This window comes from Hakea prostrata, chromosome 2 (assembly GCF_041222555.1).
Source record: "Hakea prostrata isolate BN-2017 chromosome 2, UWA_Hpros_2, whole genome shotgun sequence".
NCBI classification, from domain to species: Eukaryota; Viridiplantae; Streptophyta; class Magnoliopsida; order Proteales; family Proteaceae; genus Hakea; species Hakea prostrata.
Genome location: NC_142601.1, coordinates 45,609,074 through 45,753,252, shown reverse-complemented (window position 1 = coordinate 45,753,252; position 144,179 = coordinate 45,609,074). Strand labels below are relative to the sequence as shown.

At 38.3% G+C, this 144,179-nt stretch overlaps 7 protein-coding genes, 1 non-coding gene and 1 pseudogene across 13 annotated transcripts in view; 5 read left to right on the top strand and 4 right to left on the bottom strand.

The window, feature by feature from the left end:
• The window catches only part of LOC149024476 (uridine 5'-monophosphate synthase-like), a 7,314-nt gene extending 3,308 nt beyond the window's left edge, over nucleotides 1-4,006 (top strand). The window contains exons 2-6 of the mRNA XM_089144702.1: nucleotides 742-825; nucleotides 1,610-1,692; nucleotides 1,776-1,863; nucleotides 2,010-2,264; nucleotides 2,819-4,006. Coding sequence (XP_089000828.1) covers nucleotides 742-825; nucleotides 1,610-1,692; nucleotides 1,776-1,863; nucleotides 2,010-2,264; nucleotides 2,819-2,947 — 639 coding nt within the window. The 3' untranslated portion in view covers nucleotides 2,948-4,006. The remainder of the gene's footprint in view (nucleotides 1-741; nucleotides 826-1,609; nucleotides 1,693-1,775; nucleotides 1,864-2,009; nucleotides 2,265-2,818) is intronic.
• Nucleotides 4,007-15,995: 11,989 nt separating this feature from the next.
• LOC149024475 (E3 ubiquitin-protein ligase DIS1-like) lies at nucleotides 15,996-24,029 on the bottom strand. Of its 2 annotated transcripts, none has more exons than XM_089144700.1 (4): nucleotides 23,582-24,029; nucleotides 20,262-20,497; nucleotides 17,401-17,787; nucleotides 15,996-16,976 (listed from the first exon to the last, which is right to left on the bottom strand). In XM_089144700.1, the coding sequence occupies exons 2-4, from the start codon at nucleotides 20,472-20,474 to the stop codon at nucleotides 16,656-16,658; spliced, it is 921 nt and encodes a 306-aa protein (XP_089000826.1). In that variant the 5' UTR covers nucleotides 20,475-20,497; nucleotides 23,582-24,029; the 3' UTR covers nucleotides 15,996-16,655. The 2 variants fall into 2 exon arrangements, with proteins under 2 accessions (XP_089000826.1, XP_089000827.1); XM_089144701.1 differs by having other exon boundaries at nucleotides 20,262-20,490.
• Nucleotides 24,030-29,860: 5,831 nt separating this feature from the next.
• Nucleotides 29,861-36,479, top strand: LOC149024474 (uncharacterized). 3 transcript variants are annotated; one of them, XM_089144698.1, is made up of 7 exons: nucleotides 29,861-29,986; nucleotides 30,828-30,974; nucleotides 31,168-31,222; nucleotides 32,868-32,962; nucleotides 33,100-33,217; nucleotides 33,308-33,460; nucleotides 35,377-36,479. In XM_089144698.1, exons 4-7 carry the CDS (start codon nucleotides 32,955-32,957, stop codon nucleotides 35,518-35,520), a joined length of 423 nt encoding a protein of 140 aa, XP_089000824.1. In that variant the 5' UTR covers nucleotides 29,861-29,986; nucleotides 30,828-30,974; nucleotides 31,168-31,222; nucleotides 32,868-32,954; the 3' UTR covers nucleotides 35,521-36,479. The 3 variants fall into 3 exon arrangements, with proteins under 3 accessions (XP_089000824.1, XP_089000825.1, XP_089000823.1); XM_089144699.1 differs by lacking the exon at nucleotides 30,828-30,974; XM_089144697.1 differs by lacking the exons at nucleotides 30,828-30,974; nucleotides 31,168-31,222.
• Nucleotides 36,471-38,492, bottom strand: LOC149024473 (UPF0481 protein At3g47200-like). Its single transcript, XM_089143483.1, has 2 exons — nucleotides 38,408-38,492; nucleotides 36,471-38,087 (listed from the first exon to the last, which is right to left on the bottom strand). The coding sequence occupies exons 1-2, from the start codon at nucleotides 38,490-38,492 to the stop codon at nucleotides 36,691-36,693; spliced, it is 1,482 nt and encodes a 493-aa protein (XP_088999609.1). The 3' UTR covers nucleotides 36,471-36,690.
• A 2,848-nt stretch (nucleotides 38,493-41,340) lies between these two features.
• On the top strand, nucleotides 41,341-44,678 carry SLG1 (Tetratricopeptide repeat (TPR)-like superfamily protein). Its single transcript, XM_089144696.1, has one exon. The coding sequence runs from the start codon at nucleotides 41,511-41,513 to the stop codon at nucleotides 44,322-44,324; it is 2,814 nt and encodes a 937-aa protein (XP_089000822.1). The 5' UTR covers nucleotides 41,341-41,510; the 3' UTR covers nucleotides 44,325-44,678.
• Nucleotides 44,679-49,140: 4,462 nt separating this feature from the next.
• Nucleotides 49,141-111,762, bottom strand: LOC149024471 (protein LNK2-like). 3 transcript variants are annotated; one of them, XM_089144695.1, is made up of 10 exons: nucleotides 111,472-111,762; nucleotides 94,908-95,268; nucleotides 94,697-94,823; nucleotides 94,183-94,513; nucleotides 93,281-93,355; nucleotides 72,712-73,428; nucleotides 72,477-72,634; nucleotides 50,138-50,247; nucleotides 49,846-49,984; nucleotides 49,141-49,746 (listed from the first exon to the last, which is right to left on the bottom strand). In XM_089144695.1, exons 1-9 carry the CDS (start codon nucleotides 111,493-111,495, stop codon nucleotides 49,872-49,874), a joined length of 2,016 nt encoding a protein of 671 aa, XP_089000821.1. In that variant the 5' UTR covers nucleotides 111,496-111,762; the 3' UTR covers nucleotides 49,141-49,746; nucleotides 49,846-49,871. The 3 variants fall into 3 exon arrangements, with proteins under 3 accessions (XP_089000821.1, XP_089000819.1, XP_089000820.1); XM_089144693.1 differs by having other exon boundaries at nucleotides 49,846-50,247; XM_089144694.1 differs by lacking the exon at nucleotides 93,281-93,355 and having other exon boundaries at nucleotides 49,846-50,247.
• Nucleotides 111,763-112,868: 1,106 nt separating this feature from the next.
• On the top strand, nucleotides 112,869-112,941 carry TRNAR-ACG (transfer RNA arginine (anticodon ACG)). Its single transcript has one exon. It is a non-coding gene; the product is annotated as a tRNA-Arg (tRNA).
• A 19,435-nt stretch (nucleotides 112,942-132,376) lies between these two features.
• Nucleotides 132,377-133,681, top strand: LOC149024469 (arogenate dehydrogenase 2, chloroplastic pseudogene; annotated as a pseudogene).
• Nucleotides 133,682-133,821: 140 nt separating this feature from the next.
• LOC149024468 (annexin-like protein RJ4) lies at nucleotides 133,822-135,655 on the bottom strand. The gene is made up of 6 exons (XM_089142956.1): nucleotides 135,510-135,655; nucleotides 135,132-135,277; nucleotides 134,823-135,041; nucleotides 134,502-134,714; nucleotides 134,322-134,411; nucleotides 133,822-134,234 (listed from the first exon to the last, which is right to left on the bottom strand). The coding sequence occupies exons 1-6, from the start codon at nucleotides 135,580-135,582 to the stop codon at nucleotides 134,028-134,030; spliced, it is 948 nt and encodes a 315-aa protein (XP_088999082.1). The 5' UTR covers nucleotides 135,583-135,655; the 3' UTR covers nucleotides 133,822-134,027.
• Between the last annotated feature and the right edge of the window lie 8,524 nt (nucleotides 135,656-144,179).

Genomic DNA, 144,179 nt, shown 5'->3' with positions numbered 1-144,179 from the left:
ATGCCGTGTGCTAAGAAGAGCTATCTTTTCAGGGCTGGGTAACTCAAAGAGAAAAAAGTAGGACCCCACTATTGCCATCAGTCTATATCAATTATCAAACACTATTAACCCAAGTTTTGTTGCCTTATCTGCAGTAGATGAAGTAACACATTTGTAATATGTTTCTGGACATTCAGACACAACCACTGATCCCATCTAAATAGGTGATAGCTTCTTTTACCTGTTCCTAGTGCAAAGCTGGTAAAGCTGGTAAAGCTTTGCAATGATGTTTTTCTGTACAGTGCTTGTGATGACAAAATACAGAGGCAGAAGTTGTACAATGAATGTAATTTGGTAGGGATGACAGTCATTCCAAATAAGTTAATATGACTTGTTGACTTGTTCTCATCAATTTTGCATGAAATATTACTGATTTTTGAGTCTTCCCTTGCCCCAAAAGAAAAATGTATACACAGGAAGTCCTTTTTACTTGTGTATTTTTAAGTGAATCAGCAAAAGTTTTTGGATGCTGGTTAGTGAATTTTTGTTGTGATAGCTGATCCAAGTTAAAGTTGGTGGATAAGAAAAATCCATTCATATTTCTTCCTTATTTTTCTCAAATGATGTTATTTTATTTTATTGGCATAAACCTTTGTTCCTTTTTTGAATTTGACATTATTTATTCCTTATTTAAAAAATAAAAAAATAGAAAAGATATTTTACTCTTTTATTCTATTCTGACTCTTCTGCATATGGCTGTAGGTTGGACCAGAGATCTGCTTGTTGAAAACCCATGTGGACATATTGCCTGATTTTACTCCAGACTTTGGGTCTCAGCTTCGCACTGTATGTATTTAATTCCTTGTGTTTTGTTTTTACAGATTTCATTTTCATCCCTTCCTATTTCCTTGTGCTTTGTGTTGTAAAATTCTTTTTTTTTTTTGGTTGCTCATCAAATTAAGAAGGAATGAATCACATTATGGTTTTAGATAACTTGCACAGAGCATTATCCACCCGTTGAACGATGTATTTATATTTCATCTCATGCTATTAACTTAATAAATTTTTTTCTTTTTCTTCATAAAACAAAGTATTCCCAAAATAGATGCCTCTACTGTATGAGGATCATAATGAACACAGCCTTAAACCTTCTTTTTGGATAAGCTATTTCCCAACTTGAACGACGACCACTTGGTTGCAATGGTGTAACCTTAGTGTTGTACCTGGATCTGCTCTCTATGGTAGTTCTTGTTGTGAGAGCTGAATATTTGTTCCCTTAAGATGTTATCCGAGAGAACCCATCAAGATGGTGATTGGAACATTTTGATGGAAATGCTTGTAATCTAGGTAGACAGTAGCTTTACCCAATGAGTGTGTCTATATTCCCTAAGCAACACCTTCCTGTGTTTATGCTTAGTTGTCAATTGTCATATCTTGTGTGGACTCATGATCGTAGTTTAGACCATGACACCATTTATGGTATTCTTGGTATTGGAAGGTGATAGTCTAGTTCCAATTGGAGTAAATTCGCATCCATGTATGTATAATGGGTTTATGCCTTTTGAGTGATTCTTAATTAGAACTATTGTTATTGTTAGGTTTTATTTGATTGGGCTTATATGTGTTGAAGATTGCAGAAAAACACAATTTTTTAATCTTTGAAGATCGTAAATTTGCTGATATTGGAAATACAGTAACCATGCAGTATGAAGGGTGAGATTCAGTTCTTTGATTTTCTTTGTGCTTGCATTCTCTTCTTGTTTTTCTTTCCAGTCGTATGACTTTATTGTTCACAGAGGTATCTTCCGCATACTGGATTGGGCAGATATAGTTAACGCTCACATCATATCTGGACCTGGAATCGTTGATGGTCTTAAACTGAAGGTTTGTATTTTTACCAGAGTTACATTATTAGATGCTGAATCAACTGTAAATTGTACTTTGGGTGCTTGCACCACTTTATTTAGGATCTACATTTTATATTTAACCACTTGGTGCTGAAAGAGAGAATTCTTGGAACTGCATCCTAGGGTTTGCCTCGTGGTAGGGGCTTGCTACTACTAGCTGAAATGAGCTCATCTGGCAACCTTGCCAAAGGAGATTACACGGCTGCAGCTGTGAAGATTGCTGAAGATCATTCAGATTTTGTAATTGGGTTCATCTCTGTCAATCCTGCATCGTGGCAAGGGGGACCAGTGAATCCAACATTTATCCAAGCGACGCCTGGAGTTCAAATGGTCACTGGAGGCGATGCACTGGGGCAGCAATACAACACACCTCATTCTGTAAGTTACATTTTCATCCTGGACATTCATGTCAGTTCTGATGAGATTATATAGAGAGAAGAGACTATGAGTAGGATTGTTATTATTACTATTATCACTTTGAGTGGGGGTTGAGTGTGGTGCTACTGGTGTACTTCTCACAGCTGAGAGAGAAATTAAAAAAATGAACAATGTGGATTAGTTGTTGCATCCCCTTGCAACCAAATATTTGAAGCTGAAAACGATAATTTCTGGCCTCAATAGCTGTGAATTACAGTGTCAGGTCCCACCCATGTTGCTGTGCATGCATGTTGGGGCCTAATGTGAAAACTGAAAACACAGAGGCATATTTTGCATATGGTATGTGTCATGGCATGGGTGTCCTGCTGTTGTCAGAAAACTGAGTTCTTATCCAATATTACACACCAAAGCACTCCTTATTTCCCTTCCCCCTCTTCACCTCGAGGTAATTACAGAGGCATGCAGATTTATGTATTGTTGACGGCTTATTATGTTTTAGATTATTGATTGACCTGCAACAGAAGCTTTAGTGTTTATATCCAATGACATTTCAGGTTATCTTTGATAGAGGAAGTGATATCATAATTGTTGGTCGTGGAATTATCAAGGCAGCAAACCCTGCTGAGACTGCAAGAGAATATCGTCTTCAAGGATGGGATGCATACAAGTTGAGATGTCCTTAAGGATCTGCGACCAAGTTATTCAGCCAGCTCTATTTGCATTGCTGGAATTTGCAAGGGATGAAGTTATCAGATTTTAGCTAATTTTGTTGCGGGGCATGCCTGGAAGAATCAGATAGCCAGGAAGTTTTAGCTAATTCTGTTGTGGGTGCCTCTCTGGAAAAATGAGATAGCGAGAAGAAAATAATTTTAAAAGCACAAAATTAGTGCTTGGGAAGCTATTTATCTAGTAGATTAGCAAATTTCCTGCGTTTCCTTTTTGTTTTATGTTGTTTTCTCCATAGATCTGAACCCAGAGAATTCTGTGGAGTCTCATAATTGAGGTGTTTGGTTTCAGATGCGAAACAAGTTCTTGACTTCCTACCAGCTTGAAATTCTTACACCTCTGCAACTGTGTTAAGGCCACTTCAAATCGGAGGAGAATTTATGTAGAAGTTTTTTTGGCAGTGTTCATTAAAAAATATACTTATTTTTTCTAAAATCTAGGTGAGGCACCTTTAAAGAATGGGTAGATACATTTATAACAGATGAATTGAATGAGATTGTGGTTGTGACATCTGTCCTTGTGACAACAATGGTTGAACCAACTTAAGTATTGTGGTTGTGAGTGACATCTTTCCTTGAGACAACTATGGTTGAACCAGCTTATGTTGATGGCCTGCCCAACCAGACACTTTCTAACCATTGTTTAAGAGGAAGGCTGGTATGCCACCATTGTTTAGCATGTGTCATACTCTTTCCTGTAGCTCCTATATCTGTTGGCCAACCATAATGATTTCTTTTAATAGAATGAATTATTTGAGCGTGTCAGAGAAGATTTAAGGCCTTTCTCCCACTCACCATTGTTTCCATTTGATGGATTTGCCAACTTAAGAGCAGCACCACCAAAATTATTCTGATTCTACTAGATGAAGAACCATCTAATTGCAATCCTTCCTGGAATCCTCAATTGCATCATCTTATCTAAGAGTAAAAATCAATGTGCCTCGATGGTAAACTCCAAAATCAACAATAACCTATCTATTCAAAGTTCTGAACCAGTCTGATTTTCTTTCTCTTAGCTGTTTCTGCAACCACCATTGGTGCTGAATTTACTAATAAGTCTCGGAAACAAATTGGTCAGTGAGTCACTATCGGCTAGTTGTTCCCCTATTCGGCCTTCAGAGAACTTAATATCACTGGTCTCAAATTGGCTCTGTTGCTCTTGTTCTGATCTGATTGTATAAGAAAGCAACTATGCAAAATCAGTTTCTTCTAGTAACCTTTGTCGAAGAAATCCAAGACAAACAAATTCCTTTTAAATAACTAGGTGAACAAAGCCAGATGACTGAAGGTTCAACAATACTACAATTTTCAGAATGCACGCAGAAAAAAGTGAAACAGAGAATTTGAAAATTTTGAGTTTCTGAAAACAAGATTTGGTCATAGAAGACATGAGTCCATGACACCAGGACAAAGACTCCCTCAAGATCCATCAAAGCTCTGCCTTAGACTGAAGATAAATCCCATTAAGAATTAGGAAGGAAGAAGAGGAGGGGGAGGTAAGAGAGGAAGTCTTGATGAGACTACATTGACAGAACCAGCATGAAATTCCATATTGTGTTCTTGAGGAAGATCAACTCCATTGGGGTAGGATCTATCAATAACATGTCCATTCTTTGTTCTTGAGAGATATCAACACCATGAGGGCTGGATTATCATGGTGGTGTGAAGTAAAATTCCCAAAGTGCATGCTATTGAATAGAATGGCTAAAAGGAAGAAAATCAGAATGGTTTTAAACTTTGAATAGATAGACCATTGTGCCTAGCAGTTCGTAAGTTCATCTTTGGTTTGCAGTTTGTAAGTCCATTGTTGCCTTGCAATTTGTAAGTTCTGAAATTTCAAAACATTGAAGCATGTATTTGCCTGTATCCTTTGGGAGAATGATACCCCGTCATGAAACCATTTTTTATTGTGATCATGTGAGTTTTCACCTACTAAACTAACTAAGCAACAAGCCCGGATCCTCTACCTTCTCAATCCCTTCACACTTCTCCACTAAATATTAAGATGGGTCTAATTCTGATTTCTGTTGTCAAAATTCAGAGGTAGGCCACATTCCTAACGTATGATAAATGAGGGAGCACAAAACTCCACCTAACGGGTGGAGGATCCGAATCCCCAAGCAACATCTCCTCCTTTGCACCCTTTGCCATATGTATGCTTTTAAAACTCCCTCATATATCTCTCAATTGGTATTTGAGTTACCCATACAAAGAACTTCTAATATTGAACTCTAAACAAAAATTTTTTTTTTCCAGAGAACTCTTAAAAATGAGGTTCACCTACTAGGCTACCACACTTGATGTTCTTCATTCATGAATGTTATGTCCTACCTACTTACATTAAAAAATGTGAGAGAGTGATTTTGACAAATCAATCTTATGACCTCAATAGAGATCATAGGGGTATTTATATACAAGGGATAAAAGTACATGCTATAAGGACCATATACATTAACGCTGGTCCTATTCTCTAAGCCCCCCCCCCCCGCGCAAAGTCAATGGTCCTTCGAGGAGTTTGGGTTTGGAGCGAAGAAAACAAAAGTGGGAGTAGGAGAGACCCTTGGTCAATATATTTGTCGGTTGATCGATGGTAGAGATAAACTGAACAGAAAGCTCCTTCTTAGCCACTTTGTCATGAGCAAAATGAAAATTAATTTTGATATGCTTATTGTGAGCATGAAAGGCAGGGTTCGCAAAAAGATAAGTAGCACCAAGATTGTCACACCACAACACAAGAGGAACTGAAGGTGGAATACCCAATTCACAAAGAAGAGTGTACCCAAGAGATCTCAGTAGTGGTCGTGGCAAGAGGACGATTTTCACTCTCAGTGCTAGAGCGAGTAACTGTAGTTTGCTTGTGATATTCCCAAGGCATAAGATTCCCACCAAAGAAGACATGATAACCACCTTGAGATTTTCTATCATCAAAACATCCAAACCAGTCACCATTAGTGAAGGCGTCAATCGTATGTGAAGGTGAAGGAGTTAGATGAAGACCATATAATATAGTGCCTTTCAGATAGCGAAGAAGGTGTTTGAGAGCAATCCAGTGAGCATCAGTAGGACAACTCATAAACTAATAGAGCTTGTTAACAGAAAATGATATATCAGGGCGTGTTAAAGTGTCATATTGTAAGGCACCTACTAAAGTAACAGAGGGAACACATGGAGTAGAGATTGGTTTAGCATCGGATAAGGTAGCCTTGTCAAGTAATCCACTAATATGAAGCTATTGTGAGAGGAGTACACCTTTGTGGCATGGGAATTAATTCAATTCCAAGAAAGAATCTAGCAAGGCAAAGGTCTTTGAGAGCAAACTCCGAAGATAAGGTGGCAAGGAGATCCTCAATAGACGCAGAAAAGGGGCCCGTAATTAAAATGTCATCAACATAAATCAACACATATAACGATGGAGAGCTAGTCCGACAAAAGAGAGATGAGTCAGTCTTAGAACCAACAAAACCAAGTCTAAGCAAATAAGAACCAAGACGACGGAACCATGCCTGTGGGGCCTATTTGAGACTATACAAAGAATGTTGTAGCTTGCATACATGAGGTGGAAATTGAGAATCAATATAACCTAGAGGTTGTTGCATATAAACCTCCTCATGTAGGACTCCATGAAGAAACACATTATTAACATCGAACTGACGTATTTGCCAAGAAGATGAAATAGCTAGAGAAAGAATAACGCAAATCGTAGTAGGTTTTACCACAGGACTAAAAGTCTCTTCATAATCCAAATAATGCTCTTGAGTGTATCCCTTCGCCACTAAACGGGCTTTTACCATCGAACTTTCGCTTAATCTGAAATACCACTTACATCCAACAATAGTATGATTAGAAGGTGGAGGGGTAAGAGCCCATGTGTGATTGGCAATCAATGCATTATATGCATTATCCATTTCTTGGCGCCATAGGGAGGATTTATAGGCCTGTGAAAAATAGGTGGGCTCAACTTGAGCAATATCATAAGCAACCAAAGCTAAATGTAAGGATAGCGTTTAGCAAGTAAATTCATGGGCACCTTGGAGACACGTTTACCATCCATAGTGCGTGTAACCATTTTATGAATACGCACAAGCCCATGATTTGGAGAGGTTTCATTAGGAACTGCAGTAGAGTTATTAGAAATGAAGGAAGGCTCAGGCCCATTAGGATATGACATAGAAAGGCCCATAGGAGAAGTGGATGGAGTTGGAGAGATAGGCACATGCCCATTAGGAGAAGACATAGAAGGCCCATATAAGAAGTGGATGGGGCTAGAGGTATAGAAGATGGGGGTATGAGAGGCCCATGTGCGATAGCCAATGGAATGGAAGATGTAGACGTGGGACTGTGAGAGGGAGCCACAGGCTAAATCTTAAAAGAAAAAGACCATTCATTAAAAAGAACATGCTGAGAAATAATCACACGGCTAGTGAGAACATTGAAGCATTTGTATCCATGATGCTTAGGACTATAGCCAGTGAAAACACAAGGAGAAGAGCGATTGTCCAATTTATGACAAGTGAAAGGGCGAATAAGTGGATAGCAATGACAGCCAAACACACGTATGAAGTTATAATTTGGATCCCTATTATAAAGACATTGAAAAGGTGAAAGGAAACCAAGGGCAATAGTGGGTAGGTGGTTCATAATGAACACAACAGCAATGAAGGCATCACCCCAGAACCGAATAGGCATACCAGTCTGCTAATAAAGCAAGACCCATTTCTACAATTGTCGATGACGACGCTCATCGTGGCCATTTTGTTCAGAAGTAGTAGGGCAAGTCAAGCAATGAAGAATACCATAGTCAGTCAAAAAAAGTGAGAAAGCGCAACACTTGCCTCCCCAATCAGACTGAAATTGTTTGATGGATGTAGAGAACAAATTTTCTACCATGGCTTTAAAGATCGGAAAAACTCTCAACGCATCTGATTTGTGAGAGACTAAGTATATCCAAGTAAACCTAGTGTAGTCATCCACAAAACTAACATAATATTTGTGCCTCTCTGTGGATGCTTCAAATGCCGGTCCCCATAAATTAGAGAAGACTAGTTCAAGAGGTACAGTGGTGTGTGTAGAACAAGAATTAAAAGGGAGTTTATGTGCCTTGGCCAAAGCACAAGGATCACACACAGTCCAATTATTACAATGATGTGAAGACAAATGAAACTAAGAAATAATTCTGTTTACAGTTCTAAAATTCACAAACTTCCCTTGAAACATCAATCCTTTTCTTCGTCGGAAAGCTCTCAAGCAAGTGTTCATCTTATTATGTTTTTCTTCTTCATCTTTGGTCTTTCTTTTAGATCTTTTGAGGTCCTTTTATGATCTGAGATCTATACTTTACCTCTTCTTTATGCTACACGTTTTTATCCCTTTATATATCTCTCAACCAAACTCATCATATTTCCTCTCTAGTTAAGCCCACTCCCTCATCATAATCTGCCTATATAAACCATTGTGATGGTCTTTTATTGTTGATGGAAATTATGTAGCTTAGATCTCTATTTGGGGGCTAGGCCTTGGCTCAATGGGCTAAACTTTGAGATATGTACCTTGATGGTAAGTTGTCTTCATTTATTTTCATTACATGACTAACACTCAAGTATTATGTAGATGAGATGCTAAAACACCCCTCTCTTCCTACTACGCGTGACCATCCCATCACAACCAATGCCCCTGAGAAACCTTACTCAAAACTCTGAAACAACAAGTTGTGAGATCCAAAACTTACCCTCGCAAGGGATGTCTCAAATCTGGACCTGCTCCTCTTAGAAGCCTGTATGAACACCTACCACCAATTTTCTATTTATGGAAGGATATCTCACCTTTTATACTCTCTATATTGTTTACTTCATCACCCGAATGCTTGCTTCTCTGTGGCAAGCTACAATCCACTTTGCCCATTCCCCTACCCTCTGGTGCAGAAGCAAATGGTGAGGCCTTCAGCTTGGGCAAATTCACCTAGCTCATCACAACAACCCCCTCCCCCTACGGCTAGAAATGGACACCCTCTATATCACATTGACAAGAAAAAATGCAAGGCCCTCTCTAAGAAGGAATGAGTCACCAAGGTTCTTGGGCCTCTTGCAATGATTTACCGATTTCTCCGGTGATTGAGGAGAACATAATTTTATATGGGTATGCCATTGGTCTCCAAGCTGAGTCAATTCTAGCTATAGGGGAAAAAAAACTTACTACCTCGTGGGCTCCCTTAGGAGCTTTTCAAGTGTTCTATACTGGATTGACTCGTTTAAAGCAACAATTGTCTTAGAAGAGAGGAGGAACCAAGTTTTCTCCCTTTCCCATGGTGGCTGAGAACTTCACTTCTACACTTATCTTTCAAGCCTATACTTGAGTTCAGATCGAATGAGACTCTACCACCTATAGTAGTATGGATTCAACTGATCAGGGGAATAAGCACTAAGTTTCTCTCTTATCCTCTTATCCATAGAGCTACTGTTGTTATTGGCAGAGTGGTAGAAATACATCTCAACCCTATAGATCTTGGGCTTCCTAGAAACTATGCTAGGGCCAAGATCATGCTTGATATCAATAATAGAGTTGGCTTCAAAGCTGTGATCCATAGCCCTGCTGGAGTATGGATACCTGTGCAATTTCTATATAAGGTAAAAACTCTTTGTTTCAAATGTGGTAAGATATGCCAACTCACTAAACATTGCACAAAGGAATTTGGTTTTAACCCTACCACTGATGGCCAAGCTCAAAAAGGAAATTTGGGGATTAATGATTTCTTTAAGGGGCTACAAACTGAACCCATTCAAGGGGGGCTCTCTAGATTTCACTCTACTAGAGATCTTGACAAGTGTCTCTACCAATGTTGGACCTTATCTATAATTTTGATGAGATACCTTCTTCATCTTCTATGGCAGTGGATGAGACTGTTATTCCTCTTGGAGGCATTGATACCTTAGGGGGGGGGGTGAGGGTATTGACCTCTTAAATTTGAACTTCAATACCTCATCTCCACTGAATTTGGAAGATGTGTTTCCCTTACCTTGCTCAGGCTTTGAACTTCCATTTGGCTTTGCAAACCAAAAGCTATTGGAGAGTGATAATCCTCACTGTAATACTTCTACTAATGACAAGGGAATCAATGATTGTTTGAATCTATATCTTCATACGCAGGCTATCAATAGAAATGAAAGTTTCTCAGTTAGAGCTTTTGAAAATTTCACCAATCAACAACACTGTCTCAAATTGCAAAGTGATCCCTTTCCCCATGTTAAGTCACCCCTTGTGCAACCTAATATGAGCACAAGTAAACTACACATACAGGGGTTGCATATGCTGTAAACTCTCCCTTTCTCTCAAGCCTAGTGATACAACCAGCAATGGTGGTGTAAGGACCCTAAGAACAAAAGGCTTGTTCACAACTCTTGTAAAATTGCAAATGTTGATGCTACAAAGGGATCTAAAACAAGGAGGTCCAAAGAGAAAAAAGCAACAATAGGAGTACAAGAACCTACAAATATAGAGAATGCAGAGAAAAGAATTGTACTCAACAAAATTTCTGGAGAAGCAAGAGAAACAGAAAATAGAGAAGCCCTAACAAGCCATGCTCTCAGTGAAGACAAATCTGCAGAAGCTGTAGAAACAGAATAAACTAGAAAAGATCGATCAACGGAGAATCCTACTTACTACATTGCGGTAGCCAGAGCAATAACAATAATAGAAAAAGGGAAAGAAGTAGCAAAACATGAAGAACAAACAGAAAGAGAAAAGGAAAAGCAATAGAAAAAGAAACAGAAATAGAGGCAACAGAGTATGATGAAGAAGAAGAAGAAGAAGAAGCAGACTCAGAAGAGGAAGAAGACTCAAAGACGATACCAGAGGCTGAGTTAGAAAAGGAAAAAGAAGAATCAAGAACTACTCTTTTCAATGGAAAAGAAAGAAAAAAATACAAGAGAAAGAAGCAGAGAAGAAGCAGAAATTAAAGAAGCAACAAAACTTGAATCACATTACAAAAATACCTCAAGAAGTTCCAAAGAAAAATATAGAAGGGAACAATATTGGAAGACAGCAAGAAAAGCAAAAGAGGAGGGGAACTACATCACAAAAACAGAAGCAAGTAAGAGAAACATATCTGATCCACAAAGAAGCACAAGCCAAGGAGGCACACCTCAAAAAATTTCTGAGAAAATTTGAGAGGAATGGAGGGATCTTCAACAATTCTGTTACTGCACGCAGTGTCAATTTTTATTGTTTATGTGTGGAACCTATAAATTCTGATCCACAAAAGCCATTGCCCTCAACTCGGGGGGGGGGGGGGGGAACCAAGTTCCTAACCCAAACCCTGGTAATAATTAGGACTGAAAGAGAATAAGAGTTTCTGAAACTCTACCTGCACCAGACCCTGTTGACATCCTCAACAACAATCTAGATTCTGTGTTAGCTACCTGCTCACAACCTTGGGACATCTTTCAATGCGACAGGCTGAGCATTGAGGCTTGTTTCTATAATTTCATTTTGCAAAATAACTTGATGTAGTCAATGATGAACAATAATAAACTACAACCAGTTTCAAAGTCTCAGAATGAAAGCTAGGACCAAGAAGCCAAAGCCTCCTAGGTCTTTCCTTATCATCTCTACAGTGATTTTTTTGACAGTTGTATTACCCAATTTATATGTGTCTTTAGTATTCTATTTTGTTGGTTTAACAACATCAAATTCATTAGGTGGAATGTATCATGCTTAGGTTGGTGAATTTGCATCTTACTTTACCTTGTCTTGTGTGATAGCCTCTCTTTAATCTTTACCTTGTATGCAATTTACTTTACCCTTGTCTAGTGTGATAGCTTCACTCTAATCTTTACCAAGTATATTATGTGTTGTCCTTTTTTGTTTCTATTTATCTTTTCTCTGTTGTCTTGTCTCTATTGTCTGATTCTATACACTTGCTTGAGGCTTTCAGGAGAAGATATCTTTCTACTACTGCTTAGGTTTCCTTGGGAATCTTTGGTTGCCTTTATCCCAATGAAAATCCTTTTATGGAATGTAAAAGGCTTAATCAGAATGTTCACCCCCCCCCCCCCCAATGTTTATCCAAGATCATCAAGAAACAGGTTGTAGATTTAGTTTTCTTATCTGAAACAAAACGCCAAAACCATGAAAAACCTTTCATCCAAAAGAAGTTTTTTAGAAATCTTGAACCAATAGCTTTCTCAAATAGCTATGGGAAAAGAGGACTTAAAGGAGGACTTTGAATTCTTAAGAACCCCAACATTGAAACCTCTATCATTCAGATACATCAATCCTTCATTGTTGTCATGTGCTCTCTAAACAAATTTAACTGGATAATTATAGCTATCTATGCTCCCCCTCATTACTTAGAAAGAAAACTATTATGGAGAAACTTTGTAGTTTCGTTGAGAAGCTCTCTCACCCTTTCCTTATCATGGGAGATTTCAATGAGGTCTTAAAACCTAAAGACAAGATAAGAGGACCATACAAAGCTTCACCTTCTCTGCATCTACTTTCCCAAATCTGTACCAATTTTTTTCTTAACCAACTCTCAAGATCTTGGAACCCCTTCACTTGATCAAATATGCAACAACCACCAAACCTGGTAAAAGAAAAATTAGAGCTTGCTTTTACATGCCTTACTTGAATTTCTCTCTTTCCCAATGCTTCACTCCAAACCCTACCTAAAATTGGATCTGATCATAACCCTCTACTTCTTTATACTGAACCCCCAACCACTCTGGACATAAATTATTTCATTTCCAAAATGCCTGGTATCAACAACCCGATTTTCTAGATCTATCAAAAGAGCTTGGGCCAATGATGTTGACCAGGGATTACACATCAAGTTGGCAAATCTATCTAAATTCCTCCAAAATTGGAACATGTCAGTTTTTTGAAATATTGACAATCTCTTTTCACTAATCTCTGTTGAAATTGATGTTCTATAGGCTACCAACAACTCATATCCAAATCTTATTAGTCAAAAAATCCACACCATTAAATGGGCTCTTTAGGCTGAAGAACAATTCTGGTTTCAAAAATCTTGAGAGAAATTTATTTCTTATGGAGATAGAAACACCAAGTACTACCATCTAGCTTCAAAAATCCACTATCACAGGAAGAAAATTAAATCTTTGCAGTATGAAGGCCAAACCATTAAAGATAATGTAGAGATTGCAAGAGCCTTTGCAAATTTCATGATAATTTCATGAGAAGTCTTCTCACCTCTTCGAATCCTTTGGATCCTAATTTTGTTGAAGCATTTCCCCCCCCCCTGGACCAAAATCTGATCCCACAGATGATCCCCAACCACCATCCATTTAGGAAATCAAATCTACCCTTTTCACCTTGGGACCACATAAAGCACTAGGGATGGATGGATTTAATGCCTACTTCTACCAGAAAAATTGGGATCTTATTAACTTTGAGTTATGCTCCTTGTTAGGATTTTTTTTTCCCTTAACATTGACCTACCCATTGGTACTAATTACACCCTATTGTGGTTTGTCCAAAAAAAGTGACAGATTTCAGGCCCATTAGTCTTTGCAATGTTACTTATAAACTACTAACTAAAATCTTAGCTAGAAGAGTGAAACTATGCTTGCAAAACCTAATCTCACCTTGTCAAGGGGCCTTCGTTCCCAATAGGCAGATCTCTGATAACATAATGGTTGCACATGAGATATTTCATTACATGAACACAATAAGAGCAAAGACTGGCCTTGTAGCACTCCAACTGAATATGCCCAATGCTTATGATAGGGTTGAATGGGATGTTATTTCTCATTTATTTCGACTATGGGGTTTTGATACCCATTGGTGTAATCTTGTCAAAACCCTAATATCTTATGCATCTTACTTTGTTAAACTTAATGGTTGCCTCTATCATTGGTTCATGGGAACTCGAGGCCTAAGGCAAGGATGTCCCTAAAGCCTTTACCTCTTCCTTATCATTATGAAAGTCCTCTCTAGACTCCTTATGGAATACAGGAATCTCAACCTCTTCAAAGGTATCAAATTTCCAGAAATGCTCCAAAAGTCTCACAAATCTTTTTTGCATATGACACTTTCCTCTTCTGTAGAGCAACAAATGAAGATGTACTAGCATTACAAGCTACCATCGACTTATTCTCCGACATCACAAGACAACGAATCAATTTTGGAAAAAGTGGTGCATTTTTCTCCAGAAATATGGATTAGGTAATATATGAGCAATCTCCCAACTTAAGGTTAGATATTTTCCTAGTGTTTGATCACACCAAATGTACCAAACTAGTTACTTTTGACAACAGGACATATAAGGTCCAATTGTAATGAGACTATGTCTCATACTGGTTGTAGTTACCACTTATAATTTTATCCAATTTCTCTTTATCATTAAAAAAAATTCTAAAATTCACATGTCCAAGACAAGAATGCCAAATTGAGGGTGTAACATGAGCAGCAGAGAGAGAAAACACCAGATCAACAGCAGGAACTGTCTCAATGAACTAATATAAGCCATTCTTAAGTCTCCCTTATAGTAGGACTTGGCCCGAGGATCGATCCTTGACATAGAAAATTTTAGCATGAAATTCAAAGAAAATTGGATGATCATTAGTAGTTGGCTCACAAACAGTAAAGAATGAGAAGCATTCGGCACATGTAAGACATTATGCAGACACATACACGTTGTTGATGAAGAGAGACAAGAAGTACCAATATGTTTAATACACATACCTAAACCATCTCCAATGGCTACCGATTCAAGACCAAGATATTCAGGGGCATTGCTAATGGAGCTGAGATCAGAGGTCAAATGATGAGTTGCTCTTGTATTAGGTATCCAATTAACTGACAGACGAACAACAGAGCCACCAAGAGATCCAAAGAAAGAAGCCAAACAAGCTTGAGGAGAAACAGGGGAATCAACACAACCAAAAGCATAATGTTGACGATGGAAACAATGCTTAGCAACATGTCCTGGTTTGTTACAAATTTGACAAAAAGAATTGCTACAGCCACCAGAAGACCGAGAAAAGGAGCGAGCACAAACATGACCTCCAAACTAGCGACCACAAGAATGAAAATGTGATGTATGCACAAACGGAGAGGAGACAGAGGAAGAAGCAAACTGAGCAGTCACATTAGTAATATCTTGAAAGATGCTTGCCTGTCTAATTTCTTCAGAAAGAAGAAGGCCACGCAGATCTTGAAACTTAATCGGTGTGTCTTGAGTGGTAATTGAAGTAACAATACTCTGATAATCGGATACAAATCCACCAAGGGCAAAAAAGAACTAGATCAAAATCATAAATTGGAGAAGATGCAAGAGATAAGCATCTGAGAGTTGTTTAATCTTGAATAAACATGTCTGCATAGAGTCCAAACCTTTCTTGAGATGATAGAGCTGCAACCTCAATTGCATGACATGAGCTTGGGAGGGAGAGGCATAAGTTGTTGCAAGAGAATCCCATATCTCTTTTGAAGTAGCAGAACCAACAACTTCAAAGTGAACCGATTCGATTAATGAAGAATACAGCCAACTAAGCAGCAATTGATTGCACATTTTCCAATGAAAAAACTTAGGATTAAGTGTTGGAGATGATGAAGCCAAATCAAGAAAAGGAGATGGATAAGGGAGAGATCCGTCCACAAACCCTAGAAGTTCAGAAGAGACTAACAATGGCATAAATTGTGAGCGTCAAACCAGGTAGCTGTTAGAGGATAGTTTCACCGAGAGATAGTGGTGAATATTAGCAAACGATAGATTCAAATGGTGTTCAAAACTTTGGAGAGTTGAAGAAGATGAAGCAGAGGCCGCCATGAGAGCGTGAGAGAGATGCTACAAGAAAGGACAGAGAAGTTTCAAGAACCAAAAAGAGAGAATGTGGAGAGAGACAAAGAGTGGATCGTAACCCACGAGTGATACCATGAGTGAGTGTGATTTTGACAAATTAATAGAGATCATATGGGTATTTATATACGAAGGATAAAAGTGCATGCTATAAGGACCATATACATTAACACTGGTCCTATTTCTCATTAAAAAAAAAACCCTCATCAATTACCTGTAAAAAAATTATTGCCATGTCATAAAAAAAAAACAATTTCTTTCTTTTCCTTTGGTAGAATAAAAAAATTAAATAAATAATTCTACCCAAAAAAAAACCACTAATAAGTTGGTTTCCCTAGAAATGAACATTACAGTAGAAGCTTGAAAAAGAGAAAAGGCATGCTAAATATCCTCAACCAAATGCTTTAGACTTGAAGGGACTACTTCATTTTCTCCATTAATGAAGTTGATTGCTTCTAGACAGTCTCTGAATCGACCAACGCCTCCTTTGCAAACAACGCTGCTTCTCAAGGCTACTCAATACCCTCCACATGAAGGACTTGACTTCAGGCAGAGCAATCAAGAGGTTTTGTTAAAGCACTCTAGTTAAATATGAACTAATGATTGTCTCTCTACATAATCCTACCAAATGTTCATCCATTTTGCACACAATTTAGGTTAACAAAGCTATGTTATGTATAGCAAATGCAAGTCTATGAAAAAATGCCCGTCTTTCCACTCATGTATTCAATGCACTCATTAGCAAAGAGAATTTGCTTTACATGATCCAGGAAATACATGAACAGAAGACAGAAAATGTAACTACTACAGGAAAAGCTGCTAAATAAAATTCAAGTGAGGTCAATTACGTGCTCATTGCTCTTTCCAAATCCTCCCAGTCACCCTCAGCTTCAACTCCTTCCTGTCGCCACCTGAGAAGAAGAGAGCCATGTTGCGTTGGATAATGAGCCCATCAAAACTGTCACGCACCTTCCTATGACTATCCCTTATGCTTCTAGGAACACCTTGCCATATCATCTTCCTACCATTACCACCCACTTCAAGGCTGTAACTGTACTTCTTGGCTTCATTGTCATCACCCATGAACCGCAGGAATGCTATATACACTGGTGCCATACCAAGCTGGAATGCCTCAAAGTGCAAGCAGAAATACTGGCCGAAGCAACTGAAAACCTGCATACAAGAAACCAGACAATGGGAATCCATTGCATCTTCAGGCAAAACAAATTCGTAAGATTACATCGAAATTCAACCAGACTCGATTTCTGGATCTTATGCAGGAACTAGACGACTCTATTCCATCCACAACAATCACTTAACCCTCCCAGCAGAAATTTTTGAGGGGTAGCGTGCAAAAACATATTGGAATAATGGGAGATGGACAGGGGAACAATACAGGTCGCAGATACAGTTCAACAATGAGATGTAAAATTTGGACTGGCCATGCCCGCCATACAGTTGGAGACAGCCTCATGTCAATAGAGAAGGGTGACTTCTATCCAGAGAAAACCCTCTGCAGAATCCAATGCATTTTAGGGGGGTTGGGGGGAAGCAGTAAAAATGCAAGATGACATGAACAATAAAGCAGAAGATGTACCGTCAACATCCATGTGGCATTCTCTACTTCATGGGGATTAGATTTTACATAGCGATGATTGAAAGTACTGCCATTGTGCATGTCCACTTTGTGATCATCTTTCAGGTGGGCCACCAGCTCAGGGATATCACCAATGACTGTGCACTCCGAGCCAGCATATGGACAGTTGTACGGTCTAAATGCACAGTGTGATTCATGCTTTAGCTTGCTATAGTAAGGGTATATGCCAGTGCAACCAAAATTTTGATACTTGCATGGAAGTTCAAGTGAAGCTGCAACCTTCTCTAGTGCAAGACATCTTATATTGCCTAATTCATGTCGGCAGGTGGGGCACCTGTTGTGCACCCTAGGCTTGCAACCGGAACACAATGTGTGGCCATTCGAGCACTGCAACCACAAAGAGAAGATAAAAGAGAATTGCTTCAGCATAATCAATCTCTCCGTTTTAAAAAAATAAAAGGGGGAAAAGTTTAAATGTAAATGTAAAATATCAAAGCTGCTTTACAACCATTTCCATCCCGGATACAAAAGATTAGAGGTTCGAACTTCTACTAAAAGGAAATAGAACTACAAGAAGAAACATATTGACCAATGAAAGAAGTTTCTAAGGCCATGGATTTTAATTTTACAAGGTACAATACACCCACGAAAAGAAGAGGAAAAGGAACTTGTCATGGTAGTAAGAAAAATAACATGGAAAGTAGTAAATCAACAGTAAAATTATCTAAAAGAATAAAATCCCAGATGACATGGCAACTAACTATTGTAGTCTCTGAAGGACACATTGCAGAAATGCCTGCTAATTTAAGTAATAGCAAAACAATGATGACATAGAAGTCCTTACATCCCACATTACCAAAACAAAAGAAAAAAAAAGAGGGAGGTTGGACTAAGAAGTTATGAAAAGAACTACAAACATCTCATAACAAAAAATGGAAAAGTAGAGCAAAATAAAATGTCCAAAGACATTTCTGACAGGCCAGGAGAGACTGTTCATCAGAAGGTATATGGAAAAAAGCAAAGTACCAATGCACATGCCTCAGTTAAAACTTATAACAAAATTGAGAATGATGTTTTCATGATGATCAAAGGCAAGAACTCCCATGCAACACAAGGCAGCAATCAAAGCTCAAATGAAGACCAAAGTTGCAGCTGGAAATGCAGTATGTTTCTCTTAGACAAAGAACCAGGTGGAAATTTGAATCAGCACTGTACCACATGGCTAGAGCAACCATGTTGTTTTATCTTTTCTTACTCAATAATTTAAAAACTGAAAAATAAGAGGAAAGAAAGAGATTTTGGCTATAGACTTAGATGGGGGAAAAAAAGTTTTTAGTAAACATACTAAGGATTTAGCAGGCTAAAGAAACCATTGAATCCATCACACTTGCACAGAAGGATATGATCATATAATGGAACTAGAGATTATAATGACATGAGTTGCACAACAAAATATCTATAACATCGAAAACAAATACACAATAGATTCACTCTTTCGTTAGACGAAATAAAAATATGCAGCTTGATTACACCAACAATTTCAACATGAAGTGATGTCAAACATACTCAACCCCATCTCTCTGTTACAAGCATTTAAATGAATTGGAGGGATCTACAAAAATTCCTAGAAACATAAAGAAGAAAGTCCAGGGCTTGGAATCCAAAATTTAAGTTCATATTTGACATCAAGATGGCTTTAATCCCACATCAGATTGAGAATTTCAATGTCTGATTCTTGAGGAGGCTCAAAATGAGTTGCTTAGATGACTGCTATAATATGGAATTTTATTATGCTTTTCCTTTACTAATTGTTGAAATTAGAGGCAGAATGCAACTGTGGCCCATTAGTAGTTGACCTGGCACTTGAACAGTCAGGTTTTACTTTATCGTTATTGTAGTTGGCGTTACTGTGAGCATCATCAAATGGACACTTTTTCCAGCCCAAAAGAGTTGAGGACTTCCCTGTATTGAGTCAACTTTTTTTCTTCCACCTTCCATCTCCCCCCCCCCTCAACCCTCAATGTTTCTCACTGTTAAATGGCTACAAACCCATGGGGTGGGAATTTACATTCCAAATCAAACCATAGACAGCAGAAAAAATGGCTGATTGAGAAGTTACCAGCTTCTTCCTCCCCCTTCTATTGATCCGACATTTTTATATTGATTTTTTAACCCCATGAGAAAGCTCTTGTTGAGCTTCTTCATGTTGCTTTCCTACTTGATGTCTCCCTGGAAGCGAGTGGATACTCAGTCCAGACACCACCACTTTCACTTGGTTATGATGAATTGCTAGGACTTATTCCTGGAAATTAACTCAGTTATTTTCCTGCATAAGGCATATAATCAAATTTTTTTTACTCAGCCAAAAAAACATATGAATGGCTTGGGAAAAAGGGTTTTGTAACTCATCCAACAGTTCGCTTACTCCTTCAAGCTAAGGGGAAAAATATATATGTAAGATTAGCATTGATTTTTAGGATTTAAACATTGGAAACATTAAACAGAGCTCATAATCATTCCCAGCAAATACAAGTATCAGATCAGGGTGATGCCACATTGGCTAGATCAGCTGACCCAGTCAATGATCAGCATCTGAAAAGCAAAAGCTTGTTACTACCACTGGATCAACCAATTAACTATCTATGTCACATTTGATAAAATTCCATTCGGTACCTATAAAATAACAACTCAAAACAGTTAATTAAGCTTGCCTCAAGAAAAGCTACACAGAGTATTAAAACAAGCATAAGAAGACAAAAAGGCAAGAAATCATGCACCTCGAAGACAAATAATCATGCATCCCAATAAGATAAAGAATCATGTATCCCAACTCAAACTGCAACAAAATATTTCAAACATACCTGATGGATGGGAGGGTACATAGCATTTAAGCATACTGGACATTCCAACAATTCACGAACACTGCTAGCAACTGTCACATTAGGTTTTATAATGTGTGGAGAAGGATCATTTGGATGTTCACAAATATCCATCTTGTCTTCCCCATTAGGAAGATCAATAACAACATCAGGCTTGGACCTCATATCATCAATATAAGCAGCTTGAGAAGCCATTGTAAAGTAGCACAGCCTATCGTCTACAAGAAAAATTAGCAATCACATCGATCACAATGTTCATGTAACATTGGCAAGAGACAACAAATATACTAGTACACATTCAAGCAGAAGACAACGTCAACAACTTCAATACTTCAATGTACAACAGACTAGAGTTTCAATTAGTACACAAGTAAATTTTCACCTTTACAAATTACTAAGGAGCTTTTACGTATGAATTCAATTCCCTTCTATTCGAATTACAAAACTACAGTTATAATCTGTTGATGTAGAATGTTCTCAGCACATTGTCACTCAAAATTGGATTCTTTTGATGTATCATTGTAAACTCTAACATATGCATGCTTGTAAGTACAGAAGGAGTTATGGCATTCCTCCACACATTACCCAGTAACCTGTTGCTTACTGCTACCAGGGCCTTCTATTTAGCTAGACAAATAAAACAAAAGACCTGTGATGCCGATCCATCACCTATTCTCAACATTGTACCCATCAGTTCACTCAAGACAAAGCAACAAGCTCTGCAGAGCTCAGCTGCATCATCTTCCACAGGCTGGTTGACATAATTTGTGATAGATTTAAAGCATTAAAAAATAATAATAATAATAAATATTGAAAAAATAAAATCCATCTTTCTTCGCCAACTGTGAAGTAAAGAGCTGCTGTTTCCTTTCTTTTTTTTCAATAGGTAGCAGCTGAGCTCAGAGCAATTAAAATCCAAGATGAGAATGAAACTGTAAGTGGATATCAAGAATATACATTTAGGGCAAGGGGAACTGGACAATCACTGAGTTTCTATCTTTAGGGGATTGTAAGAAGCTTGAATTTTCAATGCCTAAATACTGAGATGGGAGGATTGAAGCATTTTACCAGAGTTGGTGTCCGATACTTGCAGTAGTAAACATTACGTCATTGAGATGAGACATACCAGTAGATCTCACTGTCAATCAATGTTGGCCATTTATCTCAAGCTATAATGGCCAGAGACATTCACTGTTTTGTAATTCAGTTTAGAAATGTTGATCATTTAGGTCTTCTCTAATCCCAAGCAACAGTAAGAAATGTTATCACCGAAACTAGAAAACATTCAATTCCTTAGATCCTAGCCAAATCTTCAACTCTAACCAAAAGTCTATCAATAAAACCCAGTTGTCATCCCTAGCAATTTCCACAGCCCACAAGTCAGTCATAATGACTTCCTTTCAGTTCCCTGGAATTGCCTCCTGTAAAAATGATCTAAACTAACCTGCAATTAATGATCTCAATATGTGATTGCAATTTTTGCTTGGAGGCTGTTTCGATACCTTGACCTCAACCTACAATTGTGGTCTACCAACCATTGCGCCAAGGCCTGCCCCAAGCCTTGCAACTGCTTGGTATGAGGCCTTAAACTTCAGATAGAGGTCAATCACCCATCACATTCCAGAAAAAGCCCCTGCCAGACTTTGAATTCCTGATTTCTTCTTCTAATTCTGAATTTGTTTTACCATTCTAAACTTCTTTCATCTAATACCTAATTAGGTTCCTGAATCAGAATTCTAGGTTTGGTGATCCTAAACCCTTATCTAGTGGACTGGTACCAATTTTACCTGTCCACCAACCCCATTTAATTGGGATGAGGCTTCTTGTTATTGTAGTTGTTGTTGTTGTTGTTGCTATATACCAATTCTACCTCTCCCAATGGACACACCCTTTCCATGGGTGAACTTCAAGCAGTTAGCTATATAGGAAAACACAGAATATTCAACAGCCCTTGATGTAGAAAATACAAGGTGGCCCACAAGTCTACTATTGACTTGACAATTCTTCTGCACGTAAGACTAATCAAAATTTCCACAATTTGCAAGGTCTATTTGATACATCAGTTTTGGTGTACCAAAAAAGACAATTAGTGCAGGCTCAAAAGCTTGTAGAGTTGGCATAGAAAACTTTTATCCCCAAGGTATCCTAATTTCAGGATTCAAAGTCCAATAATCATTTGTGAGTTTAGCAAATGAAATTTCAGAATGCAATAAGTGTCCCACATATGCTCACTTCTGATCCATTTTTCAACCTCATTCATTTACAATAATCAAATGTGGCATAATAAAAAATTGAGCAAATTTCTGAGGCAAGACACTGTGCATCAAGTAAAACCAAAAAGTGAGACAGAGAAAATGGTCTGCCTGTAGCATAAATCAATTCACAATGAATAAGTGGCTTAAGTTCATCAATAGCACAAACTGGTATTAAGGGTTCAACTTATTGCTTCCTTGTTTCCAATGAAGCTCCAAAAAGGATTTAACAATTTAACCCAACTGCCTCCACTTAAACTTTTCATTGGACTAGTCTGAGACAATGACAATCAATCTAATCTCCACCATCCGGATTTTTGGCAGCAATACATGTCAGGTTGGTTGGTTGATGGCAAAAGAATTATCTAAAAACCATGTCTATCTGTATAGACACATACCCTACCCAATATTTACTCATCATATTCATTAGATCTTGGCAAAACAATTGTCTCAAAACTTGTTCACTGTTCACCAGAGCTTATAAAGCTGTGGACAGAGGCTAGGCTCTGGCATATCAAGTAATCATACACATTCAACTTATTGCCACACGATTATGGAGCAATAGTACTGCCCGTATTTTATGCATTGCATCAGGCATGTTCCGCCAGTAGGACCACTGAAAAATGTTATAGCATTGGATTCGTCCATTTTTTCATCCTACTATCATTTCATGTATCTTCCTTCTGCTGGGTTTATAGCCTCCATCGAAACAAAAGAACAGAACATTGAACAGCCAATCCACAAATCGATAGAGAAAACTAACGCTAAAACGGAAAAAGAAACAAGAAGAGTTCTACCGGGAGAAAGCAAATAAACAAAAATAATACACCAACTCAATTCTCAAGCAAACCCTAAAAGAACACCATACCCATAACAAATTATAAACAAAACTTGTAAAAGATCCAACATTTCTCGGATGACAGCTTCTGTATAAAAATCTCTTTAACAACACAAGAAAGCCGAGAATCAACTACCAAGAAACATTTCAAAGCAAATTAACCCCAGAACAATCAACAGAATACGAAACAAAGTGAGCAAATAAGGTCTAACCTGGCAATACCTCTGATGTCAAAAGAAACCCATAAAAGCAAATCCAACGCTTATGACTTATCAGAAAGAGAAAGATTCAACCAACAACCATCTTATCTAATAGCAGACGAATCCGAAGAAATTCGAATTAAAGACAGGGAGGGAGAGAAAGGGGGAGCGTAAAAGACAGCGATTCCTCGGAAAGATACAAAGGAAAAGAGAAGAAGTGGGGTCTGATCAGAATCTCTCTCCTCTCCGCTCCTGGAAATTTTCAAGATCTGATATTATAATCAGAAAATCAAAGCGTACGGTGATGGGTTTTAAAGACTCACAGAGATAGGGACAGAGATAGAGACAGAGGTAGAAAATCAAAACGAAGAAGCGCCAAGAGGAATTGGAATTAGGTTGTCTGCAAAGGCTTCTGAGCAGAGAGAGAGAGGAACAGTGGCCCGGAATTGCTGTCATCTGTCTGAACCATAAATACTGTGATGGTCACGCTTTGAGCTTCAGTATTTATTTACGTACACATGGGGTTCATTTAAATAATACGATTCAAATTTTTGAAAATAAAAATGAATTTTAAATTGGAAGGGCCTTTGTCCAGTTTTTGAAATTCAAAACTTCTGAAGGTCCACGTTAACTTGTTTTTGTTGAATCTTCTTCTTCTTCTTGTTTGACGGGCACACGTGATCTTCTTGGAATTGGAAGCACACATGTGAAAGATTAAACTTGCTCGAAAATTGTACTTAAAAATATATTTTTCTATTTCGAATAATATTACATAATTATATAATAATAATAGGGTTATTTTTCATTTCAAAAGATGAAGAATTGATGGAAGGAGCAATTGTCACCTTATCATACCTGGATTTTGGAAGGATTTTGTGAAGAGCCCTTAGTTGTCTTATTGCAAATGCTAGATAAAAATTGAGGAAGATGGATGAGATTATATTTCTTGGTGAATTTGAATATATTTTGGATCTAAACTAGGAGGTACCTCTTTGCCTTCTTTTGATTTGTAATTATTTGAATTATTTTATCCCAACTTTCACTATTGTAATGAATCACATACCCATTATGATTCACAGTAACATTTTCACTCGAAGTTCAATGTGAGTTACCTTTCAAAGTAGATGTTTTTAGGTAAATTGTCAATTATATTAAGAAAATTCTGTATTCGATTAGCTACAGAAAGAGCCGGCGGGCCCAGTTATGTCTGGTTTCTAAGCCCGTAAGACAAAACCAAGTGAGCGGTGTCATCTAGTTTAAACCCAAGAGGCAAATTACCTAACAACTAGGGGGTCGAAACAGGTCAGACAGTCAAACAAAATCTCATCTAAATTGTATTAGCTCTCTTAAGATTGAAAAGTAAATATAAACATTTAAAGGACTGAATGCAAATTCTTCATTATGATAAAAAATAAATTGAATAGTTATACAGTTCTATAAAATTTTGTGTATAGTTTTTTTTATTTGTTCCTCAAGGTTTAGTGTTGTTAGCATTTTATGATTTGTTGAAAACATAATTCACATAAGTATGATAAATTAATAAGGTTGAATCCACTCACAAAATCAAGGTAGTCAAACAAATTTTTGTTTACCAAAAAAAAAAAAAACAAATTTTTAGATAGATTCACTTGTTAGAATCACAAGAAACAAACAGTTTTTTAGAGCAAATTACACGGCATCCATTATATTTGAGGCAAAACTCTTAACCATCCACTATTGCCTCATAAATTACATGGCACCCAAATGTAAATTACAAGTTACCCACAATTAACTTTGCTATTAAAATGGATTATGAAATTACCCAAATGTTTTTACTTTAAGGGTAATTTTCATATGGACCCCCTGAGGTTTGGTCCATGTCATTTTTAGTCCAAATAAATGGACACTTTGCATCTGGCTCCCCTGAGGTATTCAATAAGATCAATTAAGGACAATTTGTAATTTTTATGACCAAAATACCCTAACATCTATCCTACGGTAAGATTTGCATATTTTCTCTCTTTATCTCCTTCATCGTCTCCATCTTCCGTCCGGCCTCGTCCCATCTCTGCCTTTTCTTCCTCCTCAACTCCGGCGACAGTTGGATAAAAGCATTTGCGACCACGAAATAGCATATGGAAAACGTTGCTCTACAAATGCTTCATAAGCTGCAACCATTGCACTGAGAGATTTCTCCTTGCAGGCTAAATTCCGGCAAAAAATCAGTCGATACATCAAATTCCACAGCAGCAAAAGCGGTGAAGAGAGCAGAAATCCATCACTAACAATGGTTCAAATTCCATAAATCATCAAGAAAGCCTCAATCTGAGAATCAAAATCTCATCCTGTAATCCAGTCCAGAAGTTGCAGCGTCAACAGAGTCCTGACTTAGTAACAACGACTCGAATTCCAGGAATCGTCAAGAAGCTTGAACTTGAAAATCTCGTCGTCAATATTCCGGCTTGGAGCTTGCAACGTCAACCGAGTCCCAATGTGGTTAGAAACATCGATAAAGTGAAATCGATCCAGTTCTCTTTGATTTCAGATATGTACTGGAATTCGATTAACAAATACAGAAAATAAGAAACAAGATATAGATGATGAAACAGGGAGGGTAAGCAAGCAATGCACAAGAAAATAGGTGTTTTTATAGAATTAACAACTACAGAAAAATTGCTGTTTACCCTTACTGTTGATTCTTGTTTCACAATAAGATGTGGTACATAGGATAAGATGTCAGAAAAAACTTCACGAGAAACAAGAATTAACAGGGACAGAGGGGTGAGCAGCAATACACAAAAAAGAAAAAAAAAAAAAAAAAAAAAACTAGAGAAAAGAGACTTACAAGAGATTACGATTCCTACGATCGAAAGGTACAGGTTTGTGGGATTGAATCTGCTTCTTCTTCAGAATGATTTCAGGTAAATTGAAAATGGTTTATGGAATTGAATCTACTTCTTCTTCAGGATGATTTCTGGTAAATTGAAAACGAGTCACTCGAGCAACAAATCCTTCTTCAACCTTTTGGACCCAGTAATTTCTCCTGGAAGATCGTCTTCGTCTTCCATGTTGTCGATGCCGGATTCTCCAGATTTTCCCTGTCGAGCTAAGAAACAAAGCTCGAAAAGTGCCAACAACGTTTTGAATTATTTTCGACAAAAAAGACGTCTTCGATTCAAGAAGACTCGTTCCATCAATTTTGTATGATGCATACAAGAAAAGCTTCAATGGAGATTCGCAAATGCTCTTGCTGAGTCTACTCTATCTACTAAGAAGACTTCTAAATGGGGGAAAATGGCAGTGGTTGCAGCTCGTGAAGCACTTGCAGAGCGACGTTTCCATCCGCTAGCTTTCGTGGTCGCAGATGCTTTGATCCAACTGTCGCCGGAGTTGAAGAGGAAAAACGGGAGATGGGGCGAGGCCGGACTGAAGATGAAGAGATGAGAGAGAAAATATGCAAGTACAATAGATGTGAGGGTATTTTAGTCATAAAAGTTACAAATTGTCCTTAATTGATCTTATTGAATATCTCAGGGGAGGTAGATGCAAAGTGTCCATTTATTTGGACTTAAAATGACATGGACCAAACCTCAGGGGGTCCATATGAAAATTACCCTTACTTTAATTTAAAGCATTTAAATTTTGAATTTAAATTACCTAAATACCCTTAGAGTAGGAAAAGATGATAATACCCCATTTTGATTCAGCAAATGACACTAATACCTTCACTGTAAATGACAATAATACCCCATTTTTTATGATAATCTCCCTTCACCCATCTTCTTCCTACACTTGCCTGGCGGAAGACACTTGCCGCCACCAGCTCCTTGCTGGAAATCACCCCCTCTCTCTCTCTCTCCTCATCAAACCTCAACCCTTCCTTATCAGTAATGCCTTTGCAACTGCTGCTTTCATATAACCACAATACTCAAGAAATCCCAAACTTGTTAGGGTATGAATCTAGCATTTACAAAGCGTTTTCTAGCTGTTACATCAACAAGCCGTCTGGCAATTTCCCCAAAATTGATGTGCTCATGACAATTCAATGAGAAGTCATGTTGACAACTTTGATTTGGGAAGAAAAAGCTTGTCGTTGTCGCCATCAGCAATGTCTGTGTCTTTGTCTTCATTGTGCTCCAATGTTTTGAGCAAGGGGTCAAGGGTTAGGGTTAGATCTTCTGTCACCTTCTCTTTTGCACTCATTCATCTCACCTCCTACCCTTACCTCATCCATTTGCTACCCCCACTCTTTGTGAACCTAGTTTTGAAGAGACATTGCAAAGCGTATCCACTAACCCCAAAATTCCTCATCTGCAGTGTGTCATCTAGTCACAGTCGGATTGATGGAGAATTTGTTATTTTCTATCAAAATTGATGGAGAATTTTTCACAAACAAGGATGATTGAATTTTGTTAGTGGTGGTGTAAACATTGTAGTTGGTCCAAATTTAAGGTGTAGTCTCGAAAAAACTTTCATAGGATTTCGTATCCAAACAAAGTTGTAACATGGAGAGCGAGGAGATTCCCTGGAGGTAAAAATTAGGAAATTATGGCTATCTAGTGGAGCCAAAAACCAAGTTTTTCTCTCTTCACTATTCACTAAAAATTGCGCAACAGAATTTTGTAGCTAAAGTTGAGATTGGGAGAAGGGACTAGATCTACAGAGGAGACTTTTATAGGAAATTTATAGAGCAACTTTGATAGAATCGAAGATGATGACTTGCAACTTGTATTAAACTTAATTTCGTCAACAGTGGATGCAGATATGAATTGAACGATCGTCAAAGCTTCCAACCGACGAGAGGGAAATTAAGACATCCTTATTTGGCATGATTCCACTTAGATCCCCCAAGCCATATGTAGGAAGAAGATGGGTGATTTTCCCTTCGCCCACTGAATGAGTTGAACGGGAGTATTATCATCATTTATAGTGAGGATATTAATGCATTTGCTGAATCAAAGTGGAGGTATTATCCTCATTTTCCTACCTAGAGGGTATTTAGGTAATTTGAATTTCAAAATTTAAATGCTTTAAATAAAAGTAAGGGCATTTGGTAATTTCATAATCTATTTATAGTAAAATTAATTGTGGGTGACTTATCATTTACATGAGTGCCATGTAATTTATGAAACAATAGTGGGTGGTCAAGAATTTTGTTCAAAATATAGTGGGTGCTGTGTAATTTGTTATTTTTATTATTATTATTATTATTTTTATTATGAATATGATCCTACAAAATCTAATTCTATTAAATCATGATTTCCTAGAAACATGATTCCAATGTTGATTCTTGAGAATCACAGAACCAAATACAATCTAAATTAGAACAAAACCTTGTTTTTTTCTCTCCACCCTCTATGTTATTCCATCTGCACTAACAATATTTTATTGATACCAATACAAGTCCAAACCAATATAAGTGAGCCCTAGTCAAAACTACAACCAATATATGTTTTGCAAGGCAAACCAAAACCAGCCCAAAATCCAAATTGATGATACATAATATATTATTTACGTAATGGTAGTATACCTATTTCTTGTTATACAATATATCACGTGTAGTGAAAATCAAACAATATTTTTGTTGCTTATTTCCTCTTATGAAAATTGATTATTTGTAAATAGGGGCATAAACATAAAAAAAATTATCCAGAAGAGAGCCCTAGTCACACAAACTTGGGGTCCATAGGCCTAGTCAAGGTACAAAAAGTTCAAACCAAAGACTTCCTTAATTTTATTACCTTTATAGAGGAGGTTGCCATCACCATGCAAGAACCACGTCTACAAATTCGAGATACTTACATGATAGCAAACAAAAATTCGTAGTTCTCTTGACAAAAAAAAAGTCAATTAATGAACAAACGTTTACGGTATTTTACCATTTAAGTAGGTGAAAACGCCCTTTAATTAGTAAGAATTGCTTAGTTGGTAACGACTTGCACATCTTAACGAAGAGGTCACGAATTTTGGCCTCCCGTGTATGCATGATAGTCCCCACTGCCCGTATTGTAATATAAAGCTGGTAATTCTAAAAAAAAACGTGTTGTAAATTAAGCCCGAATTATGCGCTTTAAATACTTTTTCTGAGAGGAAGAAACTCAACCAAACTTGAATCCAACTTCCGATCCAAGGTTTAAAGTATCCGTATCAAGTATTGTATCGTGTGATTTTAAGTGACGTATCGTCCTGTATTGAGTATTGTATTGCTTTAGGTAATGTATTTTGCTGTAATTCAATGGAGAGTCGAGTGATGTATGGTTGGGTCAAATATGGATACGTATCGGTAGTACCCCTGCTCCGTCCTTTCTAGAGAGATTCCTCTTCTTCACTACCTTAGGTGACAGTCCATCGAAATCAGCTTTCTTTAAGCGGTTCATCTTTTCTCATATCTTATTCATCTCGTCATCTCCTGCGATCGCGAGAAGTTGAGCAGTTAAGGTCAGTGAAATAAATCGGTTTTCCTCAGAATTCTTCAATATTCACGTAGCTTTTATTGTTTTCGTCTTTCCTCAAAATTTATTCGACGGGGTTTTCTTTTCTTAGGGATTCTTCTGTATATCTATATTTGTTTTAATCCATTCAATCCTCATTCCTTCTGAGAACAACCAATCTCGTTTTGGGTACAATAAAAACAGAGAACAGGCAAAAGCTTCTGCTTGATAGACGCTGTTACAACTTCTTATGCAACTTCATTTTTCGTTTTATTTTGTAATGTGCGTGTTAAAGTTTCAAATTATCTACTATTGAAAAAGTTTATGATAAATGACGCCATTTACCCTTTGGGCTGATAAATTAGCCAGTTGGAGAACAGACACAGAATTATATGTTTTTCCAAGCTTTTGATCTTCAGTTGTGATGCTAATGAGATTTTGGTGTTTATTCCAATGTTGATGGTAAGAAGTAACAGTCATTTCTTATAGCCATGGTCCCCCACTTTAGAATTGTCACCTTATTTTGCATTTTTTCTGCTGTTATTCAATATCTGTATGTTTGCAACACGGCCAAGAACTGCAAGGGGAGTTCTCATCTTTTCTGTGTCCTTACTTCCCCTATTAAAAGTTATATGAGATTGTTAGTTTCACAAGAGCTATTCAATGTCAGTTTTGGGAAGCAAACCTTCTTGCAAGCTGCTGTTGACTACTACTAGCTTCTAGTCAAATGTGCCTAATTCCCCGAGAGATTGCTGCTTCTGCAGATTCAAATATTCAATCTAGGGTTTTCTTTCCTTTCGGTGTATTTAGCATATAACCCCCATCTGCTTTCTTTCTTGGCTTTGAAGGTTATTCATGAGGCTATTGTTACTAAGTTTTCGACCGTTTTTGCTTACAACATTTGAGTAATCTTGGACTTAATGGAGAATGCTGCATGGTTCTGAAATTCTGTTCAATGTAAACCTCATGGATAAATTATACAAAGTCCTACTCAAGTATGGAATTCATACCTTATTGTTTTGTTTATATATATATATATATATATATATATATATATATAAATGTATGTATAAATGGTTTGATATTTTAGAATGTTATTTTCTTGGATTGCATTCTGACATTAACTTTATTTTGTGGATTTCATGAATTACATGATGGATATTATGCAAATATCTCTTTAATAAATAGCTGGGCCAGAGAAGGAAACTATTTTGTTGATCAGGTTTTGAATGTCTATACATAGGTAATGTATTATTGCCTACGGATCAGCTATTTCAATCAGGCATGTATCATTGCAAATGTATCCAAATCCCTATGACGCTGTTACAAATTTACTAAACCCTCTAATCTATTTAGTGACCTCTCGCTGAAGCAAATCAATTTGAGTTGGAATTTGGAACCCTAACCTTGTCTCCTTCTTGTCATTCACAGTGTGTCCTTAGTTGCTCTTTTTTAGATACTATAGTGGAGCCAAATGCAAAATGTCATTCCTTTTTGTTCGAAAACAAACTTGGGTTAAACCTTAGGGGGTCCAAATGAAAATTACCCTAATTCATAGATCTTAATATAGTAAAACATTAGAAAAATCCAAACATAAATTAATCATTTGTTGACACCTAAAGAATATTTGCATTCGGAGCTACTTTGACAGTATTCACATAGACACATAAGGTTTGCATGGACCACTACTCCTTATAATATAAGTCTGATATAAGAAATCCTGGATTTCTTGGGAAATTGGTTTTTGTGCTTTACCTAATAGAAAAGGTCTTACTTGAAAATCAAATTCTTTGACTAGTCAGGTTTCATAAAAACCAGGATATTTTCTCTAAATTGAGAGTAGTTTAATTACTTACAGATATGATTATATTTTTTTAAGAATATTATAATCTCTACGTGAGAAAAGGTATACCTATACCATTGACATGAACAATTCCAAAGAATAGTGTAAACCACATATATGTTTTGATCATTCTGAACCTTCAATAACTTGCATCTCACTTCTACAATCTTCTAGTTCGCTGCTGATTGTTGATGACTTGATGAGACTTATGTTGATTTTTTATGATATAAGGTACAATATTACATGTTGTAGCATACAAAATAAGTATAATTAAGAAAAAAGGGGCAAATACAAACATGGGTGCCTTGGCTGCCAAAGCACTTTGATACCCTCCACACCTTGGATTGCATTGGCTGCTTTGACAACTATGGTTAGAGAAGACCAGATAGCTTTCCTTGCATGGAAGCATATATTTCTCTGTTGCATTTTGATATTTTTCCTAGCCAATATTGACATCTTCTTTCTTGATGTTTGGATGGTTGACTAGGAACGTACTTGATGCCTGTTTTTATTTGCTTGGTTCCTAATTTCTTTGAGTTAGAAGAAGCATTGAGCTCAACCACTTATTCAATCATGAATTCCTCGAATGGAATGATATAATAATTGCTCGCTATTTCAATCATTATGCATGGAACTGCAGCGAAACCAGAATGATCATTAACAGTCAAGATACTTGTCTTGGGTGGACGGAAGTGATATCACTATTCAAAATGTCGTACATGGGAGTTTCTCATTGCATTCCATTTCTTTGGGGTTGGAAGGGGTTGGTCTAGTGGGATGAGAAATCAGTGGAGGATTATTGGTAATGAAATATAAGAACTTGTTTGAGCTGTGGAAGATCCATCCTTTACTACATTAGTGTTCTCACTAACCTTTGGTTAAAGCCGTGCCAATGCAGCACACGTTCTTAGATATAACTTTTAAGTAGGACTGGGAAATTTGTATCATTTTCTGATTGTTTTGAATAAGTAGCTGATTTATCAATTAGACTTGTCTGTCTTACCCGCTTTTTAACTTGGTTTTTTACCTTTCGTGATTTATGCAGAGGCAGGCTCCTGCCAACTTCTGCTGGTGATGATTCATGTGATAAGAAATTAGTGCCAATTGGTTTGCATTTCTGACTTATCTACAGATGAAAATGTATGCCTTTTATCAGTACTTTCCTATTCTCTCCCTTTTCTCCCTTTTCTGGTTAGTTTCTGTTCTGAGCATTTGATATTGCTTTCGAGTGTTGTGATTTAAGTTCTTAAATATGCAATGCTGTTTCCTCCTTTAAGACTGCAAGCCAATGCTGGAGTGCTTACAAATTTTGAAGTACTTGATTTTCTACGAAAACGAGGAGCATCAAAGGATCCTACGCGTGTTATATGCCCTGTAGCTCCATCTGAGTTCAAGGTGAGGTCTGTTTTCCTATGTGATTGTTATGTCATTTGGTAGAAGAATTGTGTGACCTAATGTGTTCGTTCATCCTTATTGACCATGTAGGTTTATGATTATTTGGTTGAAAGTGCAGCATGCAACCAAACAAGGGAATGCATTTATGAGTTCTTGAAAAGTTGTGAAGAGTATAAACTTGCGAAGGCTGAGAAGCTCAATATTATCAACATTCGGCCATCATCTGTGGTTGAAATTGACCCGGTATCTTTTCTGTCGAAGTACATTGTATAATCTGTTCATGTATATACTGAAGTTCTTTTTTTTCTTTTCTTTCTGCATTGGTATAAATCCATTGATTATACAGTTCTTCAGAAGATCGACAAAATAAAATTTTTGTTGAAATGTGCTTGCACAAACTTTCTAGGATTAAAGTGCAGTCAATCTTGTTGATTATAGATGTGGCATTTAAATTGGACCCATGATTACTACATGTACTAGGTATGATCTGTGCAAATGCACCACATAATGGGAAGATTCTGTACATGGGTTCAAGTCCAGAAAACAACCTCTCTAGAAACTCTGGTAAGGTTGCATACATTTGATGTTCCCAGACCTTGCTAAATGAGGGAGCCTTGGGCACTGGGCACAGATTTTTGTATTCTTGTATTTTCTTTGAACTACTGATTCAAACGGGATTTTGAGCCTCTGGAGCACCCAATCTGTATGTGTGTGTATATATATATATATATATATATATCTGTTATAAGATGGGATGCGAGTTAATCTTGATGGGATCTCAGTATTTTCTGTAATTGTATGCTATCCACAGAACCTTGCTTTGATTTGAAGAAATAAAATGCACCAGATAACAGAGTTCTCAAAGTATGCTGTGAATATATATATATTTTTTTTTTTTTTTTTTTTTTTTTTTTTTTTTTTTTTTTTTTTTTTTTTTTTTTTTTTTTTTTTTTTTTTGGGGGGGGGGGGGGTTGGGGGTGTTCGTTTGCGTTTGCTGGGGGTGTTCATTGTATACAGGTATATTTAGGGGGTGTTTATTGTATACAGGTATATTTAGGGGGTGTTTACTGTATACAGGTATATTGAGGTTATGTTGGATTAGAAATATTCTTTTACTGTTCCATTTGCTTTTGTTGTGTAACCTCTTTTGGATATTGCTTCTTTCAATAAATGTAGCTACTATGTTCAGGTAAAAACACTTGGCTTGTAGCAAAGAGATAGTATTTGTGTTGTTAGCTGTTAGAATGAGTACGCATTCTTTATACAGCACTTCTCCATGACGTTATAGCTGAAGCTATAAATCCACCCATTTTCTCAAAGCAATTGGCCATTGATAAAGCATTCGAAATTTGTTTACTTTGACACCTTTGATTTTTGTCATTCATCTTACTATAATATTCGTGTGCTGGAATCTTCATATGCTTTCATAGTGTTATTGAAAACATTTCCTATAAGTAAAACCTGTAAAATCTTGAGAGTAAAGAGCACCAATATCCTTCTTGGACTCCTATTTGTGGTTCATAACCTCTTTGCTTCATGGAATCATCGCTGGACATACACAATTTAGTTTTGGAGTTCCTTATCTTTCTTCATGTGGGTCAAACATGATTCTTCTTGATTTCTCGCTGTACCTCTTTCTTTTGGGAGTTTTAAACAAATTTCCATCGCAAAAGATTGAATTTCTTATTAGTTTTCCTCTTGGGATTCCTCTTCTTTGAAATCAAATTAGAGGACTGAATGTGTAAAGGCATATCTTTGAAACCCACTAACCATTATTTCACTCCCCTCTCATGCAACTTCTTGTTTCAATTAAATTATCTTCTTTTCGAGGAAAAATAAGTGGCTTTCTTGCATAAGAGAAAAGGTTTAGATGATATGTATGGAATAAGGGGTTACCATTTTATGGCATGCACATGTTTACACTATTGGTACTTTAAATTCCTTTTCTTATGTTGCACAAATACTAAGTTGCCTTGAAGTGCTTCATCACAAGAGAAAAAGAAAAAAAAAGGAAAGAATGTTGTGGTGAAGTTTAGCATGTTCCCATTTATTTATTTATTTGTTATTATTATTTTCCATTCATGTGCCATGCTGCAAATTATAGTGGCTCTAAAGTTCCTATTTCTATTTCTATTATTTGTCATGTTTCATGTCTGCAGATAATCGAGGACTGTGAGAAGCGCATGGAAGGTGAAGCTGTGGAGAAGTTGGTGGAGATGGTCACTGGGGTATTTCCACTGCCTCCAAATTCAATGAATCCTGAAGAAGGGAAGAATGAAGATGAGATTCCAAAAGAGGAATGAATTTGGGGAGGTAAATATGCTATTTGCAGATGCTACCTAGAAAGCATTGAAAATAATATCATTGATTACCATGTGCTGAACAACTTAACCCTCCACTTTTGCTTGAGAAAATGCCATGTGTAAAAATTAATTGCACAACTTGGTTATGATAGTGGGAAGTTTTGATAGCACAAATTTTGTCTGGATCATATGATGTGGGAGGACATGATGGTTTAGAAGTTGTTTTTTTTTTTGGGGGGGTGGTGGTGGTGGTGGTGGCTGGGGTGGATATCTAATGATCTAAAAGATATTTCATGGAGTAATTTGGCTTCCCCGTGGTGCTTTTCGTTTTATGAATCCATAAGCTGTGTAGAATGACAACATTGTCAATTCAGATTTGATTTCAGCAAAAAAGTATTTCTTTTTTCTCTTTGTTTTGGGGGTGGGGAGTTGGGTTGTGTTTGAATTCATAAGATACGTAAAGGTAGTGATTATGGCAAATTACAGAAAGTATTTTCGGTTCTTTCTGTTGAAAAAGACATGCTTAACATTAATGAAAGGTTTTTGAGACTAGTAGAATCATAAATTATTCTGAAGTTAACACAAATGTTGAATGCTATTCTGAAGTTAACAAAAATATTAGTCTTGTAGAGTCACACATTGCTTCCGTGGATTAGAAAATGAATCAGCTCCTCTACCAAGTAAGGTTTAAAGTATCAGTATGAGTATTGTATCGGTCATGTGATTTTCAGAGACATATAATCCCGTATTGAGTTTTCTATCGTAGTATCTAATGTATAAAGGTGCAATTCAATAGAGATACACGTTGAGATGTATTGTATGGGTTGTGTCCAATAAGGATATGTGCCAGTTAGTATCGTATGGTATCGTGAGATACTCTATACCTTGCTACCAAGTAAACATGGCATAATTAGTGGTTACTCATCTTAATCTCAGGACTTCAATAATAACACCACCATGACACCCCCAAATAAATAAATAAACAAATAAACAAAAGAAAGAAAGATTGTAGTAAGCCTCAAGTCAAATACAGATAGCCCCGTAGAGGGACATGAACAGCTTAGTGTGTGACTGATACCTAATTCAAAGCTTGCATTCTCATGGTGCACTTGGCAACAACAAAGGTGACGAAAATGCTCGTCGTGGAGGAGAGCTGTTTTCTTATGACCTCTAGAGGACTTGCAAGAAGCTGAGAACAGTCTGAATGATTGTGAGAATGATAATGAATATTGCAGCAAAGTAAGCAGTTGTAGTCCATGGGGTCCTGAAATTTGTCTGCAGTGCTTCAGCTATCCAAATTCCCCATCTGTTCTTGAAATGCCTTTGAATGCCAAGCTTAACTTTCATGTATGCATTAGGATCTGGTGTCAAGTCTATTCCGAGATCATTGAATAGATCAGCAACATTTTGGTCACTGCCAAGACCATTGAGGAGTACACCTTGTACTCTCAGTTCTTTCACATCTTCAGCATGATCGATGAGCGAATCCATGAAACAAACAAAGGAGGTGAAGGCCAAGTCATTGTAGAAATCTGGGCATGCTTCATAAGCTACTAAGTTTAACCACTTAGTCTTAGTCGAATCGTCAACCACAATTGCTGGAAGTGATAGTTCTCCATACGTGGAGTGTCTTCGGAATATGACATCTTTTGGGTAACAAGTTCGGGTGCAAATGCACCTGATGCCTGCAACTTTAAGCTCTTGGACCGAACGGAATGATTGCCAGTCACTGTCTTCTGGATCGACAGAATCTCCTGATCTTCCTTCTCCTATTCCTCGAGACTTGCTGCCATTGATGGGTGGAGAAGAGCTGCTAATACCAAGAAATTTATTTCTGAAAAGGTCAAGCAGATGAAGTGGTTCCTTGTCTGTTTGAATTTCCATGGAAGTGGATGTGGCTGTTGTGGGAATGTTGTCATTAACTACAGACTTTTCCTTCATCCCTGACTTGCTGCGATGCAAGAATGGCTGGAGAAGGATGTGATACAGGGTCTCACTTGTGGATTTACTGCCAGTGCTACTAGTCTGATTGTCTATGAACTTATCAAATATATCTGTGTTCATCTCTCCTGGCATCAGAATAGTTACTAATGCTCTAAGAACCAGGTAAGGAAGCTGATTCTCAAGCAATAACAAGTCCATTATCAAGAAAGCAATATGGTCATTCTTCATCTTTAGTTCTTCTAGCTTTTCATTGACATAGGAGTGAATGAAATAAACAATGAAGCAACCATCTAAGAACATTAAGCATTTGAATTCATTGTCATTGAACTTAGCTGTTGAACCCATTGCATAACAGGCTCTTGCTTCATGTGCTATCTTACCAAACTCATTGTTGAAGAAATCTTTGATTCTGTTACCTGAATTAGTCTCTTTGAAAGAACTTAATTGCCGTCGGACTAGCTTGGTTTTAATGGTCTGTCCTACCTGAAGATTTGGCTTGCGGTAATGGTAAGGACCAAAGGAGAACAACCTTGGATCATAGCAATGTCTATTCTTTTTGACCTCTCGTAGGAGAGTTGGAACTCGTTGTATCCGTGGTCTTGCTTCCTCTTCTTCAAAAATTTCTGTTCCTTGTCACATAAGTTAGACAACTAATATCATTTCATGTGTATTGGAATAGGCATTTTTAATGAGGCATAATGATGTGTGAATTCAAATTATTTCTTCTAATTCAATTTTAGGAAGCAATATTACAAGAGACCCAAAAAGAACACACATACAATACCAAAAACAAAAGACAGAATTGTGGCATTAAGCATTGTCAAATGTTTCAATGAACAAGAACAAAGATGGAATTATTGCAGAAATTACCAACAACTAGAAGAAGAAAGAACATCAATGGTATCAAATTTAACCTATAAATTCTATTTGAAAGTATGAATACCTTGATGGGCGCCACCATCCACCAGGATAGATATCAACTCCTCTAGACAATTATCTCTCAATGCTCTACTGGTTGAAGACTCCATTAGTCTGCGAGTCTGAGCATTTTGGATATGCATGCAGTTCCAATATGTAGACATACATGTTGTAAAAGAATGAACCACCTTTTAGATAGCAGCCATGTCAAGCTTGGCATATACAGCTCATGCAGGGTGTCCTTGAGAAAATTTCATTCAATTTAATATGTAGGAGAGGTCTCTCAGATTGCTGCCATGTCAAGATTGGTATAAACTATAATCTGGGCTTGTTTTTAAATGTCATTTCTCTTGTTTCTCCAGCGAAGACCTCAAAGCCTTTTGTACTGAATTGACACGTCACACAAGGAAGGTCCAAACTGGAAGCAAGCTGTGCTTTTTTTAGTTCTTTTGCTCTATGAAATTGAGCTAGTGTTGATTACTGTTGGGATATGATTTTTTTTTTTTTCTAACAAATTATCTCTTTTGAGTAAGGGAGATTGAAGTCTTATGTAATACATGAAAATCAAATATTGCAAAATTGTATTTATTTATTTGTTGAAAGAAACAATTTATTACAAAATTAAGATAAGTTACATACGAAAAGCTGGTTCTAAATCAGTCACGCCAATGGGTTCCTCTGTTAGTGAGTCATTTACCTGACAGTAGACACAAATCAGACTACATATTTAAAACATCATTACATTTCCTCTGTATAAATCTTGAACAGGGGATCTTCTGACTCAACTTAATCCCAGTTTTGCAAAGGAAGAACCTCCATTTTCACCTTAACTTGGCTGAAAACATGCATAGCTCATTAACTTATAGACCAACAACATCTTCTATTTTCTTTCCCATGCACAAGAAATGGAAAATTTCTTGCCTAATATTATGATTGGTTGATTCTACCATTAGTGAGGAAGCAAGACTCTGAAAACAAAAACGTAGCCTTTTCCCAACTAAACGAGGTTAGAAGCAAGGTGCCGTCAAATATTTATACGTTATTCTAAAAAAGTAGTACGAACCATACTGACAGATAGAACGCATCGATATAACAAGTATGATCAATCCTTCGTCACACACATCACAGATATACCCACAAATACACCTAAAAAACAAAGAGAAGCACAAGGTTTTACATTCTTTTTTGTGTGTGTGGGGGGGGGGGGAAGCAGGGGAGGGAGAGGAGAATGTGCTAAGCCATTGGCTAATAATAGCACCATAACAAACTTATAAATGTAGATGCCTAGCCAATAGCACCATAACAAACTTATCAATGTAGATGCCATCAAAGATTGAGAGTTTCTGAGGCCCTCTTCTTTAGCAAATGTGGCTATATTGATAATGATTGAATCACTTCCAACCAGGGGAATATAAACAGACATAGATAAAACCTACATTTGCACAAAAAAGCTTTCTTAGGATCTCTTAGTGCCAGGAGGGCCTTAATAATAAGTATGATTGGTTTTCGAGAGATTTATTTGAACCACACTTTCTACAGATGATTTCGTATAAAATCTGGTTTACATAGATAAAGACATAGTTGATGGAGAAGATTGAGGTCTAAAGAAAGATGGTTGTTGCAGTTTGCTATAAGTGGTGCAGGCCTAGGTTAGTGATCTACTATCTGACTTGAACTGGATTAATCAACTCTTGCAGATTTCCTATTTTCCACCCTACATTTATATTCCTACCCTCCAACTTGCAAGGAACTCAAGATTGTTGAATCAGTTTAATTCCTGGAAGAACTCAACTGAATACAAGAGTTATCACCATTTTAAAACCAAATAAAGTTGGCCTTGTACATCTAGGACCAGGTGTGTAACTTTTATAGGATTGTAATCCTCAACATCAGAGGGATTCCCAACCAAATTATCAATGGAAGAAAAGTCATTAGTACATCCATTCCTGATTCATTGAAAATGGAATTGACTAATCTTACCTTCAAGACATTGCCTGAGTTAGAGCATAATTGTTGCTTTGAGGCTGTGGAGTAAAGCTGATCAATTCCTTGTAGTGTCAGAGGCTTAATCTTGGTATCTCTGTACAAAGTCCGCGAACACAAGGAGTTGTAATTGTAAATTTCAAAAAATCAGTTGACGTTTTGTAAAATAAAAAGTTCATATTTACACTTACATCCCCACACTTTTATTCACAACCATTGGATTTATGTTTGCGCACGTGGCGTGATCGTAGCCGCTAGCTGCTGCAAATTAAAATCCCCATATACCTTGGGAAGCCAATCTGGTGGCGGATTGTTTAGGTAAGAAAGCAGCCCTAACACAGGAATGCTTTGTTCATTTTGCCCCCTCTCCCCAACAAATCTGTATTGGATCCTTCTTTTTCTTAATGCAATTTGCTTTTTTTTTGAGAAAAAAAAAAGGGTTTTGAAAGCTCAATTGAAGGAGTCTGGATTGTCTCCCTCGACAGCTGTTAACCATGAATTATAGGGGGACCCACAGGGTTAGGGTGATGGGGTGAAAGTCGTAGTTTATAAGTTCAAAGCGTCTTGGGCGGGAGAATCACTGAGCGAGTCCCCCATAGAGGCAAGGCAAGGTGTAATTCGGTAATTCTTGGTTAACAGCTATCAGACTCCTTCAATTAAGCTTTCAATTTTTTTTTAATATTTTATTATTTTTTACTTGTATCCCCGCATAATTTGTGATTGTAAGGTTATTTGGGGGGAGTACAAACGTCACGGGAGATAATCCACACTCTAATTGAAGAGGCCAACCGAGACAAGGACTCATGGAGACAAGCTAGTTTGTTGATATTAATTGTCTTGGTTATTTTGATAAAATAATAATAAATACTGGGTGGGTTAGATCGGTAATTTCCATAAAAAACAAGCCAAATATCACAGTCAGATCTTCCGGTAAGTCGTCTTGTTCTGTTACGACTTAGGCTGCGGAGGTGGAGGGGGAACGGGCGTGGGGAGAGGACTTGCCATCGCTCCATCCAGTCGCACACGGAAGCTAATGCTGAGTGTGTAATAATTTTTGGGTCCCATCTGGCAAGGAGATCTTGGACCAGAAATATCGTTCCTCAGCAATCTATTTGATCTAAATTGATAACTGTTTCTGTTTGTTGATGATCAAACCACAAACCCGTTTTTTCTTTCTCCATCTGAGACCTGATCACAGAAGAAGTAACTGGTTCCCATTACACCGTTATCATATTGCCTTCAAATTCTCTGTAGTTAAGTCTGTGTTAAATCATGGCCAATGCCGACATGTTCATCTACCGTTCGACAGTATGTCACACTGGGATCCCAATACTTGGGAAGCGATGTTCAGGAGTTATTGTCATGATGCTAGGCATACAGAAGCTCTTTCATTGGTTTATGAAAGGATGCATTGGTCTGAGAGCTTTAGACCGGACCACCAAGACATGGCATCCATTTTCAAGTCTTGTGCCGCTCTCTCGGCCATTGAATTGGGGAAATCTTTTCATGGGTATACCATTAAATTGGGTTATGTCTTGAGTGAGGCTGTGTCCAAGTCTCTGATGAACATGTATGCCAAATGTAGGGCCCTAGATGATTGCCGCCGATTGTTCATTCAAATGAGTCGTGCTGATCCTGTCTTATGGAACATACTCTTGTCAGGGTATGCTGGGTCTAGGAAGCATGACCTTGAAGCAATGCAATTGTTCTATGCAATGCACGTCTGGAAGGAGGAGCCTAAGCCCAACTCAATTACTGTGGCCATTATCCTTCCTGTGTGTGCTCGGTTAAAAGATCTGCATGGCGGTCAGAGTGTCCATGCGTATGTGATTAAATCTGGATTTGAATCGGAGACTCTTGTTGGAAATTCTCTGGTATCCATGTATGCAAAATGCAGTTGTTTAGATGATGCCCTTTTTGCATTTCAGGGGGTTACTTTCGAAGATGTCATCTCCTGGAATGCAATTATCTCTGGGTTTGCGGAGAAGGGGTTCTTTCTTGATGCATTTGAACTGTTCCGTCAGATGTTGGCAGTTGATGGTGAACCTAATTATGCAACAATCGTTAATATACTTCCACTCTGTGTTTTGGTAGAACATAATGGGAAGTACTGTTTTGGGAAGGAGATTCACTGTTATGTGATTCGGCGGTCCCAGTTGGCAGGAGATATTTCTGTATACAATGCTCTAGTGAGCTTCTACTCGAGGATTGGAAGGTTGGGAGAAGCAGAATCCATATTCCGTAGGATGAAATCAAGAGATATAGTGTCATGGAATGCTATAATTGCAGGATATGCGTCTAATGGTGAGCCATGGAAAGCAGTGGAGTTGTTTCATGAATTGCTCTCAATGGAGATGGTCCCAGATTCTGTAACTCTTGTGACCATTCTTCCAATTTGTGCACAATCATGCAATGCACACGAGGGGAAGAAGATCCATGAATATGTTCTCCAACATCCTGAACTATGTGAAAACATAGCTGTTGGTAACGCTCTGATAAGCTTTTATGCAAAGTGCAATGACTTGGAATCGGCATTGAAGATATTCTCAACCATTCCTCAGAGAGATCTTATATCTTGGAATACAATGCTTGATGCATATGCAGAGCGTGGATGTGCAACCCAACTTGTCAACCTGTTACACCAGATGCTCAATGAAGGAATGCTACCTGACTCCATAACTCTCTTTACAATTCTTCACGTTTGTGACAATGTTTCCAAGGAGGTGATGGTTAAAGAAGTTCATGCTTATTCTATTAGAAATAGTTTGTTACTGAGTGACATGGAACCAAGAGTTGGAAATATGATACTTGATGCATACACCAAGTGTGGGAACATGGATTACGCTTTCAAGACTTTTGAGTGTTTATTAGGAAGGAGGAATTTGGTCACATACAATTCAATGATCTCAGGTTTTGTTGATTGTGGGTCTTGGGAAAATGCAGAGATGATTTTTAGTACAATGTCAAAAACAGATCTCACCACATGGAATCTGATGGTTCGGGTGTATGCTGAAAGTGACTACGCCACTCAGGCTCTTATTCTGTTCCATGAATTACAAGCTCAGGGAATGAGACCTGATGCTGTGAGCATTATGAGCCTCCTTCCAGTTAGTGCCCGTTTGTCCTCAGTCCACCTACTCAAGCAGTGTCATGGCTTTGTATTAAGATCTTGCTTTGAAGATGTTCGCTTGAATGGAGCTCTCTTGGATATGTATGCAAAATGTGGATCCATTGACTGTGTGTACAACTTCTTCCAGTCATGTCCTCAGAAGGATCTGTTTATGTTCACAGCCATTGTGTGTGGGTATGCAATGCATGGCATGGGAGAAGAGGCACTTAGGGTCTTCTCTGAGATGCTTGAGTTGGGTATTAAGCCAGACCATGTCATTTTTACTGCAGTCCTATCAGCTTGCAGTCATTCAGGCCTTGTCCATGAAGGGTTTAAGCTTTTTGAGTCCATGGAGATGGTCCATGGGATTAAACCCACTATGGAGCACTATTCCTGTGTGGTGGATCTTCTTGCTCGAGGAGGACGCTTGCAAGATGCATATTCCTTTGTAAATAGTATGCCTGTTAGGGCTAATGCAACTGTATGGGGCACATTGCTTGGTGCTTGTAGAACCCATCATGAGGTGGAGCTTGGGCAGGTTATAGCTGATCATCTTTTTGAGGTTGAGGCTGGGAATATTGGGAACTATGTACTATTGTCAAACATATATGCAGCAGATGCCAAATGGGATGGGGTCAACAAGGTGAGAAGATTGCTGAAGATGAAAGATCTAAGGAAGCCAGCTGGATGCAGCTGGATTGAAGTCCAGAGGAGGATGTATACTTTTGTAGCTGGAGATTTGTCCCATCCTCAAAGAAGCCTCATTTACAGTATGTTAAGCACATTGGATCAACAAATTAAAGAGCCATGTTGCAGTAATGAAGACATTTTTTGTGTCAATCAAGCATAAAATAAGATATCCACACCTTCGATAGGGAAGAAAGTGTAGATCCTCAAGGATCCAAAACAAGGGTAGCATTACCATATAGAGGTGTTCTTTCATTGTCATGGAGCGTAAATCACCAATGGTTCTTATTTCTGGTTTCTCCTCCATCACTTGTGAGATGATAGCTTCACCTTCAACTTGTGAGAATTGATCACTATTCCTAGCTGTTTAATTGTAGGCTCATGCTACTCTCTTTACTTCACTTGGAATCATCCACTGAGGTGAACTTCTCAACATTGTTATTTGAATATTTCATAATTTTTTTTCCCTGGAAAGATTAGTTAGGATTTTGAGATCAGAATATGGTTTTCACTTTTATTTGACAAATCCCACTGCCTTTGTGAATAACATTATCCCATAAAATGAAGGGCTTATAGTTCATCCAGTTCAAAAATGTTATAAGCAAAAAAAATTGGAGTTCTTTGGACGAGTAATCAGATCTTGGATGGGACTGGTAGTGAATGGTTTGAGGCTTGGGACTAGCCATCTTTATATTTAGTGTTGTACTTCAACTAATTCAGTTCCAAGCCGAAGTGTAGTGCTTTTTAATTCATTCTTGAAAACATGGATGAGGCTTTCTGTTTTTTTTTCCCCTTGTTTTGATGAAGCCAAAAGATTTCATTAGAAACTGTTAACCCAGGATGCATAGATGCATAGTGTAGCTGTTTACATCTGCTGAGAACTTTGTGGAGTTTTTATACAAACACTAAGAAGGTACAAAAGTATTGAGTTACATGGAAATTTAGATATTGATGAGAGATCCTTCAACTGCTGCAAGATAATTGGTACCAAAAAGATGGGCCAACAAGAGTTCCAAGGCCTAGGTAGCAGATCTGTGATGGATTTGCAGTTTGCCCACAGCTGCAAGATCTTCAATCCACTTGCTTTTGCAATCCCTAAACCTGCCAAGTCTCCTGCCAAAACAACTTCCAGTTTTGTATCAAAAGGATATGTATCCATTTTGCTATGTACAAGATGTCCCTAATGGACCAAAAAGTAACCCCAGATCCAGTTGTTCAGCCTAGAGGTAGGGGTGTCAATGGATAACTGAAATCTGCTCTAGAATTCGCATCTGCATCCGTTGAGTGGTATTTGAATCTGTTCGATAAAATTATTTGATTAAGTTACTTATTTGGACTTATCTTTCCTATTTTTAAATGGTAAAGATGTCAACAGGTTGTCAAAAACTTGTATTCAATCTGTATTCATGTCCATTTAAAAGAATTTACTTGAGGTAAGCAGCTTGGTTCGCTTAAGCAAGGTTCCGGTATCAAAACCTTGTGGATGCAAAATATCCCCGTTGGGAGACTCACCCACCACAACCGGTGTGCGACCCGGGTCAAACACCGGATTAGTCAGGGCAAAGCCTTGGAAATCGGGGTTGGCAACAAAAAAGGAAAAAAAAAAAAAGAATTTACTTGAGAAAATAATTATCCGATTGAATTCGTTTGAAAATCGTTAAGATATTATCCGAATATAATAAGATGCGGATATGGTATTACCACTATCCGATCAAAATCCGATCCATTTACACCCTTACTTAGAGGCACCAACACCTGTAAGTCTGTAACCATTACTATAGTACTCGATAATGTTTATGTTAAGTTCTTTTTGAAGATAAAAAATGTCTAAATTTTGCATTCAACATCATTGATTATTGACTTTTGCAATGATTAGACGAAGTAAAACCACACCCACCAGTTCTTTTCAAGTTTAGATGAAGAAACCCTACACATATTAAAATGGAACAGTGTGTAAAAATCAAATCATGTGTAGAAACACATATACATTGTTCAATTGAAACAGATCTTGGGGGCTAGGATCCAATTCCTCTGATCCAAGAGGCTTTAAACCATCTTTTCTGCCTAATTGGAAACACTATGAAAAATCTTACTAGGACCAAAGTACTTTTTATTGAACACCATATCATTAGGCACAGTTCACCCAAAGTCATAGGTAACCATAAAAATAGAGCTAAGCCAGTGTAGAAATGAATTGCAGAGATGAAGCATGAATTTTTGAGAGAGAAACTCAGTTCTTAATTCCAAAGGCCTTGCTAGTTGCCACCTAGATTCACTTAGTCTATACGAGAAATGAAAATGTGTCAGATGGACTCTGCACAATCACCACAAAACACATAAAATCAAATTGAGATCCACCAGAGATAAATGGCATTAGCTAGGAGACATGCTAACAAAATAATTTAAGTTTAAGGTGCATTCTCAATTTACAAAAGGAGAGCTTCGACCCTTTCAACGAGATTGGTAGAGAAATCTCCATTAACAGAAAGTTAAGAAATCCAAAGAATTAGAGAGATTTAAGGAAGACAAAAGATTAGGTCTATGAGGAAAGAGAGAAATAGACTGCTTCTTTGTCAAGCTGGGTCAACTTCCCATTGCGTCTACAACATTGGCACTCCTTGGGAAAAGATCAAGTTTAATCATTTCGACTTTATGTTCATGTGTGGTTGTGACCTAGGGATCAAACCAGAAGGAAGTGTAGTCCCCATTCACCATACATCTGAGGACCATCCCTACGAGAGTAAGAAGAACAATGTGTAAGTTGTTCCAAGTCCAACATATATTCCAAGGCCATTTTCTTAGGATAAAAAATAGTTGATTCAGGAAAATATTTTGTTTTAATAATTTCAGCCCATTGAGAGTCATTTTGGGTCAACAAACGTCATCCTTGGCAAAGAAGTAGAGCCACATTGAAGTCATCCACCCTTCAAAAACCCAAGCTACTTAACCATTTTTAGGAACAACATCTATCCCAAGAAATGAGAGTCAATTTATTCTCGTTGTAAGGGCCATTTAACCAAACCCTTAGACCGATGGAATCTAATTCTCTACAAAAAGTTTTGTAGATACGAAAGCATTCCATATGATGGAAGGGAATAGATTGAAGAACCAACTAGATTAACACTCCTCATCTTACTAAAGAGAGGTTAGTCGCTTTCCAAGTTGAAAGTCTAGATTTCAACTTTTTTTAAAGAAACTTGGACCTGACTTAGAAGCACAAAACTAGACCTGAGAATATAAATGTTAATATATAATCGTATTTTAATATTTCTAGAATTTGATGGAACTATCTCTGTATTTTATGTTCAAGAACGCTTTCACTAACTCCAAGGATTTTCACCCGGAGAACTTTATATAAGCTTACTTTTGGACAAAAAAAAAAAATAAAAAATTAACATGTAACCCGAAGGCCACAAAAACCACTAAATGCGTTGACTCCTAATATAATTTTAATTCACTAAAAAAAAAAAAAGGCAGAAAAATGTTACATGCAAATATTTTTTTGGGTAAAATGCACTTTATATTATAATAAAAAATATATCTAATACATTGTAAATTTAAATACAGTAATATATACGACCATTTCAGTCTGCATCAGTGATCGCACTGAGCTCGTTAGGTAGGTAAGAAACCAAATAGGAGATCTCTATTTCAGTCATAACATGACTTGCAAGATAATCAACATCATCATTAACTACGCACAAGTGATGAACAAAAACACATTGGCGGAATCCATCATGAAGCCCCCAATTCTCTTCCAACAAATCACGAACTAACCATGTTGTATAAATAGGAACATTGATGTGGTTAATTGCTTGCAAGGAGTCATTGCATACCTCCACATTATCATATTGTCGTTGCATTGAGGCCCACAACGATCGCCTTAATTCCGTTCGAAGCACACCATTTGGGGTAAGCCCTCCGGCTATGGCAAAAAAGACTTCGCCATGACAATTTCGTCCTAAGATTCCGTATCCTCCATGTTGTCCTACCAAGGAGCCATCACAATTAATTGCAATCCAATCTTCAAACAGTCTGTTCCAAATTAAAGGCTGCTCCACAGGATGGTAAAAGATGACCTCAATATTCCATAAATAAAAAAACGACGATGTAATGGTGTGTTCTCCACGAGACAGCATGATGTGGAGAAACGATCACAGATATCACTGATAACATGGTGTAAAACGGTGCCAGCCGAAGATCTCTAACAATTGCACGGATTAATCACCTATAATTCAAAAGTTCCTATCAATGCTAAAGTAAACCCTTCCCTTACATGTCTAGTAGAAAGATATAAAGACAACACAGGAAGATCCAGAGTGATTTAAAATCAAGTCTCATTGGATTCTGCATCTTCTTTGTGTCTCCAGACTTGAGCCAAATGTTCCATGTACAGTAAAGTCCAATCATCTTCTATTTTCCAACATGGCTCTGGTTTTACACCTCATCAATTCCAAAACTTTTCTATTTTGGGTGGAACCATCAATACCAATTTCAATCATCACTGTACCGATTGTACTGTACAAACAAGACGTAATTAAGTCCAAAATTCTGTATTTTAAACAATATCAAGAACAAATTATTTTAAAAAATAGGTATCTAAGCTGAGTCTGGATTCTTGACAATCAGGTTTTCTGCTTTTACCTCCATTCTTTGAATAGGGCAACTTCATGTTGCTAACAACAGTTACAACACAATCTCATCAGATATCCATCAATAATGCAAGGCCCTGAACTTGTGCAGCACAACTACACAGAGCCTCCAGAGAGAGTGGATTGGATACAGTCTAAACCTTTGGCAACTTTGGTAGTGGCTCTTCCCAGATTCCTGCTTCTTCAAGTTGGCAGACTTGACTTTATACCATCTCAAGAAGTGACACCAAATAAGGATAAATTTTACATTACTGTGCAGTATACATTACTGAGAAGTCTGAAATAAATTGGGAAAGAAATGTTTATGCCAAAAAAAACAAAAAAAAAAAAAAAAAAAAAAAAGGGTAAGTATACAAAGTAATTTCCAATTTATTATGCATACAATGATAAATTACTGAGAAAAAAAATTGAAGATATAATACAGAGAATCCCAGTTAATGGGTCAGATAATCAAGATAATATTTCCACAGAGCACAAATTTAGCTCCTGTTTTCTCCTTAATTTCTTAGCAATAACACCAGGTAACCACCACGAAATAGGTAAAAAGGCCAGATGAAACAGCCAACCTTTGATCTCATTGAGTTCCACTGTACGGATGATTGAAACATGGAGATAAAGAATACCAATTGATACCCATTTTGCAAATCACCTCATCAACGGCCTCAGAATAAGTGATGCATAGGTCTAAGATCTAAGATAAAAACACGTGATGTCTTGAAGTTTGCATCTTGAAATGCAACAAGTACAATTCAGAAACATATATACAGGGCTATAAAAGCGTGTTATCTGGACAGAAGTAGCATAATAGAAAATATATAGAGAGAGAACTAACTACTATACACTAGTTTGTGCACCTATGGAGTTGCCATTGTTTCTTGAACCTAGTTGCCAAGTTTGAACTCCAAAAGCCTTTTCCAATCGAGATACAGTGAGCTGCCGATGAAACAGAACCTCCTCATTACCAGCAAATCCGTAAAATTATGCATGAAAGAGAGGATAGATATGAATGGAAGAAATTAAGGAAGGAATTACCCCGAATGGTTCTCAATTCGTTTCCTTCATTTTGAGGCTTCAATCCCAGTGACTACACCATCTTCTAGGTCATTGTTGGATGCATTGCTAGGAGTCATTGTGTAAGGACTGCCCTTAAATTGATCTTCATGCAGGGCCTCTGAAAATGTGCAGAGTGATTTAGCTCCTGGATGAGATACATCTTGTTTTTCTGTTGAACTCTCAGATAGGCATTCCATGGGTAGGTTCACCAGGCCTCCTATTTTCTGCTCAAATGGAAGTTTAGTAGACATGGTTGATTTAGGTGTCTCACCATCCTGTACAGGCCTTGCCGATGATTCTGTAGGCTGATAGAAGAGCAGATGAGCCACAGTACGGTCAATTGGATTCGTCTGTGTCTCCCCATCCAACTCAATGGTAGACCTGAGAAAACAAAAGAATAAAGGCGGTCTATCAAGGAATTTGGCTTGTGTTAGAATTCAGCTGAACAGAGTACTGATATGCAGTATTATCATCCTGGTTGCCAGAAGAAACAGTACTCCAGGATTGTTTCAGACCATATGAGTCAAAAGGATCAAATATTTCATCTCATGAAAAAAATGAAACACAATTCTGTAGGTTCTACATGGCGTAATAAATTGAAAAGGACATCAGGTCATGTAAAGCCTATGTAGAAGGCAGGGGTAGTCAGCACCACCAACACTGCAATCATGGATAAGGCATAAAGATTACAGAGAGTTACATTTAATAAACCCCCCAATGAAGAAATAAATTGAAAATAAAATTCCAACAGAAATAGATAATGGTAGAAGAAGGGCCATACAACGGTGATCAGGTTTATCAGTTTTCCAGCAGCAGTTTGAGAAAGAAGGGGACTGACTGCGTGAAAGGGACTTAATTGTCACACAACAAATCATCTTAACTTCATTTGTTTCAATGTAAAATAGGTGGGAAAAATAGAACATAAAATATTTTCAGAAAGCTAGATTTAAAAAAATAATAATAATAAATTAATTAAAAAAAAAGAAGACAAAATAGCACACCAGTTTTTCGCCAGAAATTCGCAAACTAATGTGGAGGAAGTAAAATATATTGCTTACCTGTTTTACTATGAGAATTAAAGCCCAAACAATAGAGTAAGGTAAGGCAATTCCTCAATATAAACCAACCAATCAAGACAATTAGGATATTATTTCTATTCAGATTAAAAAATGGCACCAATACATAAAGCATGTGTTGATGAGATTTGTGCAAGGAGTGGTGCGCATGTTTTACAGCTTGACATAAAGAATGCCTTCTTGTATTGAGATTTTAATGAAGAGGTTTATATGGAGCAACCTCTAGGTTATGTTGCTCCGGGGGAGGATAGTGCTTGTGTTTGTAGGCTTCATAAAGCCATTTATGGACTTAACAGTCACCGTGTGCTTGGTTTGAAAAGTTTAGCAAGACAATGGAATTTTTCGGATTTGTCCAATGTTATTATGACCACTCTATTTTTGTTAGATGACAGGATGCTAGTATTGTCATTTTGGTAGTTGATGACATTATTCTTTTAGGCAGTGATAGTGGGGCTATTGATACATTCAAGGAACACTTACATAAGAAGTACTTCCAAACCAAAGACTTGGGTAATCTACAATATTTCCTAGTAATCAAGGTAATTCGTAGTAAACAAGGAGTTAGTCTATCACAAAGAAAGTATGTGTTGGGTCTTTTGATAGAAACTAGAATGCTTGCATCTAAACCTACTGACATTCCCATGGACCCTCAATTGAAGTTAGGACTAGATGATGGTGACTTGTTGGATGATGTCCATCGTTACAGGAGTCTTATTGGGAAGCTTATTTATCTCATCGTTACTTGCCCTAATATTTCTTACTATGTTTGTGTGTAAAGTCGGTTTATGCAGTCTCCTAGGAAGGCCCACTAGGATGCTGCAATGATAGTACTTCGGTATCTCAAGAGCGTGCCTAAGAAAGGGCTCATCTGTCGACCAAATTGGTGTATGGATTTGGTTGCCTTTTCAGATGCAGATTGGGCAGGATCTTTAGCTGATTGCCGATCTACTACGGGTTATTGCACATATCTTGGTGGAAATCTTGTGACTTGGAGGAGTAAGAAACAGTCTACTATTGTTTGATCTAGTGCTGAAGTAGAATATAGAGCCATGGCTCACACGGCTGACAAGTTAATGTCGCTTCGCTCCTTGTTGGAGGAAATGGGTTTTCCAATCTCTTCCCCTATGAAGATGTTTTGTGATAATCAGACTGCTACCTATATTGCTAGTAACCCTACATTCTATGAGAGGACGAAGTGTATAGAGGTAAACTATCACTTTGTTTGTGATGCAATTAAGAAGAAACTGATCAAGACTCCCTTTGTGAGTTCTGCTGATCACTCCCTTAGACTTCTATGCTTCAGCTTGAGGGGGAGTGTTTAAGATTTGCATGAGATATGGATAGAGCTGCAGTTAGATTGGAGATTTGATTCCTTTGTAGTTACTTTTTTGGTGCTGCAGTTCTTATTCTTCTGTAGTTTCCTTCCTTTCTTGCTTTCTATTTTTATGTGAACAGAATATTTGACTGAATATTTTGTAATATTTCTTTCTTTAGTGGACGAAATATTCTATCCCAGTAGGTTGAAATTGCTGATTGCAGCCCATAAATAAAGTGGCCTGTGATTTTGGGAGATCTATCCAGTATCGCAGGGACTTGTTGCTTCTTTGCTGAGTCTTCTTCTTCTTGCTTCTTTATTCATTCTAGAATCTGGCTTGTTTTTTAGAGTCTGGTTTCTAACAAAAACAATATGTCGAAGCAAGGGTACTTGATCTAGTGCTTGTAACAAAATGGCGTCAAAGCAAGGCTCCACTGAACAGCAGCTCGAATGTGTGGAAGCTAATCTGGGCAAGATGGTTGCGACAAAGTATTCCAAGTTTCAAGAGTTGATGGATTTGATGTAGCAACGCTATGAAGTTGGAAAACATGGCAAGTGGCAGAGAGCGCAGGGAATTGTTAATATCAGTCACACCAGTATGAAGGTCGTACCCATGTCAACCCAACTGTAGGATCTCAATCAATCAAACCTTGGGCACCTATCTTCCTAAAATGTTGACGATAGATTTTCCCATGTTCAATGAGAAGGAGGATCCAACGAGTTGGACGTGATGCCGATTAATTCTTCAATTTTTGCCATACTGCTGACGAGAGTTCCACTTGCATCCTTCAATCTAGAAGATAGATGCCTAGGTATGGTTTCAACTGAGCAACAAGGAGAAAGGAACCATTACATGGGAGGCTTTTAAAGCACTCCAGGTGAGGTATAGCCCCACTTTATTTCAAGATTTTTCTGGGGATCTAAGTTGCAGCAAGTCGGAATAGTTAAAGAATATCAAACTAAAACTGAAAGATTACTAATTCAAGTGGGTCTGTTGATGCAAGTGCAGCAAGTTGGTTATTTTGTTCGTGAGCTCAAGGACAGCTTAAAGGAGGATGTACAAGTTTGTAGACCACCAAGCTTGTCAGCGGCGATCAGCTTTCCCGCCTTTAAGAGGCAAAAGCCCAACCTATGAAGTATGGTGCACCAGCAAAGCCAAGAAAGCCGTCTCAACTATACCTAGTTCAAGTCACCCCATTATAGCAATAAAAAATGTCACCCACTGAACTAAGTGAGCAGCGATCTAAAGGCTTATATTTAATTGCAATGACAAGTGGAACCTTGGGCATCAATGCAGAAAGCTTTTTTCACGAGGGTATTGAGGCCAAAAATTGAGGGAGATGAAGTTATCGATACTGAAGAAACAGAACAGGCAGGACCAGAAATATCCATTAATGCGATCTCAGCAACACGAAATCCTGAAACCATGCAAGTCCAAGGGAGTTGGGTCATAAGGGGGTAACATTTATAATTGGCTCAGGTAGTACAGACAATTTTTTAAATACCCGTATTGTTAACAAAATGGGTCTGATTCCCAATGGTGAAGGCAAGTTTGAAGTAGCCATGGCTAATGGAGGAAAACTAACAAACTCTGGCCATTGCAGGGGAGTCAAATGTACTGCAGGGAATCCAGATTATGGTAGACTTATATTTACTGCCACTAGAAGGATATTATGAGGCATTGGGAGCACAATGACTAAGTACATTAGTTCCCATTATGTGGGAATTCTCTAAATTACAGATATCTTTAACATGGATGGAAGCATGGTAGGGGATCTCGCGAGATATCTCGTTTTTTTAGCTTGGCGAGACTAGATGGAGGGCGAGAGCAGCGAGTTGGGATATCTCGCTCGAGATCTCGCTATATCTCGCCCTGGATCTCGTTGGAACTCTCAATTTTTACCTTTTTTTGTGGATTTCGGCTGAATTTTCACTTGCAACTACTCTTAACACATCTACAACAAGGAAGATCAATCATTCTCTACTTGACTTATGAATTTATGATTTAATGACTTATATAGAACTTCTAATGGTTGTATAATTATTTTATTCTTGAAAATTGAGATTGTGATACTCATATGGATGGAATTTTATAACATTTAAGTTAGTTGATGCATTTAATATACTTGCTTTTCATTTATATGCCTTTAAGGTTCTATATTACATGTTGTATAACATTGCATTCCCTAATCCTACTACATTTCAGTTTCACACTATGGGTAGACTTATAAATCATACATAGGGTTGTTTCTAACAAATCCAAGGCCACCAACGTGTTCAAAAGGCCTTAAATAAGCTAAATACCAAGTTTCAACCCAATTGGAACCCTAAAACCCACCGAGATGGCCACCAAGTTGACGCCAAAAAGTTGTATATCTCGACCCAGATCTCACCGAGATGGTCGAAATCTCTCTTTTTCAAGGTGGCGAGATCTCTCTCGAGAGCGAGATCTTCTACCATGGATGGAAGAATGGTGGAATTACAAGGACCAAAATCAGCAGAAGACAAAGTGGTGGAATTGCAGAGTTCAGGAGTTTCAAAAAAAAGAAAGAGGGCCACTTACTTCACATTAATGCCCTATCCACAAAGTTCAGACAAACAAGGTATATATTTTTGTTTAATGACTTTTCTAAGGTTGCAAACACAAATTCTAGCAACTATTGCAGGCTTATGTGGACATTTTACTAGAATCGAAAGAGCTCCCTCCCAAATATACTCATGACCATTGGATTCCACTAAAAGACGGAAATGGGCCCGTTTCAACTCAGCCTTATCGATACTCTCATTATCAGAAGAATGAGATCGAGAAAATCGTGGTAGAACTATTGAAGTTAGTTGTTATTCCTCCAAGTACTACTCCATACTCTTCCCTAGTCCTGCTAGTAAAGAACATGACAATTTGTAGCACATGTGCGTAGATTATCAAGCACTCAATAAATCAACTACAAAGATAAATTTCCGCTGCCTATGACGAATTTCTGGATGGTGGAGCTGATTACTTCACCAAACTTGATTTGAGATTTAGATATCACCAAATTCGCATGCACCCACGAGATATTGAGAAAGCCTTTTGCAAACATCAAGGTCATTACGAATTCTCAGTAATGCCATTTGGATTGACCAAAGCTCCAACTTTCCATGCATTGATGAACTCTATCTTCAAGGAATATCTTCTTAAGCTTTTACTAGTATTTTTTATGATACCTTAACTTACAGTAAAACCATGGAAGAACATTTAGTTCATGTTAGCATTGTACTTTTCCATTTGAGATCTCACCACTTGTATGCAAAGAAGAAGAAATGTAGTTTCTGCCAATGGAAGGTGAAATACCTCGGGCACATCATCAGCAAAGGAGTGATAGTGGGCGAAGAAAAGACAGCAACCATGCTTGAGTGGTCCAAACCATAATCAGAAAAGGCATTGAGAGGCTTTTTGGGACTGACAGGGTATACCATAAATTCCTTCAAAATTAAAGTAAAATTGCAGCCCCTCTCACCAACATACTAAAGAGAGGAAGGTTCAAATTGGAGCCAAGTTCTAAAGAAGCATTTGAACAACTCAAACTGGTGATGACTCAGGCCCCTATGACGGCACTCCAAGATTTTTCTAAATCTTTTGAGATTGACTGTGATGCATCTCAACTCAGGAATGGAATAAGAGACAGATGAATTTCTTGGATTGAAGGAAGAAAGACAAGAGAAAGTCTTTCATGGGAGAGGGAGCTAGCTAACATCAGGGAAGGTTAGTTTCAAATTGGTTCCACTCAGCCGGGAGAATATAGAATGTGCTCGTGTCCCTACATCCTCAAAGCAAGGAAGCACGACAAGCAACGGTTTTAATTCATCTATTCAATCCAGAGTCCTGAATAGGATATGAGGTATTGGAGGAGTTTTGATGCCAAAAAAGCTGATGGCTTTCTTTAGCCATGTCCTGTAAGGTAGAAATTTATTTTTATCCACCTTTGAAAAAGAAATGCTTGCTCTAGTTCTTGCAGTGCAACGTCGGAGGCATTATCTATTGGGTCAATAATTTATTATGCAAACAAATCAAAGAAGCTTTAAATATTTATGGGATAAAAAAGATCACTACACCAGCCCAACAGAGATAGTCAAATTGATGGGGGTATGATTTCGTAATTTCCTATAAAACAAGAAGAGAAATGTGGTAGCAGAAAAGGAGAAAATGGAAAGAACTTTGCAATGTCCAGCCTGGTCCCACAGTGGCTCAATACAATTAAAGAGGTGCAGACCAATCCAAAATTTCAAGAAATCAAGAACCGTGTACAAGAGGGAGAGGCAGTTGGGCTATGAAGACACAAAGAGGGTATTTTGTTTCTTAAATAAATAGAATCTATTTGTTGGAAGACTCTCCACTAATTATTCTATTGTTGTTGAGGAGTTATATGCTAGCATCAATGAAGGCTATCTCAATCTCTTCAACAGAAACAATCCATTTTATATTGAAATGGAATAAGGAGAAAGGTAGCTTGCTAACTCTTAGCCGCTTGTTAGAAGGAAGTGCAGCTTGATTGGCGGGGGAATCAATGGGAAGGAAATAAGGCGCTGTAAGCCTTCGATTCTATTTCCTCCTTTGGTAAGATTTGGTCGGTGATGTGACTAGAATTCGTCTTTTCTTTGTTTGTATCACCGAGACACTCGAAGGGCCGGCCATATGTACCTCGGGAGACCCGGCCCATAAAAAATCAAGAAACACATCAAGCAATGTGACACATGTCAATGACACAAATGGAAAAATACCTTTCTTGCTGGTCTACTCCAACCACTTTCTATTCCCACTCAGGTATGGACCGATATTTCAATGGATTTTAAAATGGATTGCCAATTTCTAAAGGAAAATCTACCATATTTGTCGTGGTAGATTAACTTTCTAAATTTGCACGCTTCTATTCTTATTCAACATCCATATTTGGCCACCTCAATGGCTCAAATATTCTTTGAGAAAAATTTTATTTGTATGGGATGCCTCAGACTATTGTTCGTGATAGAGATATAGTCTTCACGAGTCAATTTTGGAAGGAATTTTTCCATTTGCAAGGAACCCATTTCAATTTTTCATCAGCATATCACGTATAGACAGATGGTCAAATAGAGGTGGCACTTCGGACTTGTGGAGATGTATTTCTAGTATTTTACTAGTCATAAGACTGATGGTCAGTATATCACCCATTTTATGTAGGAGACTTTGTCTACCTAGAACTTCAACCTTATCAACATATCTCAATAGCACTTTGAAGAAATATCAAGTTCCATGTTACTATGGACCATTTGAAGTCATCCAAAAGATAGGCCAAGTGGCATACAAGCTTTAATTGCCAAGGTATCAAAGATTCAACCTGTGTTTCTATGTATCTTGTCTCAAGAAAAAGGTGGGGAAAAAGATCCAAGTGCTTGGGGAGCTTCCAGACGTAGAGGAATATGGTTGAGACTTTCCCACATTCATTGTTGGTGGTGAGTGGTTGAAAGTTGGGAGTTGAGAGCTAGTGTGGTTGAGCATTAATGGGGTGGTTGTGTATTTATTATTCTTGTTGAAAAAGAAAGGGGTGAATATGTATTAGCTCACTCTTCACTTAATTATAGGAGGGCTTGGGATCTCTTTGAGATAAGCAAGATATTTTTCTAATCTTCTTTCTCAACATAGTATCAAAGCCTAATTTCGATTAAGGAAGAAAGAGTGAACTAGAAAAACCTTCTTTCTCCCGATTTCCCTCATTGTCGCTGCCGCTGCCATTGCCGCTGCAACTTCCTCACGGCTTCTTTTCTTCTTCTTCTTCTTCGTCAATTAAACTTGCAACTTCCGCCAAGCATTGTTGTTTGTGGAGCATATCTGCTGGTGGTGCAGAAGTTTGTTGTGGAGGTTCAGCTTCTTCTACCTGCTCATGCTACTGCTCCCGAGTTGAAGATTTAGTTGAAAAAGCACTAGAAGCATGTGATAGTGGTTGTTGAGCTTGTTGCTAAAACCAGACCTGTTGTTGTTTCGAAAGGATGAAGATTGAAGAACTGCAAATAGTCTTTTGACATGGCAACCACCGATGGTACTATTGCTCCTAGTGGCTCCAAACATTACTCCACTCTTCCTCCTCTTTCGGTAAGATTTGATGGAACAAATTATTTGATCAAGTCTCGATCTACATACTTGACTATTGTCGGAAGAGGACTTGTTAAATACATTATGGGCACCACTATCAAACCTACCACTATAAGTGTTTCACCAGATGAATGGATCTTGAATGACTCTCTTATTATGTCATTCCCTTTGAACTCATGAATCCCAATATTGCCCGTGGATACCTATTACTTGATACTAGCAGCCCAGATCTAGAAGACTACTACAAAAACATATGGACAGTTGGTGAATGATGCACAAGTTTATGAGCTACGGAAGAAGCTTCATGAGACTACTCAAAAGGAACTGATGTGGCCCAATATTATGCTAAGTTGTGATGAGTTGGATCATTATGGGGATTATCACCCCACTTATCCAAAAGATGTGGTTACTTACAAGAAACATGTTGATAAAATTCGGGTATACGACTTCTTGGTAGGTTTGAATGTGGAATATGATTAGATCAGGGTACAAGAACATTCTTATGCCCTTGTTTAGTGTGAGGAAAGTCATCAATTAGCAATGCTTCATGCTCCTATTGTGGAGAAATCAGCCTTGCAATCTGTTAGCATCAAATCTGATTCAACCAAGTAGATTGTCAAGTGTGAGCACTATCACAAACCATATCATACCAAGACCAATTGTTGGAAGCTCCATTGGAAGCCTGCAGATTTTAAGCAGAAGACGACACAAAGAAAGGGAACACCGAAGGCTAATCTTTTTAAGAAGGTTTCCACAACACCCTCGGCCGACGTTAGTTTTTCACAGGAGGAATTAGCTACTCTGCGACGTATTTTGCAATCCTACTGCCGGTATAGCTGTTGAGAAATATGAAATTGGTAGAATGGCTTATTGATCCATGATCTCAAGCCCTCTATTTATAATTAAGTTGAAAGTAGACTATTACAAGGAATAGAATTTTACATGAATACAAACTCTAATTTAACTCCTACACAAACTCTAATTGGGCTCCTAGTAGAATCCTACACTCCCCCTTAAGTTGAGGCATAGATATTAGTCATGCCCAACTTTCCTACAATAGGAAGGAAATCTCTTTCTTTCAAACCCTTAGTGAAAACATCTGCTACTTGGTCTCCAGATCTTACAAAAGGCATGTAGATAAGCCCTTGTTCCAACTTTCATTTGACAAAAAACCTGTCAATTTCAATGTGCTTAGTTCGATCATGTTACACTGGATTATTAGCAATACTAATAGCAGCCTTGTTGTCACAATATAACATCATAGGGTTTGGAACTTGGACTCCAATATCTTGCAGCAAGACTTTCATCCATAGTAGCTCACAAACTCCACGAACCATAGCTCTGTATTCAGCTTCGGTACTAGATAAAGCTACCACATTCTATTTCTTACTTTTCCAAGTAACTAGATTACCTCCAACAAAGGTACAGTAACCTGAAATTGACTTCCTGTCTGGAGATCCAGCCCAGTCTGCATCGGTGTATGCTTCTACTTTTAGATTATCGGTGGGTGATAGAAGTATTCCTTTTCCAGGAGTTCCCTTCAAATACCGTAGTATTCAGTAACACCTTCATATGAGCTAAATATGGATCATGCATGAATTGGCTCACTATCCCTACAGCATAAGCAATGTTTGGCCTGGTGTAGGGACAAGTAAATAAGCTTCCCTACCAGCCTTTGGTATCTTCCTTTGTCCACTGGTTCTCCCTATTTTTCTTTAAGTTTAGCTCCAGCTTCAATAGGGGTATCAACTGCTTTACACCCCAACATTCCCACTTCTGATAATAGATCTAGGCCATACTTTCTTTGGGATAGGAATATACCTTCTTTGATCGAGCCACCTCAATCCCTAAGAAATACTGTAACTTCCCTAGATCTTTAATTTCAAACTCTCTGCCAAGAAAGTCTTTCAACTTTTGAATTTCTTCACCATCATTCCCTGTGATGACAATATTGTCTACATAAACAATGAGAAGTGTGATGTTAGTACCTGACTTCTTGACAAATAGTGTATGATCAGCATTGCTTTGCTTGTACCCAATAGAAGTCATTGCCTTCAGAAGGCGTCCAAACCAGCATCTAGGAGACTGTTTTAACCCATATATTGACCTCTTCAACCGACAGACTTTCCCTGCAGTATTGTCATCGGAAAAACCATGTGGGATTTCCATATAGACCTCTTCTGCTAACTCTCCGTGTAAGAAGGCATTCTTTACGTCTAGTTGGTGCAAGTTCCAGTGTTTGTTCACAGCTACAGACAACAGAACTCTGACAGTATTTAGTTTCGCAACAGGGGCAAAGGTCTCCTGATAATCAATCCCATAGGTCTGGGTAAACCCCTTTGCAACTAGTCTAGCTTTCAACTTGTTAACTGATCCATCCATATTTTGTTTAACCACAAATACCCATTTGCATCCCACTGGTTTTTTTCCTGGAGGAAGTGTAACCAGCTCCCAAGTGTCATTTTTCTTCATTGCCTGCATTTCCTCTACCATAGCTTCCTTCCATCTCTTATCAACATAGGCTTCCTGCCAACTTTTAGGAATAGATACAAATGACAGAGAGGATATAAAAGCATGGTAGGAGTCAGACAAAGAGTTATAAGAAACATATTTAGCTATGGGATGTTGAGTACAAGATCTGACCCCTTTTCTAACAGCAATAGGAAGATCAGAAGAAGATACCTCAGTAGAATTTGATTCTGGAGCAGGAGACTGAAGTGGTAATGTATCACCTTTCTCCACCTGCTTTGGCTGGTTGTATTTCTTTCTCTGATAAATCTGCACCTCCTTATTCTGGTCAATCTGGTTTTGAAAGACCCCAACAGTGTGTCTCACTGGAGTGGTCTCCCCCTGACTAGGTTCTTCACATGGTTTAGAAATCGAAGGGGGAGGATTAGAGTCCTCGGTATACTTGGCCGAAGTCTCCCCCTAGTCAGGAAACTCTTCTGGGACTCTTAAGTTGTGTTGTTGTGTGATAGGAAGATCTCGAGTCGGAAAAAACACCTCTCCTCTAGGACTCTCCCCCTTGAGAGGTGTATAGTAAGGGCAAAACTCATGAAAAAGTACAACCATGGATACAATGGTTTTCCTGGAGGGAGGATGATAACATTTGTACCCTTTTTGAGTAGCAGAATACCCCAAAAATATGCAGCGTAGGCCGTGGGGAGCCAGCTTACTCTGGTGGGTTGTGATTCTGGCATAACACACGCATCCAAAAACCTTTGGGGGAATAACAAAAGAAGAGGCTCCCTGAAGAATCTTATTAGGACATTTAAAACCAAGTATTCTACTGGGCATCCTATTCATAAGGTAAGAAGCAGTGAGTATAGCATCACTCCAGTATTGCTCAGGGACATTCATAGCAATCATACTGGAACGGGCTATCTCTAAGAGATGCCGATTCTTCCTTTCGGCAACCCCATTTTGGGCAGCCGTATCAACGCAATTGGTTTGATGTATTATGCCAAAGTCAAAGAGATATCTTTGAAATTCACCATCAATATACTCTGTGCCATTGTCACTGCGAAGGATCTTCACAGTGGCATTGAACTGAGTTTTAATCATATTATGAAAATCACAAAAACGTCGGAAAACCTCATTTTTTTGTTTTAAAAGATAAATCCATGTAGAACGAGAGTGACAATCAATAAAAGTAACAAAGTACCTATGGCCAGTAATAGACACACGTCGGCAAGGACCCCACACATCAGTATGAATTAGCATAAAAGGAATAGGTTTTCTATTAAGAAGAGAAGGTAAATAAGTAGAATGAGTCTGCTTCGCAAAAATGCAGGCTTCACAAAAAAAATTATCCTTATTACAAGAAGAAACCAAATCAGGAAATATTTTCTTAAGAGTTCCTAGAGGGGGGTGACCTAGCCTACGGTGCCACTGATGAAGGTCTGATATTACCGAATGGACCGGATTAGAAGATGTAGTCAAAGCAGATGTAGATTCTCTAATCGGCTCGAGCAAATAAAAGTCCATTGTCTAGTTTACCACATCCAATCTCCTTCCCCGTGACCATATCCTTGAAGACACAGTGAGATGGAAAAAAAATCACTTTACAATTCAAGTCATGTGTGAGACTACTGATAGAGAGCAAGTTAGTAGAGAAAGAGGGAACATGTAAAACTTTAGACAAAGAAAGTGATGGAGAATGCTGAATGAAGAAGCTTAAAAGCCTATATAAGTTTTACCCGAAGTAGCAAGGTAGGAGTTGGTATTGGTAGTAGAGGAAGCAGTGGTCGAGGCTGTACCGGTAGTAGAAGACTGCAGAATACGTCGCAGAGTAGCGAACTCTTCTTGTGAAAAACCAATGTCTGCAAAGGGTGTGGTGGAAACTGTCTAAAAAAGATTAGCCTTTGGTTTTCCCTTTCTTTGTGCTCGTTTTTGCTTAAAATCAGCAGGCTTCCCATGTAGTTTCCAACAATTTTCCTTGGTATGATATGGTTTGTGACAGTGCTCACACTTGACAATCTCCTTAGCCGGATCAGATTTAGTGCGAATAGATTGTAAAGCTGATTTCTCCATAATAGGAGTATGAAGCATGGCTAATCGATGACTTTCTTCACACTGAACAAGAGCATAAGACTGTTCTAGTGTAGGAAAGGGAGAACGAATTAAGACTTGCACTCTGATCTGATTGTACTCCACGTTCAAACTTGCCAAGAAGTCATATACTCGAATCTTATCAATGTGCTTCTTATAAGTCACCACATCATCTGGATTAGTGGGGTGATAATCCCCATAATGATCCAACTCTTGCCAAAGAGATCGCAACTCAGTATAATAGTGGGCCACAGTCAGTTCTTTTTGGGTAGTCTCATGAAGCTTCTTTCGTAGCTCATAAACATATGCATCATTCCCCAACTGTCCATATGTTTCAGTAGTAGCCTTCCAGATTTGGGCAGCAATATCAAGTAATAGATATCCACGGGCAATATTTGGAATCATGGAATTCAAGAGAAATGACATAATAAAAGAGTCATTCGAGATCCATTTATCCTGTGAAACGCTTGTGGTAGTAGGTTTGATAGTGGTGCCCGTAATGTATCCAACAAGTCCTCTTTCAGCAATAGTCCAGTAAGCAGATCGGGACCAAATCAAGAAATTTGTCCCATCAAATCTTACCGAAAGAGGATGAAGAGTGGGGTAATGTTCAACAAAATTTTCTGCAGTTCTTTAGTCTTCACCTTTTGAAAAAAAACTAAAACGTCGCAGAATGCAATAGCCAATCTCTCTCTCTAACAGAATAGTAGATTAGAAGAAAGAAAATAATAATAATATGGTTTGGCCAAATATGCAATGGTCTGGTTTGGTTTAAATTTGGAGAGAACCAAAATATGTTTTAAATATGATTTAGTCTAAATTTGGAGAGAACCAAAATATGGTTCGACCAAGATTTATTGTGTACCTGGTTCAGCCATCGTCATAGGATATCTGATTCGTTTTCTCTTCTTCTTCCTGAAGTCCCAAAAGCCGGAGAGATGATGAGAACGAAAGCAAAAGGGAAGGCAATGGCGATGGTGATGGCGATGGCGATGGTGGCGCAGCAGTTTCTCTTCTACTTTTTCTGTTACTGTTCTTCTCGAATTGAGGCGGTAGATGCAGCAAGTAGCGATAAGCAGCAGCGATGGTGTTTCTTCTCTTTCTTCTCTTCTTTCCTTTTCTTCTTGGTCTTCCCTAATCGAACCCACTATAGTGCAGTGGCCAGTGGGAACTGAAGAACAGAGAAAATAGGAGATGGGTTGCGATGGGTTTTGAGGGTTTGCGATGGGTGCAGTGGAACTGAAGAACCGAAAAAAACAGAACTGGCCGAGAAAAAAACGATGGGTTTTTTTGAAAAAAATTCAGGGAATTACGATGGTGGCTTCTCGCTCGATAAGAGATGCAGCGGTGATGGTATAATTGCAGCGGTGATGGTTCTTCTTCTCTTCTTTTTTCTTTTTCAAAGAAAAAAAAAAAAAAAAGGGGGGGGGATGGCTGCTCGGAGGGACGTCTCGGTAATGGAGGTAGGTTTTCCTCACCAAGAATTTTTTCTCTTTTTCTTCCCTAATCGAACTTAGGCTCTGATGCCATGTTGAGAAATATGAAATTGGTAGAATGGCTTATTGATCCATGATCTCAAGCCCTCTATTTATAATTAAGTGGAAAGTAGACTATTACAAGGAATAGAATTTTACATGAATACAAACTCTAATTAAACTCCTATACAAACTCTGATTGGACTCCTAGTAGAATCCTACAACAGCCTCTACTATTGCTTCCTCCCCTACCAACTCCTACCTTGCTACTTCAAGGAAAATTTTTACCAACTTCCATGTTTCTTTTGTTTCTGCCCATTAGATCATTGATACTAGAGCCACAAATCATATGACAGGTTCCTCCTCGTTTTTCTTACATTATTCTCCAACTTCCGGGAAAGATAAAGTTTGAATTGTTGATGGCTCTTATTCTTCCATTGTGGAAAAGGGACCATTCAGCATTCTCCATCACTTTTATTGCCTAAAGTTTTACATGTCCCCTCCTTCTCCACCAACTTGCTCTTTATCAGTAGTCTTACACATGACTTGAATTGTAAAGTGACATTTTGTCTATCTTACTGTGTCTTCTAGGATTTGGCAGCGGGAAGGAGATTGGACATAGTAAACTAGAGAATGGACTCTACCTACTAGAGCCGATTGATGGATCTACTTTTGCTCTGTCAGCATCTTCTCGTCAGATCCATTCAGTAATATCATACCTCCATGAGTGGCATCGCAGGTTAGGTCACCCCCCTCTAGGAACTTTTAAGAAAGTATTACCTGATTTAGTCTGTTGTTGTCATAAGGACGATTTTTTTGTGAAGCCTGCATTTTTGCAAAGTAGACTCGTTCTACTTATTTATCTTCTCTTCATAATAGAAAATCTATTCCTTTTAAGTTAATTCATACTGATGTGTGGGGCCCTTGCCGATGTGTGTCTGTTATTGGCCATCGATACTTCGTTACTTTTATTGATTGTCACTCTCGTTCTACATGGATTTATCTTTTAAAATAAAAAAAATTAGGTTTTGTTGCTGTTTTCGTGATTTTCATACTATGACAAAAACTCAGTTCAATGCCACAGTGAAGATCCTTCGCAGTGACAATGGAACCAAATATATTGTTGGTGAGTTTCAGAGATATCTCTCTGACTATGGCATAATACACCAGATAAGTTGTGTTGATATGGCTGCCCAAAATGGGGTTGCTGAAAGAAAGAATCGGCATCTACTTGATATAGACCATTCTATTATCATTGCCATGAATGTCCTTGACCAATACTGGAGTGATGCTATACTCATTACCTCTTACCTTATGAATAAGATGCCAAATAGGATACTTGGTTTCCAAAGTCCCAAAGCAATTCTCCAGGAGGACTCCTTATTTGCTATTCCCTAAAGGTTTTTGGATGTGTGTTATGCCAGAATCACTGCCCACTAGAGTAAGCTGGCTCCTTGTGGCCTATGCTGCATATTTTTTGGGGTACAAATGTTATCATCCTCCTTCCCGGAGATTCATTGTGTCTATGAATGTTGTTTTTAATGAGTGTTGTCCTTATTATACACCTCTCTAGGGGAAGAGTCCTAGAGGAGAGGTGTTTTTCCTACCTTGGACTTTCCTCCACATATAGACTCACACACCCAAAACTTAGAAGTTAGGAAGAAATTAGACTTCGGCCAACTTACCTAAGGATTCCAATTCCCTTTTGGCTCCTTTGAACCTTGTGTGGATCCTAGTCAAGGGGAGACCACTCATGCGAGACAAGCTACCGATGTCTTTCAAAACACAATTGATCAGAACTCGAAAGTGCAGACTTATCTAAGGAAGTATCCCAATCAGCTTAAGCAGGTAGAGAAAGTTAATATGCTACCACTCCAATCTCCCACTCTAGCATCAAATCCTATTGTTTTTCTTGAGGTATCTTCTTCTGATCTTCCTATTGCTATTAGAAAATGAGTTAGATCTTGTATCCAACTTCCCATAGCTAAGTGTGTTTCTTCTAATTATTTGTCTGATTCCTACCGTGCTTTTATATCCTTTTATAATCTGTCTCTGTTCCTAGAGTAGGTAGGAAGCCTATGTTGATAAAAAATGGAAGGCAACCATGGTAAAAGAAATGTAGGCAATGAAGAAGAACGATACTTGGGAGCTGGTTACACTTCCTCCAGGAAAGAAACCCGTGGGCTATGTAAATGGGTGTTTGTGGTCAAATAGAATATCATTGATTGGTCAATAGGTCGAAGGCAAGAGTAGTTGCAAAGGGGTTTACCCAGACTTATAGGATTGATTATTAGGAAACTTTTTCCCCTGTTGCAAAACTAAACACCGTTAGAGTTTTATTGTCTATAACTGTGAACAAAAACTGGAACTTGCACCAACTAGATGTCAAAAATGCCTTCTTACACGGGGAGTTGGAGGAAGAAGTCTATATGGAGATCCCATATGGCTTCTCTGATGACAACACCATAGGAAAAGTATGTCAATTGAAAAGATTAATTTATGGGTTAAAACAACTCCTAGGTGTTGGTTTGGGCGTCTCCAGAAGACAGTGGCTTCTATTGGGACAAGCAAAGTAATGTTGATCACACACTGTTTGTCAAAAAGTCAGGTACCAAGATCACTCTTTTCATTGTTTATGTGGATGATATTGTTATCACAGGGAATAATGGTGAAGAAATATAGAGGTTGAAGGACTTTTTTCGCAAAGAGTTTGAGATTAAAGATCTAGGAAAGCTACAATTCTTCCTAAGAATTGAGGTGGTCCGATCAAAGAAGGGTATATACCTATCCCAAAGGAAGTAGGTTCTAGATTTTTTATCTGAAGTGGGAATGTTGGGGTGTAGAGCAGTTGATACCCTTATTGAGGTCGGAGTTAAACTCAAGGAGAAAGAGGGAGAACCAGTGGACAAAGGAAGATATCAATGGCTGATAGGGAAGCTTATCTACTTATTTTATACCAAGCCTAATATTTACTTATGCTGTAGGGCTAATAAGTTAGTTTATGCATGATCCACACTCAGCTCACATGAAGGCAGTTACTAGAATATTGCAGTATTTGAAGGGAACTCCTGGGAAAGGGATGCTATTGTCACCAACAGATAATCTAAAGGTAGAAGCATATACTGATGCAGATTGGGAGGGGTCTCCAGACAGCAAGTCAATTTCAGGTTATTGTACCTTTGTTGGAGGTAACCTATTTACTTAGAGGAGTAAGAAACAAAATGTGGAGGCTTTATCTAGTATGGAAGCTGAATATAAAGCTATGATTTGTGGAGTTTGTGAGCTATTGTGGTTGAAAGGTCTACTAGAAGACATCGGAGTTCAAGTTTCAAGTCCTATGATGTTGTATTGTGAAAACGAAGTTGCTATTAGTATTGTTAATAATCCCATGCAACATGATCGAACTAAGCACATTGAGATCGACAGATTTTTTTGTCAAAGGAAAGTTGGAGCAAGGTCTGATCTGTATGCCTTTTGTGAGGTCTGGAGACCAAGTGGCTGAGATTTTCACCAAGGGTTTGAAGGAAGGAGATTTCATCCTATTGTAGGCAAGCTGAGCATGACTAATATCTTTGCTTCAACTTGAGGGGGTGTGGTTGAGACTTTCCCACATTCATTGTGGGTGGTGAGTGGTTGAGAGTTAAGAGCTAGTGTGGTTGAGCATTAATGGGGTGGTAGTGTATTTATTATTCTTGTTGAAAAAGAAAGGGATAAATATGTATTAGTTCACTCTTCACTTAATTATAAAAGGGCTTGGGATCTCTCTGAGATAAGCAAAGCCATTTTCCTAATCTTCTTTCTCAACAAGGAAGAAGACATTGTTATTGTTCAGCCACAAGCTTTGTTAAATTGAAGAGTTTTGGTGCATTGGAAGGGATTGGCTCCTGCAGATGCAACTTGGGAGAATTTAGACGAATTAAAGAAATGTTTCCCTACCCTTGAGGTCAAGGGTGAAATCAAGGGGGAGGAAATGTTACGAGGTGGCTCTCTCAAGGGAAGTGACAACGGTTTATTAATTTAAGCAAGTATATAGAGTGGGAACTCAGCAACTGTTGAGGCTTGAATAAGTCTTATGGAGGCATATTAAGGGAAACAAATATTTAGGTTGTTTCATAAATTGTAGGTAGGGCGTGGAGAATTGGTTGTAACGGGTAACTTAATCCTCAAGTTAAAGAGTCATTGGTGTGTGGGTTTCTTTATACATGGGATAAATGACGTAGTAACGGAAGGAAAATTACTATCATATTAAGCATTTGCTTATTGGGAGTTCGGTTCACTTTAAGAAACCATTCTTCCCTTTTCATCTAAAAGAATAGGTCGAAGCAAGGTTACTTGATTTAGTGCTCTTAACCGTGGGAGAGCATAGATCAAAAGTGAATAACCGTACAGGATATCTTGGATGTTAAGGTCAACTAATGGTTGTATTAGGATAGGAATTTCACCAACAGTGATAAAAAGAAGAAAATGAAAGGCAATAGTTCCACCCTAGTTCAAAAAAGTCAGTACAAAACCAACTTAATTCAGAAGACTTACACCTCAATCAAGGCCACATGATAATGAATGATTATTAAAGTTCTACAAATAAGTAAACATTAGTCAACTTCGCTGGAATAAAGGGCAAATGAGTCAAGAAAATAGATGGCTTTAGGAGCTAGAGTTTGAGTTGATTTGGGAATTTGCTTCCTATTTCATTTTTCTATGATAGAGTTTTACTTCGTTTTCTATGTAAATATGTAATCTACACCTATAAATAAAAGGTACAGTTCTTGGAGTCTTTACAAGTTCGTTCTCTGTGAAGCTCCACAGAAAATCATGGTCTCGTCCCTCCTCTCTTGTCTTCTCTCTTCCTTATTCTAATTAGAATTGACAATCTTCAACTGAAACCTCACATATTTTATACACAAAACCACCCCGCTTCAATGGAAATGTTGCACCTTGCAAGTGCCTTTACTAATTCTACCTTCGCCTTAAGAAACAGAAACCAGGCATGATCGTCTTAGACTATAGCAGCATACATTGGAGAAGGTATAAGACACAAAGCAACCATTTTGCTAGTGCTGATAGTGATTGATCTATGCTACTGAATAAATGATAGAGATCAAGATGGGGCAATATAATGCCAGCCTAGGGAGGATTGCCCACATTCCGATACATCTTCTAACTGTGTATACTGTTGATGTTATGATGTGATGACCAAAGTGACCAAGATGACCTAACAAAATAGGATGCAAAACTGTAAAACCAGATATTAGATGGGCAACATTGGGAAGTCTTCAAAATGAACCTTAGCATTTAGACATGTCATCTCAAAAAGTATTCATCGTCTTACGCCATTCTAGGTGTTTTGCTTTATAGTGGTTCCAAAGTCATATGCTTTTATACCTTTGTATCATGAATTTAATCTAGCTTGGACTTCCATTCAGAACATTTTCAAGGGGACCAAAGTCCTCCTGAAGCCAACTTTTAGAACCATAAACCATTCAGCTAAGTGGCCGAATCAGTTGAATAACATATTAATGAAGATCACTCAAATAAAGTGCTGTAAATTAATTACTGAACTTGATAAATTTATATTTTTGATATAGTAAATTTTAAGGAAACAGACAAGAGACCCATAACCCAGATTTGGAGAACCACAAAAGTACCCTTCACCCTGGAATTACATCATCTTGTCTGGTCCAAAAATATCAAATCTTACAAAGAAAGTATAATCCTGATCCTAGAACGCCACACAAAATAAAGAAAAATGCAGAAAACAAGTTCCACATAAGGCCATCAATATCAACATATAAGAACACTGCCTTGCACGGAATACACATGCATTCCAACCAGAAACTACTAATGGTTGTTTTCCTGTCACCATCTCACATCAGACAATAACAAATTACTGAACCAACTGTTGCTCTAGTTTCCTTAGGGGTGAACATCATGTTGTATGAGTTCCTTTACCTCTTCAACAGTTTCTATCAATAGGACATTATAACAGGGATGCGTTTTAACTTTCTCATTCTCAGAAAATATCAATAGAGATTAAGTAACAAAAATAGAAAACATGGCACAGAAGTCAATCGTGCCGTTTATGAGTTTTAAGGTGAAAAAGTGCCTCTTGAAACAATGAGTTGAGTGCTAAGATAGATGGTGTTTCATCCTGTATTGGGTGGAACCAAAGTGCAACTAAATGCACACATTTTAAAAGTTGGAATGACTATTACTAGAGGCTCCAGAACCACCCATTTGTTGACTATGGAAAATAGACTTTAATCAGGGTCCAGATCTTGTACCAAATATGACAAACTTGATCAGAATTCACTTTAAGAGGGCTAATACAAGCACATGAAATTACAGTAAGGCCATCAATCAAGTGTACATTCATGAGTATTAACCTTTTGTCTGAATCTCAGAAGTCTGAATTGAAAAAGGCAACAGCCCAGCCTGTAGAGTCATGGGGGTGCATAATGGCCTCCTAATGTATCCAGGGTTGGAACTCCCCCCCCCCCCCTCAAAAAAAAAAAAAAAAAAAAAAAAAAAGGTCCCAGCCCAACTGAGTCAAGGAGGCCGAATCCATCCCGGGAGTAGAATGGTCCATTCCTACCCCTGGATTGAGCTATAATGAAGAGCAAAGTCCAGTAATTTAGTTTATTTTGAAGTCTTGAAAGTCAAATCATTTGCTTTGAAGAGAGTCATAGAGTTGTTAAAACATTGTTTCCTTTATAAGAAGTCCTACTTTCAAGGATAACCTAAACTAGGAAAAGTTTTTTACTTTTTGGGTCCAGTTTAGTTATCTAATTAGTATTAGGTGACTTAAGTGTAACCTCAGATCCATGAGTTAATCTAAAGTTATCTAATTAGTATTAGGTGACTTATGTGTAACCTCAGATCCATGGGCTGAGATTGCATGGTAATTAAATACCTTTTTCAGAGTCTATGTTAAGTTATGATGGGACCCTAATAGTCAGGGTAACCCAGTTTGAGTTTGAGTCCTTTGTTTCAGGCTATAAATAGCCTTTCTAGTGTAAGTTTTTTTTCAGATTGGATTAATTGAATGAATTGAGTTTTGAAGAATAGACTGGTATAGTTGTGGGATCCCTGGGAGGATGACCTGCGGCTGGAAGTTACTTCTGTTTGTGCAACTTCAATTTGTCTCCTTCTCATTCAAGCTTCAGCAATATTGTGATTCAAGCATTCTACAGAGAGCATTCTGCAGTTCTTTCAATTCACAAGTAAGTGTAACCCCATCCCCAACCCCAGCCTTCCTCCCTTGCTGCCTGCAGCCATCCCAACCCCTCCCCTTTAGTTTCAGACCTTAGGAACAGCCCTAACCCCATTGCAAATATCCTCTCACCCTTCCCCTTCAGTTTTCTGAAAATTCCAGCCCTTTCCTAAGTCCTAGAAGTCATCTTGCATCCTCTTCTTCTTCCACACGTCTACAGTCCTAACCCTAATAGGAAACCCATATTCCCAGGACCCTTTTTCCTTCCCTTTTGATCACCCTTAAGCCTAGAACACAGTCCTAATATTGAGTTGTGTAACCTTCTGCACTTCATCTTCTTCCTTGAGTTTTGAAACTTTCTGCACTTCATCTTCTTCCTTGAGAAGTCGCAGAATTTTTAAACTCCAGAAAATTCTCAAACCTTCATACTTCTGCCCCTACCTCCTCTAAACAGTCCCTAAACTACAGAACAGAGACATAACCAACTCTGAGCTGCATGATACCTTCCCCCTCTCCTAAGCCTAAGCCTAACCCTAGCCAAATTCTAGTTGACCTAGGATTTGAGTTTCAAATCTGAAATTGAAAATCTTATAGAATTTCAGATCTGAAATAACAAATTCAGCAGCCTTATAAACCTTAAAACCCTTAGCCAAAGCCTCCAGAAACCCTAATCAATGCTGGTTCCTATTAAAGAGGGTCCTGGTTAACAAACCCTAAACCTGGGTTTTCATCACCTCCTGTCCCCATGGAAAGGAAAAAAATCCAACAGAATATTCCTTCTAAGAAACTCATGATGTATTGAGTAAAATTTGTGCTTTCACCAACAAAAAGTCAATTCAACTACTGCAACATAACAGTTGATTTCTAGATTTCAAACCTGTTGTGACTGTTTGATTCTTCTTGTGCAGCGGCCACATTTTCGTTCCCACTAGTTTTATTGGTACTGATTGTATCAGCAGCACTATGCCTTAGCATTGCACTTTCGGCCAAACGATACAAGCTATCTCGAATACAAAGCCTTGTCCTATTATCCAACTGCAGGCAAAGCATTACTTGATGCATAAGATGTAATGAAGTTCACAAAGGAAAGTTAATCAATGAATCTCAGTTACCTTCCCAATAACTTCTAGAAGCTGATTAAGTATTCTTTCCTCCAGTGAACATTCATCAACCACCATAGAGACTGTATTGGAATCATCTTGCTCTACAGGTGAAGTTGGGCCTGCGGATGGTGGAATTTTTAAGTTCTCTTCAGCCTCAATTATAGCTCCTACTGTATCATCACTTTGAGATACCTGCTGACACTTTTGGGTCATTGATTGGTCAGTACAAGTAGCCTGATGAGTGAATTGCTGCTGTTGTTTCTGAATAGCAAGCATTGCCTGCATTTGCTGCCGCCGCCTTAATTTTTCAATCTTTTCCTGCGGGGTCATGATCAAAGAATTGGTTGAAACATCTGGTGATTTCCTAAATGTGCTGACCTGGTTCGATGATCTGGAAGAAAATTCATGACTAACAAGGACCCGATGGGGCTTGTCCCTCTCAGGATGGTTTTGAAATGGAGGCATATTGGAAAGCACCTGATTTCCATACCCAGCAGGAAAATATGAATGGGAACTTTGTAGGTATCTCAAAGAATCAGGCTCACTAATATGTCTTTGTGGACCAAGAACTGAAGATGGAAAGGTTTGTAAAGCAGAAGATGCAAATTGATTTCCCTCTTGTTGACATTGGTTAGCAGTGGGAGACCAGGCACCATGCAAGTCTTGAGATAGTTTTCTTTCACCCCCTTCCTCTGATTTTATCTGCAATTTCCTTTGCTTACTTCCCTGTAGATATATTGAACAGGTATCGTGTCACTCTAAAGAGATTCAAAGAATATAAAAAATTCTAACATATCTTAAGAAATTTCCTGGTCTTGTTAAGGGCAATGATGAAGCTTTGTTTTATAACACATCTATATCACTTACCAACAAAACAAAAAAAAAAAATGGATGCATTTGTTTACGTCAATAGAAAACAGGATGTGCCATCAAGATTTGGGCCTTCTGTGCCCTTTACCCATTTCTGTTTCACATACGTGCTTTTGTTCCTATGTTATCATATCCTGGCTTCACTTAATAACATTTTTCCTGTTCTTCTGGAAAAACAGAAAATAATGGTTTTGTCATTCTTGAAAACATGTTTGATTAGCACTTTACATTAGATAATGATTCCAACTTTTGAGAACCTAGCCAGCACAAGGCCCATTTATCCTCTAGAGAGGGAGAGAGATCATATCGCAGCACAGTGTCTGCACCTATTTATCCCCTAAAATTTATAAGAAATTACCTAAGCTTAAGCAGAATAGCAGATGACAATAAATAGAAAAGAAAGAACATGTATGTGCAAGAGTACATCTTCATGTGGTGGGGACGTATTTTTCAGGACTTAAGGAAAAAAGGGCATGCGGAGGCAGGTTCTGTGAAAGAGGCATTAGGAGGCAGAGAAAAGCATTAATGAGAAGAAAGGAGGGGGGGGAGGGGGATGGGATGGAGGGGAGTTATATGGGTGTGCAAGAAAGTGCAGGGGAGTGGGAGATCCCTGGAGCAAAGAATGAGGAGGGATGCTGGGACAGTTCCTAACCTTTCTTCTTCTTCTTTTTTGAAAATAGGCCAATGCACTGTTAGCAGTGAGCAGAAAAAAGACATGGAATTTATTTTCTACCACTAATCAAATAAAAGCATTCAAGCATTGTGGTTGAGTTCTATAAAATAGAAATTCTATTCAAAATTGAAACTAGAGGGATGAGACTTGGAACCATGGTCTGTGGACCACATTCAAAGTTGAAACTTGCTAGAGATCATAAGCCATACAGTGAAATTATGAGAGAGAATAACTGAAACTCACTTCAAAAGAGAAACTCAAAAATTACATCAACAATTTAGTTTTACACCAGGAAAATCAATAAAAGAAGTTGTTTATTTTCTTAGATGTCAAATGAACAAATATCGAGAATGAATGAGGGATATCCATAATGTTATGATAAGTCTCCAAAGAGTTAATTTGGTTAATTTAGTTGTAAAATTCATGGTGTCAGGGAAACTACTTACAAGTAAGCACTTGGGAATCAGACTCTTTTCATCACACTCTAAATTCAAAGATTTGGAATTTGTTATTGATAAGATGCATTCCAAACTAACCTGATAGAAATCGAGCCATCTCTCTTATGCAAGGCGCAGGGTTCTAATAAACTGGTTCGCTCTTGAATGCCATCATATTATATGCAGCACTTTGTTTTTCCCCTAATGGTGTGCAGACAACTGGATTCTTTTCCTTGCATTTTTGGAATGGGAAACTGGGTAAGCCTAATAATACTATGATCAAATGGAACACCCCGTGTTGCCACCACCAAATTTTGGGGCCTTGGTTTTTGTAGTGCTCATGTTCATAATCAAGCCCTTTTAGTGAAGCAAGGAGGCTAATTTTAGAGCCTGATTCTATTTGGGCTAGGATTATTAAAGGTAAATACTTCCCTCACCCTTCTATCATTGACTGAAAATGCTTAAGCATCATGGATCTTGGACAAGGAATAGTTTGCTTTTTGTTATACCTAAGTTTGGAGATTTTATCATGTTTTGGGTTTGGAGGTGATTTTATTTTGGTATGATCCTTGGGTGCCTCAATTGAAGAACCAACTTTTGCCTATCCCATTTAATTGGACTTTCTTGTTGTAAGGTGTCAAATTTGTTGATCATGGGTGGAAATATCTTCTTTGCTTAACACTCTTCCTGTTTACTTTGTCTCTCTCATTTTCCAAATTTGACTGTCTGGTTCATGATTAACTCACCTGTACTTTTAGAAAGTTTACTACTCAAACTTTTGCCTTGCAAGCTTTACTAATCATTATGCGATGGTTCATCAATGGAGGATTGTTTTCTGGAAATTCAATTTTCACACCTGTTTTAAATATTTTTCACGAGGCCGCTGAAAATGGAATCTCTGTTTGAAGTATTGTGCCTAAGTGAACTAGATTGGACCCTTTTTGTTTTTTCTGCAGGCAAAAAGTGGAAACACCTTCGCATTTATTTTCTCTTGGCATGCATTAAGTGATTTTAGGCCGCTGGTATCCCTGGGCTGTGCGCTGAATTTTTTTCTCCTAGTGGCTCTATTTTGGATTTACGTGTTCATTTTTGCGCTCTTCATTGGCATAAATATCAGCTTCAATGGGTTTTTGCAGTGTTTTTCGTTACTTGGTACTTCTTATGGAATTCTCACAAGATTGTTTTTTCTGATTCCCAGTTTGATCCACATACAATTCTTCTTTCCATTGGGTTTTGGATTCAACAAGTAAAGATCTCCTATTGCCTTTCAGTCTTTGGATGCTGCCCTACTACTCTTGCTATGGCACTTACTCCAACTTCGAATCCTCTTGTTGTTGTTCTAAATGTGTTTTGATTGTTGCAGGTACAGTTCCCATCACGTCCATAGGCAGAATGGGGCTAGTCTTTTTGTCTAAGCTGGAGGTCATATTGATGGGATTTTGCATCCACTACAATCAGTGTGTACTAGAGGCTTGAAGTTGAATAAGGTCTGGACAAACTACTGTGCGCTGGCCTGGGGAGCACACTCCTCCGCTGCTGTCTATAGCTACTGCCTTAGACCACCATTTCCATTGCATCTTTTCCTTCTTAAAATACTACAGCAGGATATTTGCTCTTTTGTGTTAGCCGAGCTATCTTGGCAATACAACAGGATACTCCTTCCTGTTGTAGCCCCAGGTATTAGCTTGTATTAGGCCTCTTCATTTTGGTATTTACATATTTCTATTTTCTGTGGAAAAAAAAAAAGACACGTATAATGGTGTAGTGACTAGTATAAAAACTGTGGTGGGACAAGCTGCATTAAAATTGGATTTCATCAATGATCAGATCCTCAAAATATACATCAAGCATATAGAGTTAGTATACAATCAATACTATAAATAACACTGCCCCCCAGGTGTCCTTTTTCTATTTGTAATTAGAGTCAGTCATACTCAGTCTATGGTAAGTCTAGTCCCAATCCTAGTTCAGGTTTGCTTTTGCAATTATGTTTCTAATTTTTGTGGTTCTTAGTAGGATTAGGAATCCTTCCTTTGTATTCTGGTTTTTGTAAAAAGGGCATTGTGGGTCTTTATTATTATTTTTTTCTGGGTGGAGAGGTTTTTTTTTTTTTTTTTGGGGGGGGGGGGGGGGGGGGGAGGATTTGAGGAACTAGTAGTACGAGCTATTTTCTCTTAACAGTCGCTTTCTCTCCCCCATCTATCCTCCATCCCTGTCAGATCTGCTATTTAGTGTTCTAACAAGTGATAAGATCTAAACCTGCATTTGTTAGCACTAATCATAGGAGACCTGACTATAGACCTTCAAGATCAGATCCCTCGGTCGAGTAACTTTCTGCTAATGATATATTATTTGGGTGCTTGAAACTTGAAACAACAGGAGGATACATGGAAAGTTGGAACTATGGGGACCAACCTTGAAATCAAAACATTTTAAGATAGAAAAAAACAAAGACAGTATATTACGGCATCCATTACAACAAGATTGAACATGAAGCAGTGAAACTATTGATCGTGAGATTTAGAAAGCAGAACTGAAGACGATTTTTTTTCTTTGGATGAATAAAAGAATTCATTAACCAAAAGGGCCAAGAAGGAGGGAAAACGTACAAGAGAGGGGGGGGGGGGAACAGCTACAACATGCTACTCGGCAGCAAGGGAGAATCTAGACCCCAGAAAACAACAATAGTTCTGTTCCTTAGGGTATCAATCAAAGGGGTGGGAGAGAGACTGAATTTTAGTGGATGCATCAAAGCAAATGGCTCTCCAAATGTTGGTTGAGTTCGTCTAGGAGTTCAACTCTATTAGAGTTTTGGTTCATGTAATTTTCTATTTCTTGTTACCCAAATAAGGGTATTTATGTAATAGTGCTCTTTCCACATCATTATATCACACTAATCAATTCAAGCCATTTCTCAACACCAAATCATATCTATGGGTTAAGATTTTGGAGGTCCGTCTTCTCAGATTACGATCCCACCATAGAAAAAAAATCGAGGGAAATTCAAGTTTCGACCAGGTGAAAATGGGAAACCTAAGTGGGAAACTGAGAAATTTCAAAGAAACTTAGGACCTTTTTGTGCAAGTTTCGACAGGTTTTAGGGAGTATTTTAGGGTGGGACTTTGCATTTAAGCTAATTAGAGTATAAAGAACACATTGGGTGTATTTTGCTAAAAAAATCAATGTAGATATGTCATTCAATGTACATAACATCAATGTAGAGTTGTTCAAGAAGTACACTATAAACTTAACAAATTAAGAACATAACATTCAATATATAATTTCTAACTTCAAAACATCAAATACAAAGTAACTAACAATAAAAGGAAAGTACAACTTAGTGCCAAGAGGAGTGCCAATAGTGGATTCATCCTGTGAGCTGAATAGTACTATGCCTGTAACATCCTTTCCTCTAACTAACGAACATAGACATCCCATCACATTTTATGCCTATGGTTATCAAGGTAATCGACAACTGTAATTTTATAAATCTGGTCATCAACATGCCTAAGATAACTAGTCTGAGGGAATACGCAATTTGGATAGGGAAGTCCTGATGGAGGGGGTATTTGTCGTGGTATTTGGGGAAACATGAAAGAAACAAAAAAAATGAAAATTTGGGATTTGGGAAAACTACAAAACTTGCAGGAAAAAGTCCTAGGTTTTCACGAAATTTCCCAGGTTTCCACAAAATTTCCCAGGTTTCCATGAAATTTCCCAAGTTTCCACGAAATTTTCCATGTTTCCCACGAAATTTGGGAATTTTTTTTTCTCATGAACCAACTGGTCCAGCTAGGTTGAACCAGGTTTCGAGGTTTCAACGAAATTGACTGTTTCGATCGAAACTTGGGATGTTTTTTCAGTCCCCTAGTTTTTCATTTCGAGGTTCCCAAAATGGGAAATTTCGGAGGAAATTTTGCAATTTTCAATGGAATTTTGTTTAATGGATCCCACCATAGGTGAGAGACCAACACATTGACACCAATTTGCTTATTGTATCGCACATAGAAGGGCCTACAAAATCAAGAACCAAGCCCAATCCTAGGAGAACCTCAAGAAGTGTCTTAACTACAGCCAAATGGAGGAGATGGCTAAAACCAAACGAAGCAGGAGAAGGACCACACAAGAAGAAGAGGTGGTCAACATCTTCAGGATTGTTCCAACAAAGGATGCAGTTGGGCTTAACATTGATGTGTTGGTTAATAAGGAAAGATGGGTGGGAAGGCAAAGGGCCAGGGCTCTCCCAAGTGGTGAAAGTGTGACAGGGGTTACAACCTCTGAACCAAACTAGGAGAGGCCAATTAACTAAGGAGGAGGAGGACCAGATAAGGTTCCAAGCAAGGTAGAGGTGAAGGAGCTTGAGGGGGAGGGAGACTAAATGATGCAGTCTTTAGAGGTGGGGTGAAGGTTGGGGAGAGGGGTGAAGTGGGGGAGATTGGGCCAAAATTGAGTGAGACTCCAGGGGCAAGAGGTGGAAGGGATTCAGGAGTTATAAAAGATGAAATCCAAGAGTAGGGTAAGTTTGGGTATGCAGGTACCATAGACTTGACAAAGGCCAAGAAGGTTAAAGAGGATTTCAAAAGGATGCCAAGGTGAAGCCCCACCAACAACCCTGATGCAAATGGCCGAGAGGGCCACAAGTCTAAGTAACAACTTTCTCCAAACCTAAGAAGGGTTGGAAGGAAGAGAGACTGTCCAAATGGAGTAATCTCGCAGCAATTGTGTTGAGAAAAACGATTGTGGTAATGATCTTAAGCCCTCTATTTATAATAAAGTGGAAAAAGGACTATTACATAAATACCCTTACTTAGGTAACAAGAAATAGAAAATGGCACAAACTAAAACTCTAACAGAATTGAACTCCTAATAGGACTCAACCAACATTCCCCCCATGAGGACAAATAGCTACGCGGTTGACCAGCCACGACCGCAGGGGTCATGCAAATACATAGGCCCCTTCCCTTCTACCGAGTGGTTTAGAAGGCGCTTTCCGATCTTTCCATCCACACCCGACCAGCCAACACAACAACCAGATGTTACCATGGCCTTATGCCTATCGCTTTCAACAATGCTTCAGGCTTGGACTCACCCCTATCACCGAACCCTCTTCGTTCTCCCTTTAACACCAACGGTAGATAGGAACCGAACTGTCTCATGAAGTTCTATACCCAACTCACGTACCACTTGAATGGGCGAATAACCGAACCCTTGGGACCTTCTTCAACCCCAGGATGTGATGAGTCAACATCGAGGTGCCAAACAACTCTAGTTGAGGCATATATATTAGTCATGCCTAACTTGCCTACAATAGGAAGGAAATCTCCTTCTTTTAAACCCTTGGTGAAAATATCTGTTACTTAGTCTCCAAACCTCACAAAAGGCATGCAGATTAGCCCTTGTTCCAGTTTTCCTTTGACAAAATGCCTATCAATTTCAATGTGTTTAGTTCGATCATGTTGTACAGGATTATTAGCAATACTAATGGCAGCCTTATTGTCACAATATAGCATCAAAAGGTTTAACTTGGACTTGTATATCTTCTAGTAGGCCTTTCAACCATAATAGCTCACAAGCTCCACGAAACTTGGCTCTATATTCAGCTTCAGTATTGGATAAGGCTACCACATTCTATTTCTTACTCCTCCAAGTAACAAGATTACCTCTAACAAAGGTACAGTAACCTGAAATTGACTTCTTGTTAGGAGATCTAGCCCAATCTGCATCAGCGTATGCTTCTACCTTGAGATTATCAGTGGGTGACAAAAGTATTCTTTTTCCAGGAGTTTCCTTCATATATTGTACTATTCTGGTACTAGCCTTTATATGAACTAAATATGAATCATGCATGAACTGGCTCACCATTCCCCCAGTATAAGCAATGGCTAGCCTAGGGTGAAACAAGTAAATAAGCTTCCTGACCAACCTTTAATATCTTCCTTTGTCCATTGGTTCTCCCTCTATTTCTTAAAGTTTAGCTCCAGCCTCAATGGGGGTATTAACTGCTTTACACCCCAACATTCCCACTTCTGATAATAAATCTAGGACGTACTTCCTCTGGGATAGGTATATACCCTTCTTTAATTGAGCCACCTCAATCCCTAAGAAGTACTATAACTTCCTTAGATCTTTAATCTCAAACTCTTTGCCAAGAAAGTCCTTCAACCTTTGAATTTCCTTATCATCATTCCCTGTGATGACAATATCGTCCACATAAATAATGAGAAGTGTGATATTGGTACCGGACTTCTTAACAAAAAGTGTATGATCAGCATTGCTTTGTTTGTACCCAATAGAGGTCACTGACTTATGCAGGCGTCCAAACCAGCATCTAGGAGATTGTTTTAACCCATAGATTGACCTCTTCAACCGACAAACTTTCCTTGCAATATTGTTATTAGAGAAACCATGTGGGATTTCCATATAGACTTCTTCCTCCAACTCTTTATGCAAGAAGACATTATTTACATCTAGTTGGCGTAAGTTCCAGTATTTGTTCATAGCTACAGAATACAGAACTCTGACGGTGTTCAGTTTTGCAACAGGGGCAAAAGTCTCATAATAATCAATCCCATATGTTTGGGTAAACCCCTTTGCAACTAGTCTAGCCTTCAACCTATTGATGGATCCATCCATATTTTGAACCACAAACATCCATTTATAACCCACGGTTTTTTTCCTAGAGGAAGTGTAACCAGCTCCCAAGTATCATTTTTCTTCGTTGCCTGCATTTCCTCTACTATAGCTACCTTCCATCTCTTATCAGCATAGGCTTCATGCCAATTTTTTGGAACAAAAACAGATAATAAAGAGGATATAAAAGCACGGTAAGAGTTAGAAAAAGAGTCATAAGAAACATATTTAGCTATGGGATGTTAAGTACAAGATGGAACTCCTCTCCTAATAGCAATACGAAGATCAGAAGAAGATACTTGAGGAGGAACAACAGAATCTGATTCTGGAGCAAGGGACTGAAGTGGTACCATGTCACTTTTCTTCACCTGCTTTGGCCAATTGTAATTCTTCATCTGATAAGTCTGCACCTCCTTATTATGGTCAATCTTGTTTTGAAAGACCTCAATAGTGTACCTCACAGAAGTGGTCTCCCCCTGAACAGGTTCTTCACATGGTTCAGAAAACGGAGGGGGAGAATTAGAATTCTCACGTATACCGGCTGAAGTCTCTCCTGGTTAAGAAACTCTTCTTGAACTCCTAAGTTGTGTTGTGGTGGTGTGTGGGCGTCATTATGTGTGATAGGAAGGTCTAAAGTTCGAAAGAACACCTCTCTTCTAGGACTCTCCCCCTGAAGGGGTGTATAGTAAGGGCAAGACTCATTAAACATTACATACAACGACACAATAGTCTTTCTAGAAGGAGGATGATAACATTTGTACCCTTTTTGAGTAGCAGAATACCCTAGAAATATGCAACGTAGGCCATGGGGAGCCAACTTACTCTGGTGGGTTGTGATTTTGGCATAACACACACAACCAAAAACCTTTGGGGGAAGAACAAAATAAGAGGGTCCCTGGAGAATCTCAGTAGGACATTTAAACCAAGTATCCTATTGGGCATCCTATTCATAAGGTAAGAGGCATTGAGTATAACATCACTTCAATATTGGTCAGGGACATTCATAGCAATCATAATTGAACAGGCTATCTCTAAAAGATGTTGATTCTTCCTTTCGGCAACCCCATTTTGGGTAGTCGTGTCAACCATGGAAGAAAATTCAATTGAAATGGTCATTTTCGATCGAAATGCCTGCAAAAATCCAACTCGAAACGAAATTCAGTAGTAGGCACAAAAAGTATCCACTATAAAATACCCAAAATCGAGCTCATTTTCGACCTACCGTCAGTTTCGACTGTTTCGAGCGATATCGCCAGGGAGATTTCGATTTTTTGCATTTTTTGCTCATTTCTCTTGCTTTCATCCCATTCTACACCTAATTTCTAGTATTCCATTTCCTTCAAACACTTGATTTGCTCCTCCATTTGTGCATTTTCTCAAATCTTGCAAGGTGAGTAACCAACTTCCTCATTTTTTGATTTTTGTTTCATTTGTGCCTTAAATCATGTTAGATTGCTTCCAAATTTATATATGTTTACTTTAGAGTGATGATCTATGAATTTGTAGTGTCAAAATTATTTTTTGATTCTTCCTACTATTTTTTTATTTTTCTGTTATTAAAAATTATTTACTAAATTATGTATATTGTTAAAAATGTTTATGTATAGTACATGTATAAGCTTCAAATGGATGTATGTAAGAGTTGAGACACCATATTGCTGTGATGGTGTTGAATTAATTTTTTTTCTTCTGTTAATTATGTAATTTTACTGTATTTAATATATATTTAAATAAATAAAAAAAATATATTTAAATATTAAAAAAATAATTAATTTCTGTTTTAAATTTAAAAATAGGAGAGTATTAGTGGAAGCATGTATGCAATTTTTTGAGCATGTTGTGGATATTTTTAAGATAGTTAGTGTGTATTTTATATATTTTAAAATTATTTATATATTAAAAAAATACTTATATAGTTATACATATTTTTTTTTATATTTAAAAATAGGAGGTTATTATTAGAAGCATGTATGTCATTTTTGGAGCATATTGTGGAGCTTTTCAAGATACTTAGTGTGTGTTTCTTGTATCAGGCACTCTATTTTAAAGATGTCAGACATAGCTTGGGATCATGGGAGGCCACTGACAGCTGATAAGAGGAAGAGTGAGTGTAATTACTACAAGAAACAAATAGGAGGAGGTGGGGCCACTAGATTGAAGGTGCATCTAGCTGGTGGCAACAGGGATGTAACAGGGTGCCCAAAGGTGCTCAGAGAGGTCAAGAAGGCAATGGCCTCATATATTAGTGGTGGAAAGCAAAAGAGGAAAGAGAAGAGAACACAGAGGGATGAGTTCGAGGATACCTGCTTAGATGACCTTCCGGATCCCGAGGGTTATGGTAGGGATGAGCCAGAGAGATGTGACCCCGATCCGAGGCCGATCAGGCGAGGAGGGCGATGATGATGAGTAGGGAGCAACAGAGGATTGATGACATCAGGGAGGCAACGAGAGGGGTCCGGGTTGTGGGTCCTCTAGAGAGCCAGTAGGTATGGGAGGCATAGGTGGCTCCCAAGTCCCTATGAGGAGGTCTCAGAGTGTCAGGCAGGAGACTCCTATCCCACGGGCCCCTACAAGGGGTCGAGCTTCCTCAGCACATCCTACAGATCCGGATCTTGAGATTCTTCGCAATGATCCGGCCCTATTTTGCGAGGCCCGAGCATAAACGAGAGAAAGTTGAAGCACTTATAGGGGAGTGTGAAGGAGAAAGTGGGGATGGCTTTCTCCAAATAGGCGCATTACCATAGTGTTCCAGCACATATAGCTCAGGGGCCCTACTATAGAGATATGATTGAGTAGATAGGCAGGGCTGGGAGTGGTGTACAGGGCCCCACTCCATATGAGATATATAATGTTTATTTGCCTAAGCATAAAGAGGACATAAATGAATACATTAAGGGATTAAAGCCCATGTAGAATCATTATGGAGTGACTCGATGGTCGATGGTTGGACTGGTCCCACTAGGCAGTCCCATCATCAATTTCATGTTGAATTGTGATGGGAGGAAAGTGTTCCTCAAGTCGGTAGATGCATCCGGTGAGAAGAAGGATGCAAAATACATTTACAAATTACTGAAGCAAGTGGTGAAGGAGGTTGGAGTGGAAAATGTAGTTCAAATTGTGATCGATAATGGCTCCAACTACAAGAAAGTCGGGGTTGAAGATGCAAGAGAACTCTAGGTATCTAAAGTCTAAACATATAGTATTAATTTTCATTTGTAAATACATATATTTACATTACACATATACATGTACACTTTATAACTTTGTATTGATGGCTTGATGCCTTGATGGATGGACAGATATAGGCTCTTTTGGACTCCTTGTGCTGCTCACTGCATTGACTTAATGTTGAAGGAGATTGGAAAGGTCAAGCTTGTGAAGAATACGGTGGACCAAGCTCGACATGTTAGCACCTTCATATATAACCACACCTATGCATTAAGGATGATGAGGGACAAGTGTTAAGGTGAGTTAGTGAGGCCAGGCATAACCAGATTTGCTACTAATTGGATAGCACTCACAGAGCTTTGAGAGTAGGAAGACTGGCCTTAGGAGTATGTTTGCATCAAAGGAGTGGTTTAACTGGGAGGGTTCTTCATCAGTGGGAGGAAGGAGAGCTCAGTTGACTATCCTTGATGAGAGTTTCTGGCACAATGTGAGGATAGTAGTGAAGATGCTTGAGCCTGTGGTGAATGTGTTGAGGATGGTAGATCAGCAAAGAAAACCTACTCTAGCACACATATTTGCTGCAGTAGATAGGATGAAGCAGCAAGTTGCTCAGGTCCACCCACGCGGCAACAAGAAAGTCCTTCAAATCATCAACAGTAGATGGGAGTCTATGTTGCAGCATCCACTGCATAAGGCTGGTGAGTTGTTAAGTTGTTAAGTACTTAAGTGACTTAAGAATTTAATTTAATTTTCATTATGTTATCACACTATTAAGGCTTAAGCATTAATTATTCCCTTTTATGAGTTATGAGTTATGACATACTTTTTCTTACACAACATACTATTTAAATCCCAAGTACCATTACAAGGACAATCTTGGGATGAGGCAAGATTTGATGGATGCTGTCCAAACTGTAGTGGAGAAGTTCGAACCGGATACAGCTAAACAAGCAGTCATCCTTATGGAGGTGAGATAGTGATTAAAATCATTTGATATTCACAATTCGTAGTTTTATACTAAGTCATTAACCTAGTAACTACTAACTAGTTATTGTTTTTTCTCTTTATATATTAGATAAAGGCTTTTAGGGATGCCACTGGGAGCTTCGGTCGTGCTATGGCCATATCGGGACGGGAAACCACCCCTGCGGGTAAGTTCATTCATTTATTTCATTATACATTTAATTATTATATTCTATCTTTAATTTAGTTATTTAAGTATTAAAATGACTTGGAGTCTATGTTTGTTGCAGCTGAGTGGTGGTTGCAATTTGGACGTGATTCACACAACTTGAGTAGGATTGCAAGCAAAGTGCTCTCCCAAACATGTTCTGCCACTGGTTGTGAGCGAAATTGGAGCACCTTCAGCCTCATTCACTCGAAGAGGCGCAACCGATTGGGTGTGAAGCGTCTAAAGGACCTTGTCTACCTACACTATAATATGAGACTGAGAGAGGATCATATTAGACAGGGGATGGACAGAGAGAGCACCAATATCGAGTTGGCCGAAATATTTGAGATGGATGATGATGATAACCCAGTAGTTGACTGGATCAGGGATAGTGGAGATGGATTGCTGGATGAGGATGGAGGTCTTCCCAATAGTCAGATTGCAGAGGAGATGGGGGTTGATGTGGGGGACTTCATGGCCCAGGAGGGGAGGCCACATGCAGAGCCCGCCCGTCCCTTCGTGCCACACCCTAGTGCATCCACCCAGAGTGAGGATTTGATTTTCTGGTCCGACACTGAGGATGAGGTGACTCAGGCCTTCGGCGATGACGACGATGGTGGTGATGGAGGGGATGAGGAGGGTGTGGGACCTCGTGATCAGGATTCAGCTGATCCTAGGGAGAGACCACCACCACCACCACCTGCTGGACGTGAGAGTCGAGGGGGGGAGGACCACCACCGAGATTCACAGGAGAGAGTCAATTCACCCACGCGACACAGGATTTAGACCATACTGGAGCTGCATCTCGAGGCAAAAATGTTTCCTCTACATATTCGAGGAAGGGGAAGGGGAGACAGCATGGCTGGAGCACAGAGGACACGCCATCATATGGGTCCTACCGTCCATCCGATGCCGAGAGCTTGGTGGGATCTATGAGATCGATGAGCATTGATGATGGTAGAGACTCCTCCACCTCCAAAGGATCCGGATGGCATAGGCTTGCAGAGTCCTCATATGATACTACTGTGGAGAGTATTGGTTCTACCGAGTCGATTTATGGTTATGGTCCTTATGGTTATGGACCATATGGTGTCCCTCCTGGCTATCAGATTCAGGGTCAGGCCAGTCAGCCACGACTGGAGCCTTATGGTTATGGAGCGGCCTATGGAGCTTATGGTGTCCCTCCCACTGCCGATTATCGGAGTCACCCATCGCGACCTTATCGCATCCTTATCCTTCTCCTAGTTCCGAGAGCCGGGGCGGGTGGTCTTTCATTTGTTGAGTAGATCTTCCACACTATTCCACAGCCACAAGGCCCACCACCACCAGTTCCTTTGGAGATTCACAACTTCCCACCGTTAGGGAATCTTATGCATGTGGATGAGGCCACATACAGAGGTGTAGTTTTTGACTATGTCCAAAACTATATGGGGCGGGGGCAAACATCATGGGAGTTATATTGTCATTTGTATGGGGTGCAAACGGAAGAGGGAGACCTTGAGGCTTGAATAGAATAGACTTGTAAGTTGTAAGTTGTAACTTGTAAGTTGTAACTTGTCAGTAATAACAATACAGCTTCTTCTCTGATTCATGTACTATATACTTGGAATGTTGGATGAATGGATGTTACATTTTCAGTAGTTTTTTAGTAAACTAGTAGTTATTATAGTGTTTATTATGCTTGAAATAGCTAGTATGCAAAAATCCAAATCAATTTGAGTGCATTTGAGGCTTGAAATTGAGTTTTCAAGAATCAGGAAAAAAGTATCCAGTTTCGTCGAAATTTTGACCAAAACCTCAAAATTTCGACCTTTTCCAAGGTCAAAATGTTCATTTCGATCGAATTTTTTACCTTGGTGTCAACACAGCTGGTCTAGTGTATTATGCCAAAGTCAAAGAGGTATCTTTAAAATTCACCATCAATATACTTAGTGCCATTGTCACTGCGAAGGATCTTCACAATGGCATTCAACTGAGTTTTAATCATATTATGAAAATCACGAAAACATCGAAAAACCTCATGTTTTTGTTTTAAAAGATAAATTTATGTAGAACGAGAGTGACAATCAGTAAAAGTAACAAAGTACCTATAGCCAATAATAAACACACATCGGCAAGGGCCCCATACATAAATATGAATTAGCACAAAAGGAAGAGATTTTCTATTATGAAGAGAAGGTAAATAAGTAGAACGAGTCTGCTTCACAAAAATGTAGGCTTCACAAAAAAATTCATCATTGTTACAAGAAGAAACTAAATCAGGAAATACTTTCTTAAGAGTTCCTTGAGGGGGGTGACCTAGCCTATGGTGCCACTGATGAAGGTCTGATATTATCGAATGGACCTGATTAGAAGATGCAGTCACAAGATAAGTAAATCCTCCAATTGGCTCCAGCAGATAAAGTCCATTGTCTAATTTACCACGTCCAATCTCCTTCCCTGTTACCAGATCCTAAAAGACATAATAGGATGGGAAAAATGTCATTTTACAATTCAAGTCATGTGTAGGACTACTGATAGATAACAAGTTAGTAAAGAAAGAGGGAACATGTAAAACTTTAGATGGAGAAAGTGATGGAAAATGCTAAATGGTCCCTTTTCCAGCAATGGAAGAATATGAGCCATTAGCAATTCGAACTTTGTATTTTCCAGAAGTTGGAGAATAATGCAAGAAAAAGGAGGAAAAATTACAGGATTAGCTACTTTTAAGTTTTCCTTAAGTAACCATTCAATGTTTCACTTAACAAAACTAACTAAAACTGAGTTTGGATTTACAAAACCAACCAAAATAGTGATTTTCCATCTATCTGGACATTTTCCCCCCTAAAATTCACCATACTAATATGGGGGTAAAAATGTCCAAAGGGAATGAAAAATTAGTGACTTCCCCTTTTGAACAAAATGGTGATTTTCCCTCTTCAATGCGGTTAGTTTTAGGGGTTAAAAATGTCCAAAGGAATGAAAAATCACTATTTTGGTTAGTTTTGTAAACCCAGACTTAGTTTTAGTTAGTTTTGTTAAGTGAAATATTGAGTGGTTACTTTTGTAAATGAAAACTTAAAAGTAGTTAATTAAGTAATTTTCCCCAAAAAGGAGGATGAACCTATCATATGATCTATGGCTCTTGTATCAATGCTCCAAGGAGTAGAAATTGAAGAAACATGGAAGCCTGTAAAAGTTTTACCCGAAGTAGCAAGGTTGAAATTGGTAGGGGTAGTGGAGGAAGCAGTAGTAGAGGTTATACTGGCAATAGAAGACTGCAGAATACGTCACAGAGTATCTAACTCCTCCAGTGAAAAACCAACATCTGCAAAGGGTGTTGTGGAAACCATCTAAAAAAGATTAGCCTTCAGTTTTCCTATTCTTTGTGCCCTTTTCTGCTCAAAATCAGCAGGCTTCCCATGGAGCTTCCAACAATTGGCCTTGTTATGATATGGTTTGCGACAATGCTCACACTTGACAATCTCCTTGGCCGAATTAATTTTCGTGCTAACAAACTGTAAGGCTGATTTATCCACAATAGGAGTATGAAGTATCGCTAATCGACGGCTTTCCTCACACTGAACAAGGGCATAGAACTATTCTAGTGTAGCAAAGGGAGAACGACTCAATACTTGCACTCTGATCTTACTATACTCCACATTCAAACCCGCCAAGAATTCATATACCCGATTCTTATCAACATGCTTCTTATAAGTGGCTACATCATCTGGATTAGTGGGGTGATAATCCCCATAGTGATCCAACTCCTACCAAAGAGAATGCAACTCTACATAATATTAGGCCACTGTCAGTTCCTTTTGGGTAGTCTCATGAAGCTTCTTTCGTAGCTCATAAACTTGTGCATCATTCCCCAACTGTCCATATGTTTCAGTAGTAGCCTTCCAGATTTGGGCTACAGTATCAAGTAAAAGGTATCCACGAGCAATATTTGGAGTCATGGAATTCAAAAGGAATGATATAATAACAGAGTCATTCGAGATCCTTTTATCCTGTGAAATACTTGTGGTGGGAGGTTTGATAGTGGCACCCGTAAGGTGTCCAACAAATCCTCTTCCGGCAATAGTCAAGTAGGCAAATCGAGACCAAATCAAATAATCTGTTACATCAAATCTTATTAAAAGAGGATGAAGAGTGGGGTAATGTTTGGAGCCAATGGAGGCAGTGGTACCAACGATGGTTGCCATGCCAAAAAAACTATCTGCAGTTCTTCAATCTTCACCCTTTTATAACAACTGAAACAACCAAATCTAAAGAGTTATAGGACTCATAGGGTGCATAGGGTAAGTAACACCATTTCTTCTTTTTTTTTCCTAGAGTTATGAAAATCATAAACAAGCCCCTAAAGATACGTGAAATTACAAACAGACCCCTTAAGATATGTGCAATTATAAATTGGTCCCTAAAGATATGCATAATTACAAATAAACCCCTAGAAATATGTAAAATTACAAATATTTCCCTGAGAATATGCGAATTTACAAATAGATCCCTAAAAATATGCAAACTCACAAGAATAAGTCCCTGAGAATATTCAAATTTACAACAGAGACCCCTGAAACATCAATATATATTTTTTCTTTTTCTTTCTTTCATTTTGGGCTAATAGAACTGTAGGTTAGAAAGGGAAAAACCAAGACATGGTTCTACCAAGATTGAAGTAGTCTGGCCATGTGGATTATGCTGCTGGAAGGCAGCGATTGATGCTTGCAATTCCAAAAAAAACTTAACAAAAAAATCCTGCTGCTAAAAGGCGATGGGAATGGGAAAAAGGCAGTGATGGACTCTTGCGATTCCAAAAGAAGAAGCGATGGAGTCTTGCGGGCTTCTGGAAGGCAGCGATTGATGCTTGCAATTCCAAAAAGAAGAAGCGATGGAGTCTTGCGGCTGCTGGAAGGCAGCGATTGGTGCTTGCGATTCCCAAAAAAAAAAGGATCGATGGTTGCTGGTATGGCAAAGAGGTGAAGGGTGGCGACGGTATAGTTGCAGCGGTAGCAGGTCTAGTCGCAAAATCGAGAGAGAGAGAGAGAGACGATCATTCCTTTCTTGCTTTTCTTTCCTTTTTTTCTCTAATTGATTTTTGGCTTTGATGCCACTTTGAGAAAAACGATTGTGGTAGAATGACTTAATTGTTCAGTGTGATCTTAAGCCCTCTATTTATAATAAAGTGGAAAAAGGACTATTACATAAATACCCTTACTTAGGTAACAAGAAATAGAAAATTACACAAACTAAAACTCTAACAGAATTGCACTCCTAATAGGACTCAACCAACAAAGTTGGAGTATACCTAGTCCACCCAAATGGATTCCTGCTTGGAGGAGATCTTCCAGATGAGTTTAAGGAGGTAGGCACAATTGACGTCATGGACCCTATGGAAGCCAAGGCCTCCCTTAGAGGTGGAATGACAAACCAAAGGCCAATTGAAAGGATTCTAGAGGACTCCTGGCCTTTCTAGAGGAAGGCATGGAAGAGGGATTCCATGGAGTGGATTGTGGCTTTGGAAGCACAAAGATACTACGCCAACAGAGGTAGGAGGAGTGAAGAACAGACTTTATGAGAACCATCCTCTTTATGAATGAGAAGAGTATATCCTTCTACAGTTGAAGTTTCCAGCGGATTTGATAAGCATGGGGGTACGGTGGTGATTACTAAGCCAGCCAGGAATGAGGGGGAGACTGAGGTAGGAGACTAGTAATGAACCAAGAGAGAAGCCTGTAAGCAGGAGGAGGACCTTAGAGGTTTTAGAGATGCCAATAAGGAAGAGGAGAGATTTTTGTAGGTTAACTCTAAGGCTGGAGAGAGATTCAAAGAGGGTTAAAAAGGATAGTAAGGAGAAACAAGTAGTGAGAGGCTTTGCAGAAGATCACAAGGTCATCAACGAAAGCCAAGTGAGAGAGGTTAATGGATCTACATTTGGGGAGGGGGGGAAAAGAGGTGTTGGACAGCAATGATTGGATGATATGGGAGAGGACCCAAAGACCCAAGGTGAAAAGGTACGGTGAGAGGGGGCAACCTTGGCAGATACCCACAAGAGAGGGGAAATAGCCAGCGGGGGTGCCATTGATGATAACGGAGAAGTGGGAGAAGGAGATGCAGGCTTCAATCCAACGGACAAAGGAGGGGGGAAATCCCATAAAGACCAAGACGTAGAGGATGAAGTCCCACCAGATGGAGTCAAAAGCCTTACGAAGGTCAACCTTAAGAATGGCCATGGGGAGTGGGAGGAGTGGTCAAACCCCCGGACAATCTCAGCAGAAAGGAGAATGTTGTTCGCAATAGACCTGCATGCAATAAAAGCAAATTGGTTTTTGCTAACAAAGGACTGAATGACAAGTTTTATTCAATTTGCAAGGACTTTGACAATGAACTTGTAAAAGAGGTTATAAAGGAAGATAGGGCAAATATCCAAGATAGAGGAGGCACTAGGCTTTTAGGGATGAGGCAAAGGAAGATTTGGTTAGTTGAGGCAAGTTGCAAGGGATTGAGGAAGAAACTACGAACCGCATTGATGAGGTCCTCTTCTAGGATGCCCTAAGAGGCCTTGAAAAAACCCATACAAAAGCCATCCGGCCCAAGGGCCCAGTTCGGCTTATGGGAGTTTATGGCAGTAAGGATTTCAACATTAGAGGGGATGGAGAGAAGAGAATCGAAAAGGTTGGGGGGAACAAATTTTTGAGGAGGTTAAGAGGAAGGGGCTAATTGGGGGGGGGGGGAGGAGCTAGGAAGGAAGAAAAGAAGGCTATGACCTCTCTCTTAATGCCATCCACATTGGAAATCTAGACACCATTTGTGGAGAGGAGTGTGGGAATCGAGTTGTAGTTGTGGCAACCTTTAAGGGAGCGATGGAAGAAGGAGGTGTTAGAATATCCCAACTTAAGAAACTTAACTCTAGACTTGTCGCAAAGGAAGCTTTCCTTTTGGGAAGTCAAAGAGGACAACTCGAGGGAGAGGGATTTCTCTTCTTCAACAAGAGAAGGGTACAAGGGATTGGAGTCAAGAAGGGCCTAGACCCAATAGAGATTGGAACGACAGGAGAAGACAAGGGAGGAGATATTGCCAAAGGAAGCGAAATTCCAAGGCTTAAGGACAATTTTCAAATTACAGAGCTTCTTGGCAAAAGCCATGAGGGGGAGGGAGTTGCAGTGGACCTGCATATTCCAGGCAGCCTAGTATTGTCACCAATGTATTCCTCAAGAACTCAAAAAGAAAAATGTTATTGGATAGTACCACATCCAGGAACAGTGTATGGAGCTGAACGTTAGGTAGAAAAGACTATAGAATGATTATTCTAAAAGCTTAAGCTGTTGAGTACACAACAGCCTATTATTGCAATAACATTAAGAAAAAGCTGGAAAAATTCCAGCTCAATCAACTTCAGATTAGCATAAAGGTCACAGCTAAAATACGGCAATTGCAATACCTTAACATGACATCTTAAGCAAGGTTGGCACGTGAATGCACACTGAGAATGGGCATTTTCAGTACACAACAGAATATGGTTCCTACTTATTTGTGCAGCATAAACAAACCAAGAGGCAATATCTACATTCAATAACTCAAGTCCAGTATGTATATTTTACACAGTATAATAATATTGTTTTGATGAATAGTTTTTCATGAAACTACCTCTTCTGTGATATCCTTCATGCTAACAGAGTAGGAGTTTGATGCTTCAGTCTTTCCAATTTCCTCTGGAGTTGTCTGAGAAACAAAACACTTTAAATTGATATACATACATCAATCAAAATGGTTCCTACATGTCTGTGGTGGTAGTAAGCTTCCCTAAACACCCAACTTATATGCCAACAACTGCCGTAAGACAAATAAATGGACCCGAGTTTTGTGGACAGGTAGTCCCTTAGTTCCCTGTTAAAAGTAAAAGTTTCAGCCTTCCTAGATTTTCCGTGTGGAAAAACAAAGCTTTCAAAATCTATGGGGATGAGAGCACAATAATAATCAAAGTACTAACGGCATGCAGGCACAGGTTCTCCAATACAAGGAAACATGGCTCTAAAATTTGACACATGGTTAATCCAAATCTTAACCTCTTCAATCCAATAGTTGGGATAGGAACATCAATCATAACATGGTAAAAGAATAGTGGGAATGAGGACTAATTTCTTTGAGGGTTTTTATTGGTATCACAACCATTTGGCATTTCCAGAAGTCACAGATTTGAGTGACCATCTTAATGGATTTTCCTATCTAAACCATCCACCCTGCTCAGTAACTGAAAAGTGGACAGGAATGGCTAAAATACAGGATATGCATGCAATGATATACACAGATGCATGCCAATAAACAGGAATAGCAGAATGGATTAGACTTTGTCATTTTATAGGTGACTTCTAGAAGATCGCCTCTTTATCCAACAGATGAAATGACCAATAATCTGTCTATCTGGCAGAATAGTTGTCTTGAAGCTCTAGTATAATCACAAGCATACTTGACATTTATATTTACCCTTCCTTTAATACAAAAATGTAATGCTAAAGGACTAATCATTCATTATAATAATAGTAGCCTACCTTCTCCCTCAACAACGGCTTGCTTCCCTCTGCTGAACATTCAATCAGTGATTCAACAGATGAGCAGTTTTGCTTCCCAGAAACTGCATCCTTGGTTGGATGCAAATTAAGTAAACCCTCAGAGTCAAGATCATTCATCTTGCCATTTCCAGGGGTAGAAGATTTGGCTTCATGTGGCACAAATTCCATTTTGACCTCACATTGCTCAGGCGCACTCTTTAATGCTCTAGACAAAGGGAAGGATGCTGCTGGGCTGCTAATTGCATCTGTAGATGACCACAGTTCATCCACATTACCAAGATTTTCATGTCCAAATATGGAATCATCGTCTCTGCAAAATTTGACTTGTGTGAGGGCAATGGATCAGACTGATAATTACAATTTAATGAACTGAAAGAAAAGTGGAAGCATTAAAATTCTTAGATGATAACTCAATTTTCCACCTCAGCTTCATGGATTTTAGATGAGATAATCTATTAAGAGTAAAGAAAAGAATGTAGAAATCCTGCATTACCTAAATAATCTATCAAGGTCATCAAAACTCTCAATGTTATCCCAACCATAGTCAAGAAATCCATCTTGTTTGTCAATATGCTCATCCACAAACAATTCACGATCACTATCTAGTTGAGCTGTATCATCTATTGAGTATTGAGAGAAACAAACCATCAGAAAATGAGGAATTAATATGGTAAAGTATGTCATATCTAGTTGAGCTGCATCACCTCTTGATGGATTGAAACTGCTGATTTCACTGATAGAATCCTGACCATCTCTGACAGCAAATCCATTACCGCATTCAGAAATTGACAATGGCAAATCAGACCAAGAATCCATGTCAAATCCTGGAGTTGAAAATCCTTCATTTCTGTTAAATACCAAACCACTTTCCAGTCTACGGTCAGCAGAAGCATTATTAGGTCCTGGCGTCTTCTGCTCTACGGTTTTGCTAGGGTTTGAGCCTTGATCTCCTTGTTTCTTGATTGGGTCTCCAAATGTAACAAGAACCTTCTGGCCATCTTCCTTTGGATAAGGCACAATGTGGTCATCACTCTCACCGGCCTCACCCCATATTATGTCTGCAAACTGAAAATTAACTTAATTTTAAAAGGAATTGCTGTAATTAGAAATAACTACAATTGAATCTTAAGTTGATTAAGTCATCCAGATTTCACCCTCAGAACAATAACTTAAATTTTTTTTAAAAAAATTAATAAATGAAACAAGAAAAAATCCAACATTTAGCAGATAATTACCATAAGAAACTTATTTTAAGGTGAAAGAATGCGACCCAACAAATTTATGGACACAAATATGAAAGAAATAATGTATCAATAAAAATCAAAACTTCCATGAAAATCACAAGTTAGAAAAGTATATTAACCTATATGGAAATGAGTGTCAATTTTTTGGCTAGACCTACACTTCAGAATAATAAAATACATACTGGCAAGTGGCATGAAAGGTGGGACATGATGAAGTTGCATCTAAATGATTGTGTAAAAAAGAATATCATTAGGGAAATTTTCAAAGCAACCCCCCTTAAGGTTCATTAAAGAGCTGAAGGTACCTCAGTTCTACAAAATTGCAATTGCACCCTGTGGTTGCAAAATGTCAACAAAAACACCCAAGCAGTTAATTTGGGACAACAAAAAACCTTAGGTCCTTTAATATTTCTCCAACAAATTTCCTTCCTTTTCTTCTTCACCTCTTGTAACTCAAACCCCCTTTTTGCCCTCAGGTTCAGTAGTTTAAAAATTTAGGGAAGAACTGTTTATGTTCATAGCTATTAAGGCGGTGGCGCAATCACAGTGTTTAAGGGTCTTCCTTAATGGCTCAGCAACAAGGTAGCCGTAAGGTGTCACCACGGCAAACAGAATGTTTTGGTGTTCCATTGTGAAAATAACTATCTAAATTGGCAAAATAGCAAATTAGTATTTATGTACTTCTACCTATATGCTAAATGGCCTTCCAAGGTCTAATGGGCTGAGGTTTGGATCAAATGATAGGTTTAGGTTGCTGAGGGTTTCGTCCACAAATCAGAAAATTTAATGGTGAGAAGGTAGGTGTCCAATTGGATAGCACTTAGGCAAGATTTAAGTACCGGATAACTGGTTGCCACAGAGAAAAAAGAGAAAAGTAGAAATAGGGAGAATAAGTCCCATGCCTAAGGATTGTTGCTTGTGTAAGGTCTCCCCCTTGGAGTGCTTCCTTGGCCAACACAAGTGACAACTTCCCTACAGTCTTCAAGGTCCAAGACCTGATGCTCTAACAGAGTCCAACTCCAGCTCCGATGGCTCTCCTAGGGAGGAATTGATAGTGTCGAAGTATACGCAAGTTCTAGGCTGTTTTACTATTCACATGAATGGTAACGTGAACAGTATTATGCCTCTACTTTCTATTTCTAATGTAGGAATCTTGCTACACTTTTTGAGAGTTTCTAAAAAGCATATTTTCTATTTTCTGTTAGATACTAATTTCATAACTTTCCTTTTTCAGTACTTCCTATTTTGGACAGATTTTAGGAGTTGGAAGACTAGTAAATTATGTCCATAAGTTGAAATCTTCATTTCCTTTTATAGAGGGCAAGATGGCTTGCTTCTCAAGTTGTAATCTAGATTATTGATATCTATAAATAAGAGGCTGCGATTCTAGGAGTTCTAAGGTAGAATCGCAAGCTTATGTGATTCCTATCTATTCTTTTTCTTTCTTCTTCTCTTCTCTTCCTTTTTTTTATTTTTTATTTTTTATTTCTTTTTATTTTTTCATCTTCTTCTCAGTTCTTCTTGTTATTGCACTGTTTTGGTTGATTAAAGTTTATTTTCTAACATGGTATCAGAGCTTTTTTTAATCAACACGATGTTGTTCTCGGTGTTCTCTTCTGAAGTTCCCTTTCGGTGTCCCTCTCTTTGGTGCGCAGCCACCTACCGCTGTACTTATTTATCATTAGATCAGATGAAAATATAAGCTGATCTCTCATACCTTTTCTTCCCCTACTTATCCCAGAACTTGATTGATTACTTCAATCTATTATTTTCTGCAGTTCTAAATCCTTCTGCAGATTTGTTTTTCTTTGCAAACACATATTCAATTCTGTGTTGCAGAATTTTTCTGCTATTCTTCTTCAGGTTTTGGTACGCAGCCACCTGCTACTGCAAATAAAGTGCTACTTAGATTAGGCTTGATTATGTAAACTGATCTCTTCTATCTATTATCTGTACTTAGATTCCAGAACTTGGATAAGATTTAGAAATAGCTACATCTTCTTTTTCTCCTGCTTGTTTCTGCATACTGCAGAATTTTATATTTCCCTATCATGATTTGGTTTGGTGTGATTCATAACTGGTTCAGTCTTGGTTCAGTTCTGGCTCAAGTTTAATTGGTTCAGTCTTCATTCATAGCTGGTTCAATCTTTGTCAGTTCATTTCTATTTTTTACCTCCTATTAAAGCCTTATTCAATTTTGAGTTTGATTCTTGTTCTGTTTCTGATTGACATTATTCCCCCTGTCCTATCTTTTTTTCCACATTCTATATCCCTGTTTTCTTTAATTACACATCTCTCTTATACTATATTATAATCTTGTCGTCAAGTGTTTTCCCTTCCAAGTCTGTCCTCCATTTATACATTTAGTTCCATCACTTCTTTATTTACAAACAGCCTCTTGAAAAATCTGATTTATTACAGAAGTGTCATTGGGCTTATATATTTACCAATAACCCCTTGAAAAATTCTGGTTTATTACAATGTTGTCATTATCTTAATCCACCATGGGGAGAGTTTGGAAGATGTTTCTTGGATTCAGAATTGCTAGATGACTGAAGATTACATCTACTATAAGGGTCTCATTGGAAATTGTTGCTTGGGATATTTTTATACAGGATATTAGTTGTCATTAATTGTCCACGTGTAATGTTATACGTGAGGGGGAGAATGGTACCATATTCTATATTTACTCAAGGTGTGTTGAAGGATATTATTTGTGAAGATCTTTGTCCACAACTGTTATTCCCAAGTTGCCACTGAGAGGGTTGGGGGGAATCAGTGTCTTTTAAAATTCTCTCTAATTTGACACTTCTTTAAGCTCAAAACAAGATTGGTCAAGATAATCATGTAGTTATCAATTACAAAAGGGTAGGTCCACCACACACCACAATGTGGTTAGGTCTACCAGACAGTGCACCACCACTTTGCAATCAAAGCACTCCAATATATGCAATGAAAAATAAACTAGAAACACAAGACACTAAATTTACGTGGTTCGCCTAGATTGCCTACATCCACGGAATAATGCCCTAAATAGAGCTTTGTATTTACTCAATTCTTTTCAACTAAAATCTTGATCACTACAATGATCAAAGAGCACCCACTCTTAATACATTCAAAACATGGAGCACCCACTCTAGTGTGAACTCTTACACCCACAAAAGTATAAGGCCACAACCTCAACAACTTAACCCTAACAAGCAACTACTTAAAAGGTAAAACTTTTCAAATGAGGAAGATTACAATAGATTACTCACCTTCTTCTTCAACGTTTTCACCAAAATACACATCTGAGCTTGTTCTCCATACCAATCTTGCTTCTTGGCTTCTCCTCCTTGTTTTTCTTAGTCTCCACAAGCCAAAAACCTTAAAAACCCACTTTTGTTTAGCTCAAATTCAGGCCTTTAAAGAGGATGAACATTGATGTTGAGGAACCATTGGATTTCATCTTCTGGATGAGTCCCAAAGAGAATCTAATCACATAAACCATTGGATATCCACTTTAAAATGGCGGGTGAGATTTGGGCGGTGGGATGTCTTAAGTTATATGAGACCTCACAAGATTATTTCAAATAGAATCTTTTTTATTCTATCTTAAACATACAACACACTAGATCATTTTAATCACTATACTTCGTAATATACCATAAATGCATACTCCCAGCCAACCAAACACCTAGTGACTAAATCTTTTTCGTCATGGATACTTGAAAACCAAGCGCATCAATCTCGTCCCCTAAAATCGGATCTTCATCCATGTCCTTCTAATAACCATTAGATTGCACCATTCAATCTTTCAAAATTACATGTTTCTCCCTAAAATAGAAAACTTATTTCACAAAGACCCCTAAACTCTTTAAAAATTATTTTCAAACCCCTGAATGTAGATTACATCACAGAGAGCAAATTTTCACCACAGAGGCTAAATCTCATCTTATTTCTACATAGCATAAATTTGCTTTTATATCTCACACTCTCATGAAAAACCTCATAACTTCCTTATTTGATATCGAAATCACAATCCGAAAAGTGTGTTGGAAAGAAGACTTCATTAACTACGGTTTTGCAGTTGAAGTTGAACCCATAAAACAATTGGATGATGACTACCCAAAAATTCATCCAAGATGACCCTTGTGCAGTGACCTATAAAATCCACCATTCTAAGGAATCTTTGCTTCACCCAAAACACTTAAATATTCTCACAAACACTCAAAACTATTGTAATAGTGTTAATCACCCTCTAAAAACATAGCAAATGCCCAAAGCCTTCTATAGGACCTTCGCTTCAATACAAGCCATGTATTCTTAGAACACGCTATATTTTGGTTGCCAACAATGACAACACATGCAATCTCAGCCAATGGAGCAACACTAACTTATGGCATTCTACAACAATAGCATTACCTACATTTACCTACCTACCATTACCTGTCTACTTGGTTTGTAGTAACATATACTACTTTTACCCAAGGTGGGAGATCTCGCGAGACAAGATGGGAGGCGAGAGTTGAGAGACGGGATATCTCGACTCGAGATCTCGCCAATATCTCGGCGAGATCTCATTGACAATTGTTTTTTCACTTGTTTAGGGGCTTTAAAAAGCCCATGTCTCGCTCGAGGGAGGCATATCTCGCCTCTCTCGATCCTCTCTCTTGCCCCTCTCTTGCTGGAAGTGGAATTTTGGTCGGAAAAGTCAATTTTTGGCAGGAATTTGTTGGGGATTTCATTTCAAAACATCATCAACACATCTACAACAACAGATTCAAGCATATTTCAAGTGATTCAAGCTTATTTCAAGAGATCTTCAACAAAGGTAAGATTTTCCCCCAAATTTGAATTTTTTCAAATAGAAAGTTCTACAATGAGTGTAGGAGTGTCAGAGTGTGGTATAAATATATGTTGATGATCAAGCTTTGATCTACACTTTCATGGAAAAATTTTAATTTTTTGTATTAATTTTTTTTTTAATTTTCGTATTAAAAAATATATTATCTAAAAAATTAAAATTATAAATTATAAATAAATACTTATAATATGAATGTGATTACCACTTATGTTAAACTACATTTAAAGGGCTACAATCCCATGTATTCATATTTTGATTATCATGCTTGTTGTATTTATTATATATATTTTATTTAAATAATTAAATAAAAAATTTATGAAAAAAAATATTTTATTAAAAAATTATCTTTTTATTTTTTATGATGCTTATATTATGTAGTTTATTTTAAAAATACAAACATGTCTATTTGAGCATTGTATATATGTTATCTTAGAACAAAGTTTGTGTTTTGTTGTTTTATAAATTGTTTTTACATAAAATAATTATAAAAAATAATATGTTATCAAAAATTTATTTGTTTTTTTTTTTAAATGATGCTCATATTATGTAGTTTATTCTAAAAATACAAACATGTTTGTTTGAGCATTGTATATATGTTATCTTAGAACAAAGTGTGTGTTTTGTTGTTTTATAAATTGTTTTTACATGTTTTTATGTATCTAAAAATTATTCTAATGATTATTTGAGAACATTCATATATGTATTTCAGACTTTCAGTGCTGTACATTTGTATCTTAAATGGCAACTAGTGGGAGTGGCGGCACTAGTAGTGGGACTCAGGACATTGCTTGGCAACATGGGGATCCACTGCCGACAAGAAAAAATCCAGATGCAAGTATTGCCTCAAGACTTTGAATTCTGGTGGTTTAACCAGATTAAAGCAACATTTGGCTGGTGGCAACAAAGATGTTTCCAAATGTCCCAAGGTTCCTTATGAAGTGCAAAAAGCAATTGCAGCAACTTTAAAAGGAGGGAAACAAAAAAAAAGACGAGATGGCATAAAAGCAAAGGGAATTTGAGGATACAGTGTTGTCTAGACCTTTTCTTGATGTTGATGAGGAGTCAAGCAACGATGAAGAGAGGAGGATTATGGGTGTTGAGTCACGGGCCGAGTGGAGACAGATGAAGGTTGCAATGGAAGTTAGCAGACAGTCCTTACATGTTGAGAATGTGAGGCAATATGAACAGACAAGGGGAGCAGGAGGTTTGAGGTCAGGGGCATCCATGCCACCTATACATAGTTTTCAGGGAACTAAGAGGACCGAAAGGAGGAGGAGGACTAGACATTATGATGCCACATTTGACCAAGACCCCTCCCTCTTCAAGCATCAGGACATCTATCAAAGAAGCATTCCATATATGGTTGCTGGAGGTAAAGAAGGCATTAGGGAGGAGGAAGCTAGGTTGGCAATCAACAAATTCATGCTCTACAACAACATTGCAGCCAATGTAGCCAAAACACCATACTATCAGGGGATGATCAATGCAGTTGTTAGGGCAGGTGTAGGGGTTAAAGGCCTAACAGCTTGGGAAGTAATGAATAAATATTTACCAAAGGTAAAGCAGGAGGTGGATGAATACATTGGTTCATTAAAGGAAAAACGGAGTACATATGGTGCTATTGTGATTGCTGATGGATGGATTGGTCCTACTAGACAGTCCATTAATTTCATAGCGAGCTGCAATGGAAAGACATCCTTCCTTAAGTCAGTGGATGCCTCAGATAAAATCAAAGATGCTGACTACCTTTACAAGCTTCTTAGGGAGGTGGTCCTCGAGGTAGGGCCAAAGAATGTTATCCAAATTGTCACAGATAATGGTGCTAACTTCAAAAAAGCTGATGAAATGTTGATGAAGAAGAATAGCAGGATCCACCTCTTTTGGACACCATGGGCAGCACATTCGATTGATCTTGTGTTGAAGGATTTGGGGAAAAGAAGGTCAACCAATACTGTGGTTGAGAGGGCTAGAAGGATAATTAATTTTATTTATAACCATGGTTATGTGCTGAAGATGATGAGGAACCACTGCAAGGGTGATCTAGTCAGACCTGGATTGACTAGATTCGCCACCAACTATGTAGCTCTGAAAAGCTTCCAAAAGAAAGTGGTGGGTCTACGGCACATGTTTACAAGTGAGGAGTGGTTTAATTGGCGTGGATCTAGCCATCTTGATGCAGTACTAGCCCAACAAACCATTGCTAATGATTCCTTTTGGAGGCAGTTGAATAAGACACTAGGCATTATAGAGCTTATTGTGTTTGTTTTAAGGATGGTGGATTCGGAGATGAAGCCCATAATGCCCCACATATATGCTGCCCTCGAGCAAATGAAAGAGTTGGTTAGAGCTGTTACCCCTAGCTCCTTCAAATCCTACGAGAGGATCATAGATAATAGATGGGAGATGCACTTGATGCATCCTTTGCACTTGGCTGGTGAGTCACTTTTAAGTCTTTAAGTTTTTGTTGTATACTTTAATTTACATTCTTAATTTGTTATAAGTTATAATTTATAAACAAGTAAACAACCAAATCACTAACCAAATTTTTTATTTCCACAATGCAAGCTTACTACCTCAACCCAAAGTACCATTACAAGAATGATCTGGGGCTTGATGTAAAGTTGATGAATGCGGTGCAAGACATGGTGGAGAAGCTTGTGTCAAATCCCATCATACAAGGGACAATTAATGGAGAGGTGAGAACTTATTCAATTGTTTCTTCAACTTCTTGCATTAGTACATTAAGCATATACCTAATACAATAATTGAAGAATTGGTGTACAGATCAGGGAGTTCAAGGATGCCTCTAGGAGTTTTGGAAAGCCTTCTGAAGTTGCAACTAAGCAAAAAAAAATGATCCTGGTAAATAGTACAACACTATAAGTCATTAAGTCTATAACTCTATAATGATAACTGATAAGTTATATAAATATAAAGATTTACTTGCCTAATGCATTCTTATTTTTGGTTATGCAGCTGACTGGTGGGTGCTATATGGAACTAGTGCGCCAAATCTCAAGGACATAGCAATTAAAGTACTCTCACAGACTTACTCATCTTCTGGTTGCGAGAGGAACTGGAGCACCTTCTCGCTCATCCATAGTAAGGTACGGAACAGATTGGGGAGTAAGAGGCTTGAGGACTTAGTGTATGTGCATTACAACATGAGATTGAGAGTAGGGCACATACAAGATGATGTAGATGACGATAATCGTGAACCGATTGAGTTGACTGATATATTCCACAAGCCCCTTGCAGAAGATGAGGAAGATGATGTCATATATCAGTGGGTTAGGGATCAAGGTGGCCCAGTGTTGGATGGGCCAAGAGGGCAGCCAGATCCTACCATTGCTGCTGCTATGGGCTCAGATGCTGTGGCTGAGCACGTGTCTTCTGATGAGGGTCGAGACATCTGTAGCAACATCAAAAGGAGCAACTGTACCATTTGTGGAGCCACCTGGTCAACTTGAAACAACTGAGGTGACAACTAGTAGAGGGGGTTCAGATGATGCCGATGATACCAGAGAGCCAAGTGGCAGTCAGCCATCAAGTCATGGAGGCAGTCAGGCTAGTGGTGTTGCTGGTGGAAGTCAACGTCAACAAAAGGAGTCACCTCCACCAGGTCTGAGTCATCCGACACATGCAAGCCACAATTCCCCTATCTCTCGGACTTATGCTAGGAGTAGGAAGAGCAAATCAAACCAGGGGTAAACGAATGATGATGCAAGCATGCATGATCCTGAATTGAACATGGGAAGCATGAGCCTAGATCATGGTCACAGTGATTCACAATAGTAGAGTTTGGACACTTGCTTGTCGTCGGGGTATCTATACGGGGATCACAACACCAGGTCAGATTACAGTGGTTATTCTTCTTATGGAGGTCATGCTATTCCTCAAGACCTTGCACCTGGAGTGTACACATATGGGAGTGAAGGTGGGTTGTTAACTGAGTGGTTTTAAAACCCCTACCCATATACTCAACAACAATACGAACAACAACAACAACAATGGCTCTTTCACCCACCCACGATTGACTGTTATCCTAGAGTGCTATTCCTCCAGTATTCTGACATGGAGACATATCAGTTCCATATAAACTGATATATGACATACTGCAGTGATGGGTTGACTTGGGAGTCATATGTGGCCACCGTTCAGAATCAATTGATGCAGAATGCTGAATGATACTCTTATAGTCTTGTAAGTTGAAAGTTGTAATCTACTAATCTTCTTACTCTTGTCTCTTGTACTCTTATGATCTTTTCAGTCTTGTGAGTTGTGATTGTGATTTGGGAACTTATGGATTATGATTTATGACTTACTAAAAGTCTAAAACTTCTTATGGTTGTAAAATTTTGAAGGCATTCATGATTTAACTATTTAAGTTCTTTGATAGTTTGATCACTTGAATACTTGATGTGTAATGTTTAATTGTTAATATATTTGATACTTGATAGTTGATAACTTGAATTACTTGATATCTTTACATTACAAATTGTCTAACCTTGCATTTCACAGAATTTCGATTTTACACATAGGTTCAACTTAGAAGACATAGTTAGGGTTATTTTCTCACAAATCTAAGGCCACCAATGTGTTCAAAAGGCATTAAATAGGCTTACCAAGTTTCAGGCCAACCAGGGCCCTAAAACCCACCGAGATGGGCCACCGAGATAACGTGCATTTTTTGGTAGATCTCGACCGAGATCTCGCTTTTTCTTAGTGGCGAGATCTCGCTCTGGAGCGAGATCTCCCACCATGCTTTAACCAACCTAATTGTGGCCCGTAGTAACATATACTACCTTTTACCTATCTGGTTCGCAATAACCTATATTGTCTCTTACCTATCTACTTGGTCCGCAATAACCTATACTGTCTTTTACCTATCTACTTGGTCCGCAGTAACCTATATTGTATTTTACCTACCTACTTGGTTCACAGTAACCAATACTATTTTTTACCTGCGTACTTGGTCCATAGTAACCAATATTGTCTTTTACCTACCCATACTTTACCAACTACTTGTCTTCTTGCAAAGTGCTTATATGAACGTTGAAGCTGCAATTTTGAAGAATCAGTGTGGAGATTCCTCCCCACTATTGGCATTATTGGATAGTGCCTTTGATGTTGCTATACTTGTGAATTTTATTCGTCTTCAATGTTGTTGATTTTTCTCATTATTGGTATTTTTTGACATGAAGAGTTAAAGTTTTTTTTGTTGGTGTTGATTATCTCATGGATGAAGTTCTCTCAGTGTTTATCAACGTCTGTTATTGCTACACATTCAAGATTGGTGCTTACTTTCAATTTTAGTCTTATTGTGCAAGCTAAAGTTTGCCTTGTGTATACTCTAGGCTCTAGCTTGAGCGGGAGTGTTGAAGCATACACAAGTTCTGCGTTGTTTTACTGTTCACATGAACAGTAACGTCAATTGTATTATGCCTCTGCTTTCTATTTCTAATGTAGGAATCTTGCTACAGAAGTTTTGGGAGTTTCTAGAAAGCATAGTTTCTATTTTTTGTTAGTTATTAATTTCAGAACTTTCCTTTTTCAGTACTTCCTATTTTAGACAGATTTTAGGAGTTGGAAGACTAGAAAATTATGTCCATAAGTTGTAATCTTTATTTCCTTTTATAGAGGGCAAGATGGCTTGCTTCTCAAGTTGTAATCTAGACTATTGATAGCTCTAAATAAGAGGCTGCGATTCTAGGAGTTCTAAGCTTTTTTTTCCTTCTTCTTCTTCTTCTTCTTCTTCTTCTTCTTCTTCTTCTTCTTCTCAATTCTTCTTGTTATTACACTGTTTTGGTTGATTAAAGTTTATTTTCTAACAAATAGCATTGCAAGAGGTTTACTAATTTGAATAAGACTGAGGTTTCCTAATAGATGTAGGACTCCTCATTAAAACTCCTATTCTAACTATGTTTATGATCCTTTATTTATTTACTACATTGTTTATTACTTTGTATTTCAGTTCTAGATTGGTTTTCTATTCCTTCTTGTATTTATATTTCTTTGCCTACTAGAAGTAGGAGTTTCCTACTCAGAGTAGGCCTTAACAGCTTGTAATATAAATACCTCATTGGGGCCCATAAATAAAGCAACATTCTCTGAGTAATCACTTTTTATACTGAAAAGTGACAACATGGTATCAGAGCCTTAGGCTCAAAACTTGGAACTCTTGAAGATATTCTGCCCAAATTATGCCCAAATTACAGCTGGGAAGTCTTTCTCAATGCTGAATTGCAGCAAATTTTTTTTTTTTTTTTTCCTTCTCTCAAAGCTTTGGGACATTCTTTAAGTATTCTTCTTGCAGCTGCTACTCTTCTCAACAATTGAAGATTACCTAAGTCTATTGATCACTAAGTGAGCTACAGTTTTTTGGAAAGAACCCTAGCCACACATTTTTGTTAACTTTTTTAAGGACAGCAATAAGGGAATTAATGGACCAACTGCAGCCCGCTTGCTTCTCTTTTCTACGATTTAAGATTAAAAGAAGAAACTAATCCAGATCTTCCCTGAACCTGTTCTCCCCCTATTCTTTTTTTTTTCTTTTCTTCTTCTTCTTTTGGTTGAAGGAATACTTCTGTTTAGGAATACCTTTTTTTTTTTTTTTTCTCTTTTGGTTGAAAGAATACTTCTGTTTTAGAGACCTAACCTTGTGGTAGACCTGGGATTTTCTTTTCCTGCTGTACCTTAGCAGTTTTTCACCCCTTTTGCAATCCCTTTTTGGGGTTGTACCCAATAATAGTTCTGAACCTTCAGTTGTAACTTTTCCCCTTTGTTTTAGCAATCTGGTTTAGGGCTGTGTTCTGAAATGCAGTTAGTAAACAGTTCAGATTTGTTAAAGTTTCAAACTCTCCTCTTTTCTCGTCCTAGTTGCTTGCCCTAAAGTAGTTGTAGTTCTGCCCTAATTGTTAACCATATATCCCAGGTCTGAAACCCTAAAATCTGATCTAAGTAAAATTGTGATCAAAAGAAGATCATGACTCTGCTGCAACACCAGAGCTTATACCTATAACCTACTACCATGGTTTGTCAAGGCGGCAAGGCGACCAAAGCGGTTGGGGCTTCACCTAGGTGAATAGGTGACAAAGCAGCGCCTAGGTGGCAATAAGGCGACCAAAGCAGTTGGGTCAAATTTGTTCAATACAACTACTTTCAAACTAATAAATTTCTATTATAAGTTAAACAAACATTCAAGAATCACATTCATCCAAAAAAAACAAGCATTCAAGAATCATAATTATGAAAGATTATCCAAAAAAGAATACAAACATAAGTTCATCTCATCAAGCATCATAACATATAAGTGTGCACTATATCAAATTATAAGTATGAAAATGGAAGCAGCAATTTTACATTCTTACTTACCTCTATGATAGTGTGATGCCAAATAAGTGGCTTGTCCATCTAATGATTCATTGATTCCCGATTCCGAAATGACTAAATATTATTACGTACAAAATGCCAAAAAAGCATTCATTTTGGCATCTAGTCGGTAATAAGGCACACAAGGCGACAAAACGGTAGAGATTAGGTGAAAAACTGCATGTCAATAAAACGGTGGCAAATAATTCGGTTGGAAAACCAACTTACCACCTAGGCGAACGCTTTGAAAACCATGCCTACTACTGCCCCTTGGTTCTCCGCTTACAATCCTAGATGGTCAAACTACTTAAATGTGGTCGAGCTCTGCCTATATTACTATTACTAACTGTTAGTTGTTTCAGTTGGTTTGTGGCCTGGTTCAATTATAAGCTATGGTTCAGTTTACTATTATTATTATTCAGTAGTTTATTTCCCATTAGGGGCAATTATATAATCTTGTACATTCACATTATTGTAAATAAGAGGCACAACAATTCATCCAAGTATTCACTAATTTTCACATGGCATCAAAGCCAAGGGAAAGGTAGAATCAACAAAGAAATTCATGCCTTTATCTCTCTCTTCTTATTCTGCCAACGAGAGCTCTCTGTTTTTTCCCTTTTTTCCCACCATTGACACATCCCTCTGCCAACGACAGAGGTAGTTTTCCTCTTCACTGTCACCGACACCCTCCCCCTCGTCCTCCTTTCTTCTTTTTTACTCTTTCTGACTCCTTTTCTTACTGCCGGCTCCCTATTGGTGGGTTACGATCTTCTGGGCAGCATCTGTGAAGTAGTTTTTTACAGGAATTGATGCTGTCCTTTCTTCTCTTGCTACGACAGAATTTTTTTTTGGGTTGCAGATCTACTCCTGCAATGTTTCAGATGCTTTGAAACTTGAAAGGATTGAAGACTGAAGAACAGTAGATTTGATCAGGATTTTTGTTCTTTTTTTTTGGGGGGGGGGGGTCAATCAGCCTAAGAATATATTTTGTTTCCGTCTCCATGAAATTTTCTTCTGTGATTTTTTTTTTTTTGGTTGAGTTAATTGAAGATATGGCACAATTGGATGTTCAAGTTGTTCTAACAAGTCATGAAAAATATCCCCCCTTTAACATCACTACTTGTTAGGTTCGATAGAACTAATTGTTTGATCTGGTCTCGTTCTGCCTATTTGACAATTGTTGGAAGAGGTCTTATTGGCCATAATATAGGCACTACCACCAAACCCTTAACTGCTGGTGTACTTCAAGATAAATGGATTTCAAACAACTCTCTTCTAATGTCATTCCTTTTGAATTCCATGCATCAGAATCTTGCCAAGGGGTATTTATTGTTGGATATAGCAGGCCACATTTGGAAGGCCACTAAGGAAACCTATGGCCCAGATGGGGAATGATGCACAGATCCATGAGTTACGGTCGAAACCCCATAAAACTACACAAAAGAAGTTGACCGTTGCACAGTACTATATAGAACTATGATATCTCTCGCAAGACTTTGATCATTATGGTGACTACCAACCTACTAATCCTAAAGATGTGGCTGCCTACAAGAAGCATGTTGATAAAACTCAGGTGTATGATTTTTAGGCAGGATTAAATATGGATTATGGAGTATGATCAGATTCAGCTACAAGTTTTGAGTCGTTCTCCCTTTCCTACATTAGAATAATCTTATGCACTTGTCCAGTGTGAGGAGAGTTGCCGTCTAGCTATGTTGCACAACCCGATAATGGAAAAATTTGCTCTTCAGAGTGTAAGTATGGTGTTTAAACAGAACCAGCCAAAGATGTGGTTAAGTGCCCTATCATACCAAAGCTACATGCGGGAATTACATAGGAAGCCTGTTGTTTTGAACAAAAAAGAGCCCAACAAAAGAGTAAACCAAAAGCTAATCATTCAGACACAATTCCTGCAGACTGCAGCACCTACTACAGATATCGGCTTTTCCTAGGACAAGTTGCTTGCTCTAAGGTGCATTCTACAATCTTCTATGGTTGTCGCTGCCTCTTCCAATATTCCTTCACCTGCACATTCAAACTCCTACCTTACTACTTCAGGTAACTTATTTACAGGCTTCCATGCTTCCTCAATTTGTGCTCTATGGATTGCTCCATGGTTTATTAATACTGAAGCAACAAACCATATGACAGATTATGCTTCTTTTTTGAATTATTTACCTACCTCAGGAAAAGATAAGGTTCATATAGTTGATGGCTCTTAGTCTTCTATTGCTGGAAAGGGAACCATACAACATACAACATTCACCATCCCTTTCTTTGTCCTCAGTTTTACATGTTCCATCTCTTTCTACTAACCTTCTTTTAATTAGTAGTCTTACAGATGGCTTGAATTGTAAGGTAATCTTTTTTCCTTCCTACTGTGTCTTTCAAGATCTAGTAATAGGGAAGGAGATTGGACATGGTAAACTGGACAAAGGACTTTACTTGTTGGCGTCGAATGAAACCTCTTCTTCTACTATACTTGTTACTCCTCATTGACCTATAGCACCTCTCCTCTAACCTTCTAAGACAACCCTTTATCTCTAAATCTATCACGTGCTTTGCATCTTTCTTATGGAATTCACAATAGGTATAGAAGGACACAACCGAGATCATTCAAGATTCTCATACATCCCAACCCATGATGTGAATCTAATTCTAGGTTTAGGGTTTCTTGAAAAGTTTCCCTAGAATTAAGGATCTGCCCAGAATCTTCCAGCAAAATAATCAGTAATTGTATGGGATACCTAAGGGTTGCTCTGAAATAGATGGGAGTTGGATGGAAACACTAGGGAATAATAGACGGGTTCTTATGAGATGATGGGAAAAACCTAAATCGCCAACAAATCCCCATGGGAGGGGTTTTGAGATAGCCATAGTCAATATGGGATGTAACAAAAATAATGGGGAAGGGAAAATATTATTCCATTACCTAGAAATAATACAATTGCCAAATTTTGATGAGCCTTTTCTTTAGGGTTGCAAAGATAACCCAAATGATACATGATGATAAGAGATCAGGCATCCAAAATATTGACAGCAACTTTGGATTTTGATATTACATCAATCAAAGTAAAACTAAATTTATAGACTTAGAACTTTTAAGCTCCTACCAGAATTATCCTACTACCACTTGGAACTAGGAATCCAGAATAAATAAATTTAAAGGATAAAGAAGAGAGTTAAGGAGATTTCTCATATCTAGAATTTCAGGGAGTGTAGATGCAAAAATACAACAAGAGGTCATTTTAAATCATCTGGACTCTCTTATTGAATTGGTTTGATTAGAATAATGCATTCATAAACTACTAACACTTGTATAGGCCACCCTGTCTGATGTTATTCCTTTGCCCTTCTAACCCCACACTCTTAAGCCTCTTCTTGTCTCGTCTGCATCTGTAGAAACAGTATACAGCAGAGGGACATAACAGAAAATGGAAATGTTAGGTGAGATCAGTCTCCATGAATCTATTAACCAAGTTACTTTTTTATTAGTTTTAATTGATATGATAACTTAAAACCAATAAGCAGTAACTAGTTAGTTCTTCCTCTGTTAGCACATTATATGCCACTTTCTCACTATAAATTGCTACCCTAACAATGCATTGTACTGATAGACCCATAACTAAAGAAAACCACTAAAAAACCACCTTCACAGTAACTTTTACCTCTTCCCATTACAAAATTATGGACCACCAAAAAGCAACGAAGTTATCTCAAAACCCAAGTACCATCGAAGGTGAAGCAAATTTTAATTTATTTGTGTTAAAGCTATAAAAACAACAGGGGCCGTAGAATTCTTACCTCTTCCTCGTTCCACTCAAACATTTCCGATGAAGAAATAACAGATCCCAATTCCAAAATCCAGTTCAGCGAATCGCTTGGAGCTCCACTTGAACATTTCCAATTCTGCTGAAACGAACCTAAAACAATTTTCTTCTTCAAGACCCAGAAACTACCTCATACTACGATTTCCCAAACATCAAAAACTTAACCATCAACAAGTGCGAGATCAAAGTACAGCTAAATTTAGTTTTTTACTGTAAATCGTCTTCCGGAGCTTTCCAGAGATGTTTAGAGAGAGAGAAAAGGAAGAAGAGCAGCCTCCATAGACTAGAGAGAGAGAGAGAGAAAGAAAGAAATAATTGGGATTGGATGGCCGGTGCCACGTGTGACGCGATGTACGTGGTTGATTGGCAGATGTAATATCCGTTTCACATAGTGCCACGTAGGATAGTCGTATCTTAAGTTGTGGCATCGAGGAGACTATCTAATACTAAAACCTGATTGGTTGAAAGGAGATTTGAATTTCATTTGGGAGTTAATTTTCATGTCATTTGGACTTCAAATGTAATTATTCAGTTTTCCCGTGGGTTAGTAGGTAATTAGACCAAGGTTTATAGCTTGTAACATAGGCAAAGGTTTTGGGCCCGTGGCCCACGTGCGGGGTATCTGGAAAGTTCTGGTTAGTGGTGGAAATCGTCTTGGAAGTCGTTGTCTATGGTTCAGCCGGAAGCAAAACCACCAGAATTTTCTTTCGTTGCCACTTGTCAGTCTTTTTGTGATTAATTTTAAGGTCAAAAAAGTCACCTGATTGTGAGTAGGTTTTGAGGTTAAAACAGTCATTTCGGTAGCACTTAAAGAAGATTAGAAGAAGAGTCTAGCGAATAAGGGTAGATTAGTAAATTTAGACGCTCGTCTTCTCAAATCTCAATCTCCGAATCTCCTTCTTCTTACTTGCTGACCGCGGCACTGCCGCTGCTACAATGACTGCGGCGATCATAGATCTTCCAAGTGCAGGATCAGCAAACTGTGAATGTAACATTTGGTCTCTCAGGTCATCAATCGAACATCATTCAATATCAATTTTCTAACCTCCTTTTCCCTTTAACTCTGCATTCAGAAAACAGAGCACTCGAGAAGCGATGGAGATCGTTTCGTCAAACTCATGTAACCGATGTGATATATCTAGAAATTGAAGACTTTAAGAATATTGGAACTGAGAGTAGCTAATGAATCGGCCAAGTAGTTGATAAATTTCCACGAATATCATGAAATCAGCATAGCGTCAAAGAGCACATTTTGATGGGCACCGGAACCCTATATCTCTCGGCAGCGAGTGTGGGGAAGAACCAAACGAGACTGCCGTTTTGTGGTAAAAAACAAATAATTTTATTTTCTGTTACCAGTTAGCCATGTAAGACTTCATGGCCCAATGGATAAGGCGCTGGTCTACGGAACCAGAGATTCTGGGTTCGATCCCCAGTGAAGTCGCTTTGTATGTTCATTTTGCCGGACTTTTGAAAATTTACATCTTAATGGGTCAGGCTAGTCCTTACCCACCTTGACGATCTCAATTTTTCGGTCTCTCCCTTGCACCGTTTCTCACAGGCTCTACTGTAAAATTAAAGCCAGAAAAAACAAAGAAATTTTCATAGGGTTGCGATAATTTTGGTTAGGATTTGGTTTTTTGAACTCTGACCTTGATTATGATGGGTCAAATCAACCTCATACTCGATTGATTGATTAGGAGATGCGAAATTCGGTAAGCCTTGATTGATCTTGTCTCTGACATATATCCTTATCTATAATTATGATTGAGATGAAGGGTTAAATTGGGGTCAAATAAAACAGAAAAGGCAATGTCAAACACCCAACTATGATCTTGATTGTGATCTGAATAGTGTTAGCCTAACCATCCACATAGCCAAAATTTTAAAGGACTTTTTAAAATCCTGACCTTGACTTTGATGGGACAAACTTAGCCCATTGTCACCATGATCGCTGGATGTGATTCTAAGAGCCGAACAAGAATGAATGCTACACAGAAGAATCAAGATTAAGCTCATTGCCAACCAACTCCAACACTCTTTTTTTTTTTTTTTTTTTTGTACAAAGAAACTTTTTATATATAGGTATAGGGATATTACATATGCCGCTGGTAGGAGTTGAACCCATGATCTCTCCACTGAGAAGTCAGGTTCCTAACCATCCTACTACTCCTCCATTGGCAACTCCAACACTCTTTCTACACTAGGAAACCAGATCCCTCCCTTTCATACAAACTCAAGCCTATCTGCAACACATTTCACGATCAAAGGTGTAGTATTGCTTGTAGTAGCGATCCTTCTATATCCTATTAACAATCAAAATATGGTTGGAAAAAAATATCTCTATTTGATGGGACTTTTTCCTATACCTATGAATTCCATTGGACCCAAAAATGATAGAATCTTTTGGGTCTTCCAATATCAATAGATTGATTTGTTTTCCTTTTGCATCTTCCAAAAGGAAAAAAATATATTTGTTAGTTATTTCACGGATCCGAAAGAGAGTACATGGGTAACAAAGTGAAGGGATTTCCATCTAGTGGCTTTGAACAGGGAACGTCGGTTCTAAAAACAAAGGTGAAAATCAAATTTGGCACTGAAAGCATTATTTATTTCCCCAAGGGCGAAGGGCCTAATTGGCAAAAATTGGACTGCATAACAGAACATTCAAATTTTTAAAATTTGAATGATCTGTTGAATGAATCAAAGTCATTAAAAACTCAAAAATGGAGTTGATAAGATGAGTTTCACTCAAACTCAACTACAATATTGTATTATCCTTGTAACTCTTTTGAATTTTATTATAAATTAAACCCTTCTTATCATGAGCAAGATAGTGAAGGGAATTTGTTGTAATGAGTTCAGGGGTATTTTAGTCTTTCCATGGGTTTTGGGATTGCTTTTGTCTTATTGATTTGTATTAGGGGCAGGGTTGTCTTTTCCTAATTCTATTTTTATACAAGAATTGGGGGTTAGGGTTCAGTTCATTCATTCGATCAAACACACTCTCTCTCCTCTGTTTCTTTTTTCTCTCCTCTCCTCTCTAGTTTCGGTTTTCTGGTTACTTGAAGAACCGAATGGTTGCTGGCTCATGTGCTTGAAGCTGCTAGATACAAGACTGGTAAAGTGTGATTGTTGAAGCTTGCTTACTTCTTAAGGCTTGAGAGAATCCCTGGTGTTTAGTGGTTCGGTTGCCTTGAAGAAAAGGATTGGAACTCGGCTGAAACAGGTGCCTTCGTTCTTGTTTAGTTAATCCTTTTCTTGTCTCATGCTTGGGCTCTTGTTGGGTAGATTTCATAGTGCTGTAACCACCTTCTTTGATATTCTTCGATTGCATAAGCTTGGTGAGAGCACATCTCATCCTTGGATGTAGGTCGAAAGACCGAACCAAGTAAAAATCCTGTGTTGTGTGTTTGAATGTTTCCTCTCTACTGTTCTATGGTATTTATCCGTTGCGTAATGGTTAGAATTCCTAACAGTTCTTGGCATCAGAGCTCGGTTCTGTCACTGGCTGCAACTGTTAACCATTGATTATTTTTGAATACTCTGTTCTTGCTTCTTTTCATTAATTCTTTCATCACTTCACCCTTTTCTGAATCAGTACTCATGCCTTCGTTCCGTGCGACTCCACTCCTTCGTAAGCCCCCTTAGAGATAGGGGCGAGCTGCCTTGTCTACGAGCTTCCGCTGCCCATATGCTTAACAAGTTCTGCTGATACAATTCTCACATTCGTTTACAATTTTTTGGTAACCCTGATCTCAGACCGAAACTAGTCTAGGGTTTTGCTAAATTGATTTAGGGCTTTTCATGTAATTGATTGTATGATGTGATTTGTATATAAAATCCCTAATTCTTGATCTGATTTTGCAATTATTTTGGCTCTGTTAACCTGTACGTAGGTTCGGCCATTAGGGTTGCTTGTATATAATTTGGGGCTTTTGTTGAATGCAGGCTGATTGTATGAAATTAATTATAATTTCATGTTTATAAACTGATGCTAATCAAATCTTGATTCTCAGATTGTTAATTGCATATAAGTTTGAATTTTTTATTTGTATTGTCACTTACTGTTAACATCATTCTTTATTATTATTGAAATATAATATTCATATATAGTCTTAAAGATTCTGTTATCTTGTTCCTTGTCTCAAATCTGATATTGGTTACTATACATTTCAGAAACTGTTTTAGTTAAGTTCTGAATTTATTTAGTGGATAATATCAATTGTGTTACTGGTTTACTTAATTAGATACAATCTGATTGTATATTCTTCATTTGTTTGTCATGGCTCCTACCCGATATGAGTTGGAGAAATTTGATGGTAAGGGGGACTATATGGTGTGGAAGAATAGGATGCATGCTATTCTTGTACAAAACAAATGTCATAAGGCATTGAAGACTGATAAAGAACTTCCCTTGTCCATGACTGATGAAGAGAAGGAAGATATGCAAGATATGTGCTATAGCACTATCATTTTGCATTTGAGTAACACCGTAATGAGAAGGGTAAGAGAGTGTAAGACGGCTGCCCAGGTTTGGCTTAAACTTGAACAACTATATATGGCTGCTTCTATTCCTAGTGTTACATTATTAAAAGAACAATTGTTTAGTTTCAAAATGGATGCTTCTAAGTCTTTAACTGATAATGTAGAAGACTTTTATAAATTGTCATGTGATTTGGCTGGTTTGGATGAAGAGTTATCTGATAATACCCTTGCTATCCTATTGTTGAAATCTTTGCCTGATTCTCATGTTGGTGTCAAAAATGCTATTAAGTATGGTAGACAATCTATAACCCTTGATGATGTGATGAAAGCATTGAAAATTAGGGATATAGAATTGAAAACTGAGAGGAAGGTAAAGCATGTTAGTGATGGCTTGTTTGTTAACTCTGATAATAAAACCATGCATGAAACTAAGAAGAAGTTCAACAATAATAATAAGAAAAAGAAGAAGTTTGTTGCAAAGAACACTAATGTTAATACAAATAAGAATTTTAATGGAAAGTCTTATAATAACAAAAGGGTTTGTTATTATTGTAAGAAGGAAGGTCACATAAGAAAGTATTATAGAGAGAGACTTCAAAAGTTGCAAAGTGAGAATGGAAATGAGAGAATAGAGGCTACTAATGTGGCTGATGTTACTAGTGATGCACTAGTGGTTTCATCTTGTAGTGATCATGATGCCTGGATCTTAGATTCAGGCTGTACCTTTCATATGACTTCTAGAAGGGAGTGGTTTTATCACTTTTGAGTCTATTAGAGGTGGTAAAGTTTTAATGGGTAATGATCATGCTTGTGATGTTATGGGGATTGGATCAATAAGACTTAAATTGAATGATGGGACTGTTAGAAACTTAAAGGAGGTAAGACATATACCTGGACTTAAGAGAAACCTGCTATCCCGAGTCCAGCTTGATACTAGGGGTTTTCATTATACCTCTAGGGATGGTTCTCTTAGGGTTATGAGGGGTAATAGTGTAATTCTAACTGCTGATTTGAAGAATGGTTTATACTTCTTAAATGGAAGTGTGGTTTTAGGCATGGTAAAAAATTCGAGGGAAACTCAAGTTTCGACCGGGTGAAAATGGGAAACTTAAGTGGAAACTTGGGAAATTTCGAGAAACCGAGGACTTTTCCAAGACAAGTTTCGACAGGTTTTAGAGAGTATTTTGGGGTGGGATCCTGTATTTAAGCTAATTAGAGTATAAAGAATGCATTTGTTGTATTTTGCTAAAAAAATCAATGTAGATATGTCATTCAATGTACATAACATCAATTTAGAGTTGTCCAAAAGTACATTATAAACTTAACTACTTAAGCACATAACATTCAATATATAATTTCTAACTTCAAAATAGTTGACAATAAAAGGAAAATACAACTTAATGTTAAGAAGAGTGCCAAGAGTGGATTCATCTTATGAGCTGAGTAGTACTATGCCTGTAACATCCTCTCCTCCAACCAACGAACATAGACATCCCATGACATTTTATGCCTATGGTTGTCAAGTTAATCGACAACTGTAACTTTATGAGTCTGGTAATCAATATGCTTAAAAGAAGTAGATAACCAACCTGAGGGAATATGCACTTTGGATAGAGAAGTCCTGATGGAGGGGGTATATGTCGTGGGTATTTGGGGAAACATGAAATAAACAAAAAAATTGAAAATTTGGGAAGCTACAAAATTCTCGGGAAAAAAGTCCCAAGTTTCCACAAAAATTCCTAGGTTTCCACGAAATTTCACAAGTTTCCACGAAATTTCCCAAGTTTTCCCGAAATTTCCCGAGTTTCCCACGAAATTTCCCAAGTTTCCCATGAAATTTGAGAATTTTTTTTCCTCATGAACCAGCTGGTCCAATTGGGTTGAACCAAGTTTCGACAAGTTTCAATAGGTTTTGAGGTTTCGACAAGTTTCGACGAAATTTCGATAGTTTCGATAGAAACTGAGGAATTTTTTTCGGTCCTCATGAGTTTCGTTTCGCATTTTCCAAAATGGGAAATTTCAGTGGAAATTTCGCAAGTTTCAATGGAATTTTGTTCTATGGGCATAAGAAATTGGGTCATATAAGTAGTAAGGGGCTTGGACACTTGTACAAAAGTGGCCAGATAAGTCTTAGGAAATTTAGCCCTTTGACTTTTTGTGATGTGTGTGCCATGGGTAAGCTCCATAAGACTAAATTCCCCCATTCTTCATATAAGACCTCTCATGTGCTTGAATATTTACATTCTGATTTGTGGGGAAATCCAAATGTACCTTTATCTCTTTCGGGTGCCCAATATTTCTTGTCTATTATTGATGATTACTCTAGAAAGACATGGCTGTATTTTCTTAGGGATAAATCAGCTGTCTTTGATAAATTCCTAGAGTGGAAAGTATTGGTTGAAAATCAAACTGAAAAGAAAATCAAGAAACTTAGAACTGATAATGGTCTTGAATTTGTGAATGAAAAGTTTCTGATTTTTTGTAAGGAATATGGTATTACTAGACATAGAACATGCACCTATACTCCTTAGCAGAATGGAGTGGCTGAGAGGATGAATAAAACAATCATGGATAGGGTTAGATGCATGTTGATTGAATCTGGCCTAAGTAATAAATTATGGGCTGAAGCCGCTAGTATAGCTTGTTATGTCATTAACAAATCTCCTTGTTCCTCTGTTGACTTTGAAACACCTGATTTTAGGTGGAGTAAAGTGCATACTGATTACAATTTATTGAAACCCTTTAGTTGTGTTTGTTTTGTTCATCAAAACAAGGGTAAACTTGAGCCTAGGGGTAGGAAGTTTATCTTCCTAAGGTATTCTTTAGGTGTTAAAGGATATAGGCTCTGGTGTTTACAAGATAAGAAAATTGTAATTAGTAGAGATGTTAAATTCAATGAACTTGAATTTCTGAAAATTGATTCATCTATTGTTAGACCTAACTCCAGTGATCTAGACAAGGCTATATTTGAGGTGGAGTTAGAGGATAAGTCTAAAAATGTGGTTGATGAATCTGATCCTAAGGTTGAGGATGATGATCTAGAAGTTGGTAGTGATTCTTTTGATGTTAAAGAAGAGCTTAAAGATGAGGATCCTTTAGATGGTTATTTATTGGCTAGAGATAGGTCTAAAAGAGAGATAAAGAGACCTTCTAGATATGCTAATATGTGTGAATCTAATGGTGGTCCAAATCTGATTTCTTATGCTTTAAATGTAGCTGACCAACTTGAGGGATGTGAGCCTAGAACCTATAAAGAGTCTCTTGGATGTGGGGACAGCAAGCTTTGGCTTGTTGCCATGGAAGATGAAATGGAATCTTTAATGAAAAATCAGACTTGGACTCTTGTAGATAGACCCAAAGGAAAGAAACTAATTGGTTATAAGTGGGTTTATAAATTTAAGGCTGGTATTCCTGGTGTTGAACAACCTAGGTATAAGGCAAGATTAGTAGCTAAGGGGTATTCCCAAGTTGAGGGAATTGATTATAATGAAGTGTTTTCACCTATTGTGAAACATACTTCTATTAGAGTTCTTCTTGCCCTGGCTGCTCTCTTTGATCTTGAACTTGAACAATTAGATGTGAAAACTGCATTCTTGAATGGTAAGTTAGATGAACATATTTATATGGTTCAGCCTGAGGGCTTTGTTGTGAAGGGGAGTGAGACAAAGGTTTGTTTATTGTTAAGGTCATTGTATGGCTTGAAACAATCTCCTAGGCAATGGTATAAAAGGTTTGATGAATTCATGCTTAAGAATGGTTACAAGAGAAGCTCCTATGATAGTTGTATTTATTATTGTGAGTTTAGCACTAATTCTTTCATTTATCTTTTACTTTATTTTGATGACATGCTTATTGCATCAAAGGATAAATCTCAGATTTGTAAGTTAAAGTCTATGTTGAAATCTGAGTTTGAAATGAAAGATTTAGGGGCTGCTAAAAGGATTCTTGGCATTGATATTCATAGAGATAGGCCTAGTGGTGTTTTGACCTTGTCTCAGGTTGGATATATTCATAAACTTGTTAACAAGTTTGGACATGATAATATTAGGACTGTTAATACTCCTCTTGGTGCTCATTTCAAGCTTAGAATGGATTCTATTGTTGCTGTAACTGATAAACGATATCAAGAATGTGTTGGTAGTCTCATGTATTCTATGGTTTGTTGTAGGCCTGATGTTGCTTATGCAGTTAATCTTGTTTGTAGATACATGAGTAGGCCATGTGATTCACATTGGGATGCAGTTATGTGGTTATTGAGATATCTGAAAAATTCTGCATCTTATATAATTGTTCATGATAACTCTTGTGTTGATAAGTTAGACATTGTTGGATATTGTGACTCAGATTTTGCCTCTGATTTGGATAATAGAAGGTCCATTACTGGATACTTGTTTACTCTTGGTGGGAATCTAGTGAGTTGGAAGTCCACCCTTCAACATGTGGTGGCTCTTTCAACCACTGAGGCTGAGTACATTGCTTTGTCTGAGGCTGTGAAGGAATGTATGTGGCTTAAGGGGCTTCTAGGGGAGCTTGGTTTTCATGACTTGCATTCTCTTGTTTATTGTGATTCCCAGAGTGCTTTGTGTCTTGCTAGGAACAGTGTGTTTCATGAAAGAACAAAGTATGTTGATGTTAAATTGCATTTCATTAGAGATATAATTGCTAAGGGTTTAACTGATATATGTAAAATAGATACTTCCATTAATCTTGCAGATATTATGACTAAGGTTGTACCTGTTAATAAGTTTAAGTCTGCCTTATACTCATTGAAATTATTATCTCGATAATTTGCTTTACATTGTTTTATATTTTGTTTGATGGGTTGTGTTTCTCTCAGGTTTATGCATCGGCAAAATAACTAAGTCAAGGTGGAGAATGTTGTAATGAGTTCAGGGGTATTTTAGTCTTTCCATGGGTTTTGGGATTGCTTTTGTCTTATTGATTTTTATTAGGGGCAGGGTTGTCTTTTCCTAATTCTATTTGTATACAAGAATTGGGGGTTAGGGTTCAGTTCATTCATTCGATCAAACACTCTCTCTCTCCTCTGGTTTCTTTTTCTCTCCTCTCCTCTCTAGTTTCGGTTTTCTGGTTACTTGAAGAACCGAATGGTTGTTGGCTCATGTGCTTGAAGCTGCTAGATACAAGACTGGTAAAGTGTGATTGTTGAAGCTTGCTTGCTTCTTAAGGCTTGAGAGAATCCCTTGTGTTTAGTGGTTCGGTTGCCTTGAAGAAAAGGATTGGAACTCGGCTGAAACAGGTGCCTTCGTTCTTGTTTAGTTAATCCTTTTCTTGTCTCATGCTTGGGCTCTTGTTGGGTAGATTTCATAGTGTTGTAACGACCTTCTTTGATATTCTTCGATTGCATAAGCTTGGTGAGAGCATATCTCATCCTTGGATGTAGGTCGAAAGACCGAACCAAGTAAAAATCCTGTGTTGTGTGTTTGAATGTTTCCTCTCTACTGTTCTATGGTATTTATCCGCTGCGTAATGGTTAGAATTCCTAACAGAATTCTCTTCAACAAACTTCAATCTAAAACTTCTATATGGTATTAGAGCCGCTGACATATTGTCACACCCCACCCAGCCGGATCCAGTCATATGCAAATACCCGTGGGGGTGATACACTGCAAGATCTAGATTTAGTGACAATTCCATACAACACATGATATAGTATAATTAAATGGACAGGAAATAAATCAAGTTCAAGTATTTGATTATCAAATCTGAAATAAAAGAATTACTATTGTCCAAAACTTCCATTCAAAAACTGAACACTAGAGTTCTAATAAAAGAAAGAACGTTTGAGGTCTGCAGTGGAAAATAATCCAAGGAAAACTTCTAAGGAAAGGTATCTCCATAGGATCAATCCTGATACGAACAAGAAGCATCATGTGCTTCCACTCCTTCTCTGATTACGCCCTCCTAGTAACCACTTGACAAAGATCCTCAACGAAATTGAGGTCCTCATAACCTGTAGAAAAGTCTAAAGTAAAAATAAACATAAAAAAATGAGTTCATAGAACTCAGTGAGGGTAACTAACATCCATTTCATACATTCATCCAATTTCCAATTCACAATCCAATAGATAACCAAGAATTTATAATATAAATAAGTAGATGCATGATGACATGATAATGATATCCCTAATTCTATCATATAGTTTCTATGGCAGACAAGCATTAAATATAAACACCAATCTCCTCTGGGTGGTCTCAGTCATTCTCCCTCAACAAGAGGCGTCTATTGGGTTCTCCACGATTGTTGGGTAAAGTCCTGTTGAATCGTAGTTAGGGTGAAGGTCATCACTCTCTCACATCACTGTTTGGTATGAGATTTGGCAAGTGTCAAGGATAAACCTAAGCCCAGTGTAAGGTCATATAGTCTCGTACTATGTATGGTCTGGATATCTTCCCTCATGCTTAGTGCCCTTTTGGTTCAATGCATTCCCACCTATTAATGGAATCCTCAACGGGAGGCATCTGTTGGACCCCATTCCTTAACCCAACGGTCATCCACATATCATGGGCAGGATGCTCTCCATGTCCTCTCACTGGTTGGTCCGATCTTGAGCGCACAGGAGCCCTTATCTATTATATGCAACCCTACCTCTCTATGATGATAGTGGGCATGTACAACATACAAAACCCAACCACTAGCATCACGGATTAACCGGCTTCAATACCCCTGCTGGAAGTGTCACACCCCACCTAGTCAAATCTGGTCATACCCGAATACCTATGGGGTGATACATCGCAAGACCTAGGTTCAATGACAATTCCACACAATATATGATATAGCAAAATCAAACAAACAAGAATAAATCAAGTTTCAAATATAAAATTATCAAAACCGAAATAATGGTTACAATCATTCATTACTTTAAATCAAAAGGTATAATATCAGAGTTTTGAAAAGAAAAGAGGATAGTTTTATTCGCAGTGGAAAGTAAACCAAACTAATTCTCTAATAGAAACCAACTCTATAAGAATAGTCTTGACACTAGCATGAAGCTCCATGCGCGTCCACTTCTTCTTTGGTCACTCCTTCAAAATATATTGGCAACGAATCCTCCATTTGGAAGAAGTCCTCATAACCTACAGTATAATCTAATAAAAAAAAGACATATAAAAATGAATGAATTCAACAGAACTCAATGAGATCAACTCAACATCATATCATGCATTCATTCACAAGATTCCACACCACACCTATAACACGAATATCGATAATGTAATTAGTGACAATGATATGATATATGAATGATTATGATTTATGCTTCTAACTCTATCATGAAGTCTCTATGGTAGAACGCATTTAAGTCATTCACCAATCTTTTTTGGGCGGTCTCAATCACTCTTCCCTTACGACACTCAAGCATGTCTGTTGGGTTCTCCTCAATTATTGAGTAAAGTCCTGTTAATCAATGGTTGGGGATTATGTCACCACTCTCTCACATCACCATTGGTATAAGATTAGACGCGTGTCTAGGATAATCCTAGGCCCAATACAAAGTCATACGGTCTCGTACTACATGAGATATAGATACTTCCCCTATGGCACCAACCAACTCGTTCAAGTATCCAATATCTCCCCTCATGCCTAGTGCCCTATTGATTCAATACTTTCTTACTTATGAATGGAATGTTCAACGGGAAGCATCTGTTGGACCCCATTCCTTAACCCAATGGTCATCCACATATAATTGACAGGGTGTTCTCCATGTCCTCTCAAGGGTTGGTTACCGGTCTTGAGCGCCCATGAGCCCTTATCTATTATATGCAACCCTACCTCTCTATGATGATAGTGAGCCTGCTTGACATAGGACCCATCCACTAACATCACGGGTTAACCGGCTTCAATACTCTTGCCGAAAGGGTAGTAGTACTCATGAGGTCTCCTAACCAAACACTTCTAGACATGCCCTAGATATGTCAACCATTAATCAGGGAAAGCACCAAGGGCACCATAGGAATGTGTCCCATACCACATCCACTGATGTCCAATGACAGAAATGCCAAAAGGGCATTGGGCCTAGGGCAATGGGTGAACTCACAACTCTAGTTTGCAACATAAAATAAAAGGAGAAATTTAATTCAATATCATCCATATATTTTCATATTAATAATTTAAGTAAAAGAAAAACTCAATCCATTCAATCTCATCCATCTCATACATTCTCATATTACCATTTAATGAATATTAACAATTAGAAGCAAATTTATTTATTTACCTTTCAACAATCACATACATAACCACAAGATAATACTAAAGTAATGCAAGATATCAATAATTAAAATTTAACTAACATAATTATACATGTAATATAAGGTTAAGTATATTCCTCATTTTCCAATTAGATTCCTTTCTCCAAAGATCAGTAATTTACTCCCACAGCTTGGTGATTAAAGATACAAGATACATAAACCTATTTATGCAAGAGAAATAATTATCACAAATTAGAGTCAATTTGGGTTTCAAAAGATATCCCAAAATCTTCCCACGAAACAGAATCTTAATCACTAGTTTAAAAAGGGTAGTTCTCAACCTCATTAGTGAATGGTAAAATTTTGAAATCTTTTGCAAGGGAACGTACCATTACTCCCATACTCAACAGAAACATTAATACAAGAAAAGATGAGCATCTAGGATATCTAACATTATTCCCTTTCAAAGATCCCTCAAAAGAAGATAAGAGAAATTACTCCCAAAACCATGTATAAGAGAAGGATTCGAATCACGAATCACCTTCGGAAGGATGGGAACCTCTCTTCTCCTTGGTTTCTCCTCTTCCCGCAGCCTCAACCTCATTCTTCCATAATGAAATGCGGTTACGGATGAGTTAAAACATAAAATAGGGCTAAAAAACTCGAAATTTCGTTTTTGCCCCTAAATAGGAAATGGGGGTGGGGGGTTGGTTCACCAAACCTGCCCAACTTACCGTCCATGGTTGGACCCCCAAACGGACTCCGAATTCGGTATTTTTGGCTCGTTGGAAAGGACTTTCGATGATCTTCGATTTGATATCTTATTCGCGTCAATTGGATTCTCCATCGCCAATCTACGGACGTTCCAAAATCACCCTTTTTCACCATCGTGATTAATCTTCTCTCTTCACTTAAACTCTAGGAGAGTTGTTGAGTCATCACAAGGGTCATCCACCAATATTAGTTCCATTTTTAATCCTTCGAGCTCGACTTGAATGGCCCACAGTTGTCGCCGACTCAAGGCCCGGGTTCTCGGTCTTGAAACCACGGGTTAAAGGGGTAGAAATCTGGGGTATTTCACAAGAAGGGTAGTACTCATAGGGATTCCTAACCCAACACTTCTAGACACCTATCAATCATACATTTGGGTTTAATGCCACTAACATAAGATCACTAGGGTAATGGGCGAACCCACAACCCTAGTAGAAAATACAAGGTAAGGAGAATAATAACATTCCTCCTCTTTCTTCTCATACATAACCATATTACTTTCATAACAATAATATAAGATTCAAATGCAAAGAGCAATATCAAAACATATAGCTTCACCTTCCTTTCGCGCAAAGTCTCACACAAGTATATCATGGCAAATAGAGATTTACATCAATTTATATCATCAATGAAAACTAAAATAGCAACAATTAAATTATGCAAAAGATAGTTAGTCATTCCTCACCTTTCACTTGGATTCTTTGCTTCAAAGTTCTAAATTCACTCCCACAAGAAGGTGATTAAAAGATTATTAAACCTATTCATGCAAGAGGATTAATAAAAATAAAGTAGAAGTTAATTTGGGTTTAGAAAATATCTCAAAATCTTCTCACAAAAACCCAAACTGAAAATTAGGTTCTAATTTACCATTTAAAACCTAATTCAGCAAAAAGTTATTATTTTGCCACTGATTCAAAATCGAATCGAAACAAAACTATGGAAAAGTCTAATTGACAGTAAAATGATCCTAAGGGTACCTTCAATTTGATCCAATTCGATCTAGATCAAAAAGTCCCAAATTGACTCTCCTAAATCGCCCGTGGGCGACTCAGAGAGTCAAAATGCAAAATCTTTCGCAAGGAACAACACCACTATCTCTTATACAAAAGAACAACCTCAACAAGAAAATTCAAGAATGTTCAAAGAACCTAACATGCTTCCATTACCATAATCTCATCAAAAGAGAGAAGAGAATTTCCCACAAAACTGTGTCTAAATGTAGGGTTTAAGAATTCTAACATTTCCTAACGTTCCCACAATGATCCAAGTCCCAAAGCGCCTTCTATTGGTTGAGATCCACTATTATCCTTGGTTTCTCCTCTTCCCACAGCCTCAACCTTGTTCTAGCATAAAAAAAAAGTGTTTAAAGGTGAGTTATAAAATAAATAGGGTTTAAAAACTCGAAATCCCGATTCTGTCCTGTAGTAGGAAAAGGGACGGGGTTGGGGCGATCGATCGGTCCATGGTTGGACCCCAAACGGACTCTAATTCCGGTGATTTTTGGCTTGATGAAAAGGTCTTTCAACGATATTTGTTTGATTCCTTAATCTAGTCAATCAGACTCTCCATCATTGGTCTACGGACATGTCAAAATCGCCTTTTAACACTATCGTGATTAACACCCCGATGAGTCAGGGTGAAGGTACAAAGACATTAAGTTAATTCTACTATCTAAAGGACATTTAGGTAATTTATATTTCAAATTTTAAATGAGTTGAATACAAATAAATGTATTTTGGTCATTTTACACCTTTACTTAATTGAAATGTAATTGTGAGTAACCTGTAATTTTGAATGCCATGTAATTTATGAGGTAATAGTGAGGGCTGTGTAATTTTTGGGGGTGGGGTAAAATATTACCATTATAGTTTTTTTTCTTTTCCTTTGTTTGAATTCCGGTGTTAAAATTTCCCAAAGGGGTCCTGAGATTAATCATCTTCTCTTTGTTGATAATTGCATGTTATTTTCCCTAGCCACTATTTCAAATGCTGTGAAGGCTAATACTTTACTTCAAGATTTTGAGTTGGTTTCGGGATTGCATATTAATCCTGATAAGTCAACTGTCTTATTTAGTGCCAGGACCCCTATCCAGGTTAGGAGTGATATTACTTCCACTTTTGACATCAAAGAGGCTCAGTCACATGGGGTTTACATTGGTCTTCCCTCTTCTATTGGAAGGTCTAAGGTCCAAACTTTCTCATTTGTTCTTGAGAGGCTGACTTCTAAGTTATCTGGTTGGAAGGGGAAATTGTTAACTCCGGCTGATAAGGAAATTTTGATTTAAGCTATGGCTTTTGCACTCCCCGTTTATGCTATGTCTTGTTTCCTCATTCCAAAGGAATTATGCCAAGCCATGAACTAGAAATTCGCCAGTTTTGGTGGAAGGATGACCAAGGGAAAGGTGTTTATTGGGTTAAATGGGAGACTTTGTGTAGGGGTAAGAGGGAGGGGGGACTGGGCTTCCGTGATGCCCATTGTTTTAATAAAGCTTTGCTGGCCAAGCAAAGCTGGAGACTGTTGACCAACCCTAATTCATTATGGGCCCAAGTTATGTATGCAAAATACATCAAAGATACACCTTTCCTAGATTGTATAGCTCCATCTTACAACTCTTGGGGTTGGAAGAGTATACTTATTGGTAGGGATATACTCAATCAGGGTTTGATTAGACAAATTGGGATTGGGACATCAGTTAATATTTATAAGGACCCTTGGATCTCTTCTTTACCTTTCAAAGGTATTTGTAGCCCTCCTCTTAATCATAGCCCTACTTGGGTGAAGGATCTCATTAATTGGCAGGATTCACAATGGGATGTCCATCTTCTTCAATCCCTTTTCTCTCCTATTGAAGTGGAGGCCATTCGTACCATTCCCATACTTAGTAGTGATACTCAAGATAAATGGATTTGGTATTAAACCTCTACTGGAAAATTCACTGTTAAATCTGTCACATCCCCCCAGCCGGTACCCTAACTGTCATACCCGGAAGTGTGATCCACAGCCCCGAAGATCAAGTATCGAGGAATCATCCTCCCACATATACAATAACATAATCATAAACAGGAAATAATCAAGGTTTAAATATTATAAACAAGATTCAAATCAAGAAATGAATAAACAATATAATCAGAGTGCGGAAAATGATACCAGATATCCGAATATATCAAAAGAGGTAGAAAGAGGCGGAAACTCCCTCCACAAATACAGCGAAACGTAGTATAAGTCTAAAAGGAATAACAACTGAAACAAAAGAAAATAAGAAAGATAACTAAACTAAGAGTCTTCTATCCTATAGATGACATCTTCAAAATAGTGACTTCATCAATCCAACAGAGATGTTCCAATTCCACGTTGCCTCTAATCGTAGTACGGAATGTGATCGCCTGAGGGATCATCAGAGTAATCTTGATTGTCGCCAACACCTTGCGTGTAGTACGCTTCATCGGCTTGCGCTTCATTGTACTGTTCTTCATAGTAGTCAGTACCTGTAGAATAGTCTAACAAGAGATTGTACAAAAAAGGAATGAGTTTCGAAGAAACTCAGTAAGGTAGTTAATCCATAACAACATAAATAACATGTGGCAGAACATAACAAGATGCAATGCAATATGAAACAGATAATATATGTATGCATCTAAACTCTATGTATGCTGGTCTCTATTGGTAGACATGCTTTAAGTCATAGCACCATACTTCTTTGGGTAGGTCACGCGTACGGCTCCTATTGGTAGTGGGTCCGGCATCCCTCGGGACAATACATGGCTGGGGTTAAGTCACCTCTCTCACATCACCATTTGGTCTAAGTACTGGCGCATGTCAGGGTAAAGCCTAGCCCAATGCAAGTCATCTACTCAGTTACATCAACTCAAGTCCAGATACTTCCATTCCTCGCCTCAGGCAATCCTTTCCGGTATCCTTTCCACTAGTGTCCTAATAGTCCCGGACTACGGACTCATCAACCCTATTGGTTATCCACATGGTAAACGGGAAGCTCTCATGTCCTCTCACAGGTTGGTTACAGGTCTTAAGCACCCATGAGCCCAAGTATAGCCATATGCAACCCTCCAATAAATGGCCCACAATATGATTCCCATCCTCTCACGGGTTGGTTACCGGTCTTAAGCGCCCGTGAATCACACTATTACCACGGGTCTTTCGGTCTCAATACCCTTCCGATTTGGGTCTGAAATAACGGGGACATCCTAGCCAAACACTGCTAGACAGCCCTAGGTATGACATCCAATGATTCGGGAAAGCGTCGATGGGCATCTTCGGAGAACATCCCATACTATTCCCTCTAATGTCCAAGGACATAAGTGTCAAAAGGACACTTCCCAATCCCAAACCATACCTAGTCAAACACATTCTCAGATCAGTCATGTTATACACAACCAACAATTCATCATATAAAAGAGAATGTAAAAGCATAAGCTAATCGTTAAACAATATAGTGATAAGCAATTCATATAAGCTTAAATAATAAAAAGAAAACATAAGTGAAGTGCTACTGTAGTTACAGTAGTACATCAGAAGTATAAAATATAAGAACAGTAAACAAACTCATAGTTTCATAAGGTAGAAACCAGAGAGTATGCGATCTATGTAATTAAGGAATAACTGTCCTTACCTTATAACTCGCAAAGGAATCTTAGGGAATCAAGTAAGACCTTGACTAAACCTGAGAAGAAAGTCCTAAACAAGTGTATACAACATATTAGGAAAGATACCTAGAAGGAAAGATATCAAAACAATCAAAACAGACAAAAAATGAGGTTGCTGTACTCATTGGTCGATTGGATTGGTCTACTGCCCCAGTCGACAAATGAGTCGACCAACCGAGACAGTAGCCTTCAAGAATCATAATTTTTGGGAAAATAGAACTGAATTTGGTGGTTCAAAAGGGTACAAAATAAGGGGAAAACTACAATGGCAGTATACTAGTATATAGAGGACATCAAAACACTAATCGAATCAAGTTTTCAAGTTACAAATAAGGAACCAAAAAGTTACCCTAATTAGGTTAATCATGGATTATGAAGAAAGTAATGGTATGATCAAGGATAAAGAACTAGAGGTTGATAGGTTACAAATCTTGTAAAGAAAACACATTGATTGGATATTAACATGATAAAAATATGGGTTCTTGTTTTGACCCAAGAAACTAGGGTTTCAACCTTTATGGCTCTTATGAAAAAGGTTGTGATCACAGGATGAAAGGGAATAATTTGTTTGGTCAAAAACAACAAGAAAATCATTCAATGATCAAGTTTAGATTAACATAAATATTGCCCATGAGGTTTCCCTCGCATGGGAGATTACCAAAGGTTTCCAGAAAGATCATACAAGGGTTAGGGTTTCAAGAATTAATTCGGCTAGGGTTGAGATCATAACGATGATCATAGATCTCAAAGAATAGAATGAGATCATGGAATAGATGGTTGCAAGAATGCAGCATCTCCTTCCTGATCTCAATCAAGAACAAGATTAAAGAAATTCAGAGATGTAAAAGAAAAGAGAGCGTAGACATATCTTTGTTGCAGGAGGAAGGAATTTACTTGAGTTCTTGCGAGATATCAACCAAGGATGCAAGGGAATTAATTAGAAAAGAGTTCTAACTCGTTCCAGAGGCTTAGGAGGCAGATGAGGCGGAGTAATCCCGAGATTAGACTTAAATAGAGTAGCCATGACGTAATTAGCAAAAATAGAACCAATTGGTCAATTGATTGGTCGACTGGTCCAGTCGACCAATCAAGACAGCAAGTTCAAACAGTGGATTTGAAGGCTCAGATCAAGTCCAAACATAAAAGGGTTTTGCATACACCTAAAGTGACTTACCTAGTAGGTAGAAATGCCTTCAAACCAATACATAGAGCACTCCAAGTCCATCAACTAATCCGATCTTCAACAGGATGCAGTTTCCATAAATGGAACATTGACATCAACACTCATGGATTTCAATTCAGCCACCAAGTCCTCTACAGAAATGGCTCAAAGCTGACTTCTTGCCTTACTTCGGGTTGTCGGACCTACAAACAACAGGGTTTCCGGGTTAAGGTTAGGGCTGGGTTTCACAAAATCTGCTTATTCTCAATGCCATGCTATGACAGATTCACAAGGTAATACTGCTTCATCTTCTTCCATATCATTGCTTTGGAAACAAATTTGGCAGTTTCATACTCTCCCTAAAATTAAACATTTTCTTTGGAGATCAGCTCATGAGGCTATTGCAACTTCAAATTCTTTATTTGTTCGACATATTGCTTTAGCACCTCTAAGCTTAATTCGTGGTTGTGGTAGGGAAACTGTTACCCATGCTCTATTTTTTTGTCAGCACGCAAAGATGTGTTGGGAACTTTCTCCCCTACGCATCAATATTTCAGATTTTTGAGGGATTGACATTCATGATTGGATGGAGTTTATCCATACAAAATTCAAGGGATGTGGAGATATGGATAGGGTGAATCAAATTTGGAGCGCTATGGCTTGGTTGATTTGGAATACTCGGAACTCATCTATTTTTCGTGGCCTTGATATCTCAGTTAGATTTACTATGTCACATTTTTCTTTCATTTGTGCTGACATTCATAATTTCTTAACTGGGTCATTTTTGGCAGGGGATTTTGCTTCTCCTACTATTCTGAGACCATCAGAGGATGTTGAATGTTGTCAAGTGTTTGTAGACGGTGCATGGGATAACCATACAAACAAGGGAGGCAGGAGCTGTATTTTGTGGGATCATCGAGGTTCATTTATAGCTGCTCAGTGTAAGGACTGTTTGGGCTGGTCTGATACAGCAATGGAACTTCTTGCCATTCGAGATGGTTTACTTTTAGGAAGGTCTTTGGGGGTAGAGCAAATCCAAGTCAACTCTGACTGTATGCCATCGATTCTCTCCTTGCAGGGCCTTCCTTCTTATTTGGACTGGATAAGTCTTAGTTTAGTTTCAGTTATTTTAAGAATTTCTTCTACTTTTAGTTGGGTGTTTTTTTAATTATATTTCTAGATTTTCTAATGTTTTTGCGGATTTTTTGCTAAGGGAGCTCGTCGTCTCTCTTTATGTAGGTCGTAGTGGACTATTCCACCAGTGTTTATGATTGATCCGTTTGTATTGTCTAGATCTCTTGGCTTTAACTCTTTTTTATAATTAAGTTTTCAGTTTCTTGGAAAAAAAAAAAGAAAAAAAATTCCGGGTTGCAAATTGAGACCTTTAACAGGATCCTTTTTTGGCCAACCCTCTAACAGGAATTAGTTGTAAGAAAACAGAACGGAAGAATGGAATCGCCACCTTCAGAATTCTCGTTACTCACAACCACCACGTTAGATATGGTTGGAAATCCTTCATATTTATGCCGAATCATAACAGCCATTTTGGCTTCTTCGCCATAACAGAGGCCGTCCCACCCACCCACCCCACGGCACCAAGGAGGAGGAAGATCGATCACTGAGTTCGTCGTTGCAGAGAACCCTCTGGCCTCTGCAACCAAATCTTCTTCGCTTCCAACGAGAGTTTAGAATCTCGTTGGTAAGATTTTCTCCAATCAGATTCTAAGTGTTAACGCTTTCTTTTATCATCGTGGAACTTATTGCTTTTCTTCATTGTTTACAGGGAGGGGAGTACATAAAGGATGACGCTCACATTGTCTAGCTCGCAACCATCGAAAACCATAGCATTTGGAGCTGTATCTCGTCGATTTCATCCAATTTCTCGCTCTTCTCGTCGACCTTATTCACTTTCGATTTCATCACATATCATTGCGAAAAATCGATCTAATTGGCGTAGGAGCTTCTTCATCAAAGCAATAGACGTTTCTCAACCTTATTATCAAGAAATCCAGAAACTTGAACGCTCTAACAAAACCAACAAACTCAAGATTGCCATTATTGGTTTTGGTAATTTCGGCCGATTCCTGGCGAAAACTCTTGTTCGGCAAGGCCACACAGTCTCGGCGACTTCGAGATCCAACTACTCTGATTTCGCCACCAAATTAGGGGTCTCCTTCTACTCCGACCCTCAAGATCTCTTCAAAAATCAACCGGAGGTCATTCTCATCTGCACTTCCATACTCTCCACAGAGTCTGTCCTCAGGAAATTGCACTTGACGATGTTGAAACCAAGTACCCTCTTTGTTGATGTGCTTTCCGTGAAAGAGATGCCTAAGGACTTGTTACTCCAAATCTTGCCTCCTGAGTTTGATATACTCTGTACCCATCCAATGTTTGGGCCTGAAAGTGGTATCAACGAATGGACAGATCTACCTTTCGTGTATGACAAAGTGAGGATTGGGAATGAAGAAACAAGGATCAATCGATGTGAAAATTTCCTCAACATTTTCGCACAAGAGGGCTGTTGCATGGTGGAGATGTCTTGTGCGGATCACGATAAGTATGCAGCAGGTACCCAGTTCATCACTCACTTCATAGGAAGGACTTTAGGGAAGATTCACTTGGTTTCCACTCCCATTAATACCCAGGGTTATGCAAAACTCTTGATACTGAGGGACTGTACTTGTGGGGACAGCTTTGAACTTTTCTATGGTATGTTTGTGCACAACAAGAATGCTCTAGAGCAGCTGGAGAGGTTGGCCATGGCTGTTGAATCAATAAAGAATGAGCTTATAGGCCTACTTGGGAAGGAGATGAGACCAGAAACTAAAGAAACACCAACAGACACAATGAGGTGAAATCTATTAGTTGAAAGATAAAAGAAGTATATAAATCAGTCACTGGATTATTGTGGTTTTTATCTTGCAATTTTGTTCTACATATTTAGATGATAATTGGAATTACTTCGAAGTGAATGATCAGCAGATAACTTCTACTAGCATCATGTAACACTGTAGTAACTACATATTACATCTAATGTCATGTTTTTTTCAAAGTCAAGATCTTGATCTTGAATCCAGTAATGAATCCTAGAAGAGTTACAGAGATGATCAATAAATGCTTAGAAATCAAAAGTGCCAGCTCTACTGATGTAGAGAAAAGAGTTTGAACCTTCTACACAACACAAACTATAGCACTAGACCAGGAAAACATGATTCAACAAATTCAAGGAACTAACACAACCTAGTGCCCCTCAGTCCCTACCAGAGTCATCAGGAAAGCCTTGTAGTCCCCTGAAGTTGCCTTTCCTATGGCATGCTCAAGAGGTGCGCTGTTTCTTTTGTAATAAAGCTCTTTGATATCCTTCAAATCCTTCTCCGCACGCGTAACAATCACGCGTGTGATATCATCTTCATCAGCCCCTGTCTTGTTAATTCCACTGCGTAACACCTGAATCATAACACCAAGAGTCCCAATAACTATAAGAGCTTCAAATTAAACTAATGATGCCTTTGTCTTAGTTTAATAGAAACTCACCTTCGCCAAGTGCCTTTGAGGGGCATAAATGCACCTGATAGTTGTGTGCAGTGCGCTTAAAAATTCTTCTTTGGAATCCCCTAACAGGTTCTTAATACATAAACAGAATTCAACTTAATTCATTAGATCAAAGATAGTTTTTGAACTGTATTTGTCATTCATGGCTTGATAAATCAATACCTTGGTGATCGAAATGCCATGCTCATCCCTGTAGTGGTTGAAGGTTGCATTGAGCTGTGCTTTACTCCTTGTGCTCAGGATTCTAATTATCTCTTCATGGTTAAAAGCTGTTCCTCGAATGGCTTCGTGAAGGATACTCGCCTCTGACTCTGCTAAACTTGTGTTTATCTCACCTCCATCATACCTATAAGTGCCCACTACCGCAACCAAAAGCTGTTAAACAGAAATGATCACAAATTGAAGGGAATTAGTGATCCACATAAAAATAACCACATGAAACACTGTAAATAAAGTTTGTCTCCAATGTATAGAGGCATTTGCCTTCCGGAAATCTCCCTTGGTATGAGAAGCAATGTCTTCTTCTAGGGAATGCCTGTATAGAGATTGGTAGGCCTGCTTCACTGCCAAGAGCTCATCAGGAGAGTGAATGCACGCAATTTCGATAATCACCCGGTAATCCTTGGTTACATGCCTTAATGCCACATTAGCTAACACTGCATCTCTGCTGGGTGGATCTAGCATCCACCTGTATATTGCTTTCTGTTTTCAAATAAATTAAGTTGTTCATTAATGTTGATTACAAAGCACAGAACATGTTTTTTTTATGTGGTTGGATGTATAAATATCAACCTCAAAATTCCCATATAGCTCAGATTCAAGCCGCTTGATAAGATCCTCATGATAGATCTCTTCGTAAGCTTGCCTGATTTGTTTTCGTTGAACTGCATTTCTGTGGCCAAGTATTGAGATTATAGCTTTCTCATTGGTTCCCCATCCTGATAAAATGAAATTGGAACAATAAACTCAACTTGAAGCTAAAACCCGTAAACATAATTACAGTTCTGCTTTGAAAAAAAGGTTGAGTGATGAGTGAAAATAAAACTAGAATTAGCTTACAATCTGATGGAATGACAAGAACCCTTCTCCTTTACTTATAATATGGAACTACACTAACACAAAAATATGGATTTATTGATTCAGGGAAAGAAAAAAGGGAAGAGAGATGACCTTCACAAGCCTTTCTGAGAGACTCAGCATCTTCAACTGGAGAAGTGTGGTCAGGAGCTATAAGGGTAGCCATTGCTGAGTTCTTCCTACTCTTGAGAGCTTCTTTTCTTCCTCTGTGTGATCAGTTTGTACTGAGGCAATCTGAAACCTACTTCTACTCTTTTATAATACGACATTCATAAAAACCAACGCTCATCTATCCTTATTTTATGTTCCTAGTTTTTATTTTTGGGAAAAGTAGCATTTGATTCTCTCACTTCACTGTTTGGTTTCCTATTTTATTAAGAAATTGCATTCGAACTTCTCACCGCCTTCAACCTACTACCCACCCTTCTACCAAAGAAAAAAAAAACCTACTACCCCACTTTCTGCAAAGGTGGTGGGAGGCAATATTCCTAATGCTTCGCCCAACTTAAAAACTTTTGAAATAAAACAAGAGATGATTAAATGAAGATGTCAAATTTTAAATGCATCCATATAGATATTGCAAAGCCATGCATGTGAGAGGGTATACATTTAGGATTAAATACAATTTTTTTCTTTTTTTTCTCGGGGAACGGGGGGTTGGGATATGTCTCTTTTCAACTCATGTGAAATGGAATATGACTTTGGGTACACGATTATGTATGTAAACATAGGACCAAATTAGAAAACATTTTTGCTGAAATTTGTTTATGTTCTTTATGTTTTTTGGGCAAAAGATCTATACACCATATCATCGTGTTATCAATCAATCTATGGGGATGAAAGCATGTAAAATTCATGATCATGTTTGTTGTATAAATTTTAGCTTGGTCCCATGCCAGTGGTTAAACTAGGTCCATGATCTTTTATAGAAGAATTTGAGTTGACTAAGGTGCTCGACCTATGTCCTTGGGACAATTTGAAGACAAAATGGGACGAATGGTCAGGAGTGTACGTTCTATGATTATACAGGCAAGCCACAGGAAAAAAAAAAGTGCTCAGGACCTTGGAGGATGAAGCTGGAGAGGATTAAAACTCTAGAAATTTTTTTCTAACTAAATGGGATACACAACCAGGATAACACATCTACTAAGGAATCCTTGGATCAGTTATGGAGATCGTATCTCATCATGAGTTTAACAATGGCTGGAGTCTAACATGTTGCATGAAGATCGAAGTAGAGTAGAAGAAGGAAACCTGCCAAGTACGTGCCAAGAACCTGCAAGATACGAGCTCGACCTTGGAGGGTCGAGGTACGTCTCCGACGATCAAGTCAGTACCAATAATATGATCTCAACTACTCAATAGAGAATTCAAGTAATTGATCACAAGAAGTATGATTACCTCCTCTCTAGTGTTTACCAGAGGTCTTTATATAGTGTATGGTGATAGAGTTATATTCGGAATAACCCTGAAGAGAGTTATTGTAGGAGAGTAACTCTTTAGAAGAGTCCTTTTACCTAACTAACTCTCTTCTCCAGTTGTTGGGTAGTAGGAGTCTACCTTCACGAATCGATCTTATACTATTCGGATGGATTTATTAGTGTGGTCGGTCCTATCATGAACCTCCTGGTCGGACCCTGTTAGATTGCGAACCTGGTCGGATCGTGCAACCGCCGGTTCAGACCGGGGATATAGAATGACCATTTTAGTCATTAACATAAACCCCTTGCAACTATCAGTACCGAGCAGATGAAGCGTTTTGTCAAGCATAACATATCATACAGATATGGGGTTCCAAAAATATTAGTAACCGACCATGGGAAGCAATTCGAGAACGCAGCATTCTCAACATTCTGCAAAGAACAAGGGATTGAGCATAGATTTTCTTCAGTAGCTTATCCTCAGAGTAATGGCCAGGTTGAGGTTACTAATAGAACCATGCTCGACGGACTCAAGAAAAGGCTCGACCAGCTAAAAGGGAGATGGGTAGATGAACTACCTAGTGTACTGTGGTCATACCGAACAACTCCAAGGACGACCACAGGAGAATCTCCATTCCGACTAGCGTATGGAGCAGAAGCTAGAGTCCCAGTAGAAATCCAAATTGGATCACTTCGAGAAATAGAATTCGAAGAAGAAGCTAACATCGAAGGAATGCGAACCAATCTGGATCTAATTGACGAAGTAAGGGACAAAGCCCAGTTCCGTCTTGAAGAATATCAAAGAAGAATAGCGACATATTATAATGCCAAGGTTCGAAATGAACAATACTTGCCGAGCGAACTAGTACTTCGCCGAACAAATGCTTCGGATCCGACCAATCAAGGAAAGTTATCCCCCAATTGGGAAGGACCATACATAGTCATACGACAAGTCGCTCCCGGAGCATATCATTTACAAGATCCGGAGACGAGCGACAGGATCCCTCGATCATGGAATTCGAACAATCTCAGGAAATACTATCAATAAGAATAGTATGTGAGAATGTCGTAAACACGACAAATTTTGAGCATTTTATTTTTGCCATTTATTTCAGTATGTAGACAACATGGGAGATTCATAATCCCAAGAAGTCATACTAGTTTTTATATATAAATAAAGACATGCGTACAAATTATTATTCAACTCCAACATGACGCTCGAAGACAAGACTTGAAAATCTCAGGCAGAAAAGACCTGAAAATCTCAGGCAGACAAGACCTGAAAATCTCGAGCAGAAAGACACAAAAAATCTCGAGCGAGACAAGACCCGAAAATCTCGAGCGAAAAGACACGAAAATCTCGGAGGGAGGGCAAGACCTGAAAATCTCGAGCGAAAAGACACGAAAATCTCAGAGCGGACAAGACCCGAAAATCTCGAGCGAAAAGACACGAAAATCTCGAGCGAGAAAAAAGACACGAAAATCTCGAGCGAGACAAGACCTGAAAATCTCGAGCGAGAAAAGACTTGAAAATCTCGAGCGGACAAGACACCGAAAATCTCGGAGCGAGAAAAGACCCGAAAATCTCGAAAGCGAAAAGACACGAAAATCTCGAGCGAGACAAGACCTGAAAATCTCAGGCAAAAAAAACCTAGGCAAAAAAGACCTAAGATTCCGAGGAAGGCCTTACGAATCTTAAGGCACAAAAGACCTAAGATATCACTTAGGCAGAAAAAGACCTACACTCAATAGGCAATAAAGACCTAACATTCATTAGGCACGAATACTTCAAAAGACATACCAAGTTATCATGCCGGGAGGTAGGGGGTTATGGACGAACAGATGTTGACGAACACCTATTTAGTTCATGGCCGAACAAACCCTACTATACCGAACAGCATGGCTTGGAATGATACAAGTACATGACAAGAACGAGCATAAAAACCGAACACAGATACTCTCACAACCAAGTAAACTTGTATAAAGGAGGGGAATATGCCAGAAAGGATATATAGACCGAACAAGTACACTTGGAAGAAAAATACAAGTTGATTAACAAAAATTTACATAGGCAAAATAACCTATGATAAATTATCTATTACAAAAAGCATCATTGTCTAAAGCCGAACAGCAACAACAGATTGCACAAAGTAAAAATAAAGCTATTCAGCAATTACATCATCCGAGGTGATTTGCTCGGCAGGATCAGTGCTCGGCTCGGCATTCTCGGTGCTCGGCATGGAAGGCTCAGTGATCGGCGTGAGACCGGCTTCATCCTCCTCCTCAGGGGCCGGCTCCCAGTCGGAGTCAAGAAAATCCTGAACGGGCACATCCTTGGGCAGCCCAAAGGGTTTTTTCCCTACAGCCCAGGCCGGCCGAGGGATCTTCAAGTCATCATATATGCCCGGATCAACGAACTTCTCGAACTTTGATAGGTCGAGATCCCTGAACTCCCCAATGATGCTGGAAAATGCCGCACGCCGACCATAACGGAAGCCAGGGGCAGCCACTTTTGCAACAAATTGTTGACACCCCTTAGTCCGAACCCACCGGCGAATTACTTCGTGGCGCAATTCATTAGAAAGATCGGCAAATGTGGTCGGAGAAGCTTGAGCAAGTTGGTCGGTCAAGTCCTTAATAAACTGTTCTTTCTCCAACTTCTCTTGCTCGAGAGCAGAAAGCCTCAAATCTTTGTTTTCCAAAGATTCCTTGAGGTTGTCATTTTCTGACTTACAAGTAGACATCTGATGCTCGGCGGACTCAGCCCGAGCATCGGATTTAGTCTTCTCAACAGTCAAGTGCTCCACCTTAAGACTCAAATCCCTAACCTGGTCTTCCAACATGCGAATAGCGGATAAGTCTCGCCGGGCAACCTCCAAATTTCCCGCCCATGTTTGTGTCAGAGCACACACTAACCTAAAGGGTAAACGAGTCAAACTCAAAGAGCAATAAAAATGGGAAAAAGGACAAGCTTGTTCGGAAAAAAGATAAGCTTGCTCGGGAAAGAGATACCTGGTCATCATGTCTTGAGTTGCGGAAGAGCCAACACCCAACAGAAACTTCTGGTCGGCAGGAAGAATCACTCCCGGCAACCACTCCTTGGCCACTTCAGTTCCGTTCTTTTGGTTGCTTAAAACATGTGAAGATGAATTAAGCGACCAAGAAGGCGCGAGAACAGAAGAAGAAACTGTGGCAGCTTCGGGAACGGAGGGTATCACATTCTCCTCGAGCGAGCCGGCCATAAAAGACATGGGAGCTTTTTTCTTGAGCAACCGAGGAGGAAGATCGGATTCGGTAGAGGTCCTCTTTTGGGCCGTAGAGACCGAACTCTGCTTCCCTTTAGAGCGATTCCGATCAGATTTGGTCGGAACCCTTTCCTCGGCCTCTGCAGCATCTGATTCAGCGGCCTCAGCAACATTACGATTGAGCCTCACTACAAAAAAAAAAAAAAAAAAAAAAAAAATAATGTGTCAATTCCGGACAAGGGCCTATTCTATAAATCCAAAGGAAGAAAAAATATGGAGTACCACTCACCGGGAAGGAACCCCCAATAACGCAGAATATTGGGGTATTCCGGACAGAACCCATGAACGGCAAACATGTTTTTATCCTCGGAAGGGAGATGGCAAATCTTTTCCCTAGCACGCTCCTCGGCCTCAGATAGCAAAGGAAAATCATTTGACCCCTGAAGCGGTCCTCGGACCCAGTATATAGGGAAGGAAGGCTTGGAAGGAGGACGAACAAAGAAATACTTGGGGCGCCACCCCCTGGTGTTGGATGGGAGGGTACCTGTCCCGACGAAATTACCATCCCAACCACATTGGGAAGCTGTTCGTTTTGACAAGTAAAACCACCCATCTTGCTCTTGCTTTTTTGTCATAAAGAAATGAAGGAATAAAGCAAGAGAGGGTCGGACATTAACCTTTGTCCCTTGGCAGAAGCCCCAAAAGCAGATTACATTACGCCAACTGTTGGGTACAAACATTCCCGGACACATGCGATAGTGTAACATAATTTCTCTAAATAAAGGATGAACAGGTAAATGAAAACCACTTTTCAGTGCATCTTCGTACAAAGCAAACTCCCCGGGCCGAGGAGTGTTGGCCCTCTCTTCGGGAGTAGGCACGCGAAGGATGTGGTCGGAAGGAATTCCATATTTATGCCTAAGATAATCCAACCTTTCTTCGGACATCTGGGAAGGAAGGAAGTCAGGGCCTGAGGAATAAGGATCATAGTCTATATGGTCGGGAGTCAACTCTTTGGTCTGCTCGAGCTTATATTCCTCAAGAGTCAAGCTATCTTTCCACTTCTTACGTTCGGCTTTAAAACGAGCCCGGGCACTAAGATGTTCGGTCCTAGATTGAGAATCTATCTGGTCTTCACCGTCATTGCTAGATGGTTCACGACCAGAGCGATCGTCGAAAATTTCTTCGGACCGATCACTGGTAGGGAGGCCGGGATTGATGGGATGTTCGACTTCTGGTTCGCCCAATGAGGAGCCAGAAGGTTCTTTTCCTAAATCTTTCCTAAGGTTTTCTATGGCTGACCCTCTCTTCAGGACTACCATTTTTTCTAAACGAATGGAAGACAGAGGAGTGTACCCAGAGACAAAGGAAAAGAAGGGAGAAGGAAAAACAAACAACACAAACAAATAAGTTTTTGCACACTGTTCTAACTGCTAGAAACAGAAAGCAAAAGAAGAAGCAAAGCAGCTAAGAACTTACTTGTTGGTAAGCGCACGAACAAGAAGAAGAGAATGAGTGATACAGCTCCCCCAAGTAAAAACCAAAGCTTGAAAGCACAGTAATAACACACGTCCTCAACAAAGAGAGAAATTCACAGTTGCAGAAACAAAGCGAAATGCAGAAGAAGGAATGGAAAGAAGAAAGAAGATGAGGAAGATATGCCTTTATATATAAGCATAGATCCTAATCTAAGGGAGAATGCATATGTGTAATCAACGGTTGAGACTCATCATCATAACATATCCATATCTGACGGTTATTGCAGCACGTAAATGGATGGCAGGAAATGAAGAGTCTTTTTATCAATTAGACATATTCACATCCAACGGCTATGACAAAACCTAGGTGGACGGTGGCAAATGAAGGGTCTATTCATCATAATGGCAAGCATTTATGATGAAATGACAACTAAGACACGTGTCAATCACGCACGAGCTTCGAAGAACGTGTTTCGATAGTCGTGCGAAATTGACGGCTATGCAGGAGTGGGACGTTACAGATTTCGAGGAAAATGTGTTGGTCGATCCGACCATACACCCTCTAAATGAAAAATAATCCCTTGAGCCGAGCATATAAGTTCTCGACCACAATGGATTAGGGGGCTTATGTTAATGACTAAAATGGTCATTCTATATCCCCGGTCTGAACCGGCGGTTGCACGATCCGACCAGGTTCGCAATCTAACAGGGTCCGACCAGGAGGTTCATGATAGGACCGACCACACTAATAAATCCATCCGAATAGTATAAGATCGATTCGTGAAGGTAGACTCCTACTACCCAACAACTGGAGAAGAGAGTTAGTTAGGTAAAAGGACTCTTCTAAAGAGTTACTCTCCTACAATAACTCTCTTCAGGGTTATTCCGAATATAACTCTATCACCATACACTATATAAAGACCTCTGGTAAACACTAGAGAGGAGGTAATCATACTTCTTGTGATCAATTACTTGAATTCTCTATTGAGTAGTTGAGATCATATTATTGGTACTGACTTGTTCGTCGGAGACGTACCTCGACCCTCCAAGGTCGAGCTCGTATCTTGCAGGTTCTTGACAGGGAAGGACGAGCGAGATTCCGTATCAACAAGGTGTTTATAAAAAAAATCCTCCCCCCCCCAAAAAATAATATTTTATTTTTTTTTTTTTTTTTTTTTTTTTTTCTTCTTTTTTTTCTTTTTCTCTTCCCTCCCCCTTTCTTTACTCCTTTTTTCATCCATCCCCCGGGGGGGGGGGCTTTTTTCCTTTTTAAAAATTTGAGGGGGGGGGGGATTTTTTTAACCCCACCGTGGGCCCCCCCCCCCCTTTTTTCTCTCTTTTTGATTTTTAATCAAACCCCACGGGGTTCAACCCAGGTTTGCCCAAAGAAATCAAATGTGGACGCAACAATGTTTATATTCATATTACTACAATATCATTCTTATAATTGTCTAGTATGTGTTTCATATTTTAGTTTTTCATAATATCTCTTTTTCAAGCATAAAACTGAAAATAACAAGAATATATAATAAATAATTCTTTAAGAAATGATTTCTCTTGGGCGGTGCAATTTAAAAAGAGAAAAAAGTATTAGAATTTAATAAAAATGAAAAGCGAACCAAAATCAAACGTAGGATGAGGAAAATAATGTCAATTCTCCACTCGTTGGACATGTCATGAGTGGAAACAACCACTGAGATTAGGTGGAGTGTTTTAACTCTTCCATATTATATCTTGTAAAGTGTCAGAGATTTGGTTAACTCATTCAATTCTTATTCTCATTGTTCACACCAAAGCCAAGTTTAATTAATTGCATCTATCTTATATTGTAAAAAAAAGAAATAGATTCTCTCTGACATATGTTTATTTTGGCATAAAGGAGGGATTTAAAAAAGATCATTTTCTCTATTAAAAATTTAAAAGATGTATGAGGCAGTTCCTAGGAGACAAATAAAGATGTGACCAACGCACAGCAAAGAATTCTTTCTTGTCATGAAATAAAGTTTTTAACAGAATTAGTAAATCTTAAGTGCTCGAGGTCGTGACCACCCCCACATAAGGTTTGGCCAGTTTTGCCTTGGAGTATCATTCTGAGTTTTGAAAAGAGGAAGACACTTTTTTTTCCTTTCAATAAAGAGGAAGGCACCTATATAATATTAGGGTGAGTTTGGCCCGACTCTAACTTTGATTCTTGAAAAGAGTGAGAAAAAAGAAAGAAAGGATTGGAATTAGAACTGTTTATTTATTAAGCACTTCGTAAAAACCTAGAATGACAAGAACCCTTCTCCTTTGCTTCTAATATAGAACTACACAAACTCTAAAATATGGATTTATTGATTCAGGGAAAGAAAAAAGGGAGGAGAGATGACCTTCACAAGCCTTTCTGAGAGACTCAGCATCTTCAACTGGAGAAGTTTGGCCAGGAGCTACAAGGGTAGCCAATGCTGAGTTCTTCCTACTCTTGAGAGATTCTTTTCTTTCTCTGTGCGATCAGTTTCTACTGAAACAATCTGAAATGTACTGCTACCTCTTTTATATATAACACGATATTCATAGAAACCAACGATCATCTATCCATATTTTATGTACCTAATTTTTATTTTAGGGAAAAGTAGCATT

What these genes read in the sequence shown, in the direction of transcription:
- LOC149024473 (XM_089143483.1), bottom strand. Translation starts at nt 38,492, where the DNA reads ATGGAGTCTTCAACCAGTAGAGCATTGAGAGATAATTGTCTAGAGGAG. An exon ending in GGATGGTGGCGCCCATCAAG is followed by an intron (nt 38,088 to 38,407) that starts GTATTCATACTT and finishes GACAAGGAACAG; the next exon opens with AAATTTTTGAAGAAGAGGAA.
- LOC149024475 (XM_089144700.1), bottom strand. Translation starts at nt 20,474, where the DNA reads ATGGCTTCTCAAGCTGCTTATATTGATGATATGAGGTCCAAGCCTGAT. An exon ending in TGTACCCTCCCATCCATCAG is followed by an intron (nt 17,788 to 20,261) that starts GTATGTTTGAAA and finishes TTGTGGTTGCAG; the next exon opens with TGCTCGAATGGCCACACATT. An exon ending in ATGCCACATGGATGTTGACG is followed by an intron (nt 16,977 to 17,400) that starts GTACATCTTCTG and finishes TCTTGTATGCAG; the next exon opens with GTTTTCAGTTGCTTCGGCCA.
- LOC149024471 (XM_089144693.1), bottom strand. Translation starts at nt 111,495, where the DNA reads ATGTTTGAGTGGAACGAGGAAGAG. An exon ending in GACCTTGATAGATTATTTAG is followed by an intron (nt 94,514 to 94,696) that starts GTAATGCAGGAT and finishes CAAATTTTGCAG; the next exon opens with AGACGATGATTCCATATTTG. An exon ending in TGAAGGATATCACAGAAGAG is followed by an intron (nt 73,429 to 93,280) that starts GTAGTTTCATGA and finishes ATATATCTACAG; the next exon opens with GGAAGTAAGCAAAGGAAATT.
- SLG1 (XM_089144696.1), top strand. Translation starts at nt 41,511, where the DNA reads ATGATCAAACCACAAACCCGTTTTTTCTTTCTCCATCTGAGACCTGAT.
- LOC149024474 (XM_089144697.1), top strand. An exon ending in TAGCTCCATCTGAGTTCAAG is followed by an intron (nt 33,218 to 33,307) that starts GTGAGGTCTGTT and finishes TTGACCATGTAG; the next exon opens with GTTTATGATTATTTGGTTGA. An exon ending in CTGTGGTTGAAATTGACCCG is followed by an intron (nt 33,461 to 35,376) that starts GTATCTTTTCTG and finishes TCATGTCTGCAG; the next exon opens with ATAATCGAGGACTGTGAGAA.
- LOC149024468 (XM_089142956.1), bottom strand. Translation starts at nt 135,582, where the DNA reads ATGGCTACCCTTATAGCTCCTGACCACACTTCTCCAGTTGAAGATGCT. An exon ending in TCTCAGAAAGGCTTGTGAAG is followed by an intron (nt 135,278 to 135,509) that starts GTCATCTCTCTT and finishes TCATTTTATCAG; the next exon opens with GATGGGGAACCAATGAGAAA. An exon ending in ATGGCATTTCGATCACCAAG is followed by an intron (nt 134,412 to 134,501) that starts GTATTGATTTAT and finishes TTATGTATTAAG; the next exon opens with AACCTGTTAGGGGATTCCAA.